The sequence below is a fragment of the Cuculus canorus genome, chromosome 4, assembly GCF_017976375.1.
Source record: "Cuculus canorus isolate bCucCan1 chromosome 4, bCucCan1.pri, whole genome shotgun sequence".
Classification (NCBI taxonomy): domain Eukaryota; kingdom Metazoa; phylum Chordata; class Aves; order Cuculiformes; family Cuculidae; genus Cuculus; species Cuculus canorus.
The window spans coordinates 54198325-54342503 of NC_071404.1; the positions used below are offsets into that span (position 1 = coordinate 54198325).

Sequence of the window (144179 nt, forward strand, 5' to 3'; positions counted from 1 at the left end):
TAATAGAATTCATTGTTCTTTCTTGTATCTAATCCTCTGTTTCAGAAGTAGACTGGATAGCTTTTAATCCAATGAAATCTCCCTTCTCACAACCAGAGGCCTTAATCTTGCTGGTAATCTTATTCCAGGAATACAGCAGAAAATGGCACAAGGTCTGTGCAGTTTATTACTGAGTGTGGGGGAAAGGATTCATATTTTCTGATTTAGATGAGAGAGGCAACTGCATGGGCATATTGAACAGGATCTAGACAATATAAGAAAAAAATTCTTAGTGAGACTGCACTTAAATTCTTTGTTGAATTGTCAGTTTATCTTAGGCAGGTTACCCCGTAGCTGCCTGTACTAAAGAGTTGTAGAGAGAAGAGCGGAACGGGGGATGAGAGGGAGAAAATGCCTCGACTTCTTGCTTACTACTGTTCTCTGTGCCTTCAAGTCCTCTACCCACATTGTTTTCCTTGTGGACAATATACCATGCTGTCTGTCACTCGTGACTATATCAGAGCATCAGCTTTGACCTCTGCTACTTACAGGTAAAGCATCAATCTTTCAGCTTCTTATATTACTCCACCTTCCAATTCTTAAACCTTCCAGCTTTTAAGAGGCATCTTTTCCCACTCTTCCAAGCAGATAAATTCTTATCTATGTTCTCATTATTTAACATTTCACTTGCTGTAATGTCCTTTCCTCTGGTCTTGACGCATGCAGGCTTGGCTTTGCCCTGTTCATACTGTATGTGACTGCTGTTACTTCAAAGATCATTTTCCTAGCCTGTCTCTTTGAACACGTCACCCCTTTCTTGGCATCCCTGCATTACCCAACCACCCCCCCACACACTATCTTACATCAACATAAGCTGCCTATCTTCATTTTCAAGGCCCCTTGGGACCCTACCTATCATGTCTCATTGTCAGGAGGCAGGAACAGGGAACAGAGCAGCTCCAATAACTGCCTGAGCAGACTTCCAGCTCTGCCATGCTTGGTCTTTACATACCTTTTTAGAGCAGGATATAGGTGCACAGGAGCAAAAAAAGGGGATTATTGTTAAAGGCGGTCAGAAATGCAGGCAGCTGTGACATTTAAACACTATTAAAACCTTAAACTGGACCATCTTCTTTTGTTCAGAGTTTCCATCCCCTTGTGTTCATCTTGGAGCAAGTCTTTGCTCGTTTTCTCCACTGTGGTCTCTTTTGCACTTGGAGGGTACCCTGCATAAATGCCCTCAGATTTATATTAGTAGCTCTCTAGCAAACTCTCCTTTGCTATGACATCTAGAAAAGCTTTGACAACCCTTGGACGGCTAGTGACGTAATACTACTGTCAGCCACACTGAGCATTCTCATTTCCTTTATTCTCCTTCTGCCTGTTTGTATATGTCTGTGGTCCCTTGTCCTCTGTTTAGTTTGTAATCACTTTGGGACAGGGCTATCATTTTGTTCGATGTTTACACAGTGCTTCAGACAATATTTGTTGTTAGGGTTCCTGCGTGGTCTAATAATATAGACAATAAATAACAACAGTAACAGCCTGCGGCAGGTGCTCTCTTCTTGCATAGACCTCATTGATTTCAGGCTGAGCAAATTGCATGAATGTGACTTGGATCTTGTGGGTAACTAAGCAAAGTGCAGAAACAGAAACAGTGCTGTGCATTCCATTCTAAATGTTGACCGAAATGCCTTTAATCAAAATCTTTAATCAAATCCTCCTCCTCCCCCCCCCCCTTTTTCTTTTTTCAGCAAGCAGTGTAGAGCAGATCCAGGGCCAACCTTTTAGCTTCATGTAATTTTCTTCCAGAAGAGGCAGAGAAGAAGCCACAAAATTTATGGGCTTTTGTTTCTTTCTGAAAAATACAACAGAAGGGCTATAAACATCAGGCAGAAGAAGAAACTCAGACACTTGGAGGTCCTTCGGCCTCAGTTCTTGCCCTTTGTACTTGGTAGAAAACTACTTTAAAAGCCTAATCTTCTCCTATTTTCATAGTCAGTAATAAATGGAATCTTTACCTTAGTTTTCTAATCTGTAAAATGAGCATCTCTTGCTTTAACTAACACTGGAGCTGTAAGTCCTTTGAAGATTGAGAGGGATATGTCACGAATTGTTACTGTTCCGTGATTACTTGAGTTCAGTTTTTTTTTAGCAAAATAGCTTTAAAGCTTATTTGATTCCACTGCCTGCTCTGACCAATCTCCAGCAATGCCTGGTGCTTGCTAGAGAGAAAAGAGGGTATGAATGCATCAGAAAACACTCAAAAAGGATTCTCTATTGCTCTGAATTGTAGAGTTATCCATAGAGAGCTCTCTTTAGGCTGATATAAAGTGAGCAATCTTTGGGATCAAATCAGAACCCAAATTATGTAAAAGTGAGTTTAAGTACCTTAGCAATACCAATACAACACAGAACCTGAGTCTTCGTGGTTTACAGTACCAGCCAAGACCAGACAGAAAGAAATTACTAGGAGCAAAAAAGCAGAATGCAGTGCTACAAATTCTGTACCAAAGTTCTGGATAAACAGGACAAGTATCAATTGGGATATAAAGCAACTGTATGAAAACCACAGATGAAGTTTTAGTCTGAGCTGTGCTCAGGGTGACAGTAGAGCCCTGCATTTTATTTAGTTCCTTTTAATCTGAAACTTCCCCAAACACTTTCAGAATACTGATTAAGAAAATGAAGACATTGTATTACAGAAAAGTTGCTGATAATATTAAAATACAGACAGATGATTATTGTCTCTGTAAAAGCTAGATATTGTACCACTTGTTGAATTTAGTTTCCCAAAGGGATTCTTAACAAAAGACAAAACGACCCCTAGAAAAAGACCACAGGAATGAACCATCAGTGAGAATAAGAGAAGCCAGGATGAGTAACGGGACATAGAATGTGACACAGTAGACAGCTGTAACACAAGATACTGGATTGTAAAGACACGCTCACCCTCAGCGGGAATGCTTTGCCCCTGCAGAGCCAGCAGTCCAAGGAAGATTTCATCCTGAGAAAGAGCACACTAATTACTAAAGACCTTAAAGCAATGCAGCCTCTGTCCAGTACTCTGAACTAAGGCTTAGGAGGGTCATCAGCTTTATGTTGATTGGCAAAATATGACCAAAAGTTACATTCCTGAAAGAACACAAATGCACAAGAAAATAGAAAATACAGCAAAAAAAATATTCCTGTGCAAACTTAAGCATAATGTTTAGATATAGCCCTGGCTTAAGTATGAGAAGCAGTTAGCTTCCCGCAAACCAGTCTTTTAAATTCTTTTTCCGGTCATATGCTCTCTTTCCTCAGCTTTAAGCTGGCCCTGGTATCTGTAACCTGGCTGCTTTTCTGCCCTGATTACTGTCACTAATGGGCAGATCTAGGAAGAACTTGACAATTGAACAGTGATATGTCATTTTTGTTGATGTCACAGGAACCACCTGCCCATGACATTAAATCAGGAAATACGGAATGATATTTATTATGGCCTGGATGTTTTGGGTTTTTTTTTTGCAGGATTTGTGTGTGGGGGGGGTGTTGCTGGTTTTTTTTTTGCAATGGTTGGTACATCCGTTCCAGAAGCAGAAGAAAACACAACAAGTGAAAAGCAAGGCAGTTAATAAGACTGAACAGGAGTAAGAACATAGTAGTTAGAAGGTATGCTGTGGGCCAAAGTGAAGGCATTTATTTATTGTCTCAATCAAATGGCAACATAAGCTTTTTCTTTTTCCTGTTATGTTATTAGTCTTATAACATGGAAAACATTTTCTTTCCCTGTGGGACTCCTCCAAGTCAGTCCACCCTGTAAGGACACGTAACCTTTAATACTTCGTAATAAATAAAACATCAGGAATAAAGGTATACAACAACACTTTATGATGACTATTACCAAAAAGCATGCGCAGATCTGTTCAGTAATGTCTCTGGAAAATTCCTTCACTGATGTATCTAAGCACTTAAGAATTTAATATCTGAGCACCTCACAATCACTAATGGATTTCAGTCTCCCTTCACTACAAAACCAGGAAAGTTTATTGCCTTTTTACAGATTTAGAAGTGAATAGCCAGTGACTTGTCCAGGGTCATACGTAAATTTTTGGTGGAAGTGGGTCTTGGAGTCACGGTTTCTGTGTCCTGGTCCCATACCTTAAGGTCTTATAGTTTTGACTAATCATCAGGAAGAGTTTGCTATTAGCTTAGCGTTTAGAAGAAGCTGCTCTCCCATATGGTATGTATTTGCACTGGCCTTCAGGGTTGTATACAGCCCTACAACAATTTGTATATTTGTAGCACATCCTCCCCCCGACAAAGAAAATTCTACTGGCAAGGTTCAGGACCAAGGTTTTCAATGTGTTTAAAAGCACTTTGCTGCATATGGCTTGGTTGGAAAAATCTACGTAAGCAAAGTGATAAAAAAACAATCAAATGAAAAAAACTCCCTCTGGCGAAGTCTAAAAGAGAGGATGAGGCTCAGTGGATTCTACACCCATGTTTAAGTTCTCTAACCCCTACCTAAGGGAGCACTTAAGCACTTTAGCCTTAAATGCATGGGCAATCTCGTTGCCTGGGGAGGTGGGGGAGGGCACGGTCGGGAAGAATATTCCTTTGCTTTGCTGGGTCAGGACCCTGACCCAGAGTCTGTGGATATTTGATTCTTTTGAAAACCAGGCCATTTCTTTAGCGCTTTACATGGATTTGGAAGTCTAATTTTAGGCAGCTGTATTTTCAAAATCCAGGCCTAAATACACTCCCCATAGGAAATGCAGCATCCCTGAAATTTGGGTCAGAATGCTCCCACCAGGGATAATTTCTTTAAACCACTGGCCGGCAAAGAAAGTAACCAACCCTGAAAACCACCTCCGCAACTTCCCCACCCCCCAAGCTTTTCCTACCCCCAAGGTTAGTTTGGGATCCTGAGTATGTTTTGAATGGCTTTTGATACAACGTCATGCTCTTTTCCTTTTCATGTCACTTATTTAAAGAAGAATCTTGAAGCAGTTGTTTACTGCAGCAATGCTTAGGAGAAAAAGAATAGCAAGTGTATTTTCAAATGCCCTTAGCAGCTTTCTTTTTATTTTGCTCTCCAAGCCCTTGCTATTCAAGTTCTCTTCTCCTCAGAGGACTAACAGCTAAATTGTTCTATCCACACAGCTCCCATTAGCAAAAGAAGGAGTCATGCACATCATTCCCATGAACCACTTTAACAGCATAGTCCTGTATGACAAGATGTGCCTCAAAGAGAGGATGCTAGATAAATATTAAATACGTAGTGTTCTCATTTTAACTTACGTCTAAATTAGCATTTGGATTTTTAAAATATACCCTTAAATTATTTGGGATCAATCCTTTTTGTCTTGCCAGTTTAAGAAATTAGATATGCTAGAGCATAAAATAATCTGCTTTAGAAGCATGGAGCTTGCTGGTTGATGTTGGAGAAAAACAGGGGAGATGACATCTGGATTTACTGTCATACCTCAACAACCCACAAACCCTAATTTCTCAGCAATGAGTTCCTGTCCTTTGCTTTGCATTAATTGCATTCAAATTTCCATCAATTATTCAAACTCTCCATAGTCACTACTCATTTAATATCTCTTCGTCTGTGAAGACAATCTGAGGTCTGACTGTGCTTAAATTCATACATGGACAGACAGTATGATTTCTTCACAGGGCAGAGATTCCCTCGAAATCCTCTCATCTCCTCCAAGAAGGTTCGGTTTAATAAGAATTAACATATGCCTTTGACTAACTTCCATTTGGGAGGCATATTGACTTCATTGGTTGTGTCAAAATCAAGCTCAAAAGTATCATCAGAAGTCTGTAAACTCTCATTGTATAGATTCAAACATAGTGCACAGTGTAAAAGAAATAGATATATTTTTGGGGGAGTAGTATGGGAGGAGAGAAATATGTGTTCTTCCCTAATGTCAGACAGTTCGTTTCTGATTTGTATCTCAAAGCGCATTGTTTGCTAAATCTTATCATTTCATTTTAGCTAGTTTATCTGTGGATGGCTTTACAGGAAACCCATCAAATTTTCTAAATCTAGTAGAATTTTTCTCCTATGTTATCAATGACAGGGAATTCTGGTGTCTAGATTTTAAAACAGAACTTTCGGATGAGTTTTACTTTTTTATTAAATTAGTGGATGTCTCATTCTTCACGGTTAACAGCAGTGATTGACAGTCACATGGTTATTTTTGTGTAATCATTTATAGCAGTAACTAGAAAAACAAATAAATAGTCCCAATTTCACAATAAAAGGTAGAAATTGTGTTTCATAAATACTTCGGTCCACACTCAAAATGACCATGGAACCTTGCTCAAGTGAACGGATATAACCTTAAAATATAGCATCCTTAAAGGTGAAGTGCACTCCTGATAACTGAAATTCTCCCAGCAGTACTTACCATTTACTCACAATCTTGGACAATGCAAAAACATAAAAGCTGCTGCTCCGAGAACTGTTGCATATTACCACCATTCATCAAAATGTTGTCTTTGTGGTCATTATCTTTTCTTCCTCGCTTTATATTATTTTCATATTCTTTTATCACCAACTTGGAGTCTGCAAGAATCTGCACAATAACAAACCAGTGACTTTAAACAGCAAAGAACTGCAGTATGGACGAGAGAAAGATTTCAAGTACAGTGCTTCCAGGAGGCTTATTTAAACCATAACAAAATAATTAAAAATTGCTTGACCATACCTCTTTAATTGGCTCCCTGATAGAAGGGTTAATAGGAATTCTGTGTAAAAAAAGACAGATAAAGAAAAGTGTAATGTAAAATAATTCAGATTGTCTCTGTGTAAATGAGGCAATAAATGTCTGCAACATGAAGCTCAGTCTGACTTCACAGCAGGGCTTGGTGCTTAATTGAAAGTCCTAACTAGACCCATTTATCAAAGAAATCACTCAGAGGGAAATTTAATTATCACAATTAATCCTTTTTTTTTTTTTTTTTTACAAAGTCTCAGCAAAGCACATTGAAAATTTCTTTGGGAAGTATTTTATAATGTTATCACCAAAAAAGTCAAGTACCAAATTTCTCCCCCCTCAAAGGTAAAAAAAATAGGCAGGCACAGAGCACATTGTGCCAGGAGCTCCTTGTAACGCCACTTAGGCACAGCAAGCAGTAATGAGCACTGCCACAGCAGGAGCTCAGATGGAAATGTTTCTTCCCAACTCACAAAACTGCTTCCCTGACTAGCTGGAGAGAACACCTGGCTTTTTGAGAGAGCTACCCCACGACGTGCCCACAGACTCTGCATCCTTGTCACTGTTTTGCTTGGCTCTGCAGGACTCCCGTCACCCCTAAGCTGTCCCCTGTGAGCCTCTGCTCAGTTTGTGTCAGTGCATGCAAGAAAAGTCCAGAGGCAAAACTTAGCCTCTACTCAGCCACCAGATTGTGATTCTTTTGTAAAGTAAGGAACCAGCAGCACATTTTGTTTTAAGCACTTGCATGAAGAGGAAACGTATTCAGTAGATTTGTCCATACTATCATGAGTGTCAAGTTTGCTTCAGTGAGCAAAGCACAATTCTGAAACCAGGGTATTTTCCCTGAGTAACTGGTGATATTCAACTCTCAGCTAGCTTTCTCTTAGCAACTGTATGAGTTGGAAAGGAAGGTAGCTCTGAGCTGTGTTCCTGCTAGTTTCTCACATCTGGCGTTTCCTAAAAGGTTTGCAATTGTTTGCTCTTTAAAGACAAGGTAACATTGCGCAGTCTGGTTACATTTTCTTTCTTATTTTGAAAAACAGACCCTTCATTTTATGAAGAGATCTACCTCTATTTCTGTGTCTCCAATATAAGCATCAGATGCTGCAAAAGGTTACTTGTGGAGCACTTTGTGGACCAGATAACAAGTAAGGTTACCTCTATGTGCATCACGTGGCACTTGATGTGCCTGTGTGAAGATGAAAAGAAAGCCCTGAAAAAGTATGCAAGTCTTTTACATGATAAAAATCCCCTTCAGTCAATCAGTGAGATAATAGGTTTTAGGTCTTCTGGACACTAGTTTGCAGCAAGCGATAGGCTGGAGTCTGTTCCTTTCCTTCAAAACTGTGGAGCTCCTGTGTTGGCATTGAAGGAAGAGTGCAAGAAACTGGCATAATTGCAGGAGCTTCAATGAAGGGCAACAGTGGACTCTTGAAAGGACAGGAAAAATAGGGCTGGAGATATTCTTTCACTTTGTGTGGCTTGCACAGCCCCACAATTACTCCTGTTTCCTCAGGCTTAAGGGGAGTCCATAAGGCATAGCAAGGTAGCAATTTCCCCTTCCATTCTTCAGAATCAGAGAATATTAGAAATGATGACCCACATTAATAATTTTATGCATGCCCTTTACCCCTCTTCTTCAGTGGGAAAACTTGCCGCTTGGTCTCCCAATATCACTAAAGTTGTTTACTGCCTTTTTTTTTGCCTGCGCTTCCTACATTATTCAGGTTATATTAATCACCAGAGGGGAAGGAAACAACTCCAGAGAGGATTGAATTACCGTTTAATTGGGCATCCTGTGAAATAAACATTGTGACTTAGATAAGATTAAAATGTGAGTCACAAGTCTGGTGAGTTTTCAAGTGTTAGGGAATGCAGTGAGGGAAGCAGGCTAGAACAGCAAGGAGAGAGCAGCTAGGAGTAGTACTCAGCAGAACAACTGTTGGACACATTTAACTTTATTTTCACTAGGATCATGCTAAAGCTCTAGTGGACACAATTGGGCTAAACAACTGATGGTTTTTTACTTAAGAAGAATTAAAATTTCACACAACTTTCCATTTATATTAATTTGCCTGTACTGAACTCACCCGTGAATGCCCTCTGGAAATATACCACTGTCCGGCTCAGCTAAATTCTTAGATATTAAAGGTGAGCACTTAGAGGTGCTTCTGAAGAATGACTTCACCAGTGGATTGGCATCTTCCATGCACTCTCCACTTATGTTTTGACACTTGTCAGTACTTCTGGTGAGTGGATGTGCTGAAAGACACAAGTTGCAGACACAGAAATGAAAACTGTATTGTAGAATACTCATTAAAATATGAATCTCAAATGTGGAATTGTCACCATTCACATGAGCCTCACTTGCTTTACCTGCATACACCTGGTGCTGCGTTCAGGGACAGAGGTTCTCATTCAGCCACACAACAAACATCATGTCAAAGTCCTACCTCACAAGCCTACCTAAGCTCAGCTGTCCCTGGACTATTTCTCCTTTGCTTCTCTCTCTTGAGGGAAAGAGAAGTCGGGTGTGTGGTAGAAGATTTTGTGACGGCGCAAGCTGTCTGGCAGGAACTGGCCAGGCACCATATCAACCTGTGCATTCTGCACTGCAATAGTGACTGACAGAAACCACTGCTGGCTGCTATCTCCCGGTGGTGACTGCACACCAGCCGCTTTAGAATGAAAGGCTTCCTAGCCTATGACAATTCCCACGGCTCTCTGATCCTCAGGATATTTATTGTGGCTTGGTAATCGCAGAGGTTGTTGGTTTGCTGTTTACCACCAGGTGGCCTAACCATTCCACCGTTCATGAGGAACCAAGACTCCATTAGAGAACAACAGCTGGAACTTTTTAAGCTTCACATATTTTTCTTCCCAAGCCTCTACCTCCCCTCCTTTCTCCTCATTCAGTTGATTTAAAAGCGATCTGGGCTGCTCCGATTTCTCAGCTCAATCCTTTTCTCTAAGCAACTGAGAAAGCTTGTCCTTCCACCAGTTCAGCCCTAGCTTTAGAGGTCATTATCAACTGTCTCTGTTTTCCCCTTTATGCAAATGAACTCTTGCCATAACACCACAGGTATCTTGGACTTTTCCTTGTGCCTCAATATCTGGAGATGGATTCCTTTGTTGACTCTGATAGGTCTCCAGTAGCTGGTTTTGTGACCACCCAGGATTTCTGTGCCAGCCACATAAGCTTGGTTTAGAGCTGCCTTGTGTGCGCAGAGCATCGCAGCACAGATTCAGTGGGCCAGAGGACATGGTTCACCAATTAGGTTTTGATATGTAAAACCATAGTCAGCTTGGGAGTTCAGGGATCCTTTCTACCGGCAGTTTTGGGGTAGCCATTTGGGAGCTGGCAGAGCTAACAGCTCCTTGGGTTTAAAGACAAAATGCCATTGCAGCTCACTCTGTTAAAATTCCAGTACCAATAATGCAGATATTGGGAGTCTACTACGTGACTTCTTAACAGAAGGAAGCATAGTTTCAAAAGATGAGTTATTTCCTGTACTGCAGTGCTGATGGCTTAGTTTTGTATTTTCTACTATTTACATAATGCCTCAAAGCTTTTGGAAGGTACTTTCAAAACAAATCTCAGTAACTGCAGTGATTAACTAAGATTATTTGGTTAAAACATCCATGAATCATTTGTCCACCCATCTTTGTAATGATGCATTTCCGTTTTGATGTGAGCAGGGACAAGGTTCGATGATGGCAGGCAGGAACATCACATCAAAGCCCAGCAACAGAAGCATCTTCCCAAGATCAGGTCAAATCAGCTCTCAAACTGGTGCCTGACAATGCCAAATTAAACGTATGCACTTTGTGAGTGCTCCCTATCATAACACAATTGCAGCACAAAACATAACTCCGTTGGGCAGATTTTCCTAAAGGCTGTGGTGATTGAACTTTTAGAAACACCAGTCATTTGGAGAAAATTTCTGAAGTCTTTAAAGTACTTTGGTAAATGGATTAAATATGGATGTAAATAATAAACACCTGGAAATCAGTAGAGACTTTCAGTTGCATCACAGAAATGGCATGAAGTAATACTGGATATTTCGCTTACTATAACCTAGCCTTGGGCACAGAAGAGTCCAATTCCGATCATTTGCAGGATAAGCAATCAAATTCAGGGTAACGAGGCTTTAGTCAAGGTGTTGCTCTGGATTTACACCGCTGCAGATAGAATCAGATGCTATCTCCTAGTCTATGCATCCTCTGAGAATAGAATTAATTTTGAATTCTCGTATCATCTGCTTGCTTGTGCACTTATTTGCTAACTGTCTGACTGAGTGAGCTATTCTGGGTCAGTATGATTTAGGCATCCTTTATTAACCAGTTTCCAATTCAGTACATTTTTTAATCAAGACTAAATTGAAGTCAGGTTCCAGGTACATATAAATATAATATATATTTAGTGAATACATTGTAAATCCCCAAGTTTAATTTTGAATGTAACTATAAAGTACAAAAAATACGAAGGTTCCTTTATTTTATAGAAAAGTGTTAAAATATTGCCACTTCTTAAAGGCAAGTTAAGACCTATTTTCATATTTTTAAAATCACATTAGCTAAAAGCTTGTTAAGGAATAAATAGTCCAGAGGATAATTGAGACTTAGCTGGCTTAAGCATTAATGAATCAAAATCAGATGCCAGACCATTAATTAATTCTACAAATTATGATGTTACCATTACTGGCATATACTATGAGAACTAATACCAAGGAGGTTACAGGGCATAGTTTTCCTTCTTAGTATGTATTTCTTGCCAAAAATAAAAATGCAATGGTTATTCTTGGTTGATTGCATACAGCGCCTGTATTTTCACAACTCTTGGATGATTTTTAATTTTTAAAAACACTTCAATTTCTTTAACATGCTAGTTACAGAATATGACTATGATAGACTATAAGGGTATTTCCATCAGTGCTGTAACCCACAGAAAGTAAAATGTAGCAAAAATGACAGAAAAGTCAATTCAACACTTTCAAAGCTTCACAAAAATTCACACCCCTTCAAATCAGGCTTTTTGGCAAAAGGCAATAATAGACAGGTCTTGCAATGTGGCCTGAAGTGCAACCGTCTCAGGCTCTGTCAGAACAATGGAGAAAATGAATTAGCGAGAAAAAAAGAGGCAAAAGAGAAGGTCATGCGGGTGTTGCTGGCCACCACTTCTCACCCCACAACAAGAAGGAAATTTCAATGTATTTAGAAGGTGGCAAACTAAAAGTTCTTTAACAGAGTGAAGAACCAGCCTGGGGAACTGGCTATAACAGGATTCCACTGAAGCCAGAACCTTATGAGGAATAAAAGACTCAACAGTGATGAGGTGATATAAAGTGAGAACATATAAGAATATGATATAACATCAGTCTAGTCAGAATAAAACTTCAGGGCCAAAATGATGGAGATTTTTGCATCTTTCTCTGAAAACACACAGTATTTTACCTCTGCCTGATGTGATATATCTTTTCCTCTTCTCCTATCGTGTCACAGATACCAAAATTATCTAGGTTCTAGAACACACAGGTTCTTCTTTAATTAAGCCTGGAGACCATGCAAAAGCCAATGCACTGGAGCACTAGTATAATAATTTGCTCACTTAAGCATCACTAAGTAAGCAGCTAGGCTAGGTACAATCTCCTCTGATTGAGATTAAGTTGTTATGAAGGATCCAGCAAAGACTGTCAAGTCTGATGCCCATAAGAGCGATATGTTTCTGTAAGAATTAATTGTGGGAGAATGCCCCATTTTTTCCTACATATCAATTGCTATTTTCATTCTATTTTCTTCCTCCTTTTAATTGAAAAAAAAAAAAAAAGTCTGGATGGATCTGATTTTTTTCTAGGAGTAACAGTAAGACAGTCTGAAATAAAATATTCTTGCGGTTTCCCAAAACTAAACACAGCTCAGTTTCCAGTAGGAATATGAGACTCATGAATATTGTTACATTTCAGCTGAAGAACAGTAAGATGCCACCTTATTTTAGCACTCAATATATGTCCACCATCAATGATGAACAAATCTCCTTTGCCCAAACAAACCTATAATGTAGGTCAGGGAGTGCTGCCGCCATGCTGACAGTCATCTTTAGTGGCTTTATGTATATGCTGAATAAATGAATTCTTGGTCATTTTCCACCCTTCGGGATCTCTGAACTGCCTAAAGGTGCTGGTCTTTGCCACACAATAAAAATGAAACTGGCAGTAGGCACCACTGTAGATAATAATATATTACAATATATCTACATAATCTACCCCTTTACTGAATTCACAACCTTTTTCCATGTCTGGAGATGACAGATAATTCCAAAGCTGTCTTATTACATCTTTTGGCCTCCTGCCAAAATTAGAGCATCTAAAAATATGCCAGCAATTATGATCTTCCTCCAAAGTTGCCATGAGTCTTGAACACAAGTCCAGAAACAGTTGACAGCAGCCAGCAGTGGGTATCTAGGAAGCATAAGAACAGGGCAAGCATGTAGGGATCCTCCCTCCAAGGACTTTCCCAGCCTGCAACTATTTGCACCTCACCAACTTATTGAGATATTTAATAGCCCTTGAAGAATTTTTCTTGTGTGAATTTGTCCAATCATTTTTTTTTTTTTGACTCTACAATGAGTAAAAAATACAACCAGTATATGTCGCTCTTCTAGTTTTAGTCTCTAATCAGGCTACCCTGCTAGATTGGTGGAAAGATGACGGATTTTTCATAATGACTCAGAGGTAGAAAGGACTGTCTTTACACGGTTGAATGGCCAGGTTCATGATGAAATAGCTGCTGTAATTCTGCTGGGATTTCATATTATCATTAATGATTTGCCAGGGCACTTGAAGCCTGCAATGCTATCCCTTAAAAGGATTTAAAACCTAAACACATTAAAAAAAACTCTACATTTGCTCTGTGTGGCTTACATTCCCATTTTCTGACACTACAGCCTTAATTCGTTTGACACTCTGAAGTCTGTCACTGTTGGAAATTATTAATGCCACCATCATCAAGGAAACCAGCATGCCCAAACCAGGAGCTTGTACAACTGTGATGTGAAAGAAGGGAGTGTTCAGCTGTTGGAGAAACATTTTCCACGTGAAAACGTCTTGCTTTTTAGCTTTTGTTTATATCTTTTTTTCCATCCATGGAAGTAAATTAATTACAGTAATTAATGCTTACTGCCATTTAAAATATAATTTCTAGGGGGCAAGGTGTGGGGTATATCTGAGCTGTTTACAGAAATGGAGCACATTGAGAGCTTGCCTGTACTTGGTGCAGAAGGATGCCAGCCTCAGCAGCAGTTTGCTTTTTTTTCTTAAATTCACTGAGAAACCTTCTGAAGTTCACCATCTAGCAGTTTGGAAGGGAACAGAATTTTTGTAGTATCTGCCTGGGAAAAACATCTGCTGGTCCTCTGACCCTGTGGGTATGATTGTGATGACTTACAGGTCTAAAAGAGACAAAGAGATAGAGCAGAAAGCACTGAAAGCGAATGCATTTTTTACTTCAGTATGTTTACAAAATCAGTAATTTCTGGTGGGGGCTTAGAAACTGCATGCCCAGTCAAGAGATGCAATGATTTTGCCCTTTGCCAAAGTAGATTTTTCCCTACTTCTACTGCTATTCTGTACTTTCTCCACTTCTACTTTCTGCTGCTCTTCTGCAGCAAACAAATTGTATTAATTTGTCCACAGATGGTGAAGCTGATGGGATGAAGTCTACCCAGCTTTCTCCTTTGTTGAAGGCCATTTTGCCCAGTTAATACAATGAAGATGTATCACCATAATGCTCTTTGATTTTATTTGTTTAAAATATCCTATTAAACCAACAAAACTAACCTGATCCCACTCCCTCATAGGTCATGCTTGTTCTGGTATAAAAAATCCCCTGGGGCTTAGTGTGTGCTGTTTCGAAAAAGGTTTAAATTGTACAGATATGAGCCACTGGAACTGGGGCCGTTATGTCTGATTTAGATACCATAACTAAGTTTCACAGGTGGACAAGATATTATACTGAAGAAGCCTGGGACAACCAGGGTGTGGAGCCTTTCCTTTACTTTCTCTCCCCTTTTGTCCCTTCCTGTTTCCTCTCAGTAACTCATGCAGATGTGCCAGGAGGCCCCTTCTTCATTAGGCATTGCTGGTGTAATAGCTGGAGCTGCCAAATGCACTGATGTTGGCTCCATCTCTCCTTTCCTTTCCCCTCAAAATTATTGCCTCCCAATTGCAGTCTTATCTTGCCAATCCTATTACTTGCTAAAGCCCTCAAGAAGTCAGCATATTTGAAAATGTTCTGTTAGACTCAGTTTAGTGAAACCATGAGTATTAGTTTCTAGTATACGTCTAGATCTTTAGTAAGTTCATGCAACTCAAGATAGATCCACTGAAGTTAGTGGAGTTGCTCCAATTCACCACAATTTTAGGTCTAATCCATCTTTTCTCATTTGGTTCTTTAACCAGCCCCTTTTTCTTATTCTAGCTTCTTCTCTTATCCACATTTACCAGTCTAGTATTTTGAATTTTTATGCAGTCTGGTTTCATTTACTGTTAAAAATGCACCTCCAGTAACAGGCACATCATCTTCTAAGCCTCTGTCATGCCAAGAAAGTTAGTAAAACATCAGTTTTTCACTTCAGTTCCCAATCCATATGTTTTCAAGTAGAGCTAGGGAAACATTTTTTAAAGGACAGGCTCCAGAGATGTCTTCTAATATCGTCAGCAATGATAATCAAAAGCTGCTTCTGAAGAAGCCTGCAGGTTTATCAGTCTCTTAAAAGAAAATCTAGCAGCTTTTCTTGCAGAAACATTTATGCTCCACCCTTGCACCTCAAGCTATTGTTCACCTCAAGGTGGTGTCACCCTGGACAACTCTATTCCATGGCCCTGCTGACTCCTGGAAGACAATGATGGGTCCTTTCCTGCAAATCTGGAGATGGTCATCACCTGGCTTGGCTTGTGTCTGCCTCTTCTCAGCTAACCCCCTGAGCATAATTTATTGGAAATGAAGAAAAATATTGAATTTCTGTAGGGTGAAAAATAGACCCCTTTTTTGTGGCCAGATGGGCAGCAATATAGTGAAAAGTGGCAGCAGTATAGTGAAAAGTAGCAGGAACCAGCCTCTGCAAAAAAACGCTCCACAGTTAACCTTGTTCTCCTTAAACTTTTGGAAGACGTCTTTGTGGTTGTCTTCAGCACCCTGCCAAAGATCCCGGGAGAAGTGGGGGAATGGGTTGGGGGCAGGGGACTGCACAGGACTGTGATGGAGGAGAGGTGCACAGGGCTTGGAATTGGTTAAGGCAGGCGGAGAGGATCTGACCACAGTTGGGACTGTGACAAGAGAAATTGAAATGTAAATTCTGCACCCTGGCAATAAATTTCACAGCAGCCTAATTTTCCTAGGAATGTCGCCTTGGGCAGAGCCTGTGTGTCCCAGAAAGGAGCAGGTTTTAAATTTTCTAGAATTCCCTAATCCGCTTTATCAGCCACTTCTCCCTAAACTGCTGCTGCTCCCAGAGAGATTTAAAGCCACAGTGGTTTCTTCAAGGCCACGTCCTGATTATGTTTATTCTCATCCACTCAAGACAGAGAAATATTAGCATGTGATTTACGGTGTGGGACCAATTGCAGATACCAGCACCCAATATTTGAAATTCAAGCAGGATCTGCTTGCAGCAAATTGGTCAGGATCAATCTAGAGATAAAACGGAGGGCCTTGCCTTTCTAGAAGGCAGTAGAGATTCATCGTTGAGGTCTGTCACTCTCAGCCTGCCAAGGAAGATGTTGTGCTTCGCTCCTAGGAACCAATGCATGCAATGGCACCCACACAGGATTAATACATGCCTCTGTGCTTGGTTTAATGCCTTTCTTTTGTTTTTTGGTTTTTTTTTTTTTTATTTCTTGCAACCATCTCCTTTTTCTCTCATATTTCAAGAATTTGTATCTATATGTCAAGCAGGCAGTGGATTCAGGACAAGTTTTCATGCCAAGGCATTCCTTTACCTAGTGAATAAAACATAAGAGACGTACCTTTAAATTAAAAATAGAGGCCAAAAAAAGTGAAGAAAACCAATATCTGAGGGAAGACATATTTTTCCTAGAAAAATGCCTATTAAGGGGATGAATCACTATTTATTTCTTCTAATTTAAGTATGAATTTATAATTATACCCTAATTAAATAAGGAAAAAAGACCACGTGTGGCAGAAGAGAAATATATGAATATGTGAAGAATCAAGAAAATCTGGATAAACTTCTGATGGCATGACATATTCATGCAGAGTAGTCACTTTTCAAAACTAAAATTTTCTCCCAAAGGTCTCCAGTTTGTATTATTAATGACATTTTTCCTAGCTTGCATTACCATTTCCATCTGAGAGGAAAAAAAGAGAAACACTTTTCTCAAGTTGGAAATGAGAAAGCAGTCTCAGAGCCACAAGCATCAAATGCTTTTGCACAAGCCTTTGAATGTATTTGGGTTGCAGGGTTTTGTAAATGAATAGAGCAAGTGGTGCTCCTTACCTGAGACCCTGTACTGGCGGGTTAAGAGAGGAGGTACAGCCAAGTGGCAGATGTCGGGGGTGGAGAAAGGCATGGAAAAAAGGCACTTCACTATAGTATGCCACAAACCCACATGATGGGCCCCCTTCCACCCTCTGGGACACCTCTCCCATTTCATGGTCGCTTTAGTGAAATGAGTACATTTGGACCCTGATTTAAGTCATGTGTAACACTGACTGCTAGGAGATAATTTAAGCCTATACCTGAGAATTGTGAGGAGCCAGACCATTAGAGTAGTTTCAATCTGTTCCTCCAGGTTTCTGCTGGCTGCATGGAGCCTTGAATGCCATGTGCTAAATGTCTGCAACCAACTAGCTGTCCCTCTTCTCTGTTTAACATGAATATCCTGTAATTGGAGTGTCAAGCTTCTTGCTGCCACCACTGAGGAGGAGGATATGGAGGAGGAACCACAAGAAATCCGACTTTGCTGTAACGAATGCAAGCAGTTCAGACCAGATTGGGCTGTTCAGATGTTTTATTCTTCCTTTTCATCTCCTTTGTGGAGGCTCAAGCAGTACCAGAACGCAGAGATCTCATTTTAGGGCTTCAAACCCATCAGAGATCTGCCACTGTGCATTGAGAAGGACAGAGAAGCTTTTTAATGCACCTTTGTAATCTTTGTCTTGCTGGCACTCTTTGCATATCTTGTCAGCTGTTGGTGTGAGGGCACCTGCTGGAGGCTCCCACTGGGATGCAGGGTCTGAGGGGCCAGACCAGGATGCTGTAGTCCTTTGGTGAGGCAGGGCACTCACCAGTTTCCTCAGAGGGGGTGATAAATAACTGGTTTTACCGAAAATCTGTGATGCCTAATAGTACAAGGTGGTACAAACTTAGGTGCAGCGTCCCTGCAATGAGGACCAGAAAGCACAAACAGGCATTTGCTGTGACGCTGTTAACTCATTTACAGAGCTGTTTTGAGGGGCCTGGGTAGTAACTGCCACCAGCTGTATTCCATATGGCCTCTGGCATTTCCTTGCTGTTTCATGGCTGTAGATGAGATCTGTGGTACTCAAAGGCCCTGAGCTTTTTTGCTCCCAAGCTGCTGCTAGCAACAGTTAGGGTCTCTAAAGGAGCAATAGGAGGGCCCTTAGTGCAGAAAAAGCCCTAGCTGCAGCTATCCATCTTAACTGTCTGAAGAGAGGAGTGCAAGGTCTCTCGGCTGGGTCAGCGCCACAATAAGGAGTCCATCTCACTGCCACCACTCTAGTATCACTTTGGTGGTGCATGCAGACACACTCCACTGAGCGCTGAGCTGATACTGCCCTGGCCATTGTGCATGCCAAGCTGCTCTATTTCTTTTGTTTAATTGCCATCCTGATGGATGGAAATCAAAGCATTCTTCATCACTTTACTCCATTCACCTTAATCTGAAAAGGTACCTGTAGCTGCGGCTGTCTGCGCTATCGCAACACAGCCCTACAGATCTTCCCTTGGCGAATACCACCTACTCACTGACCAGCAACAGGAGACTTTAATATTGTTTTGTTGCCTTCCTTAGAAAGATCTGAGGGTGAATAAATCACACACGTCTCCCACTGCTGAAGCTATTGATCAGATGTGTAAAGATTGGATACTCACAGTTGTGGAGAAATCTGCATGTGTTTTTAGGTTCACACTTTCTTTTTTCTTAAATGCAAGGTTTACAATTCTTATCTGGGTACCCATTTTAGTATCTAGTATTATTGAAGTCAAAATTAACACATGGAATGATCATCAAATTACTGTTGACCTCATTTTCACAGTTATTCTGATCAGGCCTTTAAAAATTGCTTAATATCCTCTCATCACTTATTTTACAGAATTTCATACACCTGTTTAAATACATCTGACTTTCACAAAGAGTAAACTCAAGAAGATATCGTAGTTACCTTGGAGAGATAGTCCAGATCTGGCTGAAAACATACAAGAGTCATCTGTAGTCAGAAGTACAAGTTAAGATCAGAACATTTGATTATATTTTTAATATATAGCTAAATAAAATTTTCCACAGGCTTGAACAAATCATCGCTAAATCCACATTTCAATAGAGAACAGGCAAACAGGACTGGATAACTTGTATGCAGTCTGGAGTATTTTACATCTCTTATTCATCTATTCACTTTTTCACAATGTGGCCTAGAAGATGTTAGAATTCATGCACTGGGGTCCAAAAATAGCTTAGGAAAGAGTACTAGATAAAAAAGTACTTCCCTGGAAAGCAAGATTTGAAAAATATATTCTGGAAAAATTTTCTCTGTAGATGTTCTAGAGCATATTAAACTAGTGGTGGCTAGGTTAAAAATAAACCCTTGAAAGAGAGGTTTATTTGCAACTTGGAGCAGGACTACGTGTCTTTTTGTATTTAGCCGGTGCCAGTGTGCATAATGTATTTTGTGTACCACATAATTGCCAAAAGTTTGTACATAATCATATTGCAGTTCAAGCCTCTATCCCATGGTAAGGAATTCCTTAAGTGAAGGCCTAAGTGAAGATGTCTTTCTGGTTTCTGTAGGAATCTGAATTGAAAAAAAAAAAAATAGATGTCACAGGCATTCCTGACCACAGCAAATCTTAGAAAATAGCTATCAGTAGTCTTGGCTTTGTGTAGCTGACCCTATTTGAACAATAATTACCTCACCAAAATTCAGCCGGATTATACTGGCAATCAGCATGAAGTATGAGCCCAGTTTGCCTGAAAGACTAAAGACTCAACCATAATCAACTTCATGTGCCATGTTACTCGGACCTGCCTTGCAGGTAGGAGTGAGCAGTAACTTCCATGGGGAGTCAGAAAATAAATACAGTCCTGAAACGTACACGAAATTGCCTTTGCATCTAGTTACCTACCAACACGCTAGTTACAATATGGTAACAGCACTGAAAGTTTTTGTGTTTGCTTGACTACTCTATCCACAGGGAATGATACTACACAGGAAATGAAGGGCACCTAAGTTCTTGACTAAAATGACAAAGGACTGAAGAGTACTGTGGTACACCCTCATGTTTCTTTTGAACTTTGGTATATGTTTCTACTGATCCTACCTCATGAGCGTCCAAACTCCGCCTGTGCCACTGAAGGAGTAGATCGTATTGAGCAAGCAAGGGGTAAAATTGTCTATAATTGTGTTTAAATCTCTTTGCCAGTGAGTTGGGGTTGTACCAATAGCTTTCTCAAGAGATGGTAAAAGTCACCGCAACAAAGTTAGGGTACATGCGTTCTAATAACTAGCATTTCTTTCCATATCTGTTTGCAGGATTCCATCTACTGAAGTCCCGCCACAATTCAGTCCTCTCTCACATGCTCTTTCTCTCATGCTTTCTACCCAGCCCTCTGCTTTTGGTTAGTCAGACTCCTACAGACAGCCAAAGAGGAAACAGAGTGCTTGCAGGATCTGCTGGTGAATGCTGAACCCGAAGCAAACACACTGTTTATTCAGAAATATTTCATGCTGTTTTCAAGAGCCAAGAGAATACTGATTTCTCTGATCATGCTTACCTCTTAAAGGGGAGCATGCAATTCTCAGCAGTAACTTTCCATTTCAATGGCTACTGAAAGAGCTCTGTTTTGGGAATTGCCTTTCCTTATTTGTGTAAAAATCCTTTTATGCCATTAAGACGCTGTGCAAAAAGAAACAAGATCTAGGGGCTTGTCGAGGCACAGTTTTCACTACCTAGTAGAGTTAGTCTCATTAAAATGGACCTCACCTCCTTGCTGCTGCTGCACATACTGTCAGTTTATCAGAGATCATCTGACATCTCTAAAATGGAAAGCATGACGTAAAGCAGGAAAAAGAGCTCAAGACTGAAAAAACCTGAAACAAAAATTACAAAGACCTTGGAGAAATGGCTTACAGGAAAAGATGCCTGTATACAAACTTGTCAAGTCTTCAGAGTGCTTATGTGCCAGTGACAGGGAACAATAAGCGCTGAGGCCCTTGTCCAGCTCTGCAAGGAGCGATGCAAGGAGCGATCCTGAAGTTGTGCACACAGGAGGAACCTTCTTAGGAAACCAGACAGCTCTTGAAGGTGGCAAGTCTGAATGTTGGTTTACCCTTGAATTTTGGGTTGGGAGCTAGGAAACAGCAGGTGCACCCAGATGAAAGAAGAGAAAAGAGTCCTCTGAGAACTATTGCAGGTCAATGAGGCAACAAGTGGAAAATTACCTGGAGACAGAGGAGAAATCCCCAGGACATGGAGTGGTAAAGCTGTGGGAAGCAAAGGGGGCAAGGATGGTTGGGAAAACCACCATGCCTGCCAGGGAAAGAATATTCCCTTTGCCCCTTACATGGGCTGGTGTGCAAGAACTCCAAGCAAAGAGCTGCTGCTACCTTGTCTCCCAGAGCCGGAAAGCAATACCTCAGCAGGAGATGCTGCAGTACTCAAGTGTGCCCAGTGAGGGAAGTCCTTGGTTGATGGGTGAAGATGGCCATGCCCCCGGGGAGGTGCTGGCCTCCAAGGTGGCCTCACTGAGGACCGCTTTTCCCTTTCCTGAGGATGGAAATGCCCCTAGAGGGAGCTTGCTGTAGGAGATGTAAATTCTCCTGTTGGTTGCCACGTGACAGCAGTAAATTCTTTTATTGCTCTTTAAGCTGAATTTTCCACGGTCACTTTTCCTAGGAGACTATTTTTGCATGCATCTCCTCATTGCCTGGACAAGACCAAGACAAATTGGAAGCCAGACTCTTGCAATAACTCAGCTTCACGCAACAAGCCCGGTTCAGTACGGTAGGGAAAACAAACAGTCTAGGCACTGACGAGAAGAGAGTTTTAAGCAGTGAAGTAGAGTGTCTAACACTGGCTGGGGATTCAGTGGGTTTTCAACATAAACTGGCAGAGACTGGAAGGCAGATGGAGGAAATGGGGGCAATAGCAGGAAAAGAGGCTGTGGGACAAGCGGTTTCTTTGTATAGATATATACATATGTATACGTTGAATATTTAGATAAAAAAAACCTCTTATCCAGTGTGTGAAATGGACAAGTGTTTAACTTGAACCCAAGACTTTATCCCCGATAGTCCTTCTGCTCCCCTACATGTTTTTCCCAGCCAGTCTAACTGGAAAACCAAACAAACAAAACAGAAAACCAAGCTCAAATCAGCAACAGCAGTACAGAAACAGAAAGGCTTTTATAAAGCGCCAGTCAAGTGCCAGTCAAGGACCATCTAATTGAATGTACGGGAGTGTGGTGTGTGCTTCCCCTAGGGAATTTGTCTCACATACCACTCCTCCCTAGCAGCTTTTGACACCTGGAAAGCTGTTTTCTGGCAGGAGCAGCATGGCCCTGCCCATGCTGACCTGCTGCCTCCCCATCAGTGGCACCGTGTGCTTCCTTCACCGAAGACAAAGCATCTAAACAGGGACCTAAGGTGGCTCTTAAAGAGAGAAAAATAGCTGATGAATGCTGAACAAACAAATTCCACAGGAAAACCCCCACAGGGAGGTGTCAATTTTGCTTCATTTCCCACACTGTACAAGTGACATCAGTTAACATGTTAAAATGGCTAATGCATCATTAAAGGAAAATGGGATTGAGATGAAGGATGTTGGATGTGGGAGGTGAGCCCTTTAAATTCTCAGATGTAAACGCGGGGTTTGCGAATGAGCTGCTGCTGCCAGGTACTTTGGAGGAAAAGCCTAGCTAATGAGAGAAAATGGAATGGCACAAAACTCTCCGAGTGCTTGGCCTGGAGGCTGTGTGTCCATTAGAGGAAATCAGAAAGTCAAAACAGACACTGTGTAATTTCTCTGTACTTGCATTAACCATATCCTCAACATTTGCAGTATGGTTCACTTTAGTATAATAAAGCACTTTATTCCACCCCATCACAGCTAAGTGTCCTCATCAGATGGAGTATCACAGTGTCTAGAATTCACTTTACCACTGAGGAGACTGTGAATCTTTTGAAGACATTAGTCTATAGCTCCAGCAATGTTTTGATTATTTTTAAGAGGACATAACTCACTGATTAAGTATCCCCCTCCCAGCCCCAGAGGAACTTTGCATTTAGTGAAAACCAAAAAATATTTAAATTTCTACTATTTGGCAACTTGGTAAAATATTTTGTCTACATTGTAATCTGTTAATCCAGTTGTTCCACTGTATGGAAAATCATTTCTTTCTAGGCATCAGAACTGTTTTCCTTGTGGTGTTTTATTGCATTAACTCTTTGAAGACATTAAAATCAACAGAGCTGGCAAAATACGGGGCTCTGATTTTTTGACCTGGAGCAACTACCAGAAGGTTGAGCAAAGAAAAGTCTGGACTGAACTCTTCCCAGAGGTACCAGTACAGGACAAGAGGCAATGGATGCTAGTTGACATGCGGGAAATCAAGATAAGATATTAGCGAAAAATTTTTTCTCAAGAAGGGCAGTCAAAACACTGGAGCAGGAGCCTACAGAGACTGTGGTCTCCATCCTCAGCAACATTATAACATCCTCTGGACAAGGCTTTCCACAACCAGATTTGCTTGGTGCTACTTTGTGCTACCTACATGACCAGTGAGGTCCCTTTCAGCCTAAATTATTCTGCAATTCTGTGATCAATGCACAGAACAAGAGAAAGAGGAAAGCAGCATAAGGAACTTTACAAGCCCTTCATATTCACTGTATGCTGGATCCAGCCAACACCAAGTTGGATATCCAAACTTCCTACACTGATAGCCTTTAGCCAAGTGCATACAGATGACTGGGAGCTGCACCAGCCGCTGGGAGGGAAGCTGGGTAAGAGCATTCCTTCTCCATATTTGGGAGGGCTGACTGAGTTTTAAGCAGTTGTTGCACACATGGGCATTGCCACGTGCCCTGTGGAGCGTCATATGTGATGTGTTTCCAGGGAGGTGCTTAAGGCTTTCTGGCTGAAAAGTCCTGAGGTTGGTGTCACAGAGGCAAATTGTGGTCTCAGGTCTGCTGCAAACACTCTGAGGTTTGATTGGATTGGTATAGCCAAGAACACAATTAGTAGTGTAGAATTCTGCAGTTCATTTAACTGTTAGAAATTTCTGTCTTCCTTTTAATCCTCCTTGCTAACCTATTTATATATTGGCTATATATATATATATATACACATATGTGAAAGCATTAAAACAATATACAGATGCCTGTGAATGTCACAATACAATACCAATGCTAAGCAAGAGCTCCTCTGAGACCACCTTAAGCCCTACTGAAACTTAAGTGCCAGGTTGTTATTGCATCTTTATTGTCACTTCTAGCTGCCTTTTACTGTTTGGCTTCCTAAATCCCAGCAGGGAAAGGACAGCTTAGCTCCCCTGAAGACCATGCTGCTCCAAAATGATGACTGTTGCTGTGAGGGAAGGGGTTACTCTCTATGCAACATGATTTGTGGGACCCTCTAGAAATCATTTACCAGCATGCCTTCACTGCAAGCCACAGGCTTACAATTCGTGGCGCTTTAAGAAATGTAAGCAATAACAACATTCAAAGGACAAAAAACAAATGAAGAGACAGGCATCTCTAAAACCCTTGGCTGAAAAACCAAAAGCCTTTATTTAAGTCGTAAGGACAAGCATTGAAAGCATTTTAATGGGTGAGTGCCTTATTGCGATGCCATTGCATATTACACAAATAGCTGCTTTGCAGCTTCAAAGCCAGACGGGGAGGGGGGCTTAGTCGGTCCTGCAAGAGCGGTGTGGCTGTGACCCTTGTGTCTCCCTCCTGAAGTCCTTAATAAATCACCCTGCCATGATCATAAAGCGGAGTTGAGCAGCAAAAAAAAAAAAAGGCTTGAGCATGCAAACCTGATTAGAAAATCAAGGAATTTTAAAAGGAGAGGGCAATACCATCCATTTCTATCACAGAGCAACACCTGTAGGTGGTTGCAGACAACACCAGAACAACTGTCAGGGACCGAACATGGAAGCATTACATTTTTCTTACTGCTGAAGGATCTTCCTGGCATCATTCTTACACTAAATGGAAGTGCTGATACAGATTTTAAGTGATAATTAATGTCAGTCTGCATTATTAAAAGTAGAAACCCTGCCTCAAAAAAATATTTTCTTTTTGATGATGGATTTGGTGATATAGCAGTCCTCCTTCCATTGTCAGATTCCTCACTTAGTACTATACAGCACAGTGATTAAAAAATAAGCACTCCACAATATCAGTAATGATTATATTAAATGGATCAATAGCCGAGGTATTTTTGAGTGGGATTCAGTCAGAAATGTTTCCACTGCAGATCAGAAGTGACCAAAGCATTGAAAACATTTTCCTCCCAGGACTCTTCATGAAATCCAAAAGGTATGACAGTTAGCAATAGGTCTGTCACAAGGATAGATCCAAGAGAACCAAATACACTGATGGAGACAAAGAGATCATTTCTTTCCCATTTTATTGCTTGAAGGACACAGGCCTGGGGGATTCATTGTATGATCTTCTATGGACCACAGTGCTTTCCTTGGGCAAATCTTCTGCGAAGCTCGGACAAGAGGCACAAGATCAGCATCCTATATTAGATTTTAGTTTTGTCTCTAAAAGTCTCTCTGAGAAACTGTAAATCAACTGGAAGATGGTGCAACACTTGGTAAAGCAATCAGATGAATTGCATCTAAATACAGGCAGGAGGAAAGGGTAGGGATGAGTGAAGGCCACTCCTAGAAATGGGGAACAGGGTAATCCCACAATAACGGCAAAGGTTTTAAGGTCATAATGGAGAAGCAACTGAACACAGATTGCCAGGCCAAAGCTGCACTGAAAAGAGGTAGAATAATCCTTATATACAAATTGGGGAACGTAAGAAGATTCAGGCATGGCTTTTTAGGTTGCATATAGTTTCGATGAGGCCAGCTCCTAGCAACACTCAGACAAGGATGTAGCAAAACTGGTGACTGCACAGAAAAAGCCACAGGAAGTACCACAAAAAGAGTTTAAGATCTGGAGAAAATGCTTTAGAGGGAGAAACATAGAGAACACAATCTGTTTATCTTATCAAAAAAAAGGTCAAGAGGTGGCTTGATTACAACATGCTATTACCTTCATGAAACAGTGGGAACTGTGAAGTTCTTTAACGCGGGCAATAAGACCCCATAGCTGGAAGTTTGAGACAGACAAATATGAGACAGCAGGAATGCATTTTAAGAAAAGTGAAAAGCTCTGAACGGGGTATCAATGAAAGTAATGAATCTTCCACCTCTTAGTGCTTTATGTTCAGGATATACATCTTCACCAAGCAGAAGTCGTGTTTTTGTCGAACGTGTCATTGCTATCTCCCTCATTTCCATGAAAGTCATCATTTAGCATTTCTAATAGCTGTAAAGAGTAGGGAAGCCCAGAAATTATTCCCCAGAATATTTGTAAATACCCAGTAATTACATCAAATTTTAAATAACTGAAGAAAGTAGTTTGCACAAAACCTCTGGTCCTCTTTCTTTAGAAGAAAATCCTGGGTCATGAGCTTCTTTCTTTCTGTTCGTGGCAGAAATGTTGGCAGAAACACATCAGCATTTAACAGTTTTTTCCTAGTGCTACAGTTATTGATGACAAAGACTGAAAGACTGGAAATGCCTTAAGAAGACGGTAAAGAGCCAGCAGACAGCAGGCAGTGACAGCAGACTTGCAAACCAAGAGCAGCTTAGCTGCAAGCATGTGTGATAGCTACTGTAATCACCACCTATACAGGTCTTAGTCCAGGTAAGGCTCAAAAGAATGTTAATGCTACAAATTTTGTTTTCCCTTGTCCAAGATGTCCAAGATACAGAAACTGGTCCTGCTCGTGGGATACACAGAATTGTCTTTCCAAGGAACAGTATCTAGAGATTGATGAAAGGTATTGATTATCAGTGGGTTAAGTGGAAGTTGTGAATGCTGGCTCATATTAAATTGCTTTCATTTGAGTGTCTGCTACTGATTTTGAAGCACTTAAACTAAAGGCATTAGAAACTTAAAGTGTTGCCTGACTTCTGCTACCTGTGCTTGATCTCCTTGTCCCAGAGGAGTAAAGAAAATCTGGTCAGGAACTGCAACATGCCCCTACTGACAATGCACAGGAAGCAAGCAAAACAGGGTAGGAAGCTGTTCCCAGAACCCGCCATAAAAATGTCCATCTGCAAGATCATGTTTTGCGCCGTTTCCAGTGATTAAGGATTTTTTTCTGAAGATATAGAAGAAGCCACAGAGCAGTGGGTGGGAAAATCAGGGGGCAGACATAATGTAAACAGCTAGGAAAGAGACTGAGAAAAATGCTGAAGTAAAAGATTAACGGTCAAGGAAACCCTGAGTTGGGTTCTGTGATAGAGGATGAACATTTGCCACTGAGGCGTTTGAACTTCCTACTCAGATTCCTGCAGCCAGCCTGAGTTTGCTGACATGATTAAGGATTGACTGTGCCCATGTGAATTTAAATTGATTTCTCATTGTAGCATGAAACCTTCCCTCCCTCCCTGCAAGAGGAGGCGCAGCAGCTGAAGCCACCTTTATAAGTCATACTAACATGGGGAAAAGAGGCTTATGAGATCATGAGCAAATATTTTTTAATTACATAGTGAACTGAGGATTTCTTCTGTTTTCTGATCCAGATTCTGTCTGGCAGAAGAGAAAAGAAAAGACGGAAGATGGGGATAGGCTGGGAGAGTGTTGCAGTGAATGGGACTTCTACTAAATGGCTTTTCTCCTAATATGTCCCCTGATCTCCCATGGATGAGTCTCCTTCTTGCTCTGGCACACATGCTCATAGACACAAGTTTGGAGGCCTCCTAGTTTCCAAAAGAGAGTAAGCCTGCTGAACCATGAATTCACTCTGTAAATGCCTATTTCTGACTGTTTTTCTGTTACTTTTAGCCTCTTTCAGCCCTCTAACATCACTGATACTTTAGTAAAGTGCCTTGAATCTGCAAGCAACAACATTTGCTCGACTATCAGCATGCCCCATCAATAATGAAACTAAAAGCATAGCTTAATAGACAACAAGTCTAGAGCAGCTGGCAGTGCCGCACGAATCTGGCACTCTTGTTGCTGAGTTTATTAGACATTTTATAGTCTTGGGAACTAAAGATAATGGATCCCGTTCCCATATGCTGCATGAAAAAGAGTTGGGACTCCTTTGTCCTATTGATCTGTGAGGCTGCAGTGAATATGACCCAAACACAAATACTAAAATGAATCAATCCTAAGCTGTTAAAGAGACACCACGAAGCACTTTCCGGTTTTCAGTTCTTGCTTTCTAATCTCCATTCCATGAAATACTCTCCCAAGGGCTCTTAAATACAACAGTTTGCCGCAGACTTTGGGTTCAGGTTGAGAGAAATTGCCCTTGTGGATCAGAGAACAGAGCTGAAATTTAAAGCCCATTACTCTTAGTAGGTCCTTATGAGGTCCACCCATTCCCCAGGCCACAAAAAAACTTTTGGGGGTTACTTTCGTTGTTTAAAGGTGCTGCACAATTATGCTCATACAGGATGCCAAAGCAACATTCAGAGTAGGGTTCATAACGTTATACTCCTCAGATGACTGGGCAACAAACTTTGATTTGTTTCCAAGTACAGAAAACTTTAAGTATCTGCAGCCCAGAGAATAACTTATACCTATTAAAAAAAAAAAAAAAAAAAAAAAGAGAGAAATAGGCTTTAGTCTGAACATGGCTGATAGTGAGTGGCACTCAGAAGCTCAAATTCACTACTTCAGAAACTGAGTTATCTTCCAGTTTTCGCAGATGAAGGTACCATGGTTGCACAGTCTCAAATCAATGAGACTACACCTTTACACCCTGTTTTAGCCATTTAAAATACATCAATACCAACAAATCATTTAAAAGCAAGCACGCGGGGAAAAGAAAAAAATTAAAACAGCACCCTCTAGACTGGCACCTACAAATGTAAAACAAAGACGAGAAAAATGCCAGGTATAAAATCAGTTTTCAAAACAAGGAGAGACTGCCTCATTCTGTACACAAAATGAAAGTTTCTTTGAGATGCTATTGCATGAATAGTTTCTAAGGTTACTACTCAAATCCAGAGTTATGCAAAGCAAAGACAATCAGCTAGCTTCTCCTGATTACGGATGCCGAGTGGATCTGATGACGACCTCAGGTGCTTTCATGGCTCCATATGCCCAAAATTTCTGCAAAATCACATCAAGTGGCATTTGGTATTTAACCTTGTTGTGCCCTTATGGCAAGAAAAAATGCTACTTGGGTACAAGGGTTTTAGCAAAATAGTGAGGTATTTTCAGTAATTAATATCAAGTAAATAACTCAAAAATCTGGATAGAGAAATAAAAAAGAGACTAATGCATTCATTATTGTAATTCACTGATGAAAAATCCCCACTGGTTAATTGATTTCTCCTGTATGTATCTGGATGGGTGGGCAAATAATGGATCTCTTGGCTTTGTGGAGCATCTTTCACCTGTGGTCTGATTCCTTTCCCCTTGAATCATTCTGGTCCTTTGGAGAGTGAAAACCAACTCCTGCTTCACAACACACCCAAGTTTACAACCTGACGTGGAAGGGATGTATTTATTTTGAGAGGATATAGACCGCTAATGTTAGTAAGTGGATTTGTGAGATGAGTTACTCAATGAATCTATGAAATCCAGACTTAGCTTGCAGGAATAAAGCAAAAAAAAATCTACACCACCTACATGGATTTGCTAGGTACAGGGAAGGACTCAAGCTTTTTGTCATTCTTTGCTCACATGGCAGGCATTTTATCAGCACTAATCAAGAAAAATGCATTTCGGTTTTCAACACTAGAGAAAGTTTATTAGGAAAGGATTCCATTAGGATACTCTGTAGTAGGTACATGTAGCTGTTTGAACTGTTGACTCAAAAAAAAATACAAATAAAAGCTAATTTTGGTGCAAGAAGAATAATACAAAGACTGGTTTTGGTAAAATCCTATTGCCTCCAAAACAAATAATCTGAAGACTCCAGTATGAGGTGATGAATTGATGAAAGGGTTCAAAAGAAGTTAGCAGACTTCTGACTGAAATCTTTAACAGAGTCAAGAATGTGATTAACATATGCGATACCTTAAGTAAAGAGCTCAAAGAGTCTCTATCAAGGTTAAAAAGAACCCAAAATTATTTTGTTACCCTTTTACTTGGCTGTCTCCATGGTTTATTTGACATTCATTCTATTTAATAATTTTCTAAAATAGCTTTCTTCTTAATATTTTTCCAAAGTACTCTTCTTTAAATGGTAATTTTAAACATTCCCATTGTCTGAACACCTGAAGCCCAAAACACTGCTCTCATCACACAGCTGTACTGCACACTTAAAGATGTAGATGCAATCATAAACGTTTGCCCTAACTATACACTAGCCACTTCATACCAGAAAAATCTTGTGTGCTGGGAGGTGAGCGTTGCACTGCGTAGTCTGGTATCTAAAGTGAAGGGCATCACACAAGCAGAGTTTTAGCCCTAACTCTGCTACTCACATATAGCCATCCACCAGCTGACCTGATGATTTGGCACTCGTTACTGCCGCACGCTGGGGCTGGAGGGTTTTGAGGTTGCGTGTGAACGATGTCCATGGAAGAAGCTGCGACATGCTGAGACAGGAATTGGCTGTAGCCCAGAAAGAGAAAACTGAAGAAAAAACATGACGTGCTGGGAAGTGCAGTAACACTTGTGTTCAAATGCTGCTAAAATAAAAAGTTTCATGAAATCCATACATGAGATCTTGTTTGGATCCTGCCAAACAAACATTTTTCAAAGATTTGAGAGATTTGCAGAGAATTGTTTACTTGCTGGGTTCTCTTCTGCCTCTGTCCCTGCTCCATGAGGAGAGGAGAGGGCAAGCTGGCGGGCCACCAGTCCATGAGATTGTGGCTCTTGCGGCCCCATTGCACCTCCTGCCTTCATCTTGTTTCAGTCCTTCAGTCTTTGTTCATTAAAGGAATTATTTAACTTTAACAACTCCCTAGCTTAGTGACTCCTAACCAAGGAAACAAGCTCCCAATCGCTTTCTGCTGGTACCTGCTGCTTCGAAGGCAAAGCAATAAAACATAGCCCTGTTGGCTTGGTGTTTCCCTTTTACCCAGACAGATTTAACCTCTCTTCTCTGCTCAGCAGGTTTTCCTGGCCGCTGAAACCTCTTACCAGCCCCGCTGCACAGCTGAGCAGGCAGCTCAGTGCATGGCCTTGAGACAGCGTTCAGCCTCTGCATGTGTGCTGAGACCTTCTGACCCCTGCGCAGACCCAGAATGGGAAAGGGTGAAATAAGGCTGTTAATAAGAGACAGCACACCACAGAGGGGAGGGCTGGTGGAGTCTGGGCAGCTATGGGGGGGACAGATCTGGGCCATGGAGGCAATAGAGCTGCTAAAACCAGGCTGCGCCTCAACAGTGCTGATTAGTCCACACCAGTCCTACCATAATCCCCACACTGATCTATGCAAACCGTGAATAAAAGCCAGAAAATAATTAAACATCATCTATTTAACAGCCACTGGCAGGAAAATAAATAAGACATCCCAACAGAGGAAGATAGAGTAATTTCACGTTTACGCTTCGAAGGGGAAAGGGAATTTGAAACAAACAAAACATCTTTTTTTTTTCCTGCAGAAAGAGAAACTCATCTGCCTGTCAAAGTGGGACTGTAGCAACACCGAGGGCTCTGTGCAAAATTCTTCTGTTTGCTTCTGCATTTGATTAGCTGCCTGCATTATGTGTTTTAATTTCCTGCCATTGGAGCACATTGCTGTCATGGTGATAGATGCTATAGAAATGACTAAAATAAATAAATAAAAGTTCAGAACACTTTTGACCAAGTCTGCGCTAATTAGCGCAAAAGGCAAACGGAAAAATGTTTTCTGGGATTTGTGTCAACCATATCCAGATTCCTCCCCTGCTTCTCAGATATCAGCAAAACCCTTCCTAGAAATGGAAATAAAGAAAGGCAGCAGATGATGCTGGGAATACTCCAAGTAAGATGTCTCCATTCAGAGTCAGGTATTAGTAGCAAACCATGCAGTTAACAGGCACTGTGAAGCAGTGAATATTTAATGTGATGGTAGTAAAAGAGCGAGGAAGGCGATACTGCAAAATGACTGGTGAAGGACTAACCAGAAACCATTGAGAGCTAGTGTGTGTGAGCCGCTCCACCTGTGATGGGAAAAGCTGATCTAGCAGGAATAGATAGAAGCGGGAGGGGAAGGAGAAGGGGGCTATCTGTCACGTTGGACAGGGTAGAAATATGGCAGGACAGAGATTAATCTTGTTAACAAGGTTTATAACACCAAAACACATGGTGTGCTAGCATTCATCATTACTTCTGGACTTTTTTAAAGAAATCAAACCAGCAATAATCATAATTAGCACAGGGTTCAACCAGAAGCATCCTATGTGTTTTAAAGGCATGAAACAAAGGCTGCCTGCACTTTCAAAGTGAGGAAAGGGCTTTGTTGACTGACAGCAGAAAAGAAATAGATAAAAATAACTCCTTTCCAAACCAAAGAATAGTTGTTATTTCTTGCAAATCTTCTACCACAGGCCATTATCATTCCCTTCTGACTGGCTTTTCCTGTAGTGATTCAAAGGTGCAACATATATCTTCAAGTCATGTAAAATCACTGCTGTTGCACCTTCAATGCAGTTCTGATCAGATTTTTTTTTAACAGAAAATTAATCTTAGCAGAGAATAGGAAACCAGGGGAATATTTACTGGACACAGTCAATATTAAATTATCAGCTGTTTAGTAATTTTTCCCAGGGTACCATTTTTTCTCAAACAAATATGATCCCAATTTAGGCTGTACATGTAAATTTTAATCTCAATAGTGATATCTCCTGTCTTATTGCACCACCACCTGTGTATACTTTGCAGTGCAAATTGCCCCATTAACAGCCTTCCTTTAAGCTCATACCACTAAGTGGATGTCTATAGTCTGAAATCACACGGCATCTGTTTTTGGCCTTGCACTGTCAAACTTGTAGACTTTGACCTTAATGGCATAACTACCCAGCATAGCAACTAAACCTCTGCTGTTAAAAATCCTTGCTGAGAAATTATATCTTCACAGAACAGGAAAGTTTTATCAGTGCTGCTTTTGTTGCAATATGAAAGGAGTTACTGAGCAGTCAGCATGGGCTGCATTTTTTATTCAGATGGCGGTAGTCTCTACCTACGGGGAGGCGTGCAGCAGAAACAAGGCTAACAGAGAAGCAAGCAGACTGCTAAAGAGGACCAGCACAAACATATAACTATGCAGCAAGGCCTGAAGGTAAGGAAACACAAAGTAAGAACCTGGGCTGCGACAACCTTCAGTATCAACACAGGCTGGAGGTTGATTGAGAGCAGGCCTGTGGAGAAGGACCTGGGAGTACTAGCGGATGAGAAGCTCAACATGAGTTGGCCGTGTGCAGTTGCAGGCCAGAAGGCCAACCATATCCTGGCTGTATCAAAAGAAGCATGGCCAGCAGGTCAAAAGAGGCGATTCTGCCCCTCTGCTTTGCTCTGGTGAGACTACATCAAGAGTAATGTGTCCAGCTCTGGAGACCTCAGCACAGGAGTGGCATGGACCTGTTGGAGCAGGTCCAGAGGAGGGCCACAAAAATGCAAAGGTCTGGACCACCTCCCATTTGAAGAGAGGCTGAGAGAGTTGGGATTGTTCAGTCTGGAGAATGGAAGATCTCTAGGAGACCATATTTCAGCCTTTCAATACTCAAAGGGGGCTTATAAGAAAGATGGGGAAACTTGTAGCAATAGGACAAGGGGAAATGGTTTTAAACTAAAAGAGGAGAGGTTTATACGAGATAGCAGGAACAAATTTTTTACAGTGAGGCTGGTGAAACACACAAACAATTTGCCCAGAGAAGTGGTAGATACCCCATCCTTGGAAACATTCAAGGTCAGGTTGGAAGGGCACTCTGAGCAATCTGATCCAGTTGAAGATGTCCCTGCTCACTGCAGGGGCATTGGACTAGATGACCATCATGGTCCCTTCCAATCCAACTCATTCTGTGATTCTATGATAATTCAAATGAACCTGTAATACCCAGTTGTTCGACAATGGACCAACTATCTGGTCTGGGGACTTGCTACCAATATCACTATTACACTTGGTAATACTGATATCAGTATCCTAGATCTCAGACATTTCTGCCGAATTCACCTCTCCTTGACAGAGTTTTGGTTGCTACTGAAGAAGAAAAATAACCCCACAAATCCTATTCGGTTGTCACTGGCTGATTTGATGAAAGTAGTCACAAGTTACACAAAGACCAACATCTCCTGCAGCCAGTATCGGCTGGTCACCTGCACCACTTTGGCCACAGTGGAATACAGAATGAAGCTTCAGCCCCAAAAATCTCATCTGCTCCCTCAGCAACATGCACCATTCAGACCCAGTCATTGCCAGCTGCCCATCACTGCCATCACCAGCCACAGACGCCACTTTGCTCAGGGGGACTTTACTATTTGCTGCATCACCGTGTTTGGACATGCCATGTCTCCTTTTTGCTGCAGGCGCAGGAGGGCAGGAGTGGCTGTCAAGGTGGCAGAGAACTGCTTAAGAACGTGAAAATTGGCAGCCAGAGCCTATGGAAAGCTGATGGGAAGGTGAGGAATGCAGAGGACAAGGTGTACAATCTGGCACAGCCTCCTGTTATTTTGTACGGAGACAGCCCCACTTGCAGCAAACAAAGCTGGTCATGCTCAAAAGCACCTCCGAGAACAAATTGGGCAGCTGTGGGGAAGAACGCAATTCACTGTGGATGTGTTGCTATGAAAATAGCCTAACCTGCTGACTGGACAGCCTGAAAGTATCTAAGTAACGCAGCAGGCTGAGCGCCAAAGGTGTCAATTTGCCGTAGAACAATACACGTACACAGTGACTGGCAGGGAAGGTGTACGTGTGTGGGGAGTTTAAGTCCATCACTGCACTGATAGCAAAGTTCAGAAGGAGACAGTTTAATGCTATCTAGGAGGTTACTGAACAAGCAATTCAGGTTTCTTATCGGTATGCCTTTTGCAGCAGACTATCAGGTTTGTGATGGAGCCAGGGGATGCCCACTGGTGGGTGATGGAGACCCCAGGGATGCCATGGCCAAAGTGGCAAAGAAGTTGAGCTCCAACAGGAGGTCCATGCCAGCCCATGCTGGCTGGCTGAGACTGAGTGACATGTGGCTGGGCAAGAAGCATCCCATTGGGCAGCTGGAAGCACCTTGAGAGCTGGTTGGCTACTCCAGTTGTATTTCAGAGCAAGTTTTGTAGTTCAGAATCCAGATTCTGCCTCAGACCCATTTTCAAAGTACTAGTCCTGCACTGAGCTGGCCCTGTGACCACAGTCCCTGCAATGTGGCTGGGGCAACATGGACCCTGCAGCATAGCGAGCCTCTTCACAGTACGTGGACATCCTTCCTCTCATCATGTGCTAATGGTGCACAATCGCACTTGCAGGCTCCATCAAGACAAAATCATCCCCTTACAACTAGTTGGTAGCACTGCTTTTGCTGAGCCACAATTGAACATGGTTGCCACAATGCTGTCCTGAGAACACTGCTCTGCAAACTCAATTTCAGAATATGTTGATGTGCATTTCCTCCTGGTTTTAGGTGCAGATGCAGATGGTTTTGGGGATTTTCTCCAAGGCCACATATATCAACAGTCTTGTAAATGGTTGCAGTGGCACCAGCTCCTGTCCTTGACTGTGTTTCGTCAAGCACAGCAGTGATAGCAATCACTCCAATGTTTTGCAAACCTGCAGATCACTATTGCCAATCTTTGTATAAACAAGAACTAATTAATCTTCACCACATCTCTATGAAGAAGTTAAGTATTAACGTTTATTATCTTTCCTGTTTTACAAACACAAACTGAGATGGCAAAACAGAAAAATTATTTGCTGAGGGCCAGGCAAGATAAACACATTGGAAGCAGCAAATACAGTTCTGCTCAGTGGAAAGGAGAGTGTGAGATTTCCAAGCTTCATTTTCACAGATAATGAAGAATAGCCATCCTAACAAACAGGTAGCTGTTCTGTGAAACAAAGGTTTTCTGCTCTGGGAATAAGTAGAACAGTAGCCAGAATATTTTACTAATTTTATTATGAAAGAAATACAAAGATGAAGGGCCTGAACTTGGAAAAAAAGCAGCAGCTGCACACATTTGGTTTTGGTTTTTAAAAAGAGCACAGTACCCATTTAGGCATCAAAGCAGCTGCTCTGTCAAAGGGCCCACTGACATATTGAACCTCTTGACATTTTGATTTTTAATTTACCCTGAAATATTGCGAAGGGATCGGCTAAGTGCGGAACTTCATTTTTCTTTTAGTCTGCTACAGTTAGATGGCATAGAGCTGTATCTTTAAAATCCTGCCCCATTTCACATGTAGTAGGGACATGGAAAATTGGCTTTCTGTGAGTGCAAAGGCAAGAAAGGATGCAGAAAGCTTGCTGAAAAAGAACTGAAAATTGCCTGCTTTGCTGTAGCCTTGTCTCAGTAAGATGCTCCTTCTCTGCAGAAATAGTAGTTGTTTCCTGCCTTCTTTGTAATTACACTGGCCATTTTAAGAAACTAGTTGTGAGTGTGGATTATTTTTATGTCTAGTCAAATGACGAATAATGATTTCGTATTCCTGTGCCACATTCTTGCAAAGCACTTTAAACTGATTTGAGTACATGAGCCTGATCTTTTAAAAAATCTTAACTGAGCAAGAAGTAGCTGAAATTATCCTGAAAAAAAAGCACTCAGGTGGCGTGTCATTTCTTAGCTGTATGAGGTGAGAAGGGGAAAGGCAAGGCAGCAGTAAAAGCAAGGGAAGAATTTTCTGGGAATGAGCTCAAGACGCATCCAAAGGGAAATCCCATGGGACCTCCAAGCAAGTAAATAGCTAGCATTAAACTGTCCTGCAGCTCTTCAACTCACTTATCTTTATTTTTCCCTTTCTTTCTCATGGAGAACCCTCACACAGTGCAATGCCCTGCATTTATTCATTCTTTGTTTGGTTTGATAAATGTCTTCTCTGTGTTTTTTTCTCTACATTCTGGGCACCACTTGCTAACATCCTAAAGTTCTCTCCTATTAAAAAACACAGTTAAAGACTAGTCTGAGAAAGTTCCCCTCTTCTGGGTGGGCAGAGTACCCAGGCAACCAACCCAAAGACAGATTTAAGCATTAGTGAAGCAGGAATAAAAGCAGGAGTAAAAAGGAGGCCCTCCTCCTCCTATATCTATATTGGCCACATAGAAATGACCCAAGTAACAAAATTACTGTGGTGTCTAAAATTAGGAGACATGAACGTTGAAAGTCAGAGCATCATTTGTGACAGGCACATTTCCCTATGCTGCAATGTTTCATTGCAGCCCAGTCCAAAGAGAATCAGTGCAGCCTTTGACATAGCAGCTGTCAGGGCATACAAAGAGCAGTTTGTCTTTACTTGTCTAAGAGGGGAGTTTAAGCATTGGGAAATTTGCTTCCTGGCGAGCAAGCCAGAGGCAAAGCAAGACACCATGTGTGGTGCTTGCAGTCACCTGGTCTTTTATTTCTGGATGTGGGAGGATAGGAGTACTGCTAGGTTATATGTTGCTGTGGTAGAGAAGATGGTGCCACCATGGGGAACACCACTCTCCAAGGGAGGAAAGGAATGGAAAATGCCTGAGGATGCCAGTTGTTGGGATGAAGAGTTGGGAAGATCATAAGGTTAAAGGAAAAGATGATAGAAATGGTATATGGTTTTGACATAGACCTTAAATGGCCTGGACATTTCTTCAGCTGCTTCTACATAAATTTGTCAGAGACCAACCCACCAGGAACAGTGACTAACCAAACGCAAGGCAATTTAGCCTACAAAAATCAGAAAGGACAAATGTGCACATACCAGCAAGATCGGGCATAACATGTTCTCATGGATAGGAGTCTGGGGGCAGGAAGCCTACACACATCGTGGTATGAGATAAGATGCAAGACCAGGAGGGCTCGGAGCAAGGCAGTGACACCTTGTCCTGCTCAGAAAGCAAAGAGGGGAGCAGGGACTGCTCACCATATGGCAACGTCTGCCCTGTGGGGGAGGTATGGTTTACAGAAACAGAAAGAAAATATAGGCAGATGACTTGGAGGCATTTCGTTTCTTCTGGAAGGAACTTCTCAAGCACAATATTTAAAAGGGAGTTTGCCCTAGTGAAAGGCAGGTGCAGGCGATTCGTAGCCAGATTGCCATTGGGAAGCATATGACGAAGCCGTTTGCCCAGGACAGGTCCATCAACACCTGCCCTGCGACTTAGGTTCAGGGAGACCTTCTTGCAAAGAGAAACCAACCACCTACCAAGGAAAGGGGCTGCACCAGTACTCTGAGCTGGTAGATACCTCTTCACCATTTCTTTAGAAGATGGGAGCATAAAAAGGCACAACTGAAGAAGCAGAGAATTATTCCTGGTTTCTTTTCCATTCATTTAGTCGAACAGGTACCAGGTTTGCAAGCAGACCATCTTATTGAAGTTTAGGACAGATTTGTATTGATTTGACGTCAGAACATTGCCCAGCTAAGTGAACCTGCAATAAACTAATTTTATGCCAAGTTAAACCTGTACAAAGAAATTCTGCAGTGGTTAAAATGAATTGGCATCTAAACAAAGTAAACTTAATTTGAAAAATCTTCAGTGAGAATATGAAGCTACCCATATTCTGGCCCTGCAAAAGCATTTGAGGGAGTAATTCATATAATTCTCGTTGCATAGAAAAAAGCATGGAATTAAATCTATACAACAACATCAAGTATAAGGGGTATTATGAACAGATTATTTTAAAAAATCCTGATTACAATTTAAAGCCCTAGTCCTAATTCTTAGACTAAAATAATTTTCTTTTATAGTATAATCCACTATTCAAAAAGAGTAAGGTGGCAGATAGTGTCTAAAGCCAAGACGAAACTACAAGATGACATGTAAAATAACTGTAATTAAACAATCAAATGTAGCAATTAAACATGAATGATTCTTTATTAGGCTGAATGAGGATGCCAAACAAGACTCCACAGGTGGCGAGTTTATTCCCCCATGCTCGTTGGTATTTTCATTAGCAGCTCTTGGCATAGTCAGACATGCAAATCTGCCCATGCCTTTAAGAGCAACCCCCTATTTAGGTACTATTCAAACCAAAGAGAATATGCAAATATCAAGAAAGACAGGATTAAAGCATAACATGGCATTTGGGGGACAATTTGAAGAAATGTACTGAGATTCAACAAAGTCGATGTTCTGCATGGAGAATAATGAAAGCCACCTCTGTAGCACAGCAATAGAAAATGCTGGAAAGAGTGTTGTTTCACTATAGGATCTAGAGGTCACTGTTAAAACCCTAAAAGCAATGCAAGCCACCATCACTGCTCTTTGACAGATGCAACATCCAGCCAGCTGAGATGGACTTTGCTGGGCACCACAGCTGCGACCAGGCAGCAGCACTCTGCAAAGTGTGTGAACTGCCCTTGAAGACGTCATTTCAAACCAACTTCCAGCAGCCAGAGGCAGGAAACGTTTTGCAGCCATTGTGCCTTGCAGCCCCAGAGACACACCAACGAAGCATCATTGCAGGTGATGGGGTGGCATTCAATGTGGCAGATATTTCCCTGGCAGTAGTAGGGTCACCAGCTCCTCCTGTAGCTCCTCGACACCCTGAGCATCCTCTCTGGGGCAGGGGCTACTCAAAACTTCTCACAGGTTACCATACTTTCCACATCATGCTCTGAAGCCAAGGTCTGCTGGAAGGCAGGGACTGGACTCTGCTTGTGAAGTGATACCTGCCTTTGCAGGAACTCATAAAAATTACTCCTAGCTGAACAGCTGGCCAGTCAAACTCTACTGCACTCTGGAGAAGCCTAGATTTGCATGCTGCCAGCCAGACAAGGCACCTCAGGAATAAAATGGTTAATAGAAGAGCTGTGGGAAAAACGGGTGAGATAATTATGCTGCTTTCCTTCAGCAAGGAAGGCAATGGCACACTGCTTTGGTGTGGCACACATTGTTTTAAAGATTAATTGGGAGGAGCTCACAGGAAAGCAACAAAGGTGATAAAGGATTTGGAAAATGGGGCCTGTGAGAGAAAAGCATGCTCAGACTGGAGAAAAGAGGGCTGAAGGGACACATAACTGTCTATAAGCATGTTAAGGCACGTTATAAAGACAACTGGGACTAATTCTCATTAGTCAGCAAGGAAAGAAGGGGAAGTAATGGGTTTTAACTGCAGCAGACAAAAATTAGGTTAAAAAATATGGAAAACTCCCCAAGACCAAACAAGCGATGGAACAATCTCCCAAGTGAGCCTGGATAGTGGCCACCACTGCAGAGGTGCCAGGAGGCAGTGGGGAACCCATCTGAGCAATCCACTAGCAGCAGCCAGGCTGGAGATCATGGCTGACCCACTGCATATCTCTTCTCAACTGAAAGCTTTATAAGTAGGGTAAGACACCCCAGAAAGAGTAGATCATGGTGGGGGGCTAGAAACTATTCAGGTAAGAGAACCTCAGCAATGGGGCAGAGCTTTGCTGCAGCAGGGTCAGTAGTGATGGCAATTGTCAAGCTTTGGGGGACTGTCCTTGGTTCCCAGCTGGATTTTCTCACCGGAGATGGAGACAGACAGCCCTGCTGCTGGTCCTCATGCATGGCTGCGACTCATGCCTGGGGACTGCTGCTAGACTTGGGCTGTTCCTGATCTTTCTCTCCTGTCCTCAGATGTCACAGGGAAACACTATAGCTGCTATAAATCCCAAATTGCTCTCTGAGGGTGTGGATGGACGTTTTGGACAAAGCTTGACATCTACTGGGTGTGGGCAACAGGGAAGCAGCCTTGGGGCTGCAAATCAGCTTGATAAGATAAAAGCTGCCCCTTTTGGAGGCAACACACAACACAGCATGTTTCGTCTTGACTGTATGCAAACTAGCAGTGGTGTTTGGTGACTACTCCCTGTTTATTCAAGTAAGTTACAACAAGATGCAGTTTGTTTTGTATGGGCAAATAAATCCTCCTATACCATTTCTCTACTACTACTACTACTACAGTATTAGGACAGCAACTCAGGAAAGGAAGGAGCTTCTATACAAAACATACGAGGACCTTCTCTCTCCTTCTGCTGGAGCTGGGGGTCAGGTCACCTGTGGTGCTTTTTCCTTTTCCGTGCCACATATGCATGAGGACTTTTGCAAACAGTTGTAGCCTAAATAACACCAGCAGATATGTCTGCCAATGCATTTTTTGCTTCATTTCCCACAGAAAAGATGGAATTACTTTACTTTCACTAATTCAGAGACTGATTTTGAGTTCACCTTTTAAAAGCCTTTGGCCTTAGCTGAAATTTGTGCTTTAGAAAGAAGCAAAAACCCCATAAGAAAAGCATGTTGCACGATTTCTATCATTGTGCACAGCCCATACTCCCAACTTTTCTGTGAAGCATGCGACAACAGCAGGATTGGGGCCATGTGCAAACAGGCAGCCCCAGTTCTGAGGCCATCCAGCCCATTAAAAGCAGGCAGAACATTTCTAGTTAATGCCCTTGGGAAATGGCAAGAAAGGAGTTTGAATCCTCTCTTGGAACCACCAGCTTCCAGCCTGCAGCAAGACAGGGAGTGACTGCCAGGTGAGGATCTAAATTCAGTGTTTTTGCTACCCCAACTAACAATGTATCATGACTCAACCCTAAATCAGTGGGATGGTTTTAAACCCAGGAGATATTGTAATGATAAAATGCAAGCTCTTTCCTTGACCTTTTTATTCCCTTCATGGGTGACTGATGTCACAATTTGAAGAATTTACATTTCCTTTCAAAGAAAGTAATATTTATTTACTTAGGAAAGATGTGATTTAACAAAATTACTTATCTACACGAGCTAGAATTTTAATGTAGCCTACAGATACGAGCCTTTGGAAAAACTGCAGGAGTCGATCAAACTGCAGCTACACAGAGGACAAGTTTGTTCTGCTTCCACTATGACAATATTTACCTGTCAGGGTAAGAGATCCAAAAGTCAGACTTTCCTTTGCATTTCTGCCCAATTCTGTATTTACAAAGCTTGGTTTTGTGATATCTGTACAGCATCTAAATCAGTGACCTCTCTCACACCAGCGATGATATTTCTGCAGAACGTGGATTAATCTTTTTCCTCCCCAACCCCCTTCCCCCCTCCCTGCACTGATCTGGGAGTTGAAACAGCTTTGGGAAGGGAGGCAGATAGGAAACAAGAGGGGATTTAATCCTTTTGCATCACCTTTAAAAAAAACCCACGCAGCATTGGTGTCCCTGGAGTAGGCCCACATTATTACTATAGCCACAGCCACATCATCAGAGCTACAGTGCTCGGAGTTGTAGATCATCAGTCTGCTGTCACAGCCGTGATGTATGATGGAAAAAGCCATCCATCTGCAAATGCTGAGCACAGAGGGCTGTGGCTGCAAGGATACAACGGGGCATGTGCGACGTATATAGCTGCGAGCATTTTCCAAACAAAAAGAACATAAACGTGGTAAATTGAGATTCATCGGAAGGAGAAGGCAAGATGCTCAAAGCCTCTCACTCCTTCATTTCCAAAATCGCAATATGCAAGTATGTTCTTCGATCCAGAAATGACACCCATGAATCCAGCTATTGCTTCTTCCACACAGACATCTCTTTCCCGTAAAGCTTACATTTGATTTTCTCTTCCAGTGTAAAACCTCAATCGTATTTACACCTGCTTTAGCATCTTTACAGACAAAGACATTTAAGGCTGTGAAATCTTGGGAGAAGGTAAAATGACATGGTAGATCAATCAGCTGATGCTTCTTTCCTGCACAGCAGGGGACTCCAGCAAACCTCTTGTATTTTGTGTGGAGGCACAGCTCTGACCGAATTTTTCCTTTGGCACTATGAGACCAGAAAGATATTAAAGAAAGAAAAGGAAGTGAGAGAGACCAAGTGAGCATAAGCGCTTATGAATGGCTCTAGGTTTCTCAAAAAAAATGAACAGTTGTTTTTCGGGAAGAGAAGCCATTTCTTGTGAGTTACTCTGCTGTGCCATACTCCAAGTTTGGGGACAGAGAAGGTTTGTAGCTAAACAAAATTTAAGAAAAAATAATTAAAAAAGTACATGCATTGACCACAGAGCCATTCATGCAATGCATCCTGGAATGTTGATCATCCACAACGGTTCTCCTGAGTTTTTAACACCAGTCACGGGATGACAAGCAAAGCTGATGCTTTAGGAAAGCAGACATTCAGGGAAGTGTTTTGTTTTTTTCACTCTCCATGCAACAAGTGCTTTATCTAAAAATTAGAAGCCACAAAGAAGTGGCTATCACTGGAAAGACAAAGAGGAGCAAGCAGTCATCTTTTGAGCATGGCAGGGGGAACATCCATTTAATTTTGAACAGCTACAGTGCAATTTTCAAAGCATCTACCTCCATGTAATGTAATACACTTTAAATACGACATTCTTGCTCATTAGTGGTAAATTATGGCACATAGAACCAGCTGTTCTTGAGAACATAACTTTAGAGGCCTTTGACAAACACATAACACATCCTCTGTTTGTGGGGGATATGGTCAGTCACAGTGATACTAAAAAGCATCTTTTTTCCTCGTATTTTTGAATACTTTTCAATAACATTGTTTTGTTTAGGAAAAATGACTAATTTCTAATGTTTTTCCACTAACGTTACAATTTTTTAAAATCTTTTAATGTGGATCTGCCAAGAACACATTTTAGTTTAGAACTGATATTTTTTAGTTTTTTCATTCATGCTTTTCTCTCAATAAATATTTGAGCCGACACAGATTTTTCTTGCTAATAGTTTATTTAAGGAACTTGGCTCCTTTTCCTTGCCAGATCACCACTTGTGATATTTATGAATTTCTTCATGACCGCAAAACATGTTTCCCAAAGCCAACGCACCTCTAAATTCACATACCCAGCCCTTGAACTTTCCTAAGCAGGTGATGATCTTTTTAGATTTAGATTTGTAGAGCTTAGCTAAACAGAGGTGAGTCGAGTCTGCCTTTACGAAGAATAGTGGAAGGAAGGGAGTTACAGGACATCCAAGGAAGGCAGGAACCAGGAGGGCAGCCCAGACAGATGAATCCTGGAGGTCCTGGCTGCAAAGTACTAAAGCACTTTTGGAGGCACAGAGAAGCCCTTTCAGCCTTATACAAATAAACCTGAAACCCTTGGGAATATTTGGCATAGGAAAAGTGTCTGTGGGTATGAAAGAAAACTGGTGGGTGAGGTGATATGAGATCTAAAATCATTCTTCAGAGGTCTACTAATGAATGCAGCAGTGCCTTGTAAAATAAAGAAAACATCTACAGTAAGCGGCAGCACACTTTTCAGGAGAGGGATCCCAGGGCAGCTGAGTGAGTGCAACTGTGTGTGGCTGCAGCTCAAGAGGGCTTTTCAGTTTTTCTGCTTGAAATTCTGCTCCTTTTTTTTTTTTTTTTTTTTAAGCTACTTTATTCAGTGCCAACTCCTGAGAAGAAAACTGTGGGAGAAAAGGTCTCAAGTAAAGAATCAGTTTTAGCTTAAATAGCTAGTCCAGCAGTTTACAAAGCCAACAAAGGCCCAGGTTGCACTCTCCAGGACACTTAAACGTCCATGGGCAGAGTTTTCTCATTTCATTCAGGAACTAAGTTTTGGCTTGTACACTTCCCCTGTTTATCTGCATCCAAGTGTGGGATTCTCTAGTGTCGCCTGAGGGGATGGGTCCTCTTCCTGACAGGCAACAAGAAGGAGAGAATGAAACTGCCGAAGTCATTTCTGCCCACCAAACTGCAAAGGACAGCCAGCATACTGCCACCCTGATCCTTATGGCAAAAGTATCCTCAGCCCTGGCTCTTTGGCCCCTTGCGAAATGCCTGGGGCTGACATCAGTTAGTGGGTGTTGTCCTCATTTTCAGTTTCTTGGGAAAAGCTAATAATTAGGAAGAGATTTCCAGAACAAGTTGGCACCCTTGACAACAGCATGAGAAGAGCGAGTAACTGGCTCATATGCTTACATATTTATCAGCAAAGGAAAGGAAAGCAACAGGAGCCTCCCTCAGAAGAGGAAAACTATCTTAGGAGAAAGAGTTGTAGAGTTTTATGAAGAAAGGAGCGTCATATTTCATCATTTTATTGCCACTATATTATGCAACATTCTTCAAAGGCAAAAAAACCCCAACCCTAAAACCAAAACCTAAAGCAATTTACAAGCATTAGAAAGGAAAGATAAACCAGAAATAAATCTTTTAAAAAGATAATAATTTTAATAAAAATTTTTAGACTTCCTTTAAACCATCCCACTGTTCATCTTAAATAGACCCATAGATAACTAAATATCACAGGGTAGTCTTGCTAAATTATCTAGGAGGTGAACTCTCCATTTGCACCACATCTTCAGTAACATGATTTATGTTGCTTAAATGGCGCCCATCTCTACTGTACTTGAGTTTCATGATTTTAAGGCTTGAGCAACTATAATTAAAGAGGATTTTTGGAGCACGCATAGCACTGTGCAGTGTAATGTGACATTCAGAATACATCAGTGTCACTTTACACAGGCATTCTGATTATTTTCACTTGTATGCTTCAGCCCTGTCATTTATCCTCGGTGAAGATCATCTGCCTCAAACCACGGTGTCTCACCTATTTCATGCATTTTTCCCCATTTCTATGAACCACCGTCATTTTAATAATGTGCTTTATATATTTAATTCTTAAGAAAAAGACCTACTTTTCTTTGCACACTAATGATTCTACTAGCCTATTGCCTAATGCAAAGAGTCCTAAAATAGGGCTGCTAATCAACATGAATGTGAGACACAAACATCGAGGCAGCAGCATCCATTCACAATGTATGTCTGCAATGGAAGAGATTTTTATTTTTTTGTTAAATAGGATGCCAGCAGGAACTGAGACTGCTCTTTGATTCAGCGATAATGAGTGAACATTGCACCAAGGAAATTTACATTTTTCCAGTGGTATGAAAAAAACACAAAACTGTTCTTCTAAGTTCAGATTTAGGCCCCCCAAATACATGCTGATTTCCTGAAGTTTGAGCACTTCGAAGTTCCTATTGATGTGAATGAAAATCTTGGCAATTTAGAAAGAGATGACACCCAACATGAAAGGTAAAAGTAGGGCAGGTGACTACCTGTAAACATTCTTCCTGGAGCATCTTCTTCTCCGAAGCACATTAACCCATCTTGTTCTTCCCTTTCACTCACTGCAAGTAAAATCAAGTTTTTATCAGTTTCTGCTGTATTTGTTTCATTTGGAAACTTTCTGAAAATATATCAGAAAACCTGAACAAGGCTCTGTACTGAGACAGAAGCAAATGTCTCTGTGCTGATGCTTACCATGCCAAACTATTATCTAGGCTTCCCGCTGGCTGATGCTGCTGGAGAAAGGTGAACTTTGACTTCAGAGGAGGCAGAGAAAGGTAATTTGGTCTGTGCATCACATCTCAGGCAGGAAGGAGAATGCAGCTCTCATCTAACTCAGACTTATAAAGCTACTTACAAGGACTGTGGTGGTTTGAGCTGGAGCCATGAGGCACTGGGAGTCTCACAAGGCTAGATGTCACCTAGAGGTGATGGCCCACTTCCCTGCAGTGAAGCAGTATAAAGGACAACTGCCATGTTGCCATCAGCACATTGCAGTGCTCAAATGGACATGGAGTACTGTTAGGGCTACAGAAAGATGTGTGCATGTATGTTCAGAACCATTAAATACGTCTAAATATATCTCTTACATATATATAGGTCCTGAAAAAACAGCTTAAAACAAAATTGTGTTGACAAGGAAATTGCAAGATGTAGTTTTCTTTACTGGCCAGTTTGGTAGCATGTACAGTACTGGCACTTCTGGTTTTTTTCTGAGAGTTCTTCTGGTCTGAGCCAGAAACACTATGTGATCTACGAGTGCCCAAGAACCATCCCTTGGGCATTCCAACGACTGTGTGTCCTATCCTGGGAACAAACGTTATTTTGTTTACTGTGTATTTGTGTAATACCAACCCCAAGTTCCATATTTTTCTACAAAATTAATGAGGCTATGTCTGGATAAGGGGTTAGTATCATGAAGATGAAAAATCAAACATCCTACAACTACAGCTTTTGTTATGCTGTAATCAAAGTAAGTTGCTGTTTCCTGTCAGCAGAGGCCCTACCCAATTCCTGGGTGCTTTCAGACTGCTGCTAGCAGAGTGATTCCTCAGAGTCTCTTACACTGAAAGTAGGTCTTTTGCTCATGTGTAGCCTATAACGAACTAATAGAGACTTGTCCAGCACCTTGTGAACTACTTTGCTGTTATCCAAGCTATTACAGGCCAACCAGTCCATTTGAAGATATCTTTTCCCCTACCTAGAGGATGGGGAAGAGGTAGCTACTCCTTGCATTGTAGTGATTAATAAGGACCTGAGCCAACAGCATTGATAGAATCCCAGCCTTGAATTAAGAGAAATGGCTGTCCACTTTTTTCCTCCATAAAGGAGGCACTTAAACAATTTTTGGTACACTTTTCCTTCTGTTTTTTGGTACAAAATAGTAATATTCTCATTTTCCCATTAGAAACTACTGCCTAGCAGATAGTGCATTTACAGACAGTAAGAGCAAGAACATCAGTTAACATTTGCAGGCCAACTATGCATGTGCAGAAACAACAAATTATTTTTAAAATTAAGGGCCAAAAATGAAGCCTCCTTTTCTGACACTCTCTGACAATAGAAATGCGAAGATACTCCTAATTCATACAGAATTCTCCTTTGGTGACTCCAGTTTCTTCCGTAATGAGGAGCTCAGAACTCTTACTGGTGACGTGCAGTTTGTGGAAACATCCTGCTCAGGTGCTCAGGAGCAGGTCATCTTGGTCATACATAGATACTTTATTCAAAGAGCACCTCCAAATCCTGTATGGGTTCCAGCCTAATTCTCTTTCCCTCTCCTCCTACCCCACAGCTGTTCTCCTACTGCACTTTTGTTAATTAATTATAAGAAGACAGCAGCACAGGGCAGATGAAAATCACTGAAACAAAGCTCATTAGGATTCTATGTCCTTTAAGTGGTATGTAAAAGAATGTTGTGTGAAATGTCACTAAAGTAGATTTTGAAGTTTCGACATATGTGAGTAAAGGAGAAATGTTTGCCATTTGTCTTAATGACACTTTAGTATGTTTGGAGAGCCAATGGGAAAAAAAAACCCCACCATGCAACAATTCTGGTAGGATACGAGCCATTTCCAAAAGCAACACTGGCGCTGAGAGCAGCCCACAGGATATCAGTGGGCATGGTCCTTTATATGGGCTGCAAAAAGGGAGGAGCAAGTAGGGTAAACTAACTGAAAATCGTAGCCATTCATGACTTGTGCTTCACCTTTGGGTAAGAGGTGGCTAGCACATCCCTCCCCACAATAATGCAGCCCTTAGGACTCCTTGAATGCAGCTAGCAGTGCAAACAGGAATATGCAAATGTTATAGGAGCGTAAGATAAACCATTTATGTGTAATCACTAACCCAACTGGGACAATTACTGTCAGATATTTCTGAACAAAACGTTCTTCTGGTAAAATCCCGTTCTACAGCAGTGAGACATTAAGTTGCCATTGACCTGAAATTGTCCAGTGGGATCTTTAAGTTGTGTTCATTTGCTTCATAGGAGAAGAAAAGACAAGTCAGGAACAATTTCTTTTGACTCCTGAGCCTTGAAATTGTCTCTCCCAAGTCTATGATGATATGGCTTCAGCAAATGCATCTTTTGTGCCCTTCGGTGTCTAAATGCTCATCTTTCTCCACTGTGGGGAAGGATGTTCCTGGCAAGAATACTTCTTCACAATTTTGGCTAAACCTATTTGAGCCTAGAAACTGTGTTTCCCAAAAATGGGCTTTCATTTCCAGCAAATATGACTCATCTCACCTCCAATAAATGATCTCACTCTTTATAGCTTCGAGGCAAAACTGCCTGATAGGCAGGGAAACCCACCAGGTTCAACATGATGCAAGTCACTATGGGCTAGACAAGCTACAGCACAATGAGCCACCACGCATGTAACAGCTTCTGAAAAATACATCTTTCCTTACAGACTTGTGGGAAAACTAACCTAGAACAAGTGTTTGGTTGATAACTGATATTTATTATGACTTGGTTGCCAACAATGGTACAACAAGATTCAGTGGTCATTTGTGTCAAAAATCCCTTCCTCCAATCTTTCAAAATAATCTGAATTTGAAAAAAAAAAATCATTGCGTTGTAGCATTACAGCAAGGGACATGTGATTATATTTTGTGTCTACCCCAGTGGCAAAAAGTCCAAGTGGACAAGGATATAGTTTCAAATATGACAAGCTCACCTGGTTTTGTCCACTATCCAAGGAACAGCATGGCACCTTGGAAGAGCAGTAGAGGAGGAGATCCAGGTGATACAGGACTTTTTTTCTTCCACATGCAGAAAGTTTTATGCAATATCAATTTTATGATTCGGTATTAATGAAGTCAAAATTTCTGGTGACAAACAATGCAATAGCACAATAGCACATTTATTTGAGTTAGAAATGAGAAATGCACAATACCTTATGAGGAGGAACTAGTTCTGGTTGAACTATTCACAGCAGAGAATCAATTTGTTGAATTTAGTCCTTTTGCCTCCTTGTGAATCGTCCTGAAACAGATCACAATTTCCATGAATATGTCCACTGCTGAAAACTATCTGACAAGCAATGCAAACATATTCCAGACTGAACTGCTAGTAAGCCACTCACTGTGACTACTACTTAGAGTATTTCCTATTAAAAATTGAGCTATTTTTACCTTGGGCTCATAGCTCGCAATTTGTCAGTTCTCCAATGGGCCAAGCACAGCTTTTTGAAGTACAGATATTTAGAACAGGCGTTAATTCCTAGGACTTTCTCCTTGTCTTTCATTTGCCTCCCATCTGCTCGATTTTCTAAACTATAAACTCCAGAGGCAGAATTTTACAGCCTCTCACAGCAAAGCGCCGTTTTCAGTCAGGGACATTGAGGCAGCCTGGGATATTGCCGAGTGATATGACTCTGAGGGGGAAAAAAAGAACCCATAAAACAACTGCTTCCTTTGTGCTTTTGCTAAAAATCCAACACCAGGTAGAGATGATGTGGAGTTAGTATAATTAATGCTACATCTTTTGAGATCTGCAGGTGAAAGATATCTATTTGCATGTTAACGGTCTGAGATGTAGAGCAAAGTAAGGCAGAAAAGGTTTACTGTCACATTTGCTGGATGATTAGAAATGGCCAACGAGCCAGCAGTGTGGCTCTCACCGTGGTAGAAACAACTTCCCAGTATTTTGCTGCTCAGCAGTCTCTGCAGTGCCTGCAGTGTTACAGATGGATCTATCCGGACTAGGTAGCTGCGATGCTGACAGCAGATCAGCCACAGAAGAACACCCAAAACCCACCAGAAAATCAGCAAAAATTTGGTATATGTCCCACCACCAGCCTCCAGTTACTGCTGTAATCAAGGCAACTGCACTGGCACAAATTAGCCAGCCGAGATGCCAGCTCCAGTAGCACAGCAGTGACTGCAATATCAAACTCTTTTCCTATGTGAATCTGGGAGAAACAGAGAAAGGAATAGGCACGGGATCTTCCTCAGCTTCCCTTGGCTGCTCCCACCATTCAAGGGAGCTTATCCATGCCATGGCCCGCACATCTGCTCAGATTCTTTTACGCTGCATCTACTGAGCATAAGAATAAGCGCTAATGGGAACTAGCTTAAATAATGTTCTCCAACAATATCATTTGGATCATCTGTAGACTCAGGAAAAAATTCTACACTGCCTTACACTGGTTGTGTTTTTGTTTGCAGCTCTGTAAGCTCGGGATTATTATATTGAAAGGAAGGTGGCTGTGTATAAAGTCAGCTCTGCAAAGCACAGAACAGAACAGGCTTTCATTTCAGGAGGGATATGGCTAAAATGCAGCCACCAGAGAAACAATATGGGAATCCATCACACATGCGTAAACTTCTCTTCCAGTAAATGTTACCAATTTCTTCAATGATCCCCTACTGATGTCTTCAAATGAGGTAAATAAAAGAGAGCCAAATATCAGATTTTTTTTTGCCTCCTCAACACTTAAATCTATTTTATTAATTTATAATATGCAGATAAGCTATTATTATGCATGTCCCTGCGTGTCCAATAAGCAAATCCAGGCCTCTGTGAGAAGTGAGCCCTTTCCATTTCAAGAAGTCATCTGTCTGTTAATCCATTTTACAGTGTGCAATCTTCACCAGTTGTTTTTGACTTTCGCAGTTTTCCCCTGTTTTATAGAGAAAAACGTGTTACGGGAAAGCATATTTATTCACAACCCCCATCATTACCTGGGCCTAAAGCCCTTCGCAGCAGAAAAGGAGGATTTTTTCTTCATAGTACTGCAAGAAAAGGCTACATTCTCAAAAATGGCATGAATGGGAAGGCTTTTCCACCTTGTTAAGGTGAGCGATAATGACTTCTATCCTTCTGCAGGTGCAGTGACAAGAAAAATAGAAAACCTGTACCACCTGATCCCATGGGTCTGCTTTACATCTGGACAACCAAATGCAAATAAGACACATCTGGAAATAAAAGCGTGTGCCATTTGGGAGGAAAAAAAATTACACTTTTTTTTTAACACTTGTTATTGCTCCTATTTTGGATTTTCCCAAATAAATTCTTCAGTCAGAGCATGGGAAACAAAGAAAGACCACACTAAGGACCAGGATCTCCCTGCCCCTTGATGAGGTGCACAGGATGGGGGAACACAGAGCAGGATGCAGCGCAACAGCATCCCCTCAGGAAGGGTAAGAGCATGAGCACGCTGCTGGCACCAGCTGGGTGCCCAGTACTCCACAAAGGGGTCCAGATCTGCTGCAGGTAATGGAAAAGGCATTTTTATGTGGGCACTGAGTACCACTTTGGGAAAACCCAGTAGTCCCCACTGACTTTATGTCCACCTCTGAAAAGCTGAGCTGATACCTGCATAGTGCGGGCATATTGGTACCATCCTCATTTGGAGCAAACTGATTCCCACAGAGCTCAGTTAAGTCCCTTTTCACCAAGTTATGGATGGAGAAAACCACAGCTGCTCCAGCACTTTGTGTGCACCATAGTTTAATCAGACTCTGCCTCCAAATATTAATGGCAAAAATAGACTTATGGACTACGAAGTACTTTAAGAGGTCAAACAGCCCATTTCCTTGATTTAAACCTGGATTAGTAACAGCATATCATCCCTGCCAAAACTAGACCTAATCCGCTCTTCAAGATCCTCGGCAGTGGAGATTTGACAGCCTCTGAACGCTGCTGCCTCACCGTCATTACCATTACAAAGTCATTCCTTGATGCCTAACTCGATTCTTCTTCTCAGCGATTGAAGACCACTGCTCCCCTCCTAGCCACCAGAGATGGAGGAGATTATTCCCAGCTCCCTTGCCATGGCCTTTCATCTCTGCAAAGACCAGTTTCACACATCCTCTCAGTCCTTTCCAGGTTAAAAACAAATTCATTTCCTTCTCCCTCACTCCATAGAGGTCTGTGCAAGAAACAAGACCGGTACAGTTACAGAGGAGAAGGCTTGTGCCAGTGAAACTGCCCAACAGAAACTCTAATGTGCTATTTGTCATTTACACAGAAAGTTGTGCAACTATTTACCAAGCACTCAGTAAACAGGTTTTTTAACCATGGCAACCTCTGTGTTGTGCAGCCCACATTCATAGACAGCTGTTTCAAATAAACAGGCAACAGTCCTGAAATAGCATCTCACTACTGCCTTAATTATTAGCCCATTGATCTTGTACCATGTGTAAATAGGAACCTTAGAGAGCACTTTCAGAGGAAACAAACATGAATCTTAATCAGCCCAGATAAAAAAAGGCACCGTGCACATATTGAGCTAGGAGAGGTATTGCGAGAATTGCTTTCTTGCTGAAAAAGAGTATCCCAGTTATCTAGAAAAAATATATATCAACCCAAATGCACAGGAAAACCAAAATCTGACTGATGTGACAGAGAATTCCAAGTGACACCTGCTGTTACAACTTGCTTTTGCTATTATATGTGTTGCGCACAGTTACCAACGCTGATGATAATTAAGGGTTGCCTACCTCTGGGTTGGCAACGTGTCTCAGGGGAGCCATCAGAGCATGGAGCAGTTTTAAGGATGTTTTCTGAGCTTGTGCTCGCCTTTGGTTAAATACCCAAGCCAGTGCTGCAGTATTTTCTGTGCTGTGGCTCGTGATTAGCCTATCCAGTACTGGTGATGAGGTAACTCGCTAGGTGGTTCACTAATCATGAAGCCCTTCCTCGGTATCATCATGCAGTCACTTAGCAGGAGTTGCATGAAAAAGATGAGATGGGACGTTGTTCTCCCAAAAGATGATAGTGAGTGAGAAGAGGAGAGTAAGCAGGTACAGCAGGACTTGTGCTTCTTGCTGGACAGGCTCTCGGCTGCTGACAGCAGGCTGCTCTCAGACGAAATGTAGTTGCTGAAACTGACAGGCAGGTTTTCACAAGTGACATCAAAAACTATATTTTTGTTGAGATTAAGACACTCAAAATTAATCAAAAGAACAAACTTAAGATTAACATTTTTTAAAAAACTAAACAGCTTTCTTTTTTTATTTTTTCATACTTAAAAATTTAGTAGAAATATACATGTGATCAATAGGTGCACTTTACTAATTTGGATTAAATGTAAATTTCTCAATACACTGTGGCAATATGCCAAACAGCCGTCATGAAAATCGAAGTAGAAACTGCCCTAAAAGGTGATGGGAAAGTGGAATTTCACTTTGAAATCGGAGAGCAGGGAAAAGCATGGCTTTCTCCATAGCTCTGCGTGAATGTCACAAGAAGTCATGAAAGCAAAATGGGTGTAAATTGTCCCCTCAGTTCTCCAGCCCCCATCATGGCTGGGGTGTTTCTCAGTCACCAAGTCAAATGAGAAGACAAATGGACACAGTGTCCCACAGAAGAAATATATCAAGGCGGACTAGACCACCAGAGGTTGGAACCAGCCCTCAGCAGTGGTTAAGTGGAAAGACAGTGTGTTCACTGCTATTTGTATGGCGCAAGGAACCTGGCTTCTGTCCCAAGAGAAATGTGATGCTGCAGCCTAGGATTACAGTCCTGGGGCAAGAGGGAGGGCTCCATTGTTCCTTCTGGCTCCGTCACTGCAGTCCTAACCTCCCCAGCTCCGTTAACCACTGGCAGAAATTGTGGTTGCAAAGAGGAGATATCCACCTTGGACTCAGAGCTGAAGCACCACTCAAACAGCAAGCCACCAAATTCTTCATTATAAAAAGTGTATTTGGTTGCTTCCTCTGCTTTGGGGTTGGTTTTCTTTTCTTTATGCATGCATGCCTGCATACAGTCCACCTTCAGTGTCTCCTGTTGCAGTAGCTTGCTTAAATCTACTCCTGCAGAAAGGCAAGGCAGAGACAGCTCACATCCAATTGCTATTTGACGTACCTTTCACTTCACCTCAGTATGTATTCCGTACTTAACAGCTCATACAGCAAATCTCTTGACTGCCTTGACAAAAAAAAGCAAGAAAAGAAGCACTATTAAGTTCCTGAATAGATTATGCAGATAACAACGAAATAAACCCCCCAAACTCTAACTTTCTAGGTGCAAAATGTCCAGTGTGTAGAAGTTGAGTGCTGAGCTACAATATGAACTGAGCAAAGTGCCCCAAAGGAAGGGAGCATCTGCAGGGCAGACACAGGCAGCATGAGAGCAGGAGGAGGGAGCAAAGCAGGCACACAGAGCTGTGCCTTTTTATCTCAGATATAGAAGAATTCATTTTTTCATGGCTGGCAGATGACACTTTACCCTATTTAGACCTAGTCAGAGAAAAATGCAGGCAAATATTACCCATAAAAGAGTTTCAAGTCAGCCTTTGCCTACTGCAAGCAGGTATGACCCCACATAAATGCAGAAGGAATTCTGTCTCCTTCTGGACAAATGCAGATAACAGACGAAATATCATAATTGGCCAATTGTTGCACAAATGCAGAATCCATTTAACCCTTTCCACCTCCACCCCTACAAAAGCCTTTACAAGATCTTTTACTTTTCTTAGACCCCTCCACTGACACAGACATGCACATGGTATTTCTCTTCATGTAAATAAAGTAGACAACCAGAGAGCAGTAGCTCCAGCCCAAGGTGCCTCCTCAGTTATAGCCTACTGGGAGCAGAGTTCCTGGGGCTGTATATCCTCGTAGCCCATCTGGGAGGTATTTCCTTAGCAGTATACTTGAAATGCAGATGACATGTCTGAATTGCATCACAGCCAGCCGTGATAGTTTGGTCTCTTACAGTCCCAGTCGCAGGTGAGTTATCTGTGCTTTCACACAATTACCCTTTCTACAGTTAATTTTTAAGGTTTCATGATAATTTTATCACCTCCTTAAGGTTCTCTGCTCCATATATATTCCCCATCAACAGAGTGTGCCTAGTTTTACATTTTTTAAAAGTTACTTTAAAAATCCAGCACAGTAATTCTCTTTGAACAGCGAGACCACATGGATTTATGCCTCAGAGTTTGAACAGCAGCTGTTGCAGAAAATAACCTATTCATTAGTCTTCCAAGGAGAGCCGATCAAATTACTCAATACAAATAATTTATCTGACAACTTTCTCTTTGCAGATCATCTACACTCTTTTCCCCAGTGCAAAAATAGTTGGTTGGGGTTTTTTTGCATGAAAATGTGTTAAAAGTTTCCCTGTTTGTCTCGACGGTTGCTAGGAGCAGTCATTATTTGTGGGTCAGTATTTGTGCTGAGAGATTGGCACATGCTAATGTGCCACACTGCGCTGAGATGACCTTCACAGAAATAGGCCTGAATTAAATGGATGAGGCTTTGTCTTTCCTCTGTAGCTGGCATAACTTGAGGTGGATGTGTAAAAGCTGGCCCAGGGAATGTTAAGATCTTGCAAACCTGTTTCTCCCCACCAATATGGGACAAGGGAGGGGAGACCACTTGACATTATAAATGGATCCAAAATTTAAACCTGACTGGATTCTTTCCTTGGGCTGAGACAGGAAAATATATCTATAAAAGCTGGTATCTGTTGGCTGTTCAGCAAGTTTACATTCCATTTTCTCTTGTCACGCTGACACAAATTATTTGTTCTTGTGTCTGGATTGCTATTTGCAAAGGGTGTAGTGACTACCCTTAGCCTTTCTTATTTGATTAACTGTCTAAAAGCCATAGTTCTTTGGCAATGGATGGAAAGTTCCTTATTGAGAGCCTGCAAATAACAGAAATACACTTTTTCTGCACATGGTTGGGATCCAACCATGCAAACCTGCAAGGTGTCTGATCTCCTTCTTTTCCTGTCAAGCTACGAAGTCCACTGGTGACAATCCAAGGAGGTCCCATGCCAAACCCTGGGGTGAGGGGCTGCCCTTCCATGCAGGACAGGGTTTGGCAGGTGGGTCAGCAGTGGCTTAGCGTGTTCACCCACTGCCAAACACAAGCTCAACCCCAGGGGCGACATCTCTGTCGCCCTTCAGCATGTTGATACAAAACGACATGAGCATCCACAGGACAACATGTCAATTAATTTGCACCATGGCAGCACCCAACAGCCTCAGCCACGGACCCATTCCTCAACGGCTGAGCCCAGAGGGGGATCGCTGGGCCAACAGATATCTCAGTCCCGCGTGAGACCCCAGTTATGACCCTTGGTTGGCGTTAAAAGTGAAAAAATCCCTCCCTGCGATGCAGCCCGTGTGTCAGCCTGCGGCACAATGATTGATGACACAGCTGCTTCTGCAGCCCCTGTCGGAGATCTCTAATTTAATTAATGGCTTTCTGCATGTGTGTAACCTAACTCCTGCTGCACCTCCACAGCCCGGGGGAGCACAGGGACTGCAGGGCGGCTGCTCCCGGCACGTGTAGGGAAATCAGAGGGTGGGAAGACAGATGTGCATACACAAGGGCCAGATGCAATCAGGCACCTTGCAGGTTTGCATTAACCTTTGCGTAGGCAGGGGCCCATGGAGGCTGAGCCTCCCTCACCGGGGAAAGCAGCAGCCTCCCAAGCTGTTGTGCATCTGCTGCCTGTCTGCCATGTCCAAAGGAACGCTGCAAGAAAGTGGGCACTACCTGACATCTTGCTCAGTTTTCTGCCTGCAACGCACAAGTGGAAACATCTGGACCCAGGAGCAGGGAGGGGTTTGGCAGGTGGAAAAGGAGGCATTTGTTTTCCCCTTGATTGGCAGCAAAGGGAGATCTGAAAGGGTGAATGGTCTCTGTGCAGCCCAGATGTTAAAAAGAGTGAAAAAGCTATCTTAAGCTTTCCTGAAATCTGGAGAACTCTGAAGAATGTGTCTAAAGTATTTCCCAGCTGCAAAATACTGCAAGATAGCTTTTCTCTTCTACCACCCTGCCTTTAATCCTTGTCAGAAGCCAGGGATGTGGGGCCAGATGACAAACAAGAAACTAACTCAGAGAAAAGCTGGATAACACGACCACTCCCCCTGCAAAAATCTATCCGCGCTTAGAGACTCAATCTGCACCGAGACCTCGAACACCTAACTCAGCCATGCCTAAAGAGAAAGAGTATTCTCAAAATGTCAAATAAATTAGAACCATTTTTGGGGAATCACTGCCTTGGAAGAGGGAGTTGAGGGAGCTGCCTGCAGGTCCCAGCTTACTGAAACGGAGGGTTTTCTCCTGTCTTACACACCACTGATGAAGGCTCCAGAGTGAACCCTGAGCTCGGTAATATCTCCACTCCTTGACAAAATAACAAAGCTCAGCCTTCAGGAGAAAAGCTGCTCTTTTCCCAATGAGGAGTTCTCAATCCAAGAAAGAGCCAACAACAGAGACACCAGTATGGTTTTTTTGTTTGCTATTGAAAAGGAAAAGAACAAGAACAAAGGAAAACACTCAGAGAACTTTATTCAGCTCCTAAAATGGTCCCCAGCTGAATGGGTTCGGGATAAAGGATAAGCATTTTATTTTCTTCAGCATGCCCTGCAGCATTTGTCCATCATATTCTTTGAGGTGAGTCAATCTGGTTCAACTCCCATATTTTCTGGTAAAAATATTCCTCTATCTTGTTTTCCTGGACTATTTCACTCTGGCACTGCAGTCAGGCATTTCTGATGAGTATTTGCTTCTGGTCACCAGCCTCTTCAACTTTGGACCAGGTTTTTAAAATAGTAGGCTTCTATTTTTTTCTTTTTTTTATTTCCTTCCCTTGCTGTTTCCTTTCATTACCAAGGTAAAGCGAGAGAGAGAGAGACAGAGATTTTCCTTTGTTTTGGACTTTCAGTTGGACCAAAGACTTATGCTTCAGAAAAGCTATACTGCTCTCCCAAAGGCCATCCTTCGCTTCTGTTATGCCTCGTTGCCTTGCCTCCCTACATGAGAGAAAACTCCCAACAATATCGCCTCCCTCCAGCTCTGAGAAAACAGGTAATGATGCATGGATGTGCAATGAAATTTCAGAAATGTGCACTGACTTTTTAGAAATATGCCAACTGTCAAATAAAAAATAAAACAGAAAATCAAACCTAGTCAATATTTACACTGTGAAGTCCTCAACAGCACCAACTCTGAACTGCAGCCTCTGTTACAGCACAGCAACTTGGTCAACATTTTTTGTTTAAGATTTCCCCCCAAATGTGACCTGGTGCTTCACCCAAAAGACAGTTTGCTTAGAATTACTGGTCTATCACCAGCCTGCTGCTGCTTCACTGCCGGCAGCCCTTGAATGTGTCATAGGTAAGGTTTCTATAGGTTTTCTTATTTGAAAAGCCTTATTAAACGATAACTTTGGTTGTATAATGACCTGGCCACATGTACAGAAATATCCATCAGGAAGGACTCTGTATTTTGTACTTACATGAAGACAAAGTGATGGCAAAACCTTCTGAACTAGGTACAAGAGCCGAGCTGTGAGTGTAAATACATAGACAAGTCAATAGAAATGTATGTAAACTCTCTGTGTCGAGTCACATTGGTTTTCATTTTCCTGCAGATGTATGTATTTATGGCCATACCGTATGCTGCGTACCCAGAGATTTACTGTCCAATGGACATGCAAATTGAGATAGCTGTACACCCTAGTGGGCATATATGCAAATATATATGTAAGCACACAAATGAAAATACATACGTTCTATTTTTCCCTAAGACTCCTTTCTTTAACAAGTAATTTGTAGAAAGCAAACGTGTGTGTGAGTGTGTAAACCCACAAGTGTGTTTGTGCATTCCTGCTTGCACACACGCCAGTGCGTACACATGGATGTCAGAGCAGGGTAGAGGGCAATATTCAACTACACATTATATATATGTTTGAACATTCACAGGTGTGCATGCACCTGGCTGCAAACGCTGAGCCACGCACAGCCCCAGTGGCTGCTGTTGCAGGCAGCAGCGTTGCTCAGCAAGCGGCAGACAGGCAGGCAGCAAGTAGGTACGGCAGCAAGTAGGTACAGAGCAGGCAAATAAAACACGGGCAGAGAGGCCATTGGGGTAGATGCTGGTGGGTGGCAAGGCCTAGATGGCATGAGCTTGCTCAGCTCCTCGTTTACACTACTGGACTATGGTTGGAAACAAATAGGACATGGTTCACTGTGGAAAAGCTTGAACCACGGGTTATGTGGCTGCCCACACACCAGTGTGCTGGGCAGTATCTGGTCATCACCCTGAACCCAGGATAGAAGGCTGTAGCTTCACCTGTGGCCACCCTTCCTATCATCTGTTTATCAGCTTAGTTTAACCACTTAATCAAAATGCACTCCTCTACTTTTCACTGAAGGTAGTTCAAAACACATTTGGACAAAGCAAGTTTGAAATATATTTTATTGATAAGGGAAAAATTTAATGCTCATCAATGCCTTAGAGAAACCTCATAGAAATAGGTTTAAAAATGATTACAGGCACGTCACACATTTTCTGGTTTCTTTCATAAGGCTTTTCAAACCAGAGCTATTTGTATTAACTAAGCTTTGCATTTCCGCTGGATTACAGGTTACACCCTCAGCTCTGTGCAGGGGGATGGCTCTCCTGTGGCTACAAAGCGCGGGAGCACCCAGCTGTCCACCTGTTTCATTCACATGATATCCTACGTCTGCAAACCCCATCTTCCAAGGGTCCCCATGCTCAGATAGACAAGAAGCATGATGGTACTGCGTAACGCCATCATCGAACATGACAGCACTGTTAGGGGACACCACCACAGCGGCTGATAGGTGTCGTCCCCACGTGCCTGTGCCAGAGCCCAGAGGGTGAAGCAGCAGCAAGACCCACTGCTGTCCCCCTGACTCGGACAATGGCACCAAGTGTGGCACTGCTCTGCCGGAGGGTCAGGTCTGAGAGACAGACTCTGATCTCACTAACTTCATGCACAATCCACAGTATCTTATTAACACTTGGTATTTTTTCCCCCCAGACTCAGTACAAAACAAAACAGAAGTCCTGGCCTCCTACCTTTCAGATTTGTGTTTTTCTTCCTCCTCCACACTCAATGACAGTTCTCTTCTTTGCAATGTTCAGTTGCAATTTGTGAAAATTACATCACAGGGGATAAAAGCCCAACTTCTCCTCACATGTAACACACTTACACTGGCAAAGAACTGGGCTGAAGGGCTCAGAGGGAGTTATACACAATACAAAGGGGAAAGAGAGCCTGTGAATTTTCTTTATTAAAAGATAAGAGAAGGAAGTGTGTTATGTCTTTGCTCAAGCTGCAGGAGAATTGTTTTCATATAAAATATTTGAAAAGTTTGCTACGTGGCTTTCAATAGGTCTTTCAGAAAAAAAATATGAGTATTATTTACTTTGTTCTAGAAATATTTTAAGAATATATAAGTAATTCCTGCTTTATAGGCATCGTATACTTACTCCTTTTACATATGCTATAAAAGCAAAAATATTTTATATGTCTTATTCAAATCTATAAAATATCATTACAGAAAATTGTTACTTTTATTACTCAAGCTGAACTTTTATGAATAGCTACTCCATTAGATTTATACACTGACTTTTTAGAGTTAGAAATGACACCGTAAAGCAGAGGAATAGCTGGGATATTTATTTTAAAGGCTACATTGCAAATAATTTTCTGATAACAATTCTTTTTCTGCTCAGCTTATTACTTTATTGTTCCCCGACTTTTTTCCTCAAACAAATTGCAAGGTGTAAATCCAGCACTTCCAGTGACAGGTGTCAGATGAACTGAATGCTCCTTGCAGAGCCTCCAGGTTTCTTTCCATGGTTGTCCCCACTCCTGGCAGACTTTTGCCACCTAACAGAGGTTGTCCCGCTGTGGGCTTGAGGGTACAGTCCTGTCTGGTGCAGGATACACTAATGCAAGTCTTGAGCCCTTTCTAAGGTGAGAAACAGAGCTGCAGCTCTGCAGTGGGTGGCTGGAAACCATTTTGATTTGACTATACTTGCAAAGATATATCTATTTCTGCGAGTATGTGCTTATAGACATGTACCTGTAGGCTTCCCATACTTTTCTATGTATGTACAGCACGCAAAGGCGAGTCAAGCATGTCCCAAAAACATCATGTCTATATCTGTACCGTCGGACTTCTGGGTTTTCCATGCCTCCCCCAACTCAAACCACTCTCCACCTTGTTTCACATACTCAACCTCCACACAAATATAACTTCCAGGTTTAAAAGACAAGGTGTCTGACAAAACTGGGTAACTTTACATCCTGCAAATGCCGCCTTCTTACCACAGTGTGAAACCGTAACTGTCCATCACAGCCCAACATGCACTGTCACCGCCACAGCTGTGTCAGAGCCACTTGCATGCTCTGGGGTGAAAAGGGGCAAAGACCTACTGGATACCAGGACTACCACAGGAATTTCAACAATCCCACTAACCACAGGCAAATACTGGATTTAAGGAGGCTAGGAATATGTCCGTCCTTGAAGATGGGTGGTAAGTTCGTACAGCAAGTTTCCTAAGTAAGGAATTCCCATTTCTTCTCCTGAAGCCTTCGCTGCTGCCAGAAACAGTGCTCTGAAATAGATAGAAAGCTGGTGGTGCTTCCATTTCCCTTGGTATATCCCCTCCTCTAGCTCCTTTATTTCTGCATTCAGGATTTAAGATTTTAAAGATGCCTAGGAACAGAAACAAAAAGGCTAAAAACAGTGTTTCAGCCAGGTCTTAAAAATGGTAATGCTTTACCTGGCAAGTGCTGGTGACCTCCCTTTTGTCCACGCTCTCCCTGGCCAGGTCCAGAGTATTTGAGCTGCACAGCAGGTACATACTCTCCCAGCAGCCAGAACCAGCTAAAAGACTTCCCATAATTCCCCCTGAAATGCTTACAAGCAGAGAGCAGTGGCACTAAACACCTGGATAAAAGCAAGAAAGTTTCTTGGTGTGTTCAAGCTTTTTAAGAAGAAAACATTGGTATTGCGGTTTTGAGATAATGACAGAAAACTTTTCCCACTGAGATAAAAAATAAATAATTAAGACAACTGTGGCCTATAACACTCATATTCTACAGCTTCAAGCATCCTATTTCTCTGCCTGTCACCTTTATATATGTATATATAAAAAGTGTGATAGCCTGCCACTTTCTACATATAAAAATTTTATAGGGGGCACCGGTGGCGATCACTATATTTTAGTGCACAAAAATAATTTCCATGTGGACATCGCCTTGATTTTGCCTTCTCATAGTTTCCCAGAACACCGCATTTAGGGATCAAGACACTGGTGCTCATTCTCTACATGAAGGTTAAGAGACAGAGGAGAGTGCTTTCTTCAAAGTAAAATTATTTAATTCTCTTTTTCCATACATGAATGAAGGAGGTTTTTCCTCCATTATTTATAAGAAATGTTTCATATTCTTGCAGACAGCTACTGTGATTGGTTGGGTTGGGTTTTCCTTTGTATTTTTAACCAAAAGTCGGTTTGATTTATAGGGATGCAACAAGTTAAACTTGCATACTGAGGATATGCCAAGAAGTTTTCATCAACTGTTCTTGAGCAAGCATCTCTAAGAGCACTATAGCACAATCAAGTAGGAGCTTGAGCAATACTAAACTACTGCAAACTCAGAAAGCATACAGCAAAGGACTTGTAAGGCCTCTCAGTCAAGAGTTATTGAGGTCTCCTTCCTTTTCTTTTTCCATGAGCAGCAACAGGATTAACAGAGATTTTTGTCGAAATATAAAGAGAGGATCAAGGGAGTGCCAAGGAAAAACCACCCACAACTGCTACAGTAGCACTCCACTGTCATCTTCTTGCGTGGCTCTGGGCAAATCCTTCAACTGACACCCAAGCTTCGTCCAAGAGATTAGAGCAGCTGGTGCTCATCCCATGTACTTGGGATACATTGCTCAGGCAAAGCCTACTCCTGCCAGCTCTGGGCACATTTCTAGGGTGTAAAGGGTGTAACGACACCAATCATTCAGCTATACAGAAATGACTAGCAAGAGCTAACCGGATTCAGTTACTCATGAGGAGTTTTTTCCTTCTAAGTGTATGTTATGGGCCATTCAGGGTGAGAGTACTGAAGAATATGTGCTCCTACAACACAGTGAATGAATAGCATTGCTGGGAAAATAAATGCCAAAAAAATAGGGTAATAATTAAAAAAGAAAAAGAAAACAACCTCCACAAAAGTCATCATGTCCTTCTACTCCCCCAGAACTTCAGTTTTCAGCCCATTTATTTTATGCCCTTTACATCACCCATTGACATTGCAGAGCACTGCAGCTCTTTCTGTAAAAGCCAACTACCTGTAAGGTTGTTTTCCATCTAGGGCCTGGACTGGATCCTTCCTTCCCATTTGCAGTTTCTTCATTCTAACTACAATTACAGCAAAAGCATCGGGTGTCCAAAGACCCTCTGTGAGTCAAAGGATTTCCATATCCTCGGAAAATCATATTTATTTCTAAGTAGGAAGAGCACTGGGTATGCTGGCATGGAAAATGAGCCTACTGTATTCTCCTAGCCTACTTATTATTGTTTATCTATTAATGAATAAGGCCTCAGGAAGTCACATTTAAAACAAAACCAAAATTGAGGGCTAGGAGAAATGAAAAAGCAAGTGAATTTTCAAAAGCACTTAGCATCTACTTCTAATGATCACATTGATTTCTAACACCATTTCCAGTGAAATAGCTCCAATATATGAAATAGGCCATAAATATAGCAAAGATCTAATATTAAATCATAAGTACCTCATAGCTCAGTCTTTAGACCAAGAGTGGAGCACGTGACTAAGTATTTGGAGGGCCTTCTTTTTTAGCACTCAGCTTCAGACATTTTGTGTTTTCACAAGCTGCTCATAATTTGGCAGTGAAGGAGGACAGAAATGCCAGCTCCTAAAAGTTTGTAGACACTTCAGAAAAATCCTGGTGTTCAAACAAAACTGCTTGAGACGACTGGCCATCCTAGATGGCAGAGGGCAGGAAGCTGGAGGATAAAATATCCAGCTCAACAGAACATGCAGAAAACAAAGTCAGTAAGTACTGAAATAATTTTAAAAGGTCAGGAGTGTAGGAAGCAGAAATTGAAAAGGAGAAAAAAATCTAAATAAGTGTAAATCCATTCAGTCTTGCCTCCTATAAGACATTAAATATTTTCCAGCAGCGCTGTATTAGCTGCTCTGTGCACCTGGGCTCCAAGAATTTCTGCCTGCTCAAAGCGGGACAGTAAGTGGCCCCAAGTGAGCATCACTGGCAACAGCCGAGGTTTCAAAGGCATAGCATCTCGCTGATCTCCCACAGTGCTGCCAGCTGCTCTTTTGTCCCCAGCTACACTGGCTTGGTGGTTTGGGGTTGGTTTTTTTTGGTTTGTTTTTTTTTTTTTTTTAAATTTTTGGGAGGTTTTTTTGTTTTGTTTTGCTTTGTTTTCCCCAGTGTCCTTTGGCTCTGATAATAATTCCTTCAGGATTTGAAAGCACCAAGATGTGCTGACCTCTAGCTTGCACTCGCTGGTCAGGCTGTTTTCATGGTGTGTTGTCAAGGTGATGCCAGGAAAAGCTCAGGGTGGCCCAGAGTAAAGGGTTCAGGCTACTTTTGGGGGGTGGATGTGTGGTATTGCATTGATTGGATGCAGTTTCAGGATATTTTCATTCTATATATTTAAGGCATCTCTTAAGGCACTCTAAGCCATCAAGGCTGGGCTTAAAGCACTTGCTTAAGGCTACCTCATCGAAAAGACCAGGTAAAAGCAAAGACGATGTCTGGAGCTCACCATTCATAGACGTTCCATGTGGAGACTGGGCACGCAATATGTGGAGCTCACACCAAAATTCACTTTCCTTAGCATCTGCATCCCTATGCAGGGGGCAATGCTGGCCAATCTACTCTAGTTTTTGTAAGTTTTTCCTTTGTGTCTGCAGGTACTGATGGATGAGTCATTTAAAATCACTGGGAAAATGAATAAATGCTTGGCTTTTTTTTCTTTTTTTAACCTTTTTGTTCAGCATTTTCAGGCTTCATTTTCTAGCCGGAATAGGTAGTTTATCTCTTTTCCTTGCCTCACAACTCTTTACTTGAGTATCAAAAGAAATGTAGATGAAATACTGGAAAGATGTGGGGATTTTCAGGGGCTGCACAATAAAAGATGCTGATAATCAGGGTAGAGGGTAAGGCCTGTTCTAAAGTATCTGCTCAGCTGGTTGGTTGAGCCAGATTTCTCTCACGGGAAAAAAAGCTCCTCTTTTCTGGCTGGGGCTGGACCCACTGACCCACTCCCGTGACACATCTGCAAACAGCCCTGGACCACACACCTATGCTTGTGGAAAAAATCCCCCAGGAAAACTGGGAAAAGGATGGATGTTTTCTGTCCTTTCAGGCAAAGACTGAAAGAGAAATAATAATTAAAAAAAAACCAAACATAGCAGCAGCTGCACTGAACAGCTTTCCCCAGTCATCTTTACCCACAGGAGGAGCCCTGAGGGTGGCCCCGCTGGGGCCCTGCTGCTGCTTCGTGTGCCCTGTTGGAGCAAGGTTTGTAGCATCCATACGTGCTGCAGGAGCCCATGGGGGAACCCATGGGAGACATCTGGATAGGATGGGGCAAAGGGGTCAGGTAATGGGTCACTATGTGAATTCAGCTGTCACCCATGAAAAGCGTGGCTGAGAAGCTAATCTTTGGTGATACTTTGCAAGGCTTTAGTGAAATATCACTGCCCTTGATGAAAACAAGCAGCATCTCTAGACCAGCAGCAGCCTCTCCTGTTGCAAATTTACACGGATGAGGAAACCAGTGGAGCATGAGCACAGCGGGACCGATCATGGGCAAAGGTGGCTGCATGCCTCCTTGGTGACCAAAGCAGCTGCGGGCAGGTTAATTTTTAGCCACGGTATATACTTACATGCTGGGCATACAGTGCCCTTCCCTGCTATATTACCATCTTCAGCAAGTAAACATACTCAAATTCTCACCTGGTGAGCAGATTTGCTCTGAGGTGGAGCAGGATCTGGCCAGAGAAAGGTTGTTTTAAGAGGATGCTGGAGTGGGATACAGCCTTATAAAGAGGGAGAGTGGGGCTAAGGGGGCCAAAAGCTGGGGGAGGAGGGTGCGATAGTGCAATAGCTCTATTGAGGCCATGTCAGCAGGAGAGAGGAACATAAACAGCCACAGAGGAAAATGAAGGCACAGCGTTTAAAGCCAGTGTATATTTTTGAGGCAGAGCGAGAGACATCTACCGGTCCATTCATCCCCACAGCCAGGGCCCCCTCCCGCTAATTACAGCAAGGTTTCCTCTCCTTTCAGCTGACAGCCAGGGAGCGTAATTAGAGTCTAATAAAACCCTGAAAAGTCACAAATGCAAAAAACGGGCTAAACAATAAACACTGGGGGCCAAGGAGAAGCAGGAGTGTGAGGGCTGGGTAATGCCTTGGCTAAACGGTGTGCGCACTGGCACTGTCACGCTCCCGGCAGCCCTGAGCATGCCGGCAGCCCGCTGCAGACAGACAGCTTGAATTAATCCCAGGAGGCACGCGTGACAGGCGAGCCAGGCAGACAATTAGAGTGAAGGAGGAAATTGGAAATGGCAAAGGTGTGAACATATGTCAAATTACAACTAAATGATAAATTACAATTCTGTCATTGAAATAAGCGGTAATTAAGAAAGATTTCAGCTAGCCCTCTTGGAGGAAAAAAGGGAGGAAGAGGGCAAAGCAGAATTTTCTCTTCCTTCCTCCCCCCTTTTCTAAAAAATAAAATAGTTTGGATGTATTTGGTGTATTGTTTCCATCCATTGCATACATTGGTGGCTGGTTTATCCTGTTTCTTTCTGAATGTGCTCGTGTACTTAAAATATAATACCTTTCTTGCCACTCCCCCTCCCCCCTCCCCATCCCCCTGCCTGGCAGGGTGATGGTGTCAGAAATGAGCAGGGAGCTGATAGCAACCGATAAAAACCCATACAGAGGGATTAAGGGGAAAAAAAAAAGCCCCCCGACACCACCACCCCCGGTCTGATTAAGCTGCCGCACTCTAATTATTTTAAACAAGCCCAGCGCAGCGCAGCTGACAATTAGGAAACCCTGCCTGCTGGCTCGGGGGATTCATGCGAACCCTCCTCATCATTGCCAGCTCCACGTCCTTCCCATTTCAGCAGCAGCGATGGATGTAGGCAGGCGGGGCTGCCTGCCCTCACAGCCTGCTTGGCCACAATTCAAACCAGCTGGAGAACCAGGGCTTTGGAAGGCAGCAGCCCAGCCTAATTCGGGGGCCACCAGTACCTGGGGCCCCTCCAGCCCCTTGGCACATGCACAGAATTTTTTTGGAAATGGTGGGATTTCTTCAGCACATGACTGCTATTCAGCAGCCAACGTTATCTGGGGAAAAGCCCGTGGCAGTAGTTGATGGCGCTTCTCCCCACAGAAGGGGAAAGCGCGTCTGGGTAATGATGAATGTTTAGCTTCACGGTAACACATTTGTCATGTGAAATTAAAATAATACTGTGTAAACAGCATCTTTTGGCCAAAGATCTGGAGGTGCTGTGTAAATACAAACGAGGTGATGTATGTGGGGGTTAATTATCCGCTATATACCTAGGTAGACTTTGTACCTCAATATGATCTATTTATACATAAAACAGTCACTGCAGACATTTATCTATTGACAATAATTGTTTCAAATCCACTAAAGCCAGTTTAGCGTGCAAATCAATGCTAAATCTCTACAAGGCGATCGTGTCTCTTTGCGTTTCATTACATCTATTAGGTTTAATTAATCTGCAAATGGAGTGACAAAGATTTTTTAAAAAGCAAGCCAGGCTAATTACAGGTCAGAGGCTTTTTATATGTATCCTTAACATTTCTTATGTCCATTATACATAAATAGGGAAGACATGGCTTATAGATACGTTTGCACATTTATGTTCTTGCTTTGAAACGTAAGGGTTTGCGCCAGACCTCTATAGCTAAACAGGAGAGGAGAAGTGATAAAATAATTCAAAGAGTTAAATGCATCAGCATGCGTCTCCGACAGCAAGGTTGGTGCTAGTGACCATCACCAGGGAAAAAATCATTTTGCAGCCACTGCAGCCAGAAAGTGAAGTTCAGATCCTGGAGAGCTTAATTAGGAAGCATGTTAAAAGTGAAAGGGTGAGAGTAATGTTAATTATGTGGGGTTCCTCTTGGAGCAAACCCAGGCAGCAACTGTGCTGTAAGGCTAACATAGCATCATGTTATCCCCTGAATTAATCAACCTGCATTACTCATGTGACACAATTGCTTATACAAAAGCCCCATCCAAATGCAATCGCAAATTGCAGGTGGAAGCTTAGATTTGATTGTACTTGATTACTGTGATGTAATCGTATGTTTTTGGAGCAGCTTCATGCCCCGAATGCTATTTCAAACACCAAATGAGGTGTTATAAGAGCTCTTCAGTCATGAAGAACATGCAGACCTAAGGTTATATCCAGACCCTAAGGACGGTTGGGGAGGATGACATTCCACCTTAGAAAGGTCCACGGAATTGAAGCCTTGCTCTTGGTTATCACATGTGAGAGAGCTTTTTACATGAGGTCACCAACAGCTTTATGTTTGTGAAGCCCAGTAAATTTCTTTGCTTTCTCCTCTTGTTGAGGGCATAAATCTTGTTAAAATCCTAATTGTAGAGTACATACATGTAACCTCTACCATTCCTGCCTCAAAATGAATGATGTTGATCCTGATAATAATAAGTTTAGCTTGAGTAATCCATCAGTGATGGTAATCACAATCATGGCGAAACTTCTAGCTGTGAAAATGTAGCTGCTACATTATGAAGCCCTCCAGCTTTCCCACTTCACCTCTCTGGAAAAACCACCACACTCAAGAGATCCTGATTTTCTGGAAATCTCTTTTTCAGGATGATCTTGTTGCAGACATTCACCCCCAAACATGTGTGACCTATCAGCAACTTTTCCTTTGGGAAGATAACCAGTAGACTACCAAGAGAGGGCACAGACTGCCTTCCCAACAGGAGCTCCCTCTGGGGTTTGACAGGGTGCAGTTCCCCCTTATAGCCACTTTCTTGTTTGCATGTTGTCTTGAGGCAGCAAGAGGAGACCTTTGAACATGGAGCTTTTCCTATAGTGGAGAACCCCAGAACAACACCTGTGAAAGTCCTAGACAGTACAGTTGTGCCCTGTCAAATCTTCTCTAGCGACAAAGACCTCAGTAATATCTTTTTCCTACATACTCTTGGTTAAGGCAGGATAAATCCTATTTTTTTCATTTTTCTTTGGGCTTGTCCCACAAAACTCCTGCCCTTTTAGTATTACTTATTGCTCAAAAGTTTTCATAAATCACACTGGTCATATGTGGTATTAGTCTACCAAGATGTGAAGTGCAATCAATAAAGTTTTACTAAGCAGTCCTTATAAATGATGTATTAAAGTAGTTCATAAAGAACATCTGAAACACTTCATCCTTTCTACAATATTAAACGTAAAAGAAATTAGAGAAATGAGTGGTATTGCCAGGGAAATGGCTGATTTAACTGGTGATCATGCCATGCTCTCTTGCTTTCTCTTTCTCCATCCATTCACCACTGAAGGCCTGACGGGTAGGAAGGTTAGCATGTACTCATGTTTCAAAACTACCACTTGGAAATTGCCATAGACCTGGTGGTGTTTTCAAGCTTTTCTCTTGGTTTACGCTTTAAAGGCTTCAAAACCAATATTCTGCCAAGGGATCTAAATTCATAAATGCGCTGGAAGCGCCTGGATGAGGTGCCAGGAAAGGACCTCCATGGATGTTTCCACAAGAACCGGTTTTTCCCAATGAGTTTCTGCCTTAATCCCACCAACAAACATTTGGTATTGCATCACCAGTCCTGAGACGAAAAAATAAAAATCCATGGCTGTCTTTGTTTGTCCACTGTTTGACGTGGGGGAAGAAATTGAGGCAGGTAAGCATCTCACACTGTATTGGCCTGCTAGGCATATAAAAATGCGTCATCAGCCACCATCATTAGCTATTCCAAACACTGAGTTATGGCAAGGAAAGTAGAGCTTATATGCACAATGAGGGGAAAAACAGCATTTAGAGCCAGGAGTACATTTGGCACTGATAGTAATCTGAAATCATTTGGCATGAGAATGGCACCTATTACATGGATGCATTGAGTATGTTGTTCAACCCTTTTGCAGTGACAGGTCTGTGATAGGGTGTGATTATCTCACGCAGAAAATGTATTTGCAGAAAAGATGGCCTGTGACAAATATTAGACAACCAGCCAATTGCGACTGTTCCTTGTAGGCTGAGACCAATAAGGATGAGAGCAATGCACTAATAATTTAGGCTTTGAAAATCTCTGATGATGTATTACAAAAACCCAAATTAACTGCATATAAGGTAAAAAAGTAAAGGAAACTTCAGCAAGTGGCAGACCAACTATAGTTTACACAGTATTCTTTCCATGGTTTTAAAAAAAAAATTACATTTTCTCATTTTAAGGACTTTATCTCAACAGTCTGGGACACTTTTACTAAAGATTTTCTACCCTGAGAAGAGTCCAGCATTATGGTCCTCAAGAATCTTGTATTAGATCACAGCTGGGTTTAGCATTTTGGAAAATAAAGTTTAGCTTCTATTTGAGATTAAAAGAATGTAAAACTAGTAGTTCCACTGCTGCCACGCACATTAAATCACATTCTAATATGAAGCAGTTGACTGGAACAAACAAAGCGGCTTTGGAAAACTGCAACCTCCTTCATTCTCCATTACTTTTAGAGATTGAAAACAGGCGGGAGCACATCGAGTTTGCAAGTCACAGGCACTGCATATAAGTTTGAATTCATAAAAATGGCAGGAAAACTTGGAATATTGCTTTATGGATTCATTTCCTCCTTGTCCTTCCCCCATCCCTCCACACCTTCAGGAAAACTCCTGTGATAGTGGCTGCTTGACTTTTATCATGCCTCTCCAGTCAAGCTGTTCTGGCCTTGACTCAGACAGCTGTCTGCAGCTGCTGCAAATTGATTTATCTCCCCATTGGGGTTGCACCAATGACCAAGACATCAGAGTAATTTAGGATATCTCTATAATCTGATTTCCTCTCCCTTTATTTTTTTTATTTTTGAAACCTATAGATATTTTTAAGTGAAAGTAATGCTTCGGTCTATCTTCTTCCCACTGATGTTCTTTGAACTTCAGTTCATAACCATAATGCTATGGTAGCAAAAACATCTGAAAAGTATACAGCAATTCGCAGCAAATTAAAAAAGTATGTCCCAGAGTCTATCCAAAAAATTTATAGTCAGCAAATGACTACGGAGAAATCAGTACACAAATCATTGCCCTGATTCAGCAAATATTTGGCAGGTATCCTGACATGCCCCACAGGCGGAGAATGAAATAGGATGGGGGGAAAAAGCTAAAGGAGGAGCAAAGCCAGAGCTATGTTCTTTGAGGAGGAAGCAAGAGCATATCCCATCATCTTTTTGAGAGAGAAAGAGGGCACTGCAGACCAGCAGCAGACCCATGGTATGTCCATCAAAGACAGTGGCTGCAGTATTCACCAGTGCCGGCACCTTTGGCCCCACTCTCCCCTCACACCCCATACTGAGCTCTATGGCCATGGTCTTGAAGCTGTCATGCGAGCCCTGAGTACACACTTAGGTATGACTACACTGTACCCACCCGTATGAGGGCAGGACCTGAGGTTCAGCTTCAAGGAGCCTACTCTGCTTCAGTCGGGTCCCCCTCCACCATGGAGACCAGTATGGAGCTGCAGAGAAGGTCCTGACAGGGGCAGTTGCATCAGCACCAGGCAGTGGGCAGAAGTGATGGTAGACTGTGTGGGACTCCCAGTGTAGCCCGGAGCCCTTCTCTCTGGCACTTGGGTCACGTTCCTGGCTCTCTTCTCCTCCCTGGTTTGGGTTCTTCAAGCTGGGAACAATTACAGAGCCTGGCACAGGGCAGGTATCTTCCTCCCTCAAACCCCCAGGTACCACACCAGCACAGACGCTGAAGGTGATGAAAGCCTCCAAATTAGCGGGCTCATCCATGACACTGCCACTTCCCAAATTCGCAGGCAAAAGGGACTGTCATTATCCACCCTTAACAAGGCCCTTAATGATGATCCTGTTGCTCGGTGACTGGCGCATTACTGAGAGGAGCATATAACAACATATATCTAGAGCTGTTTATAAATCAGTGACCTATTCTGACTCATACTTGCTGAGGACCTGACCCAAAATATTTATTCCCTCATGGAAGACAGACACTCCAGGTCTCTTAATGGTCTCCAGTGTTGCTGGCTGACCCACTTTAGAGTGTGAGCTACACTCGCTGCTATTTCAGCACTGAACTAGTTCCATCAGAAATGGTTTCCTTTAAAACTGCTGCTACCAAATGACATGCTATGAAATGTTTAATTTTTTTTTTTTTGAGAGAGAGAAAGTAAGTGGAACTAATCAGAAAACACATACTGAGTAAACCAAAACAAGCATTACGTAACATCAATAGAGGTCCTAATTAATTCAGATTCATTCAGATCTTACAATCCTCTCCGGAATCAACATTTCTTTTCAGATGGAGGGGAGAAAACTATGAGATAATACAAAAATATAATACATGTAACCACAGCTTCTGAGCATATTAATGAACAAAAATGTAGAAAAGGCAGGATTTTTTTGGAAGAGAAGAATACCATCTACAGTGATAGATGCAGGGTACAGCAAAATAGGTCAGTAAAGGGAAATATGTGGAATGAATTATATAAAGCTATAAGTATAAAAATGAATGTATTGATGAAAAGTGATTCTAAAATGAAGGCTCAGATACAAATCATTAGTCCTATGGCCAAGACTAATATGTATTCTTCTGTAATAAGCGATGTCATTACAAGTGAATAACAATGCTGTAATGGGGGAGGGGACGGATTATCAAGCAGTTAGGAAACCTTTTCTGAATTACTTGCGTAGTTTTAGTTGCCTCAGGTGCTAGCAGGGGCCATTTCCAAAAGGCAGCAGTGATGCCAAAGAGCATAAGGAGGAAATTCAAGGTTTGGAGAAGTGATAGGGACATCTCTGCAGGGACTCTGGCAGAGGCTGCCCACTGGAGCTGTGGGGGGGATGCTACTGCACTGGGTGAGCTTGGGATGCAAAAGAAATCTCCTTACTCATTGCTGTGTGAATGGAAGGGACCAGGATGCACTTGAGGACAGAGTGTATGGGCAAGCCTCTGACTGCTCTGCTGCTGCATTCTTGGCTGCATCCTCTGCTTTTTGCACCTCTAATGTATGCCCAGTAAGCAGGCACTACACACGAGCCCTGCTGCTTCCCCTCCTCCGTGCCATCTCCCCAGGCGCTGGAACCCTCCAGCCCATGCAGCATCACCGTATGGGAGTGACAGGGCCTGATATGTGCTGTCTTGCTGAATTGGCGTCTCCACGGCCATAAGGGAATGGATGTGTAATGCTGCGCTGATACCAGTCAAGCAATATAATGTGGTGCCGTTAGGAGCATTACTCATAGCTGATGAACACATACCTTTTCCAGTGAAACACATACATTCCAGAAAGAAATGCATAGATCATTTGCTGAAGCACATTTATTATAGTGAAATGTGTACCTCAACTAATGAAACGCATAGATCATATAGTAAAATGATTATGCTCATACCTAGGAGGCTCAACCATTTATTTATTTTTAACCAACTTATTTTGGTTAGGAGGTTGAGCATAGCTCTCCCCCTCCCAGGGATTATCAGTCTAAAACCCACTCTTTCTTTGAAAGTGTATTTATTTTCCCATGATACAAACCCAGGTTCCCATCCGAAGCTTGCTGAAAATAAATTAGGAAAGAGCTCTGTTACAAGAACTGAGCATCTAAATTGAAGCTGGTTCTGCTATTGAAGACAGATTTTGCTACTGTTTATTAGTGAGTGCTGCATCTACTATTCTTGCTAATTAAAAATTATGTCTGTGTACTACGAAACATTTTAGGCACTCTCCCTTAAATATTAGTTTTGCTGCCCACCTGAGGCATCATCTGCATCCTTATTAGCATCTTCACCCAGAAACGGGTTGAGTCAGTGCCCCTCCATGGTCAGCCATAAACCAGACATTCCCAGTACATAGCTCACACACACTCTGAAGAACGAAGCGGGTCAAACACGTTGTTTACAACTAAGGAATCCCTTAGTACACATGTGTCAACCATAACCCCATCTCAGCAATGCTGGGAATGGGTGTAAATCCCAGAGCTATTCTATAGCACCAACGTCATTCACACACTGACCGACTGGGAAAAAAACCCAACACCCTGAGTTGTCTCGTTACATGGGATGCTGGCAGCAGCCAAAGGACAGCTGGCCTCTTTCACAACTGCTTCTTTGATCAACGACAAAGCTATAATTTGAAAAAATAAATGAGGAGTCTGTATTTTACTGGACTGGCCTTTCTTCTGCTGAATTGTATCTGAACAACTAACCTACAGGAGAGAGTTAAAAAGCAAATTACTTTTGGGAGTGAGAAAGCAAGGGAAAATAAACCAACAAAAGCAGAAACCAGGAGAAGATCAGGTACAAAATGACTACACTCAATATCCCTTTCCCATATTTTTTCCCCAAACTCTGTTGACTTCCAATTGTAGAGCATATTGATTTGAATTTTTTTCATGTTAACTTTTAATTGTCTTGCTGCAGCTGCAAGGCAGCACCTTGCTGAGCCCATTTCCAGCTAGCAACCTGAGCGCCCCACCAGCCCCAGCACCCTGCGCTCTCTGTCAATAGGAAATCAAGCGGCGGCTCACAGAATAACTCTTCCTATTTTTTGCACTTAGCAGCCAGGCTTTTTCAGCTTGCTCACATGTCACCAACCTTTGGAGCAGCTTCCCCATCCAACTATCAGCCCTGCTGGAGACTTTTTATCTTCCTTACAAACTTATCTTTCGAACATGCTTTTTAATGTGTAATTGTTGTTTGCTTCAGCAGGGGAGGCTTCCTTGGGGCTTATTGTGCTTAACTGGCCCTATTGTTGTGAGCCTTTGTGACAGAACATGTTGCAAAAATACATATGGGTCAGGCTCGATATTTGCGTTTGCATTTCATGGAGATAACAGCATTTTCCTTAAGTTATATGAGTCCCATTTCATTATTCTGTGAACCTCTCTGTGAACCTCGGGCTTCACTATATAATTTATGGTCCCTGATACAATCCAACGGTGTAATCTCATGATTTATGTGCTTCATTTATAATTTGATCATTTCAGTATAATACGTGTTTTCCTAGATGATTTATGTACTTTCTCCCATAACGTATGTGTTTCATGCCATGATATACGTATTCATCAGCTGTGCATTATGCCCCTGATGGCACTTTCCCAGGGAGGAAGGTGGGACACCCCAGCCTGAGGCCAAGTCCTGAGGTTAATTGCAATCAATTCACCTTCCATGCAATTACACTTTCATCTGCACGCGCCTGTGAAATGAGCATGCTTAACACCATATCAGCGGGAAAGCAAATGTGCTTCTTTTCCCCTTAGAGCCAATAAAGCCAGCCGCAGCACAGGATTACAGCAGGGCAGTGGGGACAGTTTAGCCCTCCTTTCTAACATTTCCATTGAGAAGGTGCTGAGAATAATTAATTATCTCCCCGTTCTGCTGATTAACACAGGTCTCGTTTTGGCACGTCAACAGAAGAGTATCCCAAACGCTGACAAGGCAGCAGCAGCCTGTTCTGATTTCAGGAGAACATCCTCACTCAGCACAAAGCCCAGGCTGCAGGGAAAACTTCAGGAACACAAAACAACTCCACCACCACCACCGAAAGAAGGTCTGGAAGGAGCCTGAGGATCACCTTGTCTGCTCACCCAGCAGTGTCAGCTCTGCCCAAACCGTTCCCTGTAGCAGATAGCCCATCCTTCCTCCCTCCCAGCCAGGTCATACATGGTCTTCCAAGGCTTTGCATCTTTACTGCTTATTTCCCGTATTTCTAGCCTCCTGGTCCTGGCTCCTGGTCCTGTTGGCAGCACGGAGAGCATCACCTCTACCCCCACACCTTCCTACACTTACTATTTGGGGAGCCTCAGATGAAATAAACCTTACTCTTTCCACTCTCTCACACAGGGACATGCTCCCTGGACCACACATAACCTGTAGTGCTCTTGGCTGAACTCTCTCCAATTAATCAATATTTTTCCCGAATAGCACTGCTCAAACTGGGCAGGAAAAGGCAGCTGAGCTTTTGCTAGTGCTGTGTGGTACAGAAGACCTCACTTGCCCACAATTCCTCCTCTTTGCTTTGCCCCATGAGGCATTTGCTTTTTCCACATCTGTGCTTTTTCTTCAGCCCCAGCAGATCTTTTTTTCCTGTTGATCCACTATTTTGCTAATGGTTCCTCATCCAGGATGTACACCATTTATTCCTACCTAAAATCAGTCCTTTGCCCCTGTCTTTACCGAACCACATTGCCTTTTCTCCAGTCCTCCCTAGCGCCTACCACAAGCACGTTGAACCTCTGTCTTCTCATCAAATCCCTGTCTCTCCTCCCTCAATGCCTATGCCCTCCCTCATCCATACCATCCCAAAGGGATTCACAAAACCTCCATGAGTCCTGCCACAGGAGTGGGGCTCACAGGTAATGGCTCGTGCTGACGGGCTTTCTGCCTCTCCTGGTCTGTGTCCCTGTGGCATCTTCAGAAGAGTGTGGAGTGAGACAGCTTCAGAAGCCTTGCTGAGCGAAGATATATGATATTCATTGCCTCTCCACAAGGCTTATTGCCCTGTCATAGAAGGAAATAAGGTGAGTTTGACATGATTTGTTCTTGACAAATCCCTGTTGGCTGTTACTTATCTCTCTGCTATATTCTAGAGGCTCATAAATAATTTGCTTGATTATTTCTTCCAGCATTTTTCTATGCACTAAGTAGACTGACTGGTCTACAGCTCCTTGGGCCCTTTAGTTAGCCTTTTTTCAAAGACAGGCACTCTGGTTACCCTCTCCCAGGCTTTGGGAACCTCCCCTAGTTGTCACCAGTCAAAAAAAAAAATTGCCAACAGCTAAATGACTGCTTTGGTGAGGTCCCTCAGATCCATTCTGGTGGAAAATATCCTGCTGTCTTCTTTCACCCTAAATTCAACTTCCTGCTTGTCAAGGCAAACACTGCCAACCTGAAGAATGTTCATTGGTAATGACATGGGTGAAACTGGAGGAAAAAAAAAAAAAGAGACGGTGCTTTTTGTCTTCTTGACATCACCTATTGCTGGCCTTCCCACCTCATTTAACAGTGGGCCACCCTTCTCTGATCATCATGAGAAGTAACTAAAATACCTGTGCAACATATTTTTTTCTTATGTCATTTGCAGGTTGTATCTCGTTTTATGCCTTGGACCTTCTCTTTTGCTTCTGCAGCTATGTGGTATTTCTTTTCTACTCGTTGACTACAGCCCTACTCTCATAGGGCTTCATCTACCAAATCTTTAAGTTTATTGATGTCCATCACTATTCTTTTTTTTTTCCTATGAACTACAAACCATATCATTTTATGCTTTGACTCTGCTAACCCAAAAGTAACTTCACATTTTAAACAAAATACTTCCTGTTGATAAAGTCCACTTGTTTTCCTTATTTTCTGTCTCAGACACCTCTTTCCAGAATGCCCAAGGCCACCTTGGACATGTTGCATTGTACTGCAATCCCTTTCCAACATAAGCAGGGGTCTACAATTCAGATGTTAACTTCCCTGATTTTCCATTCCTTGCTCATATCTGAGCTGAAACTATACACGGGGTAGAGTTTCAGTTGATACAGACAAGATGATGTGCATATCTGGATGAGAATAAAGCGTTTCCTTTTCCTCTCTTAGTACAGCTCAATAAAATGCGTGTGTATGGACGTATATAAACACACGGATGTACATAAATATATGGGTATAAACCAAGTTAGTACTTTGAAACTAGAAAGGATGGGATGCCCATGTGGACAGGGTATGCCTCCAGTACCAACACTGCTTATTTTCAGATATCCCAGCCTGCAAGGTAGGGTGCCAAAACAAATACTAAAAAAGCCTCAGCTTTTTACCACATAATGAGACAAAAGCTCAGAACAAGCTCGGTGTACTAAAATGCAGCTGTATAAAAAGTAGGAAGCCGTGTGTGTGTGTGTAGATGCTCTTAAGCGTAATGCAGATGTGAATACAGCTGTTGTGCAGCCCTTCTAAAAATGGGCTGAGAAGCAGAGAACTACACGGCCCCATTTGCCCCACTGCCTGCTCTCCTCCTTCATGTAGAAACTTTGGCTGTTGCATTTGTATTGACCAACACAATAGTCAGCATCAAAGAAGAATTTCCCAAGACCTTGAAATAAAAAATCAGTTTGGGGGATTTTGGTGTTACGTGCTGGGGAATCCCTCCTCAAGAGGGAAGAATCCTGAGCAGAATCTATTTCTTAAAAAAATAAAAGATCTTCGTTTAATTGAGAATGATGCAAACAGTATTCAGGTCTGCATTATAAAATGATAAGAATAAAAACAACCCAACCCAAACCCCACAAAACTCCAATAAAACCATGCAGCCCCTCAAAGGCTGTAATATATTTGTGAGTAGCTGAGACTCGACCAGTATTTTTAAGGTAATGTTGACTACCCCAAACAATTAAAAGCATCTTTTAGGAATCTGATACTTAAGAGATCATATGTACATGCCAGAAAAGCTCAAGCCACTTGTAACTGAGATTCATTACGATATTGGATAGGAAATAAATGTTGCCTAGATGTAAGGCCTGAGGGAATTTTTTCCATCTTAGTAAATACTGGTCACTCAAGGGCTGGTGCAAGGAAGCAACCATCAAACTCACACCACATCAGAAAAGACAAAGAAGGATTTATTATTCCCTGCCTCACTGGGACGAGACCTGCGAGAGTGTAAGGTTAGTTTGCTTTCCCCTACTTATTGGTATTTTTCCTTGGCTTTACTCTCCAGGGGGCAATGCCAAGTCTGGTCAGCACGTCACAGCATCAGGGCCCAGGCGTGCCCTGGTGTGTCACCCATAACCAATCCATCATTCAGCACAGCGGCCCACAGACCTCTGGCTTTTAAGAATTTGGGGAAAGGAGGCAGTAATAAGAGAGGGGAGGAAAAGGTGCCTTCTAGCACGTGGACACACATCAAGCACAACAGCATAGAAAAACATGATTTTTGGAGAGACGACTTCATCGTTAGCATGTCTGGGTTCACAGCAAAGCATTGGCCACTACAGCCATGAGAGGACCTCGCAGGGAGGGAGGATGGACAGTGACCCATCCCAAAGTGGCCTGGGCATCAGGAGCCACCCCAATGCCAATGCTCGGCAACCACAGGCAGCTGGTGTAGACCCCAGGCTGGACTGTCTCCTGCTACTCCTGTCAGGAGTAACATCACAGCTGGATACACCAGGACTGTGCCTGCCATTAGCCTGCCAGTTGTTTGGTGAAAAATGACTTCACAACTTCACAGTTCTGTCCCCTACCATCAGCTATCCTGTGAGCTGCTCTGATGGAATGCACCGCAAAACCATGTATTTTGTTCCTGGGTCTGCTGCTGGGCAATCAATTGCTCAGGGAAATGTGACCTCACGAGTACACGCTCCAGTCATGTGAAGGCTGCTGACAGAAATGACCTCAGAACCACATACTCCAGCTCTGAGTCTTCCCATGACTTACCAGCTCCTCTTGCACAAATGACCTCATCAGCACATACCAAAGCCAGTGCTTGCTACTGGCCCAGCAGCTGCACAGGCAAGTGACTCCACTAGCACAAATACTGGCCAGGCTGTCCTGGTCTGCTCTCCAGACCACCCTGCAAGCCCCCAACCTTCCCACTCTGCTTTAACCTAAGCAGTCTCTTGGTCTTGACAGACTTCAGTCCCAATACAGCAGTTGATTGTGCATCCAAATACATATTTTTCTCATCACTGAGAAGAACCCGTTTCCAGATAGAGTACCGGAACCTTCCTGACCACACTCACAGACATCGGCTTACACACTCTGGTGGTACCTCTCCAGTTGTGCAAGTTCAAGAGTGGCACCATAGAAGTAATGCACAGGACTTGTGCCACCAGAAAGGCAGGAAGTTTCCAGATAAAACAGCTGCCACCTTCAAGGATTTGCAGGGTTCCCCTTAAGCAGCAACAAAGTAAAGAGTGCTCCAGGGGAGCACCAAGGTGGGAGGATAAAGCATGAAGTTTGACCACTACAGCTTAGAGACAAGCAGAGTCATTTCTTCTGGACGCAGAAGGAAGCTGGGCATAGTGTAGATGAGACTGGCCAAGGGCCAGCAATGACCTCACCTCGGTATGCTGGGTCTGTTTGCCACATAGATCGACATGTTCAAAGAAGAACAAACAAACAAACAAATCAAAATCTGTGGGAGACCATGTACAAAGTTCTTGGTAACAATCTTGTTTGAGCAATGAATGGATGGACTGGCCCTGGGGTGGAGCCCTCAGTAAAACAAAAAAGTACGACCAGTATGTGAAGTGGTATATAAACCTAAAATGTGGTTTTCCTTTCGGTGTCCTTATTGGTACGTAACAAGCTGCTGTTGCTGTAAAGGCTCCCATTCCAAAACACTTTTGCATCAGACATCCTTTCCACCAGTTTTTTAAGGTCAACGAATATGGTTTTTTTCAGCTGAAATTTAATTTAAAATTATCCAATAGCAAACAATTCAGGATAAACCCCAATACTTTATCTTGAAAAAGATAATTAAAGGTTTGTAAATATTTTATTTGACAAGTGAGGCCCTTGGCAATACCTGCATTTTGCCCAAATGCTGAGTTCCAGCTCAGATGAAGAACAAATTTTGCAGGTAGAACCTGGCTTCGGGCAGCTTCTCAACTGAATAAGCTTACCAGCAGTGCAGATGTAACATGGGCCTAGCATTTTCCAAATGTCAAAGGATTGGGCTGGACACAGACAGTTCCCTCCAAACTCTTCTGCAAAATACCAGCACTTGGCTCACTCAAGCACAACTCATAAGAAATGCTGAGTCTTACAGTATGGGAGGTTGAACCTAATGATGAGACCTCTTTGCTAATGTCACAATTTAAAGATATTATTCTTAATTAAAATGCAAAACATCATGAAAGATCCAATGGTGCCTGAGGGATTGAGACCAAGCAGGTTTGTTTCTCCCATCATAGCTCAGCCTTTAAGAAAAACAGAGCACATTGGCTGCTTCATTCTACTTCATAATACCACAGAGCGGGTACCAGGTTTGGAAGACACATGCAGTCTGGATTCTGATCAAATTTTAAGTCTTTTAAGGCAGGACTAGCAGTTCAGACACAGTTGCAGTTGTTGAAGCATGAATAAATGCATTGATATTCAGAAATCGGTTAGTCGAGGCAGTAGCAGCAATGGATAATTGTTAACAAATAGATAATAAACCCTCTTTTTGCCTGAGCAACTACTCACAGAATCATAGAATGACAGAATGGTAGGGGTTGCAAAGGACCTCTGGAGATCATCTAGTCCAACCCCACTGCTAAAGCAGGTTCACCTACAGCAGGTTGCGCAGGAATGCATCCAGGTGTGTTGTGAATACCTCCAGAGAAGGAGACGCCACAGTGTCCCCGGTAAGCCTGTTCCAGCGCTCTGTCACCCGCACAGCAAAGAAGTTTTTTTCCTCATGTTCAGGTGGAACTTCCTCTGCCACTATTTGTGCCTGTTGTTCCTTGTCCTGTCGCTGGGCACCATTGAAAAAAGTGTGGCCTCATCTTCCTGACACCCACCCTTTACATATTTATAAGTTCCCCTCTCAGTCATCTCTTCTCCAGGCTGAATAGACCTTTTCTTGTAGAAGAAATGCTCCAGCCCCTAATCACCTTTGTAGCTTTCTGCTGGACTCTCTACAGTAGTTCCTTGTCTTTCTTGAGCCCAGAACTGGACACAGTACTCCAGATGAAGCCTCACTAAGGCAGAGTTAGAGGGAAAGTGTAACCTCCTTCGACCTCCTAACCACACTTTTCTTGACGCATGCCAGGATACCACTGGTCTTCTTGGCCATGAGGGCACATTGCTGGGACATGGCTAGCTTGTTGTCTACCAGGTCTCCCAGGTCCTTCTCCACAGAGCTGCTTTCCAGCCAGTCAGCCTTTAACCTGTACTGGTGCATGGGGTTATTCCTCCATGGGTGCAGAACCCTACACTTGCCTATTCAACACTACACTATTCAAAGCAGAAGTTCCTTTCAAACAGCTTCAAGATGCCCATGAATGCCTGAAGTGGAAATAAATTCCATTTTTGGATAAGAAGAACTGAACTGCTCTTTGTGGCTGCTGCTAGCAAAGACCCTCAGCCATCTCCAGCCATTTGCACTGGAGGTGAGACCCAGTGGTTGGGCATGACGATGAACACAGCACTCAGTGTACGTGAGGACTGCAAATGAAATGGAAAAGTGGTACCCGACCCTGCACTAAATGCACCCACAGGCACCCTGTACAGCACCAAACATCCCACTTGTTATAGAGACACTTCAGTTTTGCCACTGCAGCCTCCATGACTTGATGTCATCCAGGTGGGTGGCTGGGACCCAGGCACCCTGACCACACACCACCATCCAACTCGCTGCCAGGTGGTCCACAAGGTACCCCACAAGAAAGTGGGATTTTGGGGTACTCATGCCTGGGGTTGCCAGTTCCAGGGGTGGCTCTGCCGCTCCACCCAGCATGGTGGGCTGGGAGAGAGGAGACCCCGGCTGCCGATATACCGTATCTCCTCCAGCAGAAGAAAAGACCATTTCTTCCTTGAATGCGCAGGGAACACTGGTGACTGGGGTGAGAGCATGACTGGGGTTCCACTCTCCCTCCAAGATCCCGCAGCCTGGCCACCAAGCCTGCTTCCCACCACTGTGACTAGCTCTCTATAGGGATGAGAGATCCTCCTCTGTGACATCCCTGCCACCATTCAAGATGCAAGAAGTCACCTCCTGCAGGAAAACCAATAGTCAAAGAGCCAAAAAGTGAAGACAACTTGTGTGTCTCTGGTGATGCTGGCAGCCTCTCTTAAGCCCACGGTGCAGCTCAATGCTGGCCCAGGGGACAACAGGAGCTGCAAAAGCTGCTCCTCCCTTACATTTTGCAAATTAGAAAACAAGCCTCAAATTGAGTTTTCACCTTCCAGGCAGGAACCAGCTTGTGCTCATCCCGCGGTGGCACCCGCGGCCAGACAGGGAGGATGGAGAACTTTCCCTAAAACAGAAAAAAAGGGGAAAAAACAGGGATTTGGTGTGTGTCAGCATGTTTCTCTCACCCACAAGATGCTTTTGTGTCTGTTTAGCCGCAACCTCCTGGTTTTCTTTGTTGTCGGAGAGCCTTTTGCTCTGGTGTCCAAGTGTGTCAAGTGTCCCCTTACCCTTCCCACCCCCTTCGTGGATCCAACACCTCCTGATCCCCGGGAGCATCCAGCCACAACACCTTCCCTCCTCAGCAGAACGGTAATTAAAACTGTTTAGGTATTTTTGTTGTTGTTGCTGCTGCTGCTTTCTGAGGCTCAACAGCATGAATGCAACTTCTACTCAATTAAGCTCTGGGATAAAAATAAAATAAAAGAAGGTCTTTAATGGCAGTTCTTTATTTCTGCAAATTAAAGCTAAAGGATGAGATTTACAGACACCCCCTCCCACCCCCCATGGAAGGAAACCTTCAAATAAAGATGTCTCCAGCTGAAATGACCATTATTATTCAGACGTCGGCACATTATATATATATATATATATACACACACAATGCATATATACCCACGCACACATACCTATATATAACCCCCAAATCTGTTTGTGTCTCTTCCTGCTTAGGCTAAGGGTACATTCCTCCCCATTACAACAGCATTTGCACATTTATAGGAGGAATAAAGAAAAAAAAAAAAAAGATGCATGATACATGCAGAGGAGCCTTCCCTCTGCCATCCAAAGAAAGAAGAACTAAAAGGATTATAAAAGTTCAGATTAAAATGATATAAAATCTAGCATTTGGCTCCAACACTAGTGCCTTGGTCCTCTGTAGCTAATCTGTATGCACTCTGTGACCTCCTCGCAGCGAACCCTGCTAAATATATTATTCCCACGGGGGCTTTCACTGCTGCTTGGTGTCAGAAATCAATATGTATGAGGCGCGTGGATGGGAATTTCTAATAGATCTGCCTGGCCCTGTGCTGCTTTTCAATATCTGCCTTGGACTATTAGTGCCGGCTCGGTGCCTGTGAAATAACCGAGATAATCTTTTAAGGTGCACTGTTAAGGTGGAACCTAAATGTTGCCGTTTCAATTAAAACAAAAATATATATATATATATTCATAAATCAGGCAGCGCTGTGCGTAACCTTGTGTGTAGCCTGATTATAAACAATGATGGAGATTAAAGTATTAGGGCGAGTATGCTAATGTCTAGATTTCTGAGGAAGAGCTTAGTTCTTTTCTTATTTTTTTATTAATGGAAAATTGCACGGATTCAAGGATGGGTTGAATTAAAAGTGGAGGGAGCAAGAGATGGCACATTGTCTGTGCAATCGCCTCCATGCTGGAGGAGTAGTGGAGGTGAAAGAGCGAGATTGCTATATTACTGCAGATAACGCACCCATTTTACCGAAGAGACACCAGCCTGCGGTTCTGCAATGCTCTCCATTTTAGACTGGGTTGAGCACATTGAAATTATTGTCTGGGTGATTCTGAGTGTATTATTATTATTATTATTATTATTATTATTATTATTATTTGGGGGGGAGACTTTTTTTTCCAGTTACTGAATAATTATGCTAGGTCATCCTCTACCCTTCCTCTTCCGGAGGTGCAGGAGGTGAGCAGCAGAGCGCAGGTTGATGGCTGTCCCCCTGCAGACCCCTGCACCCAGGCAGTGTGTCCCCCCCTCTGCAGGCAGGCAGGCAGTGGAGCGAGGCTCAGGTTTGAGAGCTGGCTGTGGGGAAGGCTGCGTTCATTCTCCTTCTCACTCTTTGTTTTCAGTTGAATGCACAGAGGAAGCTGTCTCGGCTCAGTGCACAGAGGTGCAGCGTATAAAAGCAATAACTTGCTAAAGGACCTCTCGCTCTCCTTTTTTCCCCTCTTTTATTAGGGGAAAGGTAATCACTAATGCATGTATACGCTCCTCCAGCTTTGCAGGCGGCCAGGCTGAGTTCAGCTCTGTGCTGGAGATGACAAGTGGAGAGTCACCACCCCAGAGGATCTGTTTTAACCATGTTTAGCTCCACCGCCCTCACGAGGTTGTCACCCTACCAGAGGTTGAGGAACTGGCACGCAGCCCTGGTATTTTTCTTTCGCCTGCTCTCCTCCCTGCACACTTCACTTAACACAGCCCAATCCACCTGACAACTCTCTGAATGCCCTGGACTGCTTGTCTGGCCTGAGCTGGAGGCAGTAAGTGAGGAGCAGCAGCCCACGATTAAGGATGTGGGTCTAGGGAGAAGCATAGGGAGAAATCTCTTAACATAGGAATGCTCGCACAGTGTTGGGCTGGTCTGTCAGGATAAAAGCAAAGGGCTCCAAAAGGTGGTTTTGCCCATCCCAATTTTACTGCAACCCCCTGAAATGAGGAGAAGATGGAGTGGGATCTGTTTAGTTCTGTTTTCCATGACAATCGTGTTATTCTCCACAGGTGCCATGACCCCGCAGGATGCAGTTCTACTCCCAGAAAAAAAATCCCATCAGTGTTACCTAAGAAATATGAACATGGCTTTTCAGACACTTGTCTGGGTTTGCTTCAGCCATTCTCCTTCTGGTTAAGCATCCGCATGGTGTACAGCCATAAAGGCAGGGTGGGGGTGGGGGTGAATTGGGGGGTTGGGGGTTGCCTCTGAGTGGTTTGGGAGGGTTTTTTCCTTATGCTCATCTATAAATAAGCTACCAATCTCTCTGGTTCCTGAAAAAAATCACTTGATTATATTTCTGCCCCACACACTGTGTATAAATAGATCAGAGCCGCAAAGCTCAATTCTAGATTTATAAACCCACCTGCAAAGATTGCAGGCATTTAAACCCAGGGAGCAGCCTTGCCAGCAGCTCCTCTGGAAAACAGCACCAGGAAGGCAAGGGAAGGATGTGTGCATATCCCAGCATTGCTGCCTAAGATCCCAGCACAGCACAGAGGCAACATTGCCGCCTGCCACGGGAGCAAAATTCCAGACATGTAGTTTGGATTAGCTATCCCCTGCATCCTGCAAAATGCAAATGTTTATAAAGGGCTCCACCACCAGCAGCAGTTTTATCCCAGGTGCCAAGAGCCAGCTCCCCACCTCAGCTCCTCACAGTATTTATAATACAAACATTTCTAATCTAATGCACGCAATTCCCAACAGTTTAATAGGGCTGAAGTTCCCTTCCCGCCTCCCCTTTCTCAACCTATCAATTAGATAGGTATACGTGAAAACAAACAACCTATGTGTTTTCTGCATCTCTAAGGAGATGTAATGGTGCAAAGTGCTGGTTATATGCGTTTACTGATGGGAAAAGAGGAGCTGAGTAGGTTTTGTAAACTGCAGGCTTGTTTTTTTCCACAAATGCCAAAAAAGAGCAGCTTTCAGCAGCACAGGCAAGGCTGGAGACGGACAGGGTAGGGGAAGGGTTCGCACAGGCACCACAGCCTTGTGGGTTGGCCATAGCGTTCCTGGTAATGGGAGAGGCGGGAATGAGACCCAGGACCTAGACTTGACACCCAGCTACCACAGGCACTGGCCTGAAGCCCAGTGTGATTCACCTCCCTGGTTGTGGAAGTCCTTCACCTCTGTTTTCCTGATGCATTTAGTTTCCTACCTTTAAGTCTATGTTTATGGTACCAGAGAAGGTCATGGGATCCCTTATGGCCTGCAGCTTGTCGCCACTTTTATTTTACATTTCTTCAGTCTGTGTTGACCACTAGAGCTCAACTACTCAAACTGACTGCATCCATGTTTAAACAAAGAGATATTTAAATCCATTTAAAAAATGTACACTGGTACCTATATTTCAGAGAGGCCATGCAGCTCTCAAAGAGGCCTCCAAAGCAGTGAAAACCCACATGAGGCACCATCAAACCAGAGAATAACACTCAAAGCATCCTTCGGTCTTCTGAGGCACTTTCATACTGTAAAATATCACCAAGGTGTAAAATCAAGTGTGCACCTGTCGAAAAAGCATGTAAGCCATTACTGACAAAAGCACTTGAGCTGCTAAGGGGAGCAGCCTGTGGAAGGTGAAGCAGCTGCTCCTTAGGCTGGCCACTACCTCACGCCGTGTTAGTGCCCTTGCAGCACGCAGGCAAACGCCTGCCTAGGCAGAGCACTACTTGATCTGACCTTTTGCCGTGACCTCTGCCTTATTGCCTCACAGCCCAAATTTGCGAAGATGGGATTTGACAAGAGGTGTCACGTCCCTTCCATCCTAAAGGCAAATAAATGTCCCTTTCAATCACGGCTGTCACCTGCCGCTCATTGCTGAGAGACACCCCAGCCCAGCAAATTACTCCTACCCCAGTTGCTGCCAGCATCTGAAATACAGTTGACTTAGAGACGCTCCTTGATGAAGGCTTACCAGGAGTAAGCCTTAACTACAGGTCCACCCTGCAATATTCACGTGAGATGTAGATAGAATTGGCACCCAAACAGAAAAAATTACTTTTCCAGTAAGCCTGACCTTTTCAAAGGTGGACATTATACAGGCACGTTGTTACGGGAAACACAGTTAAATCAACTTGCTAGAAACCGGCTGGTGGCTGTAAGGGAAGACATGCTGGTGCAGAGCAGCTCACTTGTGAGCTCTCTCTGCACTGCTCAGCACAAATTGGTGGTTCAACACCAGAAGCAGCTGGTGGCCCCTTCCCTGCATGCAGGGGCACAGGCACACTGCTGCAGATGCCCCGAGGACCTGAGAAGGGAGTGGGAGAGGGGTGCTGGTCTGCAATAGCAGTGCAAAGACGACAATACTTTCTTGGATCGATATACAGGCAATGAAGCTGGAGGCCCAGCCGATGGTGTTTCAGAGCCCCAGGGTGCAGAAGAAGCGCTGGCATGAGAGACAGCCACCACTCAGGAGCAGCCCTTGTTTATTGCTCTGGGGAAAGAGGCTGCCACTGCCTGGTGGAGGCTGAGGTTCTCTTCTCCACTTTGCCCCTGAACTCCTCACCATACCACTTGGACACCGTTGCAGTCCCACAGATGCCTCCTCTGGTACCTTACCTAGGTGCTGTGTTGGGCTTGAGAGCTGGTTGTAACAGCTGTCTATAAGAACAGGAATGAAGCAAAAATGTCACTGAAACCTGAAACAGAGTACCCAGAGCAGCCCTATGTAGTGCAGAGCCTCAGAGCCAATGCAGACACTGTGCCACATCATGTCTCTCCTGTGCCAGTCCCATAGCTGGAGCAGGGTGTCCCTGCAGGGCTTTTCCTGCAGATGTGCCCATATCCCTTGTGCCACACAGGATTCCTGGGCCCGTGGGAAGGGCTACAAAGAGCTACTTCACCTCTGGTAGCCAGGGAGAGGCAGATGCTGGGTTGGGTTGCTTCAAGGGAGGAGAGCCCAGCCGCCGCAGGCAGGGTCAGGAGCCCAAGGGCACCCACAGGGCTATGGCCACACACCCAGCACCCGTGCTTGCCTCTTCCATACGCACCCAGGCAGCACTCGTCAGGCTTTTTCCCTCTTCTATTTCATCTCCTCACAGTGCTAACACCCTCCTCTGATGAAGGGATGGGGACAGGCTGACAGCATGTTTCCTGACACAGCACACGATGTTTGCATGCATTTGGTTAGGGCTGCACTCATGGTTTAGTACCCCGTCATCCTCCAAAGCTGCCATGCCTTTATTTGTGGGGGTGCATGCTCTAAGCAGCATTTCAGCACTCCTTCCCTAGCTAAAGCATCCTCATCAAACACTCCCCTTTACTACCACAGCTCCATCAGGTGCCCCTGCCATACTTGCGGTCCTGACCCAAAGCTGGGCTCACCATTACGAATCTCCTGGGTGCTGCCGTCTCGCAGGGTAGAGACCTCCCAGTGAGGAGGGGCAGAAACCGTGGGCACTGCTGGGCTGGGCTCCCCCTGCTTCTGGGCCTCTCAGGAGGTGAAGCAATTCATCTTAGCTCTTCTCAGCAAATCACTCTCGCGACCACACAATACGAGCCAGCCATTCAGGCTGAACCCTGGCCATGTATTATCCAGGCAGCGAATCCCGCAGAGCCCTGGCAGCTCACCCCTGCTCCCGCAGCTTGCCCTGCCTCCCAGAAGGCATCTCCCATGAGCTGTTATTGCAGCAAATCAAAGCTCTGTCCTACGGAGAGAAGGCAGAATTTTACATCTCCTCAACTCTCCTCACGAAAAAATGACGAGTGCAGCTGCTGCAGCACTTGCATTTACTCCAGTGCAGTCCTGGCCACTGGTGGTATCAGCAGCAATACCCTGCAGGGAGGTCCCTGCCTTGCTGCAATAGTGGAACACGGGGTTCTGCAGAGAGCAAGGCCACACCTGACGGGATTGCTTAGCTGCACTAACCAAGGACTAACTTTTTCTTGCTCTTCCCTCTTTTTCTCCCCACAAGGAAAATGAGGGTGATCGGGCCATTCAGTGGCAAGGGCAGAAAGGGAAGGGATGAAGAGGAAAAGGAAGGGAAGGAGTGGGAACAGAGCCAAATTGCATTGTGTATCTTTAAAGAAGAAAAAACAAGAATCAAAATAACAAACCTTATCTCCAGCCCTGTACTTGCCTGTTAATGCTCACATGGGCACACACACAACAAAAGGAAATGCTCTGGGGCATGGTGTCACTGATGGGTTCGACTGCATAGATGTTCTTTGTGTTGTGCCTGGCGTGCTTGAGCTGGCTGGGATTTGGACACAGAAACAGCTGCTGGCACACCTGTAAGCGTGGCCATCAGCACATGCCCACACAATCACCTCTTCCTGCCCCTGCTCCTCTGTCAGAGCTGTCCCTGGCCCCAAGCTCCAGGAGCAGAGAAGCCCCATCTGTGCAGACCAGGACAGCCCTGCACCTCCTGGCTTGGCAGCTGCTATCCTTCCCAAGCAAGCCAGGAACCCTGTAAGGTAGTCCTCATTAACACGTTTCAGACCAGAGGAGCGATTTCTCCTCTCTGCCCCATGGGCTGCATGTTTGGTCTCTGTGGTTACAGCAGCCGAGAGCAGGTTCACTCGCCCTGGCGGCTCTTTCCCTGACTCCTCTCCAGCTCCTGACAGTGGTTTTGGATAGTCCAGTTAGAGCATGGCCTGCAGCCTGTCACTCAGTTTCCACGGCCAATAGTGGCTCATGTACGCGGCTCAGCTGTGGTCTATAGAAATATAGTGTATGTCCAGATATGTCCCTGGTAGCATCAGATGGATTGTGGCTTTGCTCCCTAGGACAGTCTTCTCCAGTGAAAGTGACAAAAGCACAAGTGGTAACAGCAGTGTTCAAGAGAAAGACACTGGAAACAGGACATTTACAAGACAAACTTCACGTTCTGGGCTAAAAAAACAAAGCATTTGCCAGTGCAAGTTTCCCATTTCCATTTCCCATAGGTGGAATCTGCTGCTCTCCAGCCGCCTCCTCCCTTGCCTGCCAGGCAGAAGCAGGGGAATGCAAGCAACACTCTGCATTCAGAGTAATCTAAGAAAAATGCGAACCTGCCAAGGCCACCGAGATTGTTTTTGCACAGCTCTGTACTCCAGACCACACCGCTTTGACGCTTAGAACCTCCATTAAGGACCACTGAGGCTTGTCAGAAATGCTTGTCCAGAAGCAACCCAGCAGTGCTGCAGCCAAATGCAGCATCCATGAATGCTGAAAGCCATGCAAGTTTTGCCTCCAGCATCTGCAGAGGGGCAGAAGCATTCCTCAATTCTTCAGGTGTGGTAATGGCAGCAGAAGGCACTCAGACACAAAAAATTAATTTGGGGGAAGAGCAAGACAAAAAAAAAATCTCCCTTCAGTATAACAGACACCGGGAACTACAACACCCACTTCATTTAAGTAGAATATATTTGAAGGAGCAGCAACAACCCACAGAAGCAAGAACCACTGCACTGTACATCCCACACATCTCGTGCAGATTGCTGCTGAGCCGGTGGGAAGGTGACACTTCACAAGAAGAACAATGACTTTAAAATAATAATTAATGAATTATTACTGACAATTGGAAAAAAAAATTCCCCGTCGCTTATACAAATGAAACTTGGCTTCTGGAGTTTCTAGCAGTAATAAATATTTAAACACCATCCCTGTTTTAACATAAAGCAGAAGAGAAATGCAGTGACTGTGGTGGGAGCGGAAATGTGTCAGAACAGCAGTGTGGAATGTCGCATCAAAACACAGCGGTGGCTTGCACCCAAGTGGCAGGGAGCAGAGGAGGGGCCACGGGACACCGCAGCATGGCTCTGCTGGGGCATTGCCATCACCTCCAGGACAGTTCTTTAAACAACCATCCTGGATATAACCTGTGTGTAGCACACCAGGGCCAGAAGGCGAAGAGCTGGACAATTGGCTCTTTTTAGATGATACAGAGGCAAAAACCACGGTGAAAGCCCATGTGGTGCACATGCTGGGTAAGCATTTCACCCACCTGCTTCCCAGGGCGCGATTTAGCAACCGTGGGGAGTTGTTTGGTTGGAGCTGCCACTGTACCAAGAGCCACAGCCACCTGCTTGGCTTGCCAAACAGCCGTGCTTTCCACCATACAAGAGGTGTTCAATGCTAAGCCCAAAAAGCACTAACTCACCTTGGCTGCCTCCCGCCTTGGTGGCGGAGGACCAGCCTGGGTTTCCCTATGCAGCACTGCAGAATTAATGCTTTTCTCGTGCTCTCCTTTATTCTTAGCAAAGCTGGTGGCAACCCCTGCAGTTCACATCATTTGAGTGCTTATTATGAGGTCCCATCTTCGGTGGTTCATAGCTTTATTCAGACCTTTAATTCTGTGGGCTGGAAGCTTCCAGGCAAGGCATCTACCTCGAGCTCGGTGTCCACCTTGAGTGTGCTTTCAAAGTCCTAGCAAAACCAAGTCAGCTATTTCTAGAAAATAATTAGGGAAAAAAGTAGCCAGGGCCTGGCTTATTTTAGTCTGTTCTGCAGAACCCTCACTTCTGGCAGGGTAAAGGTTAGGAGACATCTGTCTTAGCCTTTGCCCCTTAGGAATTCCCCTAGATTTGATCAGCACCAGCATTTTAGGGCAGAGGTAGAATACATATTCACTGCTGCCATTGCCATCTGCACTGGCTTCCTGCCCCTGCAGAAGCACCGCTGCCTTCCCACCCTCGACACTTGCTGGGGCACTGCTTCACATCCCGAGCACTCTACCTTCCCTGCAGATTCTCCAGCCTCTGGGAGCTCAGGACTCTGCACAGCTGCAGCCCTGCAGAGCTCAAAGAAGGAAATACAGGGGAAGGGGTAAAAAAAAAACCCAAAAAAAACCAAAGAAAGAGTGAGCAAGTGAATTTTTTCCTATGCCTTGCTTGAGGGAGCCACAGTTTTCCCCGGCTTCTCGTCTGCTTTCAGCTGCTGCAATTCTAGCTTATGTTATTGGAGTAAGAAGTGCTGGGTCACAAAAGGGGAAAAAACAATCAGCTAATAATCCTGCTCATGTTTTATCTTTGTGATGAGATTGCCTCAGGATCATCCTCATCTTATGAAAGTTAGTCTTTCCAGCAGAGCTAGGAAATGAAAGGCAGGGGCCAGACTAGTGCCCCACAAAGATGCCAGGCTAGGACAGCTGTGCCTCTGGCAGGTTCAGCGTTTACAGATGCTGGGCACCATCTAGTCCAGCTGCACAGTTCAGTGATACTTGATCTTGCTGCTCACATCCAAGGCCTGAAAGTTGACAAAGCATTAGCCCTCCTGGTATCAAATTCCTGTATGCTCTAGTGAGATTAAAATCATGTGTTTGCCCTGGGCCTCCAGTGCTGGCCTGAAGAATCCGAAATATTGAATTTTTATGTGTAAAGTTTGTGACACACATCAGAATGACATACAAAAAAGATGCTGCATTCTTTACATCAGAGGACTACACGTAGTTGTGTGCAGGCACTGGGTCAACCTATTTCTAGCCTTGCTGCCTCTCCCTGCAGAAATATTATTCCGTACCAATGGTTTCCTTGAAGAGACTATTTAAAGGGTTACCAGTTACTGCCAGCTCACTCATTTATGGAGCTGCCTTGAACATCTATGACATGAGAATTCATTTTCCTTCTGTTTACTACACCTTCCAGCAGCGCTTCCAAGCTGTTGGAGTTTGAACTAGCCATCTGACAGAGAAAATACCTCCACCACCCGCAGTGTCATTTCTGACCAGACTTTTGCTGTGCATCGCAGGTCAGGGAGTGTCACACCCCGGGAGTGCAGGAGGATGCTGGCCCCGGACCTCTGCCTGCTGAGAGGTCACCTGCCTGCGCGTGCTCCAGCTGTTCCCTGCATGGACACACAGGCTGCAATGAACATTGCCCGGCTCAGGCAAGTGAGCCATACTGGAGGCAAACACTCGGCTTAATTGGTCTCAGCTGGAAGCTGCTCTGCGCACGTCAGTGTGTTTAAGAAAGCAGGTCTATGGGAGAGAAGACACCAGAATAACCAATTAAAGAAAACCCCTGATTTCCCTTCCTCCTCTCTCCCAGCCCTAAATCCTAAAAGTCTCTTTTGTATTAAACAAGGAGCCTTTCTCACTGTGAATGAAATCAACTCGAGAATAAGATTTCGCTATTGGCACTTCTAAGTTTACTGCTGATAGCACCTGTGGAGATAGCTACAGATACTTGGCTAAATCAAGTCAAAGTCCTCACCTTTATGTCTCCATTTTTATTTTTTTTCTTAAAAATAGTAAAGAAGTGACACAAAGAAACTCTTCATCCAGTTCAAATCCAAATTTATTAGCCTGTAAAAGTCTGTTTCCACACAGTAATCATAAGAAATGAATGAATGTTTATGGAGCGTAGCATAAAAATATACCAAGTCAACCATAGGTTGGTATTTATGATTGCTCACAAAAATTAATCAGCAGATCACATGGCATTGCATCAAAAAGACAAATCAGTCCTAAGAATGCAAACAATCAGGATAAAAAGGCAAAACAAGTAAGAGCAGAGTATCAGAAAGCAATAATTAGTTCACAGTTCCTAATGTGGTGACAGATTTTTTTAGATCAGGTTATTTACCTACTAATTCTCAAAAAACAGGTTGAAAGCTAGTTGTCATAATTCCGCATTAAACAGTACATTCTTGGTCAACATATCAGCTAGTCAAATTCACTATCAATGTTTATGTATGAGGATTAAAATGTAGGCACATAAGAGACTAAGTATACTCAACAGTCCAGCTACTTCTTCTAAAGCCTGGTGGCCTTAGACACGCACAGCTTGAAATCAGAAGCTAATGTGAGACACGTGGGCTGAGACATTCAAGTCACTGTCTGGACATGTAAACCTTATCTCCCCTTAAAACCCCCAGCAAGCTATCTGCTCATCACATCTGGGAGGTCCACGTCTCTCCTGAGCACAGCAAACCCAATACAAACTCCCATATATATAAGAGGGGAAGGGATGTTGGGGCATCTGACGCAAACCTATGTGTGTCTCATGTGTACCAGGGAGGTGGTGGTGGCAATGTCCCACACTGGGTCCTGCTTGCTTTGGTGTTGCTTCTGTGGGGTTGTGTTCAATTGCCAAGCTGAGGTATAAACTTTGCTCACAAGCTAAATATGATGCAGAGAGCATCGGAGTTAGGAAACGTGGGCAAGTGACAGGGGTTTCTGACAGGGGCTAACTCTTCTCTCTCTCTTTCCAAAGGAAAACATCTAGCCAAAAAGAGATGTGTCTCTTCTAATGGTTTGGGCTTTTTTTCCTGAAGAAATGCAGAGGGCTAGTGTTATTAACTCTGTAAAGAGATCAGATTTAAAGACATGAGGGAAGAAAGGTTTCTTCTCAGATGTAGGATGCTTACACATATCACAAACCCAGCTGGGAAGAACCACACCAAATAATTAATCCGGGCTCCAGCTGACATCATGACACCTGCAGATCTTTCTACAACAAGGCAAAGATCTTGACTCTGCAAGTCAAAGGCGCTTCACACAGATCAATGAACCTCAGTTACAGCATCTTCTGTTATAGGGATGCCACATTAGGCTAAGAAGTTTATCAGGAAATTAACCCATTAAGGTTAATTTCTCAAAACACTTTTTCAGGGAATGACAAACTGTTCCTGTAATGTAACAATCCTTTAATATCATTTGAAAACTTAGAAGAACAGTGGAAGTATTTCCTGAACATCACAGCCTCTTTAGGCAGTCTACATCCTTGTCTTACATGCTTACAATTTGCTGTATGCCTTTCCTTCATTCTGCAAAAACTGCCTTTCTGAAGGACCCAGCTACCCAGCCGAGTGTGTCCATCCAAAAAATCCAAACGGCAAACAAAAACAAAGCTATGGTCAGCGCGCATCCCAACATCTTTGCTGATGCTGAACTTCACCCCTCTTTCCTCTGATAGTTCCATTGTCTCAAAGGTTACTGTATCATCTGTGATTACTGCCAAGAAAATGTATTTCTTACCTTTATAGATTTTGGGGCCATCTATCTGTGCTCACCTCACATTGGTGACTGGGTAGATCCTTATAGCAGAGTAAGGTAGAACTTATAACTAACTCACCTATATAATATTCTTCAATTTCACGAGCGATCTAGTAAATCACATGGGAATCTGGGGAAGACTAGAGCCCCCCAGAAGGCATGCTGCCCTTTATCACTAGACCGTTCATAATTTCAGACTTGTTCCTTGGAGAAATAAAAGAGAGTACTGAAATGGCTAGTGGCAAAACCAAATCGAGTTCAACACGGCCTAGAAAAATTGAGCTTCCACACAAAAGTGTATTTTCCTACCTCCTAATAGGCTCAGTAATGAGTTTGTCAGTTTTGTCTTTGAAGAATTACCTGCTTGTTGTCTGGGGTTTTTTTTTAGATTTTTTTTTTTTTTAATTAAAAAATAAAAGCTATAAAAAGCTAGAGGTAGTTTTAAACTGCAAAGTTCATGTCTGGGGCGAGCATTTCTCTGGAGCTGAGGGACGTTTTTCATTCAGACTAGTATAAAACAATACTCGAGGGGGAAAAAAAGTTGAAAGAGAAAGCATTAAAGGAATAGGAACTCGGAGACCTCTTCCCGCTTCCAAATCGACCATCTCATGAAATGAGTGTATTTCCTGCCTGTGAATCCTATATTTAATCCAGAGAGATCACTGACTATGCCTGCGCAACTTGGCAGCCTTTTTCCTCCTCTTCAAACAGACCTCAAGATTCACTCTTGGCATGGTCTAATGAGCGGTCTACGTCTCCCAAGAATATATATTCTTAAAGATTTCGATAAGAGCAGACAGGATCAGTGGAAAAAACACTCATATTCCTTTCACTTTTGTTGCTTTCTTTATAAAACAAAAGGATACACTGAGGCTCCTGCCAGAAAATCAGATGGCATTGAAGGAAGCTCACAGACCAAAGGACCCACCTCGTATTTCAAACAGTTTCAAAACCCCTGTTTTGGCACCGAAGAGCAGACATTCTGTTCATTAAAGAAATATTCACAGAAAACTGACATTACAAATTTCACCAAAATCAGGTGATGTGCTGCCAGCACAGTCATGAACTTTCCCATCTATCTGAAGTTTCTTTAATGTCGGCAAGTAGTATGGGGAAATAAAATGGCAAGAGGAGACTCTTTCCTTTGTTATGTATAGTCTATGAGGCAGGTAAAGGGCAGAACTTTGAATTGAGAAGCAGTAAAAAAAAGAGGAAGACAATACTGTCATTCTCTCACGAACCATATTCGTAATCCCAAATACTCTAACAGCAACAGGATAATCTAATTTCAGGACTATCGTTTATTGCAAAGTTACAGATGAGATTTCACTTTTGAATCCTTTTCCCTATGAAGCTAACTGATAATTTATCATGTCAATCTCACTAGTCCACTCTTTTTACACAACCGAGGTCCGCGTACAGGGTTGAAGGCTTTTCTGCGATCCCTCTTGCTCCTACCTCACTAACGTTTTCATAGCCTCAAAATCTAAATGTAACATTTCTAGTCTTAAAAAGGCTGTATGTTCTTCTGCTACCTTAAAAAATCCAGAGTAAAAGGTTACCTTCAGGTATACAACTTATGGGGTTTCCACCGACTGTCAATCGAGAAGGAGTTAGTTTTGTAGCTATTGTACCATCACTTCATAAGCATTCATTCCCATACACAAGACTGAAGACGGCATTCAGACCTTATCGCTCATTTTGAGGATTCTTTTTTAAAAGAGGTTTTCTTTGTTTAAGATCCCACAAACAAAACCTGTTTATGGAAAAAGAGAGATATTTTGAATACTAAAGTCCTTTATTCAACAACACAGAAATATCACAAAAACAACTTTACTGGGCAAATTGAATGTTTTTATACAGTTTTGTACATGCCCCATAAGTAATTATTTTTTCATAAATACACTGTTTTCCAAAACTGTTTTTTTTTCCATAATTGCACAAGCATACATACACCTTACACAAATATCTATTAGAAAATTTAATAGATAACTGCACAGTTCAGAAAAGGAGAACACTGTGAAAGGAGTACATTTCTGTGGCCCATGTTTCTGAAAAAAAAAAAAAAAAGTAAAAACCTCCTAGTTCCCTGCAATTGTGAAAATGGAGTACTTTCTAGCAGAGGAGCTGTCTTTTATTCACTAAGAATACAGTAGAGCTCAGCGTGAAACTGCCAAATTTAATAAAAACAAAATCTGAAACATTTAGCTGTTAACATGAGAACCCACTGTTTGATATCACTATGCATCTAACCATGATCAAAGACCCACTACTGCTTTTTGCTGAATGCATTCGACCCTGAATGGTATGCTCATTTAACTACTTTCTTTCTTCATTATTTGATTACAGATATAGCCCATTTAAAGACTTTATATTCTTTAACATTAATTGTAGGACTTACATACCAGGGGTTCTGTACAAAAGGGAGCATTTCCCCTCATAGGGAGGGTCTGTTATTAATTGACAGAATGGGAACATGTGCCTCCCTTTCAGCCTTATCATTTTTCATAAGTTTATCTGGGGAATGCCAAAAAATGCTTCCATTAGGCTTAGTGCTCACACCAAGAAGACGGCAAAAGTATGTTCAGCTATATTTTTTCCTCTTTTTTTTACATTGTGAGAATGAAAGACAGAGGAATACAAATTCTCATCCTGGAAAATGGATTTGGAACTTGTGAAAAGCACAAATTTGGTAATTATATCTTGACAATGATCTGATTGACAAATATGTATTAACGGCAGGGGTAGGGCTGGGATGGAGAGAGACAGTCCAGAAAAGGGATTTCCTTCTTCGAACATCACTAATTAAAATGCTCTATGCACACTACGTTATATAAATACTGTGTCAGTAAAATCTAAAAATCTGATGGTGCAAAGGAACAACAACCAAAATGAAAACCATATGGGTAAATCAAAGAAAAATCAACTCTTGTTCATTTTCAATAATTAACAGGTTTGCTTGATTGTTTGTTTGTTTTAACAATTTTGAATTGACATGTAAAACACCACAATTACAATATACAGATCCATCAGTTCTTTAAAACAAAATGACAAAACAAAAAAAGAAACTACATCAAGACATGCAACATTAGGGTATTAGACAGTAAGTACATTGCTATGAATATCTTTGTACACCTAATGTAGCCTGAACTTAATTTCGTCTCTGCTTCTGTAAAAGCAATCACAATTTTCCAAAAAGCAAGGCAAGCTTACCAGCCGGATGTGCAAATAAGGCTCCACTTTGTAAGTCAATCAGTGTTTTGGTAGAGAAGACCTTACAGAGCTCATAGTGGTGAGTAACAGAGGCCCTAATCAAAAAGTTTCCAACACAAAAATAATCTGTACATGGCTACCATACAAACAGATGTAAAGCTCATTGAATGGGTATTGGATGAGTATTCATCGGAGCACCTCTTACAAATTATAAGAGGGGCAGCATGATAGAGGCATTTCAAATGTGACATCCCATCTCTCAAGTCACGTGCGTGACATCGTACAATGCAAAGACACAGATACATGCATCGACCCTAAGTTGAGGACACAGGTGAAAGCCTAGCCCACCCATGCTCCTCCAGTTACCCTGGGTCACCCATGCTCTGCCTGGCCTTGCTGATACACGTGTGACCTCAGGAGGTTTCTCCTCCTCCATTCCTCAATCTTCACTTTCTGGGCCACTCCAAACACCCGTCAGTCCTGTGAGATCCCTCCCCGGCCAAAGCCAGCTTCTCTCCCACCTGCACGGGTTCCATACTGCAGTGCTCCAAACCATCCCATGTGCTTTGCCAAGTGAGTGTGATCAGGGGCCAAAGGCTGAAAGTCTTTGCATAAAACAGAGAAAGTGCTAAAACAATATGAGATTTGAATGTGCTGTGCATCATTAACTGGTTATCTCCATGCCCAGCATCTTTTCTGTGAAACTACTGGTCCTACCTTGTATAAAATGATAAACCAATCAAATACACGGCACAAAAGCATTCACTTACTTTGATAGGATGGCCTTTTCACTCATGAGTGGTAGGACGAAGCCAAGCAACAAAAAGTGATGATCAACTGATAATAAGTATCCCTAAGTTCAGTATCGCCTGTATTTTTTATACTATGTGAATTATATCCCTCCGTGCACTGCCTTTTTGAGGAGCAGGCATTTTCTCCACACAGCTAAAGCAGGAAGAAGAATAGCGGAGCATTCTTCTGGAGGCCTAAGGGACCAGCCATTCAGCAAAGTCAAGATCAGTGGACCAAGAAATGTGTGGGGAGAAGTGGGTTTTTTTCAAACTTTTTTTTTTTAAAAAGTTCTTTATACCACAAAAATATCCAGGCTCTCAAATGAACACAAGTGCAAGTGAGACCCAAACCAGTCCAACTGTCAAAACTCACTTAACTGTGAAAAGCTCCACTTGGACAAAAAAATATGGCATTCCACTTTATAAAATATTTACTCCATTGACTGAAAATGTTACATTAGAACTCATAGGTGAAGGGTAATTAGGCTGTGTCATCATTTCTTCTAATGTCGCGTACTCACTTCGTTTTGCATCCTAAAATAACTTTTATGCAGATGACTGGTTTTGCACATCTGCCTATGCTGAGTGCTCCACCTCAGAGCACAGTGAAAAGCAAGTCAGGCACCAGACAGCATTTTTTGAGAGATATCCCTCTGTAAAGCTCCTCTGGAAGCAATGCAAGTGCACAAACTACTACGCTAATACAGTGCTTGAAAGGTTAATTTTAAATGTTATGTCTTCCCCTCTTACACCACCACGATGGAAGGTAATTGCTAGATGCATCACAATCTTTTTATCTTGGAAAACTTGGCATCAAGTCTCTATGGAAGGATGCATGGTAAAACAGTGCTGCTGTTGCTCCCGCTGCTAAACAACAAGCAAAATCATAGTTAAAGCTAGAATTTATTGCTCTGGATTTAACTCGCAGAACCACACTGTTGTGTACAAACTGTTAATCTCCATAGATGCTCAGACATGATTGTCTCCTTGTGTCTAAACACACAAAATACAAGCGGCTATCTGTACAGTTTACAGTACTGAAACACATATATTTGAAAATGAAGTATAGATATGTTACTTTTCAAAGATACATGACTTTATAGCAGGGGTTTACCCAAACTTTTTTTTTTTTTTTTTTACAGCCACTTTAAAAATAGACAACAACTTCACTAGTATAGCTAAGTTACATCAAAGAAAGAATCAGTGTACTGAATGTGAAGAAGCTGGCCAATTCCCCAGGCTCCCAGATTTTTGTCTTTTTCTTTTGAGGAAACCCCTATACATAAATGAAAATAGTATCTGAGTATATTCTTCAATGGTGGACTAAGCAGTTTCTTAAAACAAGACTTTAGCTTGCCATTCACTTCGGACTGCCTTGAAAATAAGATACACTACTGCTTAAAAGAACCATCGGAATGCTTCAGCGCTGGGAACAGGTGTTCTCTAAAAAAAAAGCAAGAAAACAAGTTAAGCTTTCTTTTGCAGCATTGGCATACTTGAGTTCTTCTAGTTGTTCTTTTCCTTTACATTTTAGGCATACTTTCAGTTATCTAGGAACAACACGATGCCTCACATTGCTTGATAATTAATGGAAACATCCTTTCTCCAAACACACACCATTTTAGGATCACACGTGATACATCATACTCTGAATATAACACACCTAACACGTTGTTTTCTCCTTAGTTAGTTCAATAAGGTAGCCATGGAAATGTAAACATTGCTGGATAAAGGTCCCCTGGAAAACAGACAGTGCTTTTAGAACAACCATACGGTTGTGCAATGGTTTCTGCCCGTGCCTTGGTATATTGGAGGCATGGTTATGGCTTGGCAGGTTAGACGCATGCTTTGGCAAAAACACTACTTTTGATAGGGGAATAATGAAGGCATGGATCTGTCATTCCGAAAGCGTGCTGTGCCTACAGACACTTCGGGAGCAGAGGTTGGCCTTTTCAAACCCCAGGCTAGTCACCTCATTCCACATTTAGATTGCAATGCAGGAAGTACTTAAGCACATCCTTGACTTGATTTCAGTGAGGGGAACATCCTTCCAGCTTGGGGGGACTGCCAGGACTGCTCATGTTCTTTCTTTTGCACACATGCTGGACTTTGACTTACATAAAAACAAGGTACTTGTAGAAATGCTACCCTCCCTCCTTCCCCAATCTGTTATCCCCTCCAAAAAATTACATCCATTCGCATTTAGGTGTCTCCATACGCATTTGAGTCCAGGCAAAGCCCCTTCACAGCTTTAAAGTACAACATACATAAGAGACTGAGGCGCTGAGCCTGTAAGGGCTGTGCCAATTCTGCAAGGTACATCTTGCCCTCAGTTTTCTTCAGAGTCAAAAGATGATGAAAGTGCCCTTGAACCCATGCACCTGGACTCACACATCTCTCCTCCAGAACTAATGACTATGCACTGACCAGGGTGCGGAGAGTAGACCCTGAAGTGACTTTGGATCACTCAGTCCCAGCTCACTCCCAATACTCATTTCATTAAGAACTTCCCACAAATAGAAGCATCACAGCTGATCAAATTCCACTAAAAGCAAACTCTGGAAAGCTGCAAATAAATACTTGTAATGAAAGAGCACTCACAGATTTTGCTGGTGTCGCATATACGTATCATGTCTCTTTTTTTCAGTAATTCTTTAGTTTTTGTTTCAGGGAGGATCTTTTAAGTGTTTTTCTTGGTTTTCCATAAATATCCAATAAGCCACGTACCCTACAGCACACAGTGTGCATTGTACTTGATGACAGAAGATTTCTTTCTGAATTTCAGGGAACTGCTCGTTAGTACAGCAAGTATTTTTGTTGAAAAATTAGCCCATTTTGTGACAGCCAAGCTCAAGCACTACACAGCTCCTCTTTTTGTAAAAGACATTACTGTTACGTTTGTCGCTCATGCCCATGGAAATACCAGAGACAAAAATACTTCTGCTGTGTCACCAGAATTCTGACCTGTGGTCAATTCAATACCCACTCTTCCTCTGTGAATGTTAGGCTTTAATAAATCATCTGAAAAATAACTTCCAAAGGCAATGAGCTGGTTTGTTGAATACAATCACCCTGACCAGTATGAGTTTTCTTTGTGTCAGTGGTCCAAAAGTAGGAATTGCTCATATCCATCTTTACCAGCCCCTGTTTTGCCCTGTTAACATGTGTTTAGCGTAAGCTTTACAAGTAGTGTAAGCGCAGTAGCCCTCCTCCCCAGGTATGCCGAGGAGGGCTAATGCAATTGCTAGACCAACCGCACCGGTCTGTGTGGGCTGTAAGATGGCTGCTGAGAGCAAGGTATACAGATTTATAATTTATAAAGAGGTCGACTGCAGAAGAGGCTGGCATTTGGAATGACAGGAAACGATCATACAACTACATTGACCTCAAAAGAACAGCCAAACATGCAGATGTATTAAACTCAATAGATCGTCTTCACCTGAAAACTAAATGCAATACTCCGCTGCGGGTCCATCTGTCTAAACACAAAACCACAGCTAGACAGAGAGATTTAAAGACATAGTGACGAAGACGGCCTTTATTTATTTTCTTGCAGCATCAGGTTGAGTTACTGTCAGATGCTGTCATATCAGCTGGAAGTAAAGGTGCAATGTCTGATTAAAAGGTCATTCAGACCTTTAACTACATGGAATAATATTTTTGAAGGGCAAAGCTGTGGTTTACTATGTGTGCCTTTGAAAAACTACAAGATAAAGGATTTTGTAGCCGCGTACCAGGTTCTAATTAAAGATATACATTTACAATTAAATACCCTTTGCGCTAACCCCTGATTTGAGAATGAATTATTAATCCATGCTTAAACAAAAAAGCAAGCTTTTAAAATTGGTGGATTGAGTTAAATCTAAACCAATTTATTTGATAAAATCCATAGATTTTAACACTCCAAGAATCAAGGTTATTTCCAGGCAAAAAAAGACCCTTTAGCCCATTTAGTGGTTCAGCACACCAACATACAAGCTTAAAAGCAATGACCATCTACCGCCTGGCTGTATAAATCCACAAGTCCCAGCTGGGGAATCAAACTCTCAGCAAGATTACAGCACATTTCTGGATCTCTGTGCTGCCGTCAGGGAATCATTATCCTGAGTGACAGGAAAGACAGATCCTCCTGGAAGCCTGGGGAGGGGTGGCGAGGAGCAGAACCAGAGATGATCAGCGTGGTTTTGCTGTAAAAGCTTTCACTGCTCGTGCCAGTGCAAATGCTGACAAACAGCAGGCTCACTCCCAGGAGGATGCTCAGAAACCCGCAGCCTTGGCTTCTCCGAGCGAGTAATGCCATAAAGCGTGGCGCTCAAGAGAATTTATCCCTGCACAAACCTGGGATGAAATTACCTCTAAGCTTTCAAACTCTCTATTCTGTTCCCTTCTTGCCAGCTTTCACCGCAAAAGAAGTAGCTCAAACATCTGAAATCTGAAATTTTAATTGTTGCCTTGAAAAATCAACTTCACATAGTGAACCAAGCGTGGTACATTTTTGGAGGAGGAGGTAAAAAAGACAACTGAAACCAATAGAAGAGTGAAAAACCCTTCAATTAAGCAGCAATGAAAAAATTATATCTATGTATCTGCCCTGGTTGCCCCCCCACAAAAACATAAAAGCAGACCCTTGCTACACGTGTGTGCGTGCACGTGCTGCCAATGCATGAAAACAGCACGCTGGCAGGTGCTGTAGACTCCTCACCAGAGACTGTGTTCAATAACTGAGCTCTGTATTTTCACAGCAAAAGCATTCATTAAAGAATAATGCCTCTCACAGCACCCCTGGGGTGACCAACTGACTGATGGACCAAGGCATGGGGCACCACGGCTCTGCTCACTCAATGTCAGCCTGCTTGCCCAGTCCAGCCCCATCCCTTGGCGAGCTCAAGCCTATGAAACCTGTCAGAGATGTCTCTCTCCAAGTCTCACAGCTCACAGCCGCCTGAAAGGCTTGGTACGGAGATCAGGAAGTAGGAAATTCAGCTGCTCCTGCTCAGGATGCTGTTGCGTGGAGGGCAGCCCAAATTCACAGCTGCATAACTAAGACTCACTGTAGGTCATTTGTGTTATTATTTTCTACAACGCTAGGGAATCACTTGGGTTGAGGTGAACAACATTCAGAAATAAAATAGAATAATAAAATATATCTGAGCACTACATGATCATGACCTAATACTTGACCAATGTTAAAAGATGTTGTATTATATAAGAAACCTTTGATGATTGATCCATGAGCAAAAATCACTCTCTCATTGAAGCAAACTTACACACTGGCTACAGCAAATTGTTGGCCAGATGTGGCACTCCTCATTCCCCTTGATATATCCTGGCTGAAATAATCCAGCTCAACAGAGGCCCCTCGAGAACTATACCAAAACTGAGGTATGTTCAACAACATCTGGGCTACCTGACCTACAAAACCACAAAAATAGACGGACTTTGTCCTTAATGAATGTCAAATTCAAATGACAAGACAAATTAAACTGGTGGATGTTCCTGTACTTTCCAAAGCAACGGAACTGGTGTAAGTCACGTAGGGAAAAATGACCTTAACAAGGTTTGCACTGAATCCCACATGAGCTCCTCACCCCGGAGAAGACTCTCTTCTGGAAATTCCTTCCACAAGAGCAGCAATTTGGCACTTAGGCCAGCGACGTATAGCATGAAATCTGGCCCATTAAGCTCTATGTGTGTGTATAACTTAATAAACAGATATGTGTACTTATATATATATATATATATGACCAGAGACAGAGAAACGCGGTGCTATGTGATGGCCAAAAAGTTCAGATGGAGAGCCATGGACCCTGCACAAAGCCAACCTGGATCAATCAGCAGTGCAGCCCAGCAAACACCATAAATCAGTGACTGTACGCTTTTCCTGCACTGGTGCAGATGTGGGCTACAGACCTAATCAGTCCCACAAAACTTGTATAACTGCCCGAGAAGAGTAGAGCATCAGAACAGTGGGATAAATTCCAGTAGGAAAGCAAGCTGGCCTTTCCTCCAAGTCATTTCCAGTGCTGTAAGCTAATTTAGGTGTCAGCTTGATCACATCGAAACCACCAACTACACACAGAGCATTGCTCATACATAAACAGTGCAGAACCTGGTGCAAATCCACATGCTCCAAAACTCAGTTTCCACTTCCAAATTCCCTCTCTGGAAAGACCCTTCCCCAGTCAAGCAGCGGGCTGGAGGGCACACGCGGCAGTACAGACCCAGTCTTGTGGGTGATTCTGCACCAGCACCCAGCAGAGCACCACCATCTCCTGATCCACAGGCAGGTGCCCTCCTCAATGGTCCTCAACAGAAGCAGCCCACTGCTCAGTAGGTAAAGGATGTCTGCCGCCTCTCCTGTGCCAGCCTGCTCTGCCAGCAGTGAACACAGTCTGGACAGCATCTCCCCTGCTTACTTGCCTAAATACAGAGCCACCCTGGGAGGAAAGCAGCCTTTGAAAGTATCTATGGCTCACTTTGTTCCGCTCATAAATATACATTACCTACAGCGCTGGGGAAAACCTCCCAAAGCTCAGATTCAGCTCACACAGAGCCTCCTTGAATGTTTTTTCTTCAGGTGGAGGCTTGGGGCAAGAAACCTGTGTGTGAATTGCATGTCCTGGAAACATGGAAGGAAGGAAGGAAGGAAGGAAGGAAGGAAGGAAGGAAGGAAGGAAGGAAGGAAGGAAGGAAGGAAGGAAGGAAGGAAGGAAGAGGCAGAGCCTGGAGCATGGTGCCTTTGTCCCAGTCACTCCACTACCTGCCCGGCTGGATTGCCAAGAGTCCTACTGTGCCAACACCGCAGGGGCCAGCAGCGGCTGTGGGGGAATCAGGTGCTGCCCCTGCACACGTCATGGCTTCAGCACACATGCACACCAGCTGACACGGGAGAGCTCTGTGCAGAACAGCCTGCACCTCTCCTCCTCGTGTCTTCCCACCCAGCTGCAGGCCCATGGGAGGGACGCATTGGCTTTGGGCGAGGTGTGAAACAGTCCACGACACTGCCGCTCCCCACAGCTGCCACAATTCCTGTCTGCCCACTGACACTGCACTCCTGTGTGCTGTACGTGTTATCAGGCGGTAACAGATGTCCTCTAATAACAAGCTTATTATTGGACTTTGCAGATAAAAAGGGACACATACACCGGGTCAGAGGCTTGGTGGTGTGTTTGCTTCTGCAGCCCACCTTAAAATATCTCTCCCCACACCTGAGCCACAGGCCTGTCTCCCTTCATACCAAGGATGAGATTTAGCATTTATTTTAAAAGTCAGTTTTATTTGCTCCAAGAGGACATGCATCTGCGTGCTGGCAGTTATTTTTCCATTTGCACTGCATATCTCTCAGGCCGCATTTGAGACAAACCAGATTTAGAACATACCAGATTAGGAAACTCATTTGACTTTCTCTGCCGCCAGCTCCACCAAGTGAAAAGTAAACCTCCACCATGGGACACTGCAAATAGAAATTTAAAAAATGTACTCCCAAGTCAGGGTTATGTTTTGAAAGCCCAGCTCCTCTCAAATATTTCACTCAGAGGTAGCCTCAGGAGATTTCAGCAGGGCTAGCTGGGGAATAAAGGATTTGTTTCCCTGGTCATGGGAGAGCTACCGTCCTGCCACTGTGGAGCTGGATCCCTCCACGTGGACTCAGCATCAGCAGCAGACAGTAGCTCCCCAGCTAAATCAATAGGATTAGTCTGAGGAGTAACGCGTTTCTCTATAGGAGAAAGAACAAGCAAATGTGCCCCTCATTTACATTCAGTACACACCATAGTTTATATTATAGATTAATTTTTCCACTTTATATATGAGATTAAATTTGGGGAATGGCTAAACAACTTCAGGTTTTTGATCTGAAAAAAATGCTTAACACCATTGGGAAAGACAGATGGCAAATACAGATCAGAAAACATAAGGAATCCAGACTAATGCTGTCAAAACCAGCTCAGTCCCAGGAAATGTTAGTGACAGAGCTCCTCTCTGTGCCGGTGAGTACCTACGGCTCGGAGCAGTCATGCTAGTTTTCAGTGGAGCAGCTCATCTGCTCTGCCATCGGCCTCGAAATCCCCAGGGAGCAGCTTGAGCCGCTAAGCATTGCTCGCACCAACGCTGGCAGGCAGAAGCGTTGCCCTAGCACGCAAGCAGAGCCCTGGAAAGGAACAAATCTCCTCTCCCCCTTCCCTCCTGGACTGGGAGTAATTGGCTGTGGTTGCCTTCCAGCACACTCCCTCCCTTGTGCCAGCGCAGCGCTTTTGGCCAGCAAGCTGAGGGATGGAGCCAAGTCTCCACCTCTGCCGTCCCACTCGCTCCCAAGGGGAGCAGCCGGCTTGGCCGCCGGCTTCCCCGTGCCTGGCACCCCGAGCACAGGGCTGGCAGCACCGGGCAAGCCAGGGTCGGGAACTCCTGCCGTCTGCTACCCTGCAGCCACATTCCAGCTGGCCACGCTCCGGCCTCAGGCGGGGGCTCCCAACCACTTTCTGGCACAGGCAGCAGGGAAGACATCAGAGGTTTGGGTTTTCAGGTCAGGAGTCTCTCATACCTCACTGCCAAAGGGATTCACATTTCTTTCCCTATTGCTACATTCCTCTCGAGCAGTTTTTGCAGTTCCTTTGGTTTTCAGCTATCCCTGTAACTGAGGATGGAGCCACTAAGCTTACCAGAGTGCCTATTCAGCTCAAGTGACATTTTGCGTCTTTTTTATTAATTTATTTATTTATTATTTGCATTCCGGCAGCATCTGAAGGCCTTAGGCAGAATGAGGGATTGTTTCTGTTTGCTCTGCCTGCCCAGCCTGGCCCATCTCCTGCTTTTTCAGGAACGGGGAAAGGCTCTTACGAGCTCTCGCACGGTGTTACTTCAGAGCCTGATGTTAAGCAGGTCAGAAAAGCTGTCAGTCAGTGCTCCGATACTGACTGTGGGAATTAGTATCAAATAGTCAAATGTTTTATTAGCATAAAGCAGAAACCGCTGTTACTGAGAAAAGTTTTATAGAGAAATTCTTGGATGCAGGTTTGTTAGCAGCATGCAATATAAAATCCAAGACCCTAAAATAGAAAAGACACTAAAAATGAAACATCCAAACCACTGCTCGGCTTCTGCTTTTGCCTAGGATCTGCCTGGTTACTTCTGCTGACTCTCCTCTGTCAGACATTATCAACTAGAAGCGTGCCTTCCTTCTGCAATGGATGCATCACGTGCGTACACCTTCCCCTTTCTCACACACACACTGCCATTCACCTTCTCCCTAATCAAATCCCTGTGAAGACCATCCATCACTCTCTATCGCTTATCCTCCTTCCACACACAAGCTCACAAAACAGAATTATTCTTGTTAACATTAATTCCATTAATGAGAAATCCCTGCTGGTTCATCATCCAGTGGTACAAGCCTTTGCACTCACAGCCTGACATCTCTATCATTCTCCAAACTGCTGCTCTGGGGTACAGTAATCTCTCACGGACGGGTCTCCAAGCAGATGGAAGGCACGTTTCTCAGTACCAAACCTACATTTAAATCTCTTTCCCCTAGAGCTGCTGGAGCTTCAGCATCTATTTCTCCTGCATGGAACCTAAAATCAGCTGTGATGCCTCATTGGTTAGCTAACTGCTTTCTGTCCTTTGGGATTCTTCATATGCTTTTGATAAAAGAGCAAGTGAAAAATATATCCGTGAAATGCTTGGCCTCTGCTTGCCTGTTTCTTTTCCTGCAAAATTTGGGGTGAAAAAAAATGCAAGAAAACAAACACCCCAAATTCACTCAAATGCAGTACTTTGTCAGCCACCGGGGTGGAGGAGTATTTTCAGCCAAAGCCTAAGACTCATTACAGGTGTCCGCTTGGTTTTCTCACAGCCAGTAAGCACCATGTATCACCCGATTAGATGCACAGAGAGAAGCAGCAATGCAAACTCTTATACAGCAGGCCACCACAATTCCTGACTGGAGAGGAGAACATTAAAAGATTGTAAATGGTCTGAACCCTATTCATTCCTAGGTAAGTCTTCTGAAATTTTCAAGGATGACAATTAAGACTCATCCCAGCGCTTATTTTCATGACACTGTCACCCCTGATGGACTTTGACCTCCAATTTATTTCACATCGGCTTCCAAGCAACCAGCCAACTGTGACTGCCGCCTCCCAGAGCTCAGATGAACTGTTGATTTAGAGGGAAGAGGCTTTACATCATTACTGAGCTTGTGTCACCCAGTACTCTCCCACCCGCTCCCTGGTGGCTCGCTATTCAAATCCACAACACTTCCAAATATATTTTCTCCTCTTTTGCTCACTCCAAAACCAACAGCCTTTGTTCAACTCATACCACTCACTTTGGAAATCACATATTTAACAACATATACTCCCTGCCTCTCCTTTTCCATTTCTGACCTCTTTAACTGCACTGTGATAATTACACTCTGCCCTCCTTGTATGTTCCACACAGATGGCTCCAGCTTTTCAGCTCTCTTCCAAACCTGTAACTGTCAAGGTCACTGCACCACCTCTGCATCCCCACTCAGGAGTCAGGAGACGCAAAAGGATGGATTTTACTGAATCACAATTGTTTTACGGTATTTCATTTGTGACAATGGAGCAAATTCTTTATGTTAACATAGTGCAGGCTTACAGGAAGTCAGCATGCTCTAGCTTCTCTAGGATACACAGTACATACCATTGAAGAAAACCTTAAGCTCAAGCACTCTTTGCGCAACAAATCATTATTTTCAGCCTCCCATTTGCAAGTTCCCCTCCTCTTTCACATTTGTCAGCTTGTCTGTACACATGCCTTTATCTTTTCATTAGCTCTTGAACAACTTGTTTGGATCATACAGCTTCTCTTATTCCACATGCTTGCCTCAATACTGAGATTCTCTCCATTAATTCTATTTAATATAAAAAAATAATTAAAAAATAACTGGATTACCCTATCAACAAGGGCACTTGGAAAGCCCTGCTTACTCTCATCAAGGTCCACTTCTGCTCTACAAAACCTAAGCCTTCTTCCCACAGAGAGTGCTGGGAAGACAGTTACTGGTAAGCTCTTTGACTCCCTCACCTGAATTACAGACGGCAAACCTCCTGCTCATAGCAGCAGATATATTACGCTTTCTACTTCACTGCCATTTTCAGCACTTGCCACTGTACCCTTGCTGTCAGCAGATCACCTCCAATGCTTGGTCAGTTTTCCTCATGGTAACTAAATCCCTGCTACAGAGGGGCAGGTCCCCCCTCAGCAAGGCTTTGTATGCCATAACCAACCCCCAACCACCTTTGCATCCTTCTTTGTCTGAGACTCTGTAGCTCTTCCTTCCTCCTCCTCCGTCCTCATCTTAAGTTACATCCATCCTGAACTCCCTAGGATTTTCCACCGTTTTCCAGTGTTTATTAAGTTCCTCCCTCTCCCTCAAATCTTAAGCTGATTTCCCACTTCTTAAACCACTAAAACCACTCTCTTCTCTCTGTACAAATACCTCCTAGTCAAATTAAACTTGACACCAACTAATGGTGATCCTATACAGAAGTAGAACAGAGACCATGGCCACAGCAGGAATAGCGTCCTGAGACAGGAGTGGTGCAGTTTTAAAATGTCCAACACTTCAGAGACTGAGATAAAAGAAAACACTGAGTAGAGCAAGGGAAAGACTAAAACCCTACGGGGAGTAAGGAAAAGGCATTTGATGAGTTTGCTGCCCGCCAAGAACACAGTATCCAGCATGACCAAGGCTGCTTTCATTCCTTTTACATTCTCATATCTCAGTTGGCATTGGAGTATCTGGTTAAATAGGAAGGAATGGAGAAACTCTGGAAAACTGGGGAAAAAAAAAAAATCAACAGGCTTCACACATACCTGCCTATGGATTTTTATAGCGTTAATTAAGAGGATGTCTAGGAGTTCCAGGGAGGAGAAAATATTTCCCATAGTGTCTGAGAGTAGAAGTTAACAAGCCTGCTGGGATCTTTTTAGCCCCTGCAGAGCTAAGGCTTCAACACTATTAAATGGCTGTCGCATCTAAAGTATGGTGCAACATAACTCAACACACAACAGAAAGCACAGGATGCTGAAATAGGGGGATGACTTTAGATTACACCACAGAGTAATTCAATTTCAGGACAGGTGTTTGCGTGTGACTGAACAAGACATCACTGTTGAAAACAGTAAAGGTACCCAAAATAAGAGAGAAGACGGACACAGCAGGCTGGGCTCCTAAATAGCAAAAAAAGTGTCAAACAGAACTACATGCTTCAAGACATTGTGGTTCAGTACAATCATTCAAAGCAGATGAGCTATCAAAATATACAGACAGTGCAGAAGCAAGAAATGCTTTCTTCGGATAGTGGGACCCCTCAGAAGACATGGTATCTGATAGCAATTTTTAAGCGCATAGTCAGTGACTCAGGAATTGTTAGCAATCAAGGGCCAAGCCTCAGGGACTTTCTTACGATGACATGAGTTATGTTCTTATTGCTCCTAACTCACTTGGGTACATCAGAAAAGCTTATCTTAAAGCCTCTCCCTACACAATCAGCAGCCACTTCCCATTGCAACCAGCGATCAAAAGGATTATCCTGTATTTGATGAGACTTTAAGGTGTATGTTCTAAGTATGCCTGCTTAGAAGTATTTCACCAGGCCAAACCCCTAAAACACATGTATGCTAAAAGTCAGAAGACTATTAGTTATCTTTTTACAGACACAAATTTTTAGGATATTTGGAAAGGACTTGTTCTCAGCCATTACCAAGCATCAAGTGCATGACAGCATACAGAAGCCACAATCTGCCTTCTATTTAACCTTCTAGGGCGCATTTCTTAAAACCAAAAACGTAGTACCAAGACGTTGTCCCCCAAAAGAGGCCACTATCTGAAATCCTATTTCACTCTTCAAGTGAGTGAGGTCTTCCCTGACTTCAAGAAAAGTGTTAGCTGCCCACCTAGCAAACAGAATTGCATAGAAAGTGGCCAACCCCCGCCAGTAATATGAACATACACGTACAGGCAGACAAAAATTAAGACTGTTACTTCCTGTTACCTACCCCAAATGAGAGGTATATAACATAATACTCACATATCTACCAGCTTAAACGAGTCTCCCTATGTGCATAAGGTATGGTGTGTATAGCCCATAACATTTTGTACAGAGAATTGGTAAGATTTTCCAAAAGTGCTTACTGGCATAGGAGACAAAGTCATAACGGTTCTATGTACCTCCAACAAATACATAGTCCAAAATTACTTAGGTAATTTGGAAAAAAAAAGAAAAAAAAGTACTTATTATGCTAATTACTGCTCTAGAAAAAAAAAAAAACATTGGCTTCATTCATCATCTTTCTCACAACACATACAACTTGTCCGGCCTAAGCAACACACAGATATTTCATGATGTCAGCTTAAAAAAACAGACTAACCAATCAGCCACAACATTAAAGAACGGCACAGAATCCTGATGCCCCAACTGTACAGCCAATGTCACTACTTAAAAAAATGTGCAAAGAACTATTCAGTGCAATCAAAATGTGGAACCGCCACAACCAGTTAACCTCTCTTACCACACAGACAATTTCACCACCAAACAATCATAGTTCAAGGATTTAAAGCAAGCCATTTCCAATGCAAGCAGAAAGCAGTGCTTGTCTGAAAGAGGCTCTTAAGTCCTTGACTGGCCTACAGTTTTGCTGAATTCCTTGAAATTCTGTTCAGTTCAGTACCAAATCCAACCACTAAGAGATTTCTTAGGCAGCGGAAGCTTAGTTTTTGCCCCCCTTTAATTAACTATGCTATATCAAACAGCAGTTCATATAATGTATATTCTAAATTGAACACTAATGTCATGGGGGTTGAGCACTTTCTTTGCATTATAACAAGGAAGGGGAAACAACAACTCATGAAACAGTAAAACACACTATGTCCAACTCCGTTCCAGAGGCTATTCCTTGTGCTTAGTAATTTGCCAGAACTGTAAGGAGACCTGCTGGGCTTTCAATGTCTTTCTCAACCCCAAGTCTCCCACCAACGACATTTCATTCCCACTTTGCAAGATGTGATCCTAGTGCATTAGGTCAAAGATCTCCAAAGAGATTTCCAAGTGGCAGACATGAGGCGTCAGTGAGCAAAGATGCCTGCAGGGCTGCTCTGGTCACTGTTGGAGGTGGTAGTAGGAGGCCTTGTGTTGTCCCCAAGAACCTCAAGAAGTCAAAATGAAAACTCGTCCTGGAACACATTTTTCCCAGGCATGTAAAATCTGGATGAAAGTGACAAAAACCGTTGCAAAATGCTCAACAAAGGTAAAATCCCACCCTGCCTCTTGCTTCCTCTGCTCACTGCCAACACCATCCCTAGAGGATCATGCGCTGTGTCAGAAGCCCTGAGGCAGGAGTGCCACAGTCACCCAGCGAGGACTCTTGCACAGTGCCAGCAGCCAGTTCCCGTGCCAGGCACCCTCCTCGCAGCTCTATCCTGAGAACACAAAACCAAGAGCAGGCTGGCAGAATGCAATGGGCATGCACGAGGATGAGAGAGTTAAAAACAGCCTTCAGGGTTGATCAGGGCTTCACAGCCAAAAGCCAACGTGAATTGCCCTTGGGACAGACCGAAGTTCTTGCCCTAGCTATAGGTAAATGCCCAGGGACACGAACTGGCTTTTTTGGCCACTTGCACAGTGTTTAACTCATGGAGAGCCTTAGTCAGGTGGAGGGCTGTGAGGCAGCAAAAGGGAGAAGAGAAACGCTGCCATACAGCAACACTTCAGTGAAGAACGGCAATGCAGGCTACGAGGTGGTCTTCCTTTCCACCTTCCAGTTAGCTTTGGATCACGCTAGCTGCCTGCTTCTTGTCAAGCTTTTCAGTTCCCCCTCATGGTACCGTAATTGTGCCATCGCTTAAGTTATGCATGTAATTTTAAGCTAGAGAGACAGCAGAGAAATCGCTTCCTCTGAGGCCCCTACTAATTGACCCCTATCCACAGAGCTCAGCAGTCTGCCCTGAACAGCACTCCCATGCGCGACCACAACATGAAGCGCGAGTTCGGAGGTTGCCAGCGCAGCCTCTCTCCCCTGTGGCAATGCCATATGGTGTTAAGACTTTCAGGATCAGACACCGTGCCTGTTAAAATCAATCATCACAATGCTATCCCCGGTGTAGGCCATCTCAAACTCCTGCTGGCTTGAAATGCGACTCAGCGAGGTGCCAAGGATTTGGATGCTGATGTTTACTACTTCAGATCAGTATGCAAATATTTCCTTTAATAGTGCACATATCAATTAGTGCGGCTGTTACGCATAAAGCAAGTGGTACCAGCCATGATGACAGTATGCCCAAAGAACAGGTATTTCACATTTGGGCTGAACCCTTCAGACCCAGTCAGTCCCTCTGCCTGACTTTGCTGCCATAGTAATGAAAATGAGGAGCGGGGCAAGTGAGATTGATACACTGCATCCGGATGGTTAACTTCAGAGAGAGGGTGACGCAAAGTAACATCAGGCTCCTAATCTTCATAACCTGCTGCAGAAGTTATAGACTCTTATGCCAATCAGAAAAAATAAGTAGTCTCTGTGGGTAAATAAAGATTATGTCTCTTTAACCAACTGTAAATCTGAATGAACACAGAATATACATACACAAGTAGGCAGCGTGCAACGTGACGTCAATCTTATTTTTATAGATTTATTATTACCATACATAAAATTTCCTAGTAATAATAACATTCTATGAAAAATACTAGAGCATCGGGACACTTTTAAAGTGAAAATAGTACAAGAAAAATAGGACGAAAATAATTCAAGTGTTTAAAAAAATGCTGGGAGGGAATCATTCCATTAAAAATGCAAGGGTCAGGGACTGGAAAGCATTCATGTGTATCTGTCTTCAACTCTGTGTACTAGCCTTGAGAGTTAAACCCTATGCTTTCATTGTGCCAGTAGAAGAAGAGACTTAAAGAAAAAAGAGAGAAATGGTTTCTGTGGGAATCAGGCAGTTTACTGTTTATTGTTATTATTCTCGTTTTTCATTTATTTCTTCTCTGAACACAGTTCCACCCCCTGCCTTGAATCATCTCCGCAACTTGCAGCCACTGACAAGGGCAATTCACACATCTTATAAGCGTGTAGTGGGCCGTGAGCCCCTCAGTCCTTGTTGCATTGCCTTGGGACCATGCCTAATAAGGGGATGGGGGATCACCTACGCAGAGCTGTGGCTTCCCCAAGGGTGCAGCCAGGCCAAATGCGCCCCGCAGAGACGCTGCGCTCACCCACCCGCTGCCCTGACCTCACACAGCTCCTGCCGCTCTCTGACACCCTTCCAGTGGGTGGTGTTACATCCAGAGCACTGCTGCTACACTGGTGCTTCAGGCAGCCCTGCTGCCACTCTTTAGGAGTTAATTTAAATTAAAAAGAAGAAAGAAGACAGAAGAGAAACAACTATATGAGAAAGCTAATCGGTTTGGATATTCTTCCCCTCCTACGGAATAAAACACATTTCTGTAAAGAAATTAGCCACATCCCACGACAAACTTTGTGACGGGCCACAACCTGCAGAGAAGCGATGCCTTACTGACATGTCCACAGCTGGAGAGAGAAACCCGTTTCCTTCAAGTCACGGTATAGCACCAGAGGAGCTTTTTGTTTATGCATCTGAGGGAGCACAAACAGGAGAGGGGCAAGGGGAGAGAGAGAATGAAGAGAAGAAATGAAGGCAGGTGGTTATGGGAGTACACAAGTGGCTAATAAAACCTCAGGTTTTACTAGTCACAGTGGTTAAACAATTTTAACAGGCGGCATTCTCATAACATGCCTGAGCAGCTTTTAAGGCTGTTGAACATCTGAGGAGCGAGGAAGTTCTAGAAACGTGCTCAGAAATGCACACAAACCCATAGGAAGATCTGATAACGTACAAATTCATTTCTTCCAGAGATAGCTCACTTTCTGCACAAATCGATAAGCCATCAGAACCTATCATTTATCACAAACATTAAATCCCACCAGCGCCCTGGTTTGCAAGCCTAATGAGGAAAACCTGGCACACAAAGGCACCCCTGGAGCTAGGTGGTGTGTGGGGGGGGGATTCTCCATGTCCCTGGTACGAGGAAGTCTCTTTTAGGCTGCATTCAACATTATAATTCATCATTAACAGATTGGGGCATTAAGTATCTTCTTTGCAAACTTGCTACGAATCCAAACACAGGCATATCACTCAGAAAAACAAGAGCTGAAAACCCTGTCTAGCACCTGGGAAGTCCATCCTGGTTTTTGCATTAGCGATGCTGGGTCACCGTACGTTCATGAAAAAGGGCTGAGAGGATGCAGAGCTACAAACCAAACTTTCAGCAAGGACAGTTCACTCTCGCAAGGAAGAATTAATTAGTTGGTTTGATGAGGCTGGTTGGAAAAGAGTTAATGGTATCAGCCAAATGCCAATGAAATCCCCAAATGTTGCTTTTGTCCCATGACAGTATCAATACCAATGCCATTATCTCTATTTATTTAATGCAGAACAAATTAATGGCCTCTTGGTGTTTCTTTTTTCCCTGGAATCCCTCATCCCGCCCCTTCTTGGAGAGAACTCCCGCAAGCAATGAATTAGAGTACACTGCTCTGCACACAAACGCGCGCGCGCAGACACACACATTCAGAAGGGAGTTACAATTTCTCACTTAGTTGCTAATATCTGTGACTACAAATCTTGATGCCACGCAGCATACACTACTACTCCCTGTGCTAAATCCATCATTCTCAGCACCTTCAGGTACATCCGACAGGCACATCTAACCAGCAACACTATAATTTTAATAATAACAAGGGATTAAGTATGATTACTAGTCTTTCCTCTCACTTGTTTCCTTCACCTAATGATATCAACAAATTGCCATTTTTCCTCCCAGTCAGGTGTTCGGGTTCCCACTGTCTGTCGTGTGTGTGTGTGTCCCTTCCCGATACATCAACCAAAACGCCCGCAACATGGGATCTGCCTGTCCCTCCTGCATCCGGCAACCCTGAAAACCTCTCCTTACAGCTTTGGGAAATGTGATCCATCGTCAGTTCCGAGGACATGTCATGAAAAATAACCGTACGCAGAGTTAGAAACCAGTGACACCTGTGCTGTTTTTCTGCGCGTGTTTTATACATCCTGAGCGGGTTATTTTGTAAAAGATATTGCCAAAGGGATGACTCGAGCACATTTCACCACCTGCTGGGCTCTGTCCGCCCGTCCTGCCACGGACCAAACGCTACCGGCCAACCCGAAGGTTGGAGTTCTCCTGAACTTCTGACGGACCTTCAGCTAAAACTTCCCCATTCCCACCTCCCCGTCCCTACAAACCACCCTGGATCGTCATGATTTAAAAGAAAAAAAAATAAAATAAAATAAGGAAGAAGAAAGAGAAGGAAAAGAAACCAGAGAGAGCCAGCAGTCTCATAGAAGCGGCACGGCAGGTGAGCCGGGCGAGGGGGCGGCTCCCGGTCCCTCCCGGAGCGGGAGGGGGGAAGGGGGGCGGCGTTTTCTCTTCCCTGCGGGGCGGAGATGGATGGGGTGGGGGGAGCATCCTCAGAGCCTGAAGGAGGCTTCGGAGAAGGGATGCTGCATCTTGAAGCTAGACAAGAAGCACTGGAGGGGAGGGGGCAGGGGGTTGAGGAGGGACGGCGGGAGGCTGGGGAAAAAGAAATCATCTCCTCTGACCTCTAGCGAAGTGCCCGGTTTTTTCTTAAGCTCTTCACATTTCCTAAATTTGCAGATCTGGTGTCCCGTTTTGCGGTTCCTGCAACTGCTGCAGACTCCACAGTTGATGAGCCGCTTGCAGGGCACGCACACCCCGCACCTTTTCCGCTTCTTCTTGGCGGGGTTGCCCGCCCCGGCCCCGCCGCCGCCGCCCCCCCCTCCGCCTCCTCCTCCTCCTCCTCCTCCTCCTCCTCCTGCTCCGCCGCCCCCCGCCCCGGCGGCGGCGCCCAGGGCGGAGGCGGGCGATGCCGAGGCGTGGCTCTGCGGGCAGTCCGCCAGGTTGGCGATCTGGAAGGCGCTGTCCGTGACGGCGGCCGAAGCCGCGGCCGGAGAGTGCAGGGCGGTCATGACGATGACCCCGGGGGGAAGGGAAAGCCCGCCCAGCGCCGGGATCGCCGAGAAGGTGCCGACTCGCGGCTCGGGGAGGTTCATGATGTCGGCTTCGGCGGCGCCGCATTTGAGCTTGTTCATGCACTCGCCGGCCCCCAGCGGCCGGCAGTGCTCCGGGGCGAGGCTGGAGAGGAAATTGCCGTTCGCCATGGGCAGCGAGGGCTGCTCGCCCGCGGGGCATCCGGGCTTGCCCAGCCGCGGCGCGTCGCTCCGGTGCTGCATCCCGCCCCTGCCGGCGTGCAGCGAGGCGGCGGCGGCGGAGGAGGAGGATGAAGAAGACGAGGACGGGGGTTTCCTCGCCCCTCCCGCCGCGCCGCCGCTGCCCCAGAGCATGGCGGTGGCGGCGGCGGCCGTGGCGGTGTCGCAGTTCCACGGGGACATCCCGATGCGGGCGGCGGCGGCGGCGGCGGCGCTGGGGAAGATGGGGGTGGTGATGCGGGCGATCTTGGCCGCCTGGGGGAAGGCGCCGCCGTTGGTCTTGTAGAAGGTGGCGAAGGAGCGGTACCTCTCCATCTCCGAGTTGTAATCCACAAGGCTGTTGAGGGCGCCCTCGGGCAGGTGGCTGTCCTTGGGCAGCCCCGGCGCCTCGGGGTTGGGGCCGCTCTCCACGCACACGTTGGTGTTCATGGTGGCCGGGGGGGGGGGTACGGGACACGGGGACAGGGACGGGGCAGGGATGGGGGGATGAGGTTGGGGGAGAAGGGGGGGGGGGGGGGAGGGGGGTCGCTTAATCCTCCTCCTTCTCCTCGGGGCGCATTCCCGCGGCGGGTGCTTGGCCGGGCAGCCGCTCCTCCTGCATCCTCACGGGAGCTGAAACACACAAAGTCATTTTTTTCCCCAGGGCGGAGAGGGACACACACACACGCACACACACGACGAGGGTCCTGGAGGAGGGGGTGGCCCGGGGACACACAAACACACACACAACGAGGGTTGGGGTCTTGGAGGAGCAAACCCAGTCCCGGGACAAGCCGGTAGCACCGCGGTTTGTGGGGGAGGATGGGATAAGGCAAAGGGAGCTGCCCACCTACCATCTCCACCGGGGAAATGAAGAGACGGAGGGGGAGAAAGGGGGGGGAATAAATAAAAGGAATAAAAAAAAAAAAGAGAGAGGGAGAGAAAGAGGGAGGCGGGGTGAGGGAGCTGCCAGCTGCCACGGTGTCCTTCTGCGCCCGGCGGTCATTAGCTGCCTGCCGGCACAGCTGGCTCCGCGGCGCTGGTGGCACTGTGTCCCCCCCTGTCCCCGCCTCCCTCCGCCGCAGGGGGGAAGCGGGGCCAGGTTAAAAATCATCAAATAATGAAATAAAATACTTAAGGCAGGCAATTTCACAGCTTGTGATCCCGGCGCCTACAGCTGGACTAAAAGACGGGAGTGTTTATCCCAGCCTCTCGGGAGGATTCCCCGCCGCCGCCGCCGGGGGCTGCGCCAGGGAGGGCGGGTTGAGGGGGGGGAGACGGACAGACGGACACCACGCCGAGGGGAGACCACCCGGGAACACGCTGCAGGGATGCCGCTGGACCTGCTGGAGTGGCCCTCGGCGGGGGAAGACGGCTTTCTACTTCGGGGTCATCAAAGTTGGGAGGGTCAAGGGGTTCTGGATGTGGGGCTCGTTTCATTTCCCACCTCCCCCCCTTTTCCTGGGAGGTGAAGGGGGTGATTTAGTTTATGGCAATGAGAAAGGTGCATTATTGGCAAGCTGCGCGAACTAAAGCAAAACAGAAGCATAACTTAAAAAGCCCTCAGTTTATGAACACTGCTTCTTTGTTTTCCAGATGCTGTACCTGAATAGTTTAGATATTTCCAGCATCTTTTCTGATGCAGGGCTAGGGATCAGGAGCGTTCACTTCGGAGGCACTCGTGGGGCTACGTCTAGTTTCCAGACTCCGGTATGTTTAGTTCAAAATGGTTATCAATTACGGTAATTACGATCGTAATTAGATTAATGAACCGTTTGCAGCCCAACCTACCGAGCGCAAAAACTTCGTCTTCTCCCGGCGTCGTGCACTAAAAAAGCGGGCTTTATGTAAACAAATCCAGATGAAGGGAGCGTAAATCTACCGATGAAACCTCACCCTCGGCTGCATTAGGGACTGGCGGGCGTCTTTCCATCGGAAAAAAAGACCCTGAGCCCGCAGGAGCCACCTCTGTGTTTCCACGTCAGGGAAAAACCCAGACTCTGGCTGCCTTCAGAGGTCTAGTGGCAATACAAAGGCTGCCCCGGAAAGCTCTAGGCTAAGCGTCGTCTTGTGGAGGGATGCGAAGGATTTGCATATAGCAAAAAAAAAAAAAAAAAAAAAACCAAAAAAAAATACCAAAACCACAAACCCTCTCTCCAGTTTCCAGAAAGGAAAACCTACCCGCATGTCCTCGGTAACAACTGCTCAATAAAACTAGTTTTGCCAGCCATGTGTGGGAAAGCCACGCATCTGGTGGTAAGGAATAAAACGTTAGCGTTCAGCCGTTTATGCCAGAAGTCAAGGGACATACGCATTTTCTTGCCCTATTCCTCCCAGCATTAAAGTGGCTTCCTTCCACAAAAGCTTCTCTCGCTGGCTACCTTTTCTCTCCCCGCAGCCCCCTCTCGGGGTTTATTGCCACCAGGAGCGAGAAAATGATGGTGCCCACCAACCGGGTCATTATTGTTTAATCGATGCATCTCCGGAGCATGAAAAGGGTACCCGAGACGCAGTTATTGATTTCTCGCCTTCCCCCCAACCCCCCCGCCTCAACTATCGCCCTCATTTCCACGAATGAAATAAATAAATAGAAATTGCTCGCCGGGCTTTGCGATTCTGTCCCTGCTTAAGCTAAATGTGGCCGTAGATATTCAATATTGCATGTCTGCTCTGCCAAAGACAGAGATCAAAGGTCATATTTAACATTCAGGAGGAGGGGCGGGCGCAGATTAATTAATAAATTAATACAGCGGAGCCTTTTATTGCCCAAGTCTAGCATTAATCTACTTTTACGATCCCAGAAGACAAAAAAAAAAAAAGCCTCCGACAAAACCACTAAATTTAAAAAAAAAAAACAGAGAGAATCCACCCCCATAAGAAAAAAAAAAAAACCAACAAACAAACAAACCCCAAAACAACCCACGACGGAGAAAGGGGGAAAGGAGAGGAGGGGGGAAAAACAAACCAACAAACCAGTCACTTACCAGGCTCTTTATTTGGGGGGGCTTGAGTGTGCAGACGCTACCAGCCTGTCTGCCTTTAATTAGTTGCACATCAGTCCCTAACACAAAGAAGAAGAAGAAGAAGAAGGAAAATATCCAGATGTGCCGTGGCAGCTCCTCAATTACAACTTTGATACTTGTAAACAAACTGCGAGGGGCGGTGGGGAGGGTTTGGGGGGAGGTGGGAGGGGGGGGATAAATGAAGCCGCCGATCCACTAAACAAATACCTGTAAGTGGCTTTTTTTCCCCCCTCTCCCTCTCTCTCTCTCTCTCTCTCTCTCTCTCTCTCTCTCTCGTTGCAGAGAAAGGAGGAGGAGGAGGAGGGGGGAGCAGGGGAGGCGGCGGGGGGCGAGGAAAGAGCAGGCACAGAGGGAGTGTGTGTGTGTGTGTGTGTGTGTGTGCGCGCGCGGTGCTCGCTGTGTGCGAGGGCGGGCGGCGAGCCGGGAGTGCGTGCGTGTGTGTGTGTGTGTGTGTGTGTGTGTCGGTGCGGGGGAGGGGAAGGGCGGCGGGCGATCGCCGCCGAGGTGAGGGAGCGAGCGATGCGAAGAAGGATGCGAAGGATGCGGGAGCCCCGGTGCGGGGCCGTGGGAGGAGCTGGGGCCGCGCCGCAGAGGGGAGGGCAGGGCAGGGCGAGCCCTGCTTCAACCTTCTTCCTTCTGTCCTTCTCTTCCCCCGCGGAAACTGCCCGGAAAGTTTGTGCCCTGGGGAAGTTTGAGGTGGAGATTTCTTGTGAGACACCCCCACACATCGGGAGTATCGTGTCCAGTTCTGGAATCCTCAACATGAAGGATATGGAGCTGTTGGAATGGGTCCAGAGGAGAGTTACAACGATGATCAGAGAGCTGGAGCATCCTTGCTGACAGGCTGAGAGAGTTGGGGTTGTTCTGCCTGGAGAAGAGAAGGCTCTGGAGAGACCTCATAGCAGCCTTCCTGTACCTGAAGGGGCTACAGGAAAGCTGGAGAGGGACTTTTTACAGGGGCACGTGGTGATAGGACAAGGGAGAATGACTTTAAATTGGAAGGGGCAAGATTTAGACGGGACATTAGGAAGAAATTCTTCACGATGAGGGTGGTGAAGCACTGGCACAGGTTGCCCAGGGAAGCTGTGGATGCCCCATCCCTGGAGGTGTTCAAGATCAGGCTGGATGGGGCCTTGGGCAGCCTGGGCTGGTGGGAGGTGTCTGTGCCCATGGCAGGGGGTTGGAGCATCTCCCATACAAGGACAGGCTGAGAGAGTTGGGCTTGTTCAGCCCAAGAAGAGAAGACTCCGAGGAGACCTTATAGCTACCTTCCAATACCTGAAGGGTCCTACAAGAAAGCCTTTGTAAAAAAACTGTTTAGCTTGTAGTGATAGGACAAGAGGCAATGGGTATAAACTGGAGAGGGGCAGATTTAGACTAGACTTAAGGAGGAATTTCTTCATGATGAGGGTGGTGAGACACTGGCACAGGTTGCCCGGGGAAGCTGTGGCTGCCCCATCCCTGGAGGTGTCCAAGGCCAGGCTGGATGGGGCCTTGGGCAGCCTGATCTAGGAGGAGGTGTCCCTGACCAGGGCAGCAGGGTTGGAACTGGATGGATGGTCTTTAAGGTACCTTCCAACACAAAATGTTATGTGATTCTATGATCACCCCCACCTCACCTAGCCTGGCAGCAGCGTTTCATGCCAGCAGGCTGGAGCTGGAGGTCAGCACGCAGGTTAGCGCATGGCCACACAGCATTTGGGTTTTTCCAGCATGTTTGTGTATCCCTAATGACTGCCACCCCTCACCATTATTATGTTTACAGGCATTTGAGGTGCTGCAGATATAGATAGATAGATAGATAGATAGATAGATAGATAGATAGATATAGGTGAAATGGAGCCAGCTGAATCGTGGATGCTAGGGAAGTGTTTCATCAATCACTGGAAACTCTTTCTGAAAATTTGCAGTTTGCCTGCGAGGGTATTTGTGCCTGAGACCAGGAGAAGCAGGCACCTGTCCATGCAGGCCATGCGTATGCTGCTCCTGACCTACCAACATTCAAACCGCTTCTCTCAACAAGCCATGTGGATATTTGCAGGCAAACACACAGCAATTCCTTAAAGAATTTCCACAGCTAAGTGTGAAAAAACCCTACCAAACCCACCTGCCCTTGCTGGAGTTCTTGCAAGCACAAACCAGGGCCTATATTTGCTGAATAAGTTACGTATCTCAAGTTCTTCATCCAGCTCCTCTTGGTACCTCTGGAGTGAGCACTGGCAATGACAAAGATGCTGCTGCAGCCTGGTGCTGCCAGCATGGGCACTAAGCAGTTAAGAAATGGATGTCTCTGCCAGAGAAATCATTTTAGCCATTTCTAAATTACAGAAAATGAAGGGAAAGTTGCACCATTTCATTGGTTTTATATGTAAGTAAATAAATAAAGGCTTTATTTGCAGACTGAAGTTTTATTTCCTTTTGCTCCGATCTGAATTCAACCTTGGGATGCTCAACGCTAGGGAATCACCTGCAGGAAGTGGGACAGCAACGTTTCCCCTGGAGCAGTAAAAAGAGGTTGATTTCAGCAGTGGGATTTGGCAAGGACCAGCAGCCTCGTGGTTAATACTCCAACAAGTGAGACTGATTGGTACAGAGGAGGAACAGCTATGTTCCGTCAGGTGCTGACAGATCTCCAAGAAATCACACCACTGGCATTTACTTTATGGATTGGTACACTCTATTTGGAACCATTTTAGTTTATCAAACTAATAACCTAACTCTAAACACACGATATGCATTTTAAAATATCCCCAAACATGTATTTACATAATAAAGCATAACTTCCCGACTAGCTAGCGTCATCCCTTATGACAGTTCCGCTACTTCTTTCAAAGTCTTTTCTGTTTCGCTTTATTTTAATATGAACTTAGGGGGAAAAACACAAATGAGAGGAAACTATGTTTCGTTAATGTCACAAAGTGACAAAAACCAAGGGCTTTTCCTGTTGAGGTTCATTCCCTACCACTTTTCTCCCAAATTAGTTGTCAAAAGCCATGTGTGATACTCTAAACACTAAGGACGTTTTTCAAACACAGGCTCCTCCTGAACTCCAAACTTCCTTTAATCACAATCCAGGTCTCACTTAAGCAATTCTTTCCGAGTTAATTTATTACTCTTGAAGGAGTTACATTTTTAATAACCTAAAAGAAGAAAAGGGGAAAACTCTGATAATCTTTTCTCATGCATAAGGAAGACCATTTCATGTATTTTTTAATTGTCTTGTGAATTAAATTGCAGTGCTATATATAACCTTTCTGCTCCAGCCTGGAAAACTTGCACACTTTTCTGGGGTTCAGTTCTCTGTGACCTTTTGTTCAGTAGAGCGTTGGGGTTTTTGCTTTGTTTTGTTTTCAGATATGAATCTGTTTTATCCTGCAGTCTGCCCTGAGTGTGGAAGCCAAGGAGGCCTGGAAGAATGGAAAATGTACAGGTGTTTATCGGTGAGGTAGCCAACCTTCCAGCTACAACTTTCTCATGACGGGTCTTAAGAAAGCAATTCCAGATTGTCCTTTTCACCATAATCCATGCTTTGATGGGAGGGACGGAAAGTTAAAAATTACAGGCTCTGTTTTTTGTCCAGAAACCATTCCCATTTCATTTTAGCAGGAACGCAGCAGAGAGCAGTATGTTGCAACATTGTGAACATGGGAGCTGCCCTGTCTTTGTAAATATTAAGGTCTTCTGAAAAAAAGTTGCAAAAAAAAAAAAAGAAACAAACTGAAATTCTGTTCTTGTTCTGTTCTCTGTGACGGCTATAGTGGGTATCTGTGAGTATCTGTGAACTGGCTGCCATAAACCTACCCTGATCCATCACTATTATAAGTAGAAAAAGGAGATGAAGCAAGCCCTTGGGGAATGCAGCAGTTCATTATAGACTGCTAGCTGTGTCTTTTTTTTCTAATATTATTACTCTTTCCTTTTGTGTGCTGTTTTCCCAGGTCTCCTAGATCCCACAGATCTGGACTCTCAGCCAGGTGCTGCGTTTGGGTTCCCTTCTGCTGGGGCCAGCAGCTCCGAAATGTCCTTGACCACACATGCTGTGATGCTGGCTCTCCTTTGGGTGCTCCCGGCGTGTGTCCTGAGCAGGCTGCCCCTGGGCTGCAGGCCTCTGCTTCAGAACTGCAGAAGGGGACTGGAAAAGCAGCTGCCTCTGCTCCCCTTGCTTTTTTTTGGGAGGTCTCCCACCTTGCACTGGAAGTGGTAGATTTTCATTCTGGATCATGTTTCTTCACTTGCTCTCAGCTCTATGCCTCATCCCTTGACAAAAATGGAAGTGGTGGCTCAGCTGTTTTCCACCTTCAAGAAGAGGCACATTTCTGGCACAGCCTTTCTCTTAGCACCAGTCTCACGGGCACTCCGAATGTACAGTCCTCCTCTTCTGGGACAGGGCATAAATTGAAGAAGAGATGCATGAGCTTTCTTGAAGTTCCCAAACCAATTTCTTTTTTATTTCATCATTGCAAGAAGCACGTGGAAATCTATGGAAATGTCTTGTACGCTGTCCACAATAATAACAGCACACTTGCACCCTGTTGCCTGGAATTCCTCATAACTCTTTAACATCCCTTGAGATACAAATAATCCATGGAGTCTCTGGCACCTGAGCTCCAATCTAACCTGAAAGCTGTCCAATTGCACTGCCACAATACTGAACGCAGCCCCCTTGAGATACAGTTCATCTCTGTTGACTTCCAGCAGCGCTAGGCACCCTCCTTCTTTCCTCTGTAGACGCCCACCTCTCTGCTGGCACGTATGTACCATTCCTCCTTCTTGTGGCTGTGGCCACTCACTTCCTAAACACTTCCTTCACATCTGTCCCCTCCGCTTTCCACACATGCAGCCCATCCCAGCACCCTGCTGAATAGGGACACCTCACCTGCTTGCCAGCAACCACGGAGTTCTTGCATTAGTAGAGGAAAAGACAAGGTACAAACTAGTTTTAGTCTGCTGCAAGGAAAGACACATGAGAACTACTGTAATGTACAATCTGCCAGCAAAAAGAAGGTTAAAACCACCCATTAGAATGCCTTGCTTATCATCCAGTATTAGTGCAAACTGCTCTCCTTGCTTTTGTTTGAAAGGAAATGCTGAGATTACCCCCCTATTACCGACACCTACAAATATTTACTAAAATAATGTGTTTTCTTAAAGTTGTCACAGCTTAAATATTCCCATTACTTTGGATCTGGTTTGATTCTGCTTCAAGTACAGCCACTTCCTGCTGCTTCCTAGGCAGGAGTCCAGGTTGCTGATCTCCAATTATGCCGACTCCCAGAGGGCTCAATCCATCGCTGATGCCAGTCAACGCTGCAGCGCTGCATTTGATGGGATGCTGCCAGCTGAGAAAGAGCAGTGCCCAGGAAAAAGGAAACACACAGTGATCCTCATAACCTCGATCTTGGGCTCCTCATGGGATGCAGACCAAGAGCTCTGAAATCCTAGTCCAAAGAGCTGGCAACATAAAACACCTGGATTTGTTTAGACTGCTTCAGTATCTCCAGATGTCTCTCCTCCATGAATGATGGCCCACGTGTAGGTGCCACACTTTCCTTTCTTTCCGGTTCTTTAAAAACTGTGCTTTATTAGAGGGGCTTGAAGTGGCTTTTGCCCGGCAAATGCTGTATGAATCTAAATGACATGCCAGAAATGTCGTGCCAGTAGCTAACAACGAGTTTTAGAATAAGCACTCTCTGGCCAGTATGCAGCAAGTGTGGGCTTGTTCACCTAATCAGCTTTAGGTCTCCTCAGTGCTAAGGGGGTTGTATTGTCTTTTTGTCAAACAGCATTACACAAATGCTCCTTAGGGGCAGCTACTCAGAAATTGCATTTGTTCTCTCAGGGAGTATCCCCCCAAAAAAAGTAAGGAAGGTTTGTATAGCTGCTGCTCGTTCAGGATGCCTGATAGGTTGGGTTTTTTTACGTTCAGGCCCTATTTTCAGGTATTTCTTGACTTGCCAAGTTTCATCTCCCTGGACTAAAAGTTCCCTGTTTGAGAAGTATGCATTCTAAAACTGTTCAGCTGTTTTCCATACTTTGTTCTTAGCAAACACATTTTCTGTCCTAAAATAATAACTATTTAAGAACTACTTTTCTAAGGAGCTTTAATGTCTTTGCACTTAGAAGCAAAATTTGAAATTTGATCATCATAAACATACCTCATTCAGCTAAACTGGACAAATTTCTGAGCTGTGAGCAAAAACAAACTTAGCTCACACATAAGAAAATTGTTAGAAGTACAGCAGGGAAAATTCTCAGATGTGTCTCTTTTTTGGCTGATCTTTGAAAAATATTCCCTCTGCAAATGCATTCCCTGTATTGCAAATGCTAAGTGATCTGACAATAGCAAAAGGTAAGCATCTGCCACAGAGAATTCAAATTTCGTGATCTCGTTTGTCAAGTTACCAGAACAAGGATGATCCCACTTCCAGAGTGTGGAGACAGACTCATTGATATTTGAAAAGTACACAGGTACCACAGAGACAACCTGTAGAAATTTTGGAATATGAGTGCGTGGAGTTGAGGCAACTTTGTGAAGGAGGAAAAGACTGATAAAGAAAAGGGACTGTGAATAAATTAGGAAACAATCCTACAGGAAGACTAACATGCAATCAGGCAATCAAGAGCCTGATCAGACTTATGGATCAAGCTGGTAAAGTAAGCATTGCATGGGTAAGCTCAGCTCACACCTCCTAGCTTTTGAGCACTTCAGTTTGTGACCTTTGCAAAGATTCTGAAGGTTTCTACCCACTTGTCTTGGCTGCTTTCTGAGTTTTGGTACTCATCTTGGCAGTGATAGATTTTGCGCTATCTCCGTTCTTAAGTTTTTGATGACGGAATTCCATTTTCAGATTTAATGAATCAGGGAGAACAAGGAAATTAGAAGGCAGCATTTTGTCAATTTAACATCATCTTCAGATGAATGACAGTCATCTTAAGCCAGATTTTCATTTCACACACCGTGTGCATATCACTGTGATCAAGCTCCACAGTGGCTTATGCCAGTAAAAAATCATGCTCATACCACCATTGACTTTGGCCATGGGATGCCCAGGATACCTACATCAAGCTATTCCAGACTCTGCTGGACTGGAAGAGAGCGTGAAAACTGAATAATAAATAAACACAACTTTTTTACTACCTCATCAAATAACAAAAGAAAAAATAGTATCTTCTTCAGGCAAATGCTATAGGAAGAGAATTTGAGTCAGATTTTTCTCTAGAGAAGAGTCTTTTCTCTGTAGTTGTGATGTTGCATAGCTTCGGTCACATTCTCATTGAAATAACCAGAGATTCTGTTATCATATCAGTTCTCACACTCTCACAAAAGGCACATGTATATAAGTTTTGCAGTTTTGTAAATGCTTTGCTCCCCTCATCTGTTGTCACATTTTCACTGTTAAAGACTCAGGGTCATCTGGAACAAACTTATGGGTTTTTTAAATACTTGATTATGCAAAACACTATTACTTATGGTTAAGGCTTCACTGGGAAGAACAATAGTCTCAGTGCAATAAGCACCAGCAGGCAATGGATGGTCATTTCCCTCGCTGTTCCCTGAGGCCACGTTAATCAGTCCTTTACCTTGAGAAGGCATAACAATGGGACTCCCACTCTGCATAGTGTAGCACTGACAGATGATCCCAGAGAAGTACTGTTGACCCTCTATGGATGTCCCCAGAAGTCGTCTCTTTCTCTGATATCAGAGGTGTCCTTAGGGGTGTGTAGGACAGCTGGCTGCTCCACACATCAGGTGGTTTAAAAGTTGCTACAAGCAGCTGGATGCTGACAGCACAGTGTCTGTCATTTAGATGACCACAAGTAGGTACCTCCTTTGTAAGGCGGAACATCCTGCAGCAGGTATGGTCTCACAGAAAAGGTAACTGTGGAGGTTTAGATAATATCAGTTTCTATCAGTTTATGACCACCACTCCAATTCCCTGAATGTTCTCATTATTCACTTACTTACATCTGTGGCCCCAGACATTAAAGAAAGAGGATGCTGGGTAAGGGAAATTATAGCCAGATGCCAATGGGTAGTCAGAAGAATGCATCACATCCCAAGAACAGTGACAAAATATGAGCTATAGGAAGGACTAGAATGAAAACATTGAAAAACAAACAACAAAAACAGCTGTTAAGAGCAGCAGACAAAATATGCATAAATTGTATTGTGAGAATTTAATAGGAAAATCAGGGCAGAACAGAACACAGAAGGTGCCACAAGGCACACAAGCAAACTTTCTTGTTTCAACACCATAGCTCTTCTTTCTCACATGTGTGCAGTCCCGTTCAAATGTGCAGTCCCACAAGCATTTTAAGCTGCTCTCTCCTGCCAGCAAGAGAGTTGTTATTACAGCAGCCAGTGCTGTGCCGCCTTGATGAGCCCCCAGAGAAAGCCCTCTCACCTCTCACTCACTCACCAGCATGCCTGCCGATTCCCCACACACCTTACTACGTGCTCTGAATGACGATTACGTTTCAGTTAGTGCTTCAACCCCTTCTGGGTGTAACTTTAGCTCCCTTGAGCAAACACGCACCTGCTTTATACTGCGTCTGCAGAATGGAAGAAACAGGGCCTTGAGTACAGAGATCTTGTTAAAACACGCCATAGGCAGACCAGGAGATATTATCAAGCAATTGAACAAGGACCAATATACCTTCAGTCTTGAGATTCTGTTATCTCTGCTCTGCTGGATCTGCTTGATTCCAAGTTGCAAAGCGTTATCCTAAGGAGGATGACAGAAATGCCCATTGCTAATTAATGTTATTATGTTATTACTCTTGGTACTTAACAGCCCAAGACATTTTAGATGATAATTGAGATCAGGTAACAGGGTTATTTCTTTTATCCCTGGACTGTATGTAAGTGTATGTGTATATATATATATTAAAATAGCTATACAAATACATTAGGATAGAGATCATTCAGTATACAGGGTTTTCCTTAACACCTCTCAAACCCATTTACTATTCAGGTTTGCTGTTACACAAAGTAGTAAGCTGACCAATAAACAATTGCCCTTATAGATAAAGTGAACATTAAGGCTTTAATCAACAATGCTGTCAAAGTATTTAGAAGAAATTTGTTTATCATACATAGCAAAGATGGGTTTCTTGAGACCTCCAATGAAAGCTGATATAGCCATTATCTGATTACTGTAACATACACTCAATCACTAATACAAAAGACCTCTTTAGTGATCTCTCTTTTATGGCCACAGCCATCCTAGGAGGAATCCAGGAGGTGGGAAGGGGAAAGTATTGCTTCTTGCTTTTGTTGATGCCAGTTCTAATGGGGTTGTGACACCGAAGAATGCTAATTTGAGACTGATGTTTATTTCTCAGCCCTGATATCAAAGTATGGGTCAGCCTTATCCACTTACTTTGATGTCCTTAGGGCAAAATCTTGCTATTTGAGATTAATCCAGAGGCTGTGTCAGTATTCTGCAGTCCCAGGAATTGCCAGTTCGCATATTAAAATAGAACCATAGAATCATAGAATAGTTTGGGTTGGAAAGGACCTTAAAGATCATGTAGTTCCAATTCCCCTGCCATGGGCAGGGACACCTCCCATTATATCAGGCTGCCCGAGGCCCTACCCAACCTGGCCTTGAACACCTTCAGAGATGGGCAGCCACAGTTTCCCTGGGCAACCTGTGCCAGTGCCTCACCACTCTCATAGCAAAGAATTTCTTCCTTTTGTCTAGTCTAAATCTGCGCCTCTCCAGTTTATACCAATTGCCCCTCATCCTATCACTACAAGCGTTCATAAACAGTCCCTCTCCAGCTTTCTTGTAGCCCCTTCAGGTACTGGAAGGTTGCTAGAAGGTCTCCTCGGAGCCTTCTCGTCTCCAGGCTGAACAAGCCCATTTCTCTAATCCTGTCCTCGTATGGAAGATGATCCAGCCCTCTGATCATCTTTGTAGTGTGAATCCACTCTCTCTATCACAGCTGTGCTGAACCAAGTCCTGTTACGAGTAAGGAGCTGTTCCATACCATCTGCCTGGAAATGATGATCCTGTTCTCCAGTAGCAAAAACATGGAGAAAGTGAAGACACATAACGGGTCTGGTAATTATTTCTTAGGTTTGTTACAGCAAACTGCACTCTGTTGTTATTTTGCTGCTGGCTTCTGATAACAATTTGCTCTCAGTTTTTAAAGAATAGACCCCAAAAGAAATTTACAGGCATCTGGCTCAATCAAAATGGAAAAAGTCATAATAAGGAAACTGTCTTTCAGAAAGAGTGAGGGCTGCGTTCTCTGAATGTAGATTTTTTTAATGACTTTGGATTTTGCAGATTATAGTCATTATGCAGCTATTTATGAGGAAGTATTATTGTTGTCTTCGTCAACAAAAAAAGCCTTGAGAACACTGTCACCCAGGATTAGTATTACCACAAAATAAATGTTCTCTCAATATTTTTGTGAATGTTTTCACAGGATCACTAGAGAACCTGAACCCCACTATTACTGCAAATTAAAAATTATTTAATAGTGCTGCCTGTGAAAAGGGTGCTGTTTTTATAGTTGGCAGAGACCTCAGACACCAATCACTTTGTTTAACAATACGTTATTTTCTTTTGGTACTTCTAGACAAATCACAGGTGTTGTGATTCTTTAAATGTCTGTGTTATTGTAAAAGCACTAGTATGAGTGACTAAATAGCCACCTAAAATAGGTATTGTTTTTGCATCTTTAAAAGCAAGGAACCGAGAACAACAAATATATGTTTACCTCAAAAATATGCATGTCTTCATTTACCATTCAATTTATCCCACAAGTTTTAGAGCTTTGTATCTCTTTGGAGAGAGTTCCTACTGTGTAACATTTAAGTTTCGTGTAAACTCTAGGTTAAGTAGTACATTAGTCTTGTTCTGAATCAGAAATTAAAGGTACCGTTGGGAACGCTTCTAAATATTTTGACTTTAATGACTGGAGCTTTTTAGCCTTTCTCTTTGTTAAAGTCAGTCTCAGAATTGGCTTTTTGTTCCTCCCTCCATCATTCCTTCTCTTGTCTGGAGAATCAGCTGCTAAAACCCACCACTGACAAATCTGTTGCAGACTGTGGACAACAGAGAAAGTTCAATGAAACAGGAACACTCAAGCTTCCCATTCATGCCATGCTGTGACCCTAAAATAATGGAGTCGCAGCAGACCTGAAGAGTGCATAAAAGAAATGGACCTTTAAGGAATGTATGTTTTCACACACTGACAGTGGTACTAAGCTCCCGCATCTTCCTACCATACAAACTGGTTCATTGTGTTTAATTCTATCTACATTCCTGTGGTTCACTTCCTGCTGCAGCCATGATAAATGTCCTTTTATATTTAGGGATTTTAGGGTTACTCATCTTTCATTTCTATTGTTATCAAATCTGTATTTCAAATATCTTTCTGCATCCTGCTCATTCCAGTGTGATATATGAGTCTACAGATAATATATGCACCCCATGCTTAAATACACCCATCCTAAGCTTTCAGAACTGAGTTTGCTGTTCCCTTTGCTGATATTTTTCCTTGCTTACTGCACCCCACAGCAATAACTTCAGCATGATTTTTTCATCTGACCTTCCTCTGCATTTGATACGACTCAACAAACCCATTCATTTTTCCTAACAAAACACTGGAAGTTTCCGAATGATGTTTGCTTCCCAGGGTAGGCTTCAGAATGACTACATGCATAAACATATGTACATTTACATATATACAATGGCCGTTTGCTTGTGCAATGATCCTGGGGGACACCAAACCTGAGCTGCCAATAATATAATCTGCTTTGGAGTACAGGTCACAGGCAGGTTTGAATGGCCTCTTAAAGATTCTTATCCATCTCCCTTGACTCAGATTTATATGCTAAAAGGACAAGTCAGGTGAGATGAGTCCAACCCATAGTGCCCAAATGATCCATTTGCAATGAGAATGATGCATCCAATGCTGTAGGAGACAGTGTGCAAAGAAGTGAGAGGCTCCTGAAGCACAATCCAAGACTGATCCAGAGAAGAGCCGAAACTCAAATACTTATCAGATTTACAGCAGACTTAAATTAAGAAGCAATACGATTATCAAGGATGAGAAGCAACGGAAAGGGGAAGACTGGAAAAGATACGAGTAGCAGTAGTAGTCATTTGTTGACAGCAACTATGCTCACTGCAGTAAATGTGAATCAAAGCAGTTTTAGTTATTATTGGGTATAGTTTACGTATGATCTTTTAAACTATAAATAAAAGCATCTCTCCTTAATTACCAATCAAGCTAGGTACCTTTGGCAAGGTATTTTCCTCAAGCATTGCAGTAAAAAATGGATTTTGAAGAAGGATTTAAAAGGCACATGCAGATGGGATGCATTAGAGATCCTTACGGAAAGAGAGAATATGAGTATTGCCATGGGAGGGAAAGGTGGACATCATTTGACTCACTGGTCTTCCTTCATCCTAGCAGACATGTAAGATCACTTTGTCACTGTGGAACAGTCTGCTTGAGCTGTAAGCAAGATCAACCGTACTGTCTGTCCCCAGGTATCTCTACTATGCAACTCTTATTTTCTTCCCCAGTAAAACACCTGCTATCATTTCTTTCACAGTAAATCTTGCAACCAAGATGAAGAATTAAGTTAATAGTAACATACAACTATCACAATTACTCTAGCCCATACTGTACGCCAGCTCTTCAGAGAATTTCACAACCCATTCACGTACAATCACAGTGTGTTCTTCATTGGCCCTGATATGTTCCTTACTTGCAATATTTCTTAGGGAGAAAGAGAGCAAAAGAGAGAACAGCCATAAATATATGCTGGTCATAGAAAGTAGTCAGGTCCCAGAAAAAATACTCCAAAGAATTATTTTTTTCCATTTTAACCGTTTCCTCTGGTTCAATTGAATTTTCTTTGCTTACTGTTTATTTTCTCTGTACTCTTTAGGTTTTCACAATTCATTAATATATCATTCAACAAACTGAGAGTTTTCAGGATCACATTTTGAACATTTGTTTCTCCTTGCTATGTTTCCACTTATTGAATTAAAAAAAAAAAAATATACTTTAAATTTCACATTTATTGTTGTAGTCATGAAATGTCTCTTTCCTCTAAGTAACTTAAATTCCTGGATGTTTCCTCCCTATTATGTGATTCTATTTGATTATACATTATGCCAATAATGTAATTAAAAAGCAAAATATCAGAGTTACTCCAGAGTGAGAAGTTGTCCTAGAGCTTTAGGTCACCCTGACTGGGGGTGCTGGAGAAGTCAATGATGTAATTAAGAAAGTTTTACAGTCTTCATGGAAGTCCTAAGCTTATCCTCCCCAGACTTGTGCCTTTTTAATTTCCATACGACTCCAAGCCCCGTACCTGCCAATACCTGCCATAGGGAAAACGGGACCCTCACAGTTGGCTTCTGCCATGCTTCTGGCAATCTCTCTCAGCTGGATACAGGATACTGAGATGGCTTTAATTTATTCTTTCCTTTTTATCTGGTGTAAAGGAGCAAAAGGGCTGAAACTCTCACCTTTTCTCTCTTCGTTAAGGATAATGTATTCAGATCTCTCTGAACAGATGTGCCCAGTACTGTATATGTGTTGTACTAGGGAAAGAGTGTTACTTCTTGCATTGCTGGAAATTATAAACACATTTAAGTCAAAGGAACCAAGTTTCTAACATCTCTTGCAGTCCCTGTCTTGAAAGAGGAATTGCTATAAGAGGTACTATTGAAGTCTGCCCAACAAGGGATTTCTGGAGACCTTTTTTGTACACTGGGTGCATATTTTAGAAGGTTTTTTGAGTCTTTGAATACATTGGGATCTGCATGTACACATATGTCTCTAATATCATTTAATTCCTCCAGTGCTTTTTACCTAGAAGGATTTATCTCGTAGGCTCTGAAATAGACCTAGCAAGCGGGGAAGTGTGCTGGCTCAATAATAGTGATAAAAGTCATACATCATAATGCTTCCACTTCATTAGGAAGCTAGCTGTCTCCTGGTTGTGGCTGGTTATGACCCAGGAAAAAGTGGATACATGGCTTGATACAGCATAAGCTATATATTCATGATCATATGCTGTTTATATCTCAAAAGAACAGTTCTCTTGGTTCTAGTTCTACATTGTTTGATTTGGGGTAGGAGGAAAGGGGACAGATGATTCAGTTCCTATAATTTGTAAAAAGCATCAACAATTTTAACCTGCATTTTCTTTCAAACATATTCTCATCTCAGTTAAAGCTGCTTTTTTTATGTTTTCCTCCCCTGACTGTGACCATCCTTTAAAACACTTGAGATGAAGTCAGGTAGATCAAATAGAATACAGAATAATAATAGAATCTGCGTAACAGAGTTATCATACATCAGTGAGGGGAATGGATTACCTCCCCATTTAACCAAAACTCATTTTTGTCCTCAACTGCCATACACACATGACAGACTAAGGCATACTAACCATAGCAGATAATTAGACAGACAAAGCTTTTGCTTTAGGTAATTGTGTGTTAGTAGGAAAGTCCAGTGTGTCAGCTGCTCTAACTGAATCCCTCTGGAATCATTTCAGTGAAGCAAGGTTACAAGTGCTGTGTTTCACCTGAAGTTCTGGGTTGAGAGACGTATTTTGTCAAGACATTGAAGCTCTTCCTAAAAGCTCTACTACTTTTTCCACACATAGAAGTTGCATCAGTGTTCAGTCATATTGCTCAGGAAGAAAACAATACATCTAGCTAATCCCATGTATTCACTTTGCATTATACCTTGCTTCCCATTTATTATAAACTTTTCTCCCTCTGCAATAAATTGATCCTTCGTATTTTTTTTTTCCTTTTCCGTTTTCCTGATTCCAAACATCTCACTAAGCCTGATTTGCTGTTTCTGCTGGACCACCTAAACTGTGCCGTGTGCATTATACCTCAGGGTAGATCATTAATTCCTACTACTTTGATTTAGCTGCAGTCTCAGTCAGATTCCTGCGTTATTTTATTTCCCTTGATTTTTTTCTGCCAGTTTGAAACTCAGCTTTGGTTCTGCCTCCTTAAACATTAGAAGAAAGGATATTTCTTTTACTTTGACCTCATTTTCTCACCTGACAACACCTGGCTTTTTTACTGATGTCTCCCCAAATAATGTTTTTTTTCCATTAGTACTAAGGATAGCATTCCCGTGTTTCAGCAAAAGCAGCTGTTTGTGTTCCTATCATTTTCGAAGCCATCCTATGCATCTGCCTGTGCAATTCTGAGTTCAGTGCCAAAACAATTTGGGAATTTGTATTAGAACTAGAAAGTTTTTTACTATCTCGATAGCTTAGCTGTATTTGCTGTCACAGTATTAATATGGGCCAGGCAATTCTGCATTCCTCGGTACATTTCTGTTTTCTCTCTTGTGCTATGGATCACTGTTGGCCACTGGTTTCTAATCAAGTATGTTCACAAGCAACGATACATTCGTCACATAGCTGGTAAAATATATGTTATTATGCAAAAATTCAGATCTTTAACTTCCAGGCTAAACCTACAGTTCAACCATTTTCATATTTCATTCAATACTAACTTCCTTCACATTTTACTCACTTAGTCCATTCACATTTGTACTCTCCTCAGCGTCATGCCCAATACTCAACAATATTAGCAGTCCTTTCAGCAAAGTTAGGGTCATGTATCTTTCTTTCATCGAATACTGCCACTGAAGCTTAATTGTTAATGCTCTTCAGCTTAGATGGTCCACAATTGCTTGTCTCAGTAGTTTTAGCTCAGTATAATGCTCAACAACCCACCACATCCACTGCAGATTCATCAAAAACAGCATCTGATTTAACAAAAGCGGAAGCTGGCCTGGCAGCCCTGGAGATCAAAGTACACTAATGTATTTACAGGAGCTGAACATGAACCATACAGTCTTCTACCATATTTAACTGTGTAATGCGTATCACTTTTTATTCTGGGAAGCCACCTTTACAGGTCAGTCCTTCAGTTCCAGTATCCATTTAGTCCTGAGTCCAGAAAGCAGACGGCATGCTAGCTATGATCACAATTTTGTTTCATTTTGTATATATCTATTAGTCTTTGACTGTTATCAAGGCACCCAAACCACAGCAAATTGTTTCAATGTTCAGTTAGTACTAAATGAAGCCACAACAATAGTGATCTCTTCCATCTCCACAACCAGCATCTATTTTTTAAAGAATATATAAATCAGAATTATTTTTTCTAATAAAAAGCCATGACTGTGTCTACTATCCAGCAGGCGTGACTTAGGAGCTCATTTTCAAAGAAGCTTTGCAACTCCCAGCACTATGGGCTGTAGAGATTTGTGCCTGGGAAGATTTTGCTCTCCTTTAAGTATTTGCCTTCTGAGTACGGCTTCAGTGCATAGACAGCACAGACTGTGATAAGGAACCAGAGATGAAATTATGAAGCCAAGAGCGTTTAGTAGAAAAGCAGATGTCTCAACTTGCCATTTGGTCTAACCAAAGTCAAAGAGGAGCAGTTCAAAAGCTTGATTACAGACAATTTTAAGGGAAAAAGGTAGAGGACAATAAAATGCCATTTAGTTGTTTTGATTGGGCAAGACTGCATTTTCCAGAGCAGGCAATAGGCAGGTTATCATGGATGTCATTACCAGCAGAGCAGGAGCTATCAGTTTGTTGTGCATTTGGTTCTGACAGATGGGGTAACACCATCCTCTGGCCTGTAGGATACTTCTCCTGTTCTGCCTCCCTTTCTGTCCCTGACACTCCTTCCTCAGTGTGCTCAGTCATGCCCTGATTGTCAGCACCCATAGCCTCAGCAGAACACGCATTCTGGCTCACGGCAGAACGTCCCCTGTATTATCTTTGGCTTTGCATTAGTGTAATGCACTAAGAGCTTTTATTTTATTTATTTTGCCTGGATAGTGGGTGTGGATTAACGGTACATAATACTGCTTTACTTCAAGGCTGTTGTGTGTTCTCTTGCTCTACAATCCAGCCACCGGCTGGAATTTCCCAAAGGTCTTGCACCCCCTGCAGCTGGGACTAGATTTTCAGAAGATTTCTGCTTCCACATAAGCACCTAAATAAATGTCAAGGAGCCCTGCATGTTGAGCACTGTGTGGAATGACGCTATGAGATTGGCTCTTGAAAATTGAGCCCTGTGAAGTGGGGATTGTGCTATTTACTATTTGTGATGCTTTTTCAGATGAGACTTAAAATTGTCCCCAGTATTTTCAGTCATCAAAGATCATAAAGGGCTATGTGCCACATAAATAATTGCATCTCTGCCTGCCCTAGCCTCTCTGCAGCTCCTTGTACAGAAGATAACTTTTTTCCTAGCAGAGACCGGGCCCTCTCATCTGAGACGCTGAATCCCTGCAGTTCATAAATGGCTCAGCAGAGGTAGTGGGGAAGGCTGGATCCATAATACAGCTGACAAAGGGGCCTGAAGTGGTGGCTCCATTTCCACAGCTGATGCTTTTCTTTGGGATCCATGCTAGCGAAGGATGCTGGTTTTACGTAGGTTATTATTTATGCCATTATGTCACTTTTATTGTTAAAACAGATTCAAATATATTAGTCTTTCTAAGACTTGAACCAATTCCTGAATTAGTACATTAATTCTTAAGTAGCCTACATTCAAAGTTTTTACAGTATTGCCTGCTTTATAGTTTGGTAGGAAGGATTTCATGATGTAAGGAATGATTAATTTTACATATAATAGTGATACTTCATTGCTTTTAAAACTTTTCACACTATCTCACTTCTTGTAGCCATTTCTAAGTCATGTTTTTTTCTGCCAAGATGACATGTTCAAAGAGCTTTGGCAAAGCTTGAACGAAAAACTTCTATGAAAACTATGATGTTGAGTAGCACTTCCCAAATGTGAGAGAGAGACAGCAGAGTGTTTCAGCGCTCATTTAATTATGGAATAATTCCTGCAAACTGTGACAGTAATTAATGAGCAAGTAACATGCAGTATTTAGAAGTGAACAGCAGTCAGCAAACACAATGCATTGTTTTATGACTGTACAACAAGAAACAGTCCTGTACCCATTTATTGATTATGGGTATTCCCCTAGTTAATGATGTGTCTTGTGCTTATATCATCCAGTACTAATCTGAAATATGACTGTGTTAAAAAAATAATATTATTTTCCTTGCATGCCTTCACAGGAGAGAGAAGCAAGTTTCTGTAAGAGTTTGCTTGGGTTGAGAAGCCAGCTGTGATTAATTTACAGAAGACAGTTGCAGGACCACATTGGTCCAGAGAAATTAAGACCTCGCTGCCCATCAGCAAGAATGCATGATATAACTGGAGGGCTCAGGGGTGCTCTCCTCATACCTGTTCCCTGGGGGGTAAGAGGCATTGCACTCTTTCTCCGGCCTTATGATGTACCCTTTAGGCTTTGTGAAGCAGTTCATACACAGCCCTGAGAACAGGATGAGTGCAACATGGTTCCTTAACGTTGTGAGGAAGGTCCCCCCAGCTTCTCTACACATCTCTGATCTGGCGCTGAATAAACGTTTTTTCAATTTGTGCATGATCAATGAATCTTTCTGCTAGCTTGTCCAATCAGCCCCACCAGCCAAAATCTACTGGCATCACTGACCACTAAGACCTGTCTTAGTACATCTCCTTCGGCTCCTCCTGATTGTAGATCACCAGGGAAGACCCTCAGGAAACGGACTGTTTCTTCCACTGTATTCTTCCACTACAGCTCTTAGATCAGGAGGAAAACAATGTCAATTGTCAAGTCCATGAAAGAGCATATTTCGTCTTAAAAAAAAAACACAAAAAAAACTAGATGGTGGTGAAAAATAAAAAGAACAGAGATGTGACCATCAGAGGCCAGCCAAATCTGGACAACTGGACAAGAAAAAGTAGCAATTTAACTTCTAAATGGAAGAAAGCCAACTGTTTCGCACCAAAATACAAGGAAATCTGAGAATATTTTTACACGAAGTGTCACTATGCTTTAAAACTCAAGGTTGTTTAAGCACGTAGATCCCAAAGTGAATCCGGTTATTGAAACACATTAAGACAGGTGGTTTTCTGTTAACTACTGGCAAAAGGATAAAAAAGTTAACTGAGAAAAGAAAGCCTTTTGTAAGGAAACGTACACTTACTACCTAGGGCGTCTACCCATTCACTAGAGAATGTTTATGTTCAAACTGAAAAAATTGAGAAACACTGCTAGGACAGTGGGTCTATTCACCCCAGAAAGGAATGCCGAGATCTTTAAATGCACTAAATATTCTTAATGCTTACTTTTTTAAATCTTTAAGTGCTTATAAAGATCATGAGAAAAACTTTTGGGTCCTGACTTCTGTGATTTGTCTTAGAAACCCTGTTTCCCAAATGAAAAGTATCCAGAATTTGGCTAGCAGTAGTGAGGACTTCAGCTTATCTGACTGCTCTAGGGTAGGTAGTATATGCTTCCTAACTGTCATCCGTAACATTCTGAGCCTGTTGCCCTGTGAAGAATGAAATCTTACTGTAAAAATAATTTAAGACCTGAATGACATACTCTCGAAGAAGGTGCTCAAGTCACAGCAGTCTTCCAGACAATAAGTTTTCTTCCTGAAGGCACCTGTGCTTCGGTCTTTCTTCATGGCTACAGCCCAGCAGCCTTAAAATCAGACAGCTAGTACTTGGCACCCAGTTCTACGCTGAAGATGGTCCAGTTTTCAGATACAAAGGAAGCACAGCAGTTCTACAGAAGTCAAAGATGAGGGTGCCTGCCACTCCGGATATCAGTGTGTTTTCATGTGTTTGAATTTGCAGTTAGTTGGACAATTTAAGAAACATTACCCATCACCATTCAAAGAAAAACCATGTGATTCATGCAGTATTGCCAAAATACTGGCAAGAAGACCAACTTGTAACAAATTCAAACTCCCATGTGTGTGCTGGGTTCTTTTTTCCTTAGATATATTAACAGTCTTGGCAGGTGGTGTCAACCCGAACCCCAAAGAAGGCTCATCTTTCCTCAAATCCCTTCTTATCTTAAATACGGAGGTATCAAATATGAATTATGGACAGGCTGAGATTGATCTGTCACGGGGGCATTACAATTTTATTGCTTACTTCAGGGAAAAAAAGAAAAAGGAGTTACTTTTACAGATGCCTGTAAACTGCTTTTATTTAGCCAAAGAAAAAGAAAAAAGACAAATGTTGAATGTATGGGAAAACAGCCATGGGATTACATTCCTTTTTCCTCACTTTCTTATGGAAAAGAGAGTGTTAAACTGCCATCCACTAAAAGTGGGGATTTTATGCTGAGGTCTCCAAGTCAGTGAATTTACATTTCGTAAGAACACCCTGAGGGGCTTTCAGCTACTTTGCTTAAAAGGTAGACAGATACATTTACAGCAGCGCATGCAGAACTCCATGTGCTAACATGGCCACATAGCTGCAGATTTGCTTTCTGGCACATGTGTGTTAGGGGTGACTTAGTTTTAAACAGGTAATGCATAAGGACACTTTTATGTGTTGGCTGGGAATACAGTTCAGTAAAGAATGTGACTGTAATTACCAGTAACGAGGGTATAAATTTCTGATCCCTGCTTTGTTGGCTGAATTTTGCTAGTGTTTCCAAGCATTTACATTTCACAATTGCCTTATTTATAGCCTGAAATTTGGTACACTAGTTTTTCATGCATGTGAAATGCTTTTTATTGCATGTGGTAGGAAACTACTGCTTCACAAACTAGCCTTCTATAAAAATATTATAACCAATTTAGTTTAAAATATTTTAATGATGTAATAATAGATTATTAGAGATTTTTAGTTTGAACACATTAATCATATAGGTCATCTCTTCCTTATTTTGAATAAATAAAGACCTTGCTTTATCGTGTTCAAATTTGTACAGTTGCTGCAGGGAAATAATTTGTAAATAAAACAAATTCGCTCCTACATTATCCCCCTAAACTGGGTTATATCAGCTACACGGAGTTACAATAGGAAATCTGGCACATTAGTTCGCCCACAGCTTCAACCACCCAATGTGCAAGACAGCAGTTTTTCATTTCCATTCCAAAGCCATTCAAGCAACTTGTCTGTGCAAATCATTCCATCCACTTCATCATGCGGGTTGAGCTAACAGACTTTGGGGCGAGGCTGTCATTCACAGTGGGACATTTGGAAATGTGCTTTTCTTGGATGGTTGATTTTCCAAGACTAGACACTTGAAAGGTATGCATGTGGCTAGGCTTGGACATCTGGACACACAATCACGATCTCCTACAATTACTGAAATCGTTAACTAATACCTGAATATTATATGGTTCCCCAGCACACGGGAAAGTATCTGGGACAAAACTCGTCCTAATTCTCTGGTTTTTGTCAGCATCCATCATACTTGCATCACAGTCTGGGACTAGGCTGTGCAATTACTGCAGTAGTAATACATCCCAAAACTGCTCCCTTCTGCAGACAGAACAATGCCTGTCTTCAAAAATATTTTATATCATTTTAAGAATAGCTCAAGTTGACTGAAGTCAATGTTTTAAGGCATTACCTTGCCTCACTAGTCAAGTCCTAAAACAAATAATCAAATTAATATGTACCTTTGGTGTTGACTTGGCTTTCCTCAGTGATGAATCCTGCCCTTTGTTGACTCCTGTTTTCTAAGCCAGAAGATAAAATTTCCAGGCCTTATTTTGATTTTAGACCCCTACTTGAGCAAAGTTGCATCAGATTTATGTACATATGAAGGAGATCAGACTTAGCCTCTTCATTTTTTTAATTTGAAAACAACTTCAATGGAAATGTCTAAAGGTAAGGTTTTGATTCTGCATTTAAGTGGTTTATCATGAAGATGTCAGTGATACCTGACTCTCTTGGAAATAC

General features: G+C 43.3%; 1 protein-coding gene and 1 long non-coding RNA gene across 9 annotated transcripts in view; both read right to left on the reverse strand.

Moving 5' to 3' along the window:
- Nucleotides 1-8909: 8909 nt before the first annotated feature.
- On the reverse strand, nt 8910-119805 carry CXXC4 (CXXC finger protein 4). Of its 8 annotated transcripts, XR_008449726.1 has the most exons (5): nt 118748-119805; nt 54605-54663; nt 49689-49777; nt 46278-46349; nt 19323-19742 (listed from the first exon to the last, which is right to left on the reverse strand). XR_008449726.1 is itself a non-coding variant. In XM_054065762.1 (2 exons), exons 1-2 carry the CDS (start codon nt 119801-119803, stop codon nt 54613-54615), a joined length of 1107 nt encoding a protein of 368 aa, XP_053921737.1. In that variant the 5' UTR covers nt 119804-119805; the 3' UTR covers nt 53809-54612. The 8 variants fall into 8 exon arrangements, 3 of the variants coding, with proteins under 3 accessions (XP_053921737.1, XP_053921736.1, XP_053921738.1); XR_008449725.1 differs by lacking the exons at nt 19323-19742; nt 54605-54663 and adding an exon at nt 8910-8957; XR_008449724.1 differs by lacking the exon at nt 54605-54663.
- Nucleotides 119806-130482: 10677 nt separating this feature from the next.
- The window catches only part of LOC128852099 (uncharacterized), a 16316-nt gene continuing 2619 nt past the window's right edge, over nt 130483-144179 (reverse strand). The window contains exons 2-4 of the long non-coding RNA XR_008449723.1: nt 144161-144179; nt 131034-131102; nt 130483-130929 (exon numbers count right to left, since the gene is read on the reverse strand). The exon at nt 144161-144179 is cut by the window's right edge and continues 37 nt beyond it. This is a non-coding gene — a long non-coding RNA (uncharacterized LOC128852099). The remainder of the gene's footprint in view (nt 130930-131033; nt 131103-144160) is intronic.

Bases quoted from the DNA above. Each gene is read 5' to 3' on its own strand.
- CXXC4 (XM_054065761.1), bottom strand. From the start codon at position 119,803: ATGAACACCAACGTGTGCGTGGAGAGCGGCCCCAACCCCGAGGCGCCG. The intron at 83,759-118,747 runs GTCAGAGGAGAT...TTTCTGTTTTAG, and splicing joins AACCGGGCACTTCGCTAGAG to GGAAAGTTCTCCATCCTCCC.